Here is a 131,359-nt window from a genome sequence, read left to right as displayed (position 1 = left end):
AGGGAGGAGATATGGAGATATATGTATATTTATAGCTGATTCACTTTGTTATAATGCAGAAACTAACACACCATTATGAAGCAATTATACTCCAATAAAGGTGTTTAAAAAATAAATAAATAAAAATAAAATTATCCATCACACACAGTAAGCCCTCAGTGTTAACCTTATTTGTTCTCTTACTTTTGTGAGGATTAAATTAAATAATGTATATGAGGTTCTCAGCAGAGTAATGGCCCATACAGATTAATCAATAAGTAATAACTATTATTATTAGTTCTATTATTTTATGATTAATGTTGAGATCATGAACTAGTGCTATGACAGTGGAGAGTCAGAGGAAGGAATCTTGTCCGCAATGTCATGGTGAGTACAAACTTGATAAAAACACTTTCCAAAAATAAAAAAGAGAGAGAGAAGCTCTTTTTTTCATTGTATCAGAACTGTTGGAAGTAAGAAAGCTAGCCAATTTACTTTGAAATATTATGATATGATTAAGAAAAACAGGAATATGGTGAAAATGATTTGATAGGTTTCAGACTCCTATACTGAGGATGTTAAAAAAATTTTTTAAATACATAGACTGTATTGTCAGTGCAAATCTTTGCAAAAGTCAGTCTTTTCTTTTAGCCTAGATTCTTTCTGTTTCGTGAAGGTTTCAGAGCTTGCCCTTTTTGGGTCAATGAAATGTCAATTGGTTATTTTTTCCTTTACCTGCACACAGAGGTATGTTTACCCTAAAAAACAAAGCAGAAGATGTGCAGTATTTAAAATCTCTGGCTCTACTCAGGGTGCCCTCTGACAGCAGCTCTGCAGCCAAGCTTGGGAAGAGCCACTTTGCTACGGAAAGGCCCTCCAGAGTGATTCTAGGACTATGACCAGGCTTTGGGTCATTCATAACCAAAGGATCTGCAGAGGGATAAACCAGAGTAAAGCCTCATCTCCTGCACAGAATATGCAAACACACAAGAGTAAGAGTTTCTCTTCCATTGTATCAGAACAGCTGGAATTTTTATGAGATGACTTTCAAGGTTAGATGAAGTGTTGAATACCATCCCCCAGGACCAACTGGTGAGTGAACACCAAAAAAGATGGTTTCTTAAATCCCATGAACTTCCCCAGTGGAAAGTTATAAGTAATACTTGCACAATCTTGTGAAGTTATTTTCCTTTCCACTCCCCCTGGTTACACACGTTCTCTGTGTACCCAAGAACAAAATGGCAGCCGTTAGGCCATGAGTGTTAACTCAGCAAGTGCTGGTGTCCTTAGGAGCCTCTCTGGCCCAATACTTTGTGATCTTTTGAGGGCTGGCTCCAAACTGGCCCCAGGAAGGATCTTATTACTTTCCCAAAACACTGGGGATCATCAATCAGACACCAGAGTAGAAACTGCCTCAGTCATTCAGTTAAAAACAAACAGAGCTATCTGGTTAGGGAAGAGGTTTATTTCCCATTGCGCCCTTGGTATTGAGGTCTGTTTAAGAACTTTGTACCACCTAAGCCTATTGAGACCCATGTTAAATAAACAAGGCTGAATTTTAAAATATATCAATTTTTAGACCCTAAACTTGTCAACACAATATCAATCTCTCATAACTTGATAATAAAATCATCAAGGTATTATCAACTCTTGTTTTTTGTCTTTCTCTTCCTTTCTGTTCTGGAAATGATGTTTTAAATTAGAGTTGAGAAATGGGGGAAAGATGAGCTACAGGATGAGAACAGGACATTTGGAGCATTGAGCCAGCATGAGGGTTCTGAGTCCGTGTTCCCTCTTCCTGCCCCATTTGAAGTTCAATGAGCAGGCAGAAGCCTGCTGACTATACATATTTGCATTTAAAACCACATTTGAACAGTATTCCTTGCTAGGATTTTTTACATTTTATTTCCTTGGGGATCTATGGACTGTCCTTTTCAGGGGGTTTACAGACTGCAAGAGAAAAGCAAACCTGTAATTTAGTTAAGATATTGAGTATGTGGAATAAATCAGGACTAGTAGTAAAAGAGAGAGAAAAATTTAGACTGTTGTTGGTTAGTGCTAAGAGTTAGACTGTTGGACTTTATTGTGAAGATCCTGTTCAAACATAATCCAGTGCATTGGCAGTGACTTTCGTGTCCAATTCTATTATCCTTCCTCATGTCATTTTGGAAAAGTAACTTAATCAGAGACATCTTGGACTGGACAGAGAGCATGGTTTCTGGAACCAGACAGATCTGGGTTTAAATCCTGGCTCTATAGTGACCTTGGGCATGTTAATTAACTTCTCTGAACCAGTTTCCTTGTTTGTCACATGGTGAGGGTTACCCTCCCTCATACGGTTTTGTGAAGAATAAAGGAGACAATGTGTGTAAAATGCCTTCCACTTCCTCCTGTTTTCTTTTTCCAGCTTTAAAAGATGAATTATACCTGCTACCTACTTGTCTAATGATCTATTAGGAAGATTAGTTAAGATTAGTTAATGCCTAGAAACCAGTTTTAGTGAGTAAAATAAATTAGTTTACAATAAAACTACGATTCTTAAGAATTAAGAAGGGACTTCCCTGGTGGCACAGTGGTTAAGAATCTGCCTGCCAATGCAAGGGACACAGGTTCTATCCCTGGTCTGGGAAGATTCCACATGCTGCGGAGCAACTAAGCCCATGCACCACAACTACTGAGCCTGCGCTCTAGAGCCCGCGAGCCACAACTATGGAGCCCTCATGCCTAGAGCCCATGCTCCGCGACAAGAGAAGCCACCGCAATGAGAGGCCCGCGCACCTCAACGAAGAGTAGCCCCCGCTCGCCACAACTAGAGAAAGCCAGCGCGTAGCAATGAAGACCCAACACAGCCAAAAATAAATACATAAATAAATTTATTAAAAAAAGAAAAAAAGAATTAAGAAGAATAATGCCATTTGCTGCAACATGGCTGGACCTAGAGAGTATCTTACGAAGTGAAGTCAGTCAGACAAAGACAAATATGATACAATATCACTTACATGTGGAAACTGAAAAAATGATACAAAATACTTACTTACAAAGCAGAAATAGACTCACAGACACAGAAAGCAAACTTATGGTTACCAAAGGGGAAAGGGAGGGGGAGGGAGTTTGGGATTAACATATACACCCTACTATATATAAAATAGATAAACAACAAGGACCTATTGTATAGCACAGGGAACTATACTCAATATCGTATAATAACCTATAAGGGAAAAGAATCTGAAAAAGAATATATATATGTATTCTTTTCAGTTATATGTATAACTGAATCACTCTGCAGTACACCTGAAACTAACACAACATTGTAAATCAACTATACTTCAATAAAAAGGAATTAAATAGTGCCAATGCCCAGGGGCCTGAGAGTGGCTGGGATTCACATGCCACGGCTGACCTACAAGGCCCTAAGCAAGTTACTCCTCTGACCATGTGTCCCCCAAATGAAAAGTGGGGCTGGGGGAAGCAGTGGGTTTGACTATCACTGCATGAAGACTGAAGTCCTCCCCAGCTGGCATGATTTTGATTCAACCAATGACTAGTTCTGTAGTCTGTGGAAAGTATTTTTATAAGGAAACATTCTAGGACAAGTAAGATTTGTCTAAGAGTGGCTTTTGTAGCGTCTTCTCTTAGTTACTAGGTAAAATGTTCTGATTTCTAAGGCTTTATGATGGTGATGGTATGTGAGTGCAGATATTGAAATACAATGACTTCAGTGGCCTATTTCATGAAACATGTATGTTACCAAGTAAAAATTCCCCATTTGACATTGTCCAATAGAGAATCTTAACTATTTGGTTCAGCAATCTCTATGTGCCAATGAAATAATGTGTGCACGTGCATTTGGAGACAAGGGGAGTTCTGTTTGCAGTGAACTTCACAAACACTTTGAAGTCAGAAAAGCTTTTAAAAAATTCAAAGTTATCTTTTCACATGCACAATGGCAGGTGTCTCAATGTTTTTGTAAGTAGAGTCCAAGGAATTTTGTCTGGCTTTTCTTCCTCTTGTCCTAAAGGACAAGACTATAACAATTTTTCACATAATAAAGATGAATATTTCAAAGGATTTCTCTTCAAGGGCAAAGCCTACAGCAATATCAACTTCTTTATTCCTAATTAAAATGTGCATTCTTCATTATGCAGCAAGAAGCCTGGAGCTACCTTGCCATGCTGTCCCTAGGGACCATGCCCAGGACCCTCCCACACTAAGACTTCATAATGTGAAGTTCCAACATGGACTTTGTTTATGCAAAATTCTCTTTTTTTTTCTTCTGAAAACATAGCAAAGTGCCAGGGACTTTGAATATTTCTAAAGCTTACAGTTAACAAAATGCACACATACCTCACAAAGGCATACTGTTAAATAGCATTTAAAATTTTATCCTTACTAGTTCCTTAAATGCTTTCCAGATTTATCCAGTTAAAGAATCAACCAGTCGTTGCTTAATAATAACCTAAAAATGTAAGATTTTGCCAGTTTTAGTTAATTTTTTGACCACGACATCACTTTTGTTAACTGAAATGAAAATGCTGAAAGGCTTGAGAACTCATTTTAAGTCTTTCATGTTGTCAAAAAGAAACACACAATAAGCTTTCAGGCATTTTATTTTATTATTTATTTATTTATTTATAAATTTATTTATTTATTTGTGGCTGTGTTGGGTCTTCATTGCTGCGTGCGGGCTTTCTCTAGTTGCGGTGACCGGGGGCTACTCCTTGTTGCGGTGTGCAGGCTTCTCACTGCGGTGGCTTCTCTTGTTGCAGAACACAGGCTCTAGGCACGCGGACTTCAGTAGTTGTGGCACACGGGCTCAGTAGTTGTGGCTCGTGGGCTCTAGAGCGCAGGCTCAGTAGTTGTGGTGCACGGGCTTAGTTGCTCCGCGGCATGTGGGATCTTCCCGGCCCAGGGCTCAAACCCCTGTCCCCTGCATTGGCAGGCGGATTCTTTTAACCACTGCGCCACCAGGGAAGTCCCCAGGGCATTTTAAACTTTCTTTCTTTCTCAATTTTTTATTGTTTCAATAAGATAACACAGGTAAAAGTCCTAGTCCATATCTAGGAATTCAGTAAAAATTATTCCTCCGTTAATAAAATGCCCCTTATCTAGCTGGTAACCCTTTGGTTTAAACATCAAATGCCAATAAGACATTGCCCAAATGCAAAAGTCAGGTCAATAGGCTAGAAAAAAACACAGAAGTACAGGTCTAGAGCTGGCCCAGCTTAAGCTGTGCTTACGTTTATGTTCTTCAGCATGCTGTTTGAGCTCGAAGACCATGCATCAATTTCAGAGAATGGCATTCTTACTTTCAAGAACCTCAGTGCCAAGATTTATTGGGAAGTTGGGAATTTGTTTCTAAACTGAGGGGCCTCAACCATAACATAACCAACGTTGAGGAATAGGATTTATAATCCTCTAGAGAGCCTTAATTATTTGGCCACTACATCATTTTCATTAACTGGAATGAAAACTCTGGCTGGTTTTGAGAACTCAGTGCTAATCATACAGCGTATACTGACATCTGGTGGCACTGATTAAGCAAATACTTATGAATTAATAAGCATTGTAATTAAAATTATTGACTGAATTCTTTTTAAATATTCAGCATTCCTTTGGAGCTTTCCTAAACTCTATTTAAAAAGGCTTTGCTGTTCCCCGATAATATTTTTCAACTGGCTTAGTCCATTCATTTAAGACACTCAGTAAAACATTATGTTTTAACTCAAGGTGAATTAAACCCAGATTAATAATGATAGGTGTGAACTGTTGACTAATTTAGGACTCCAATTTCAACAGTAAGAGCTAAACAGTAATCAATTTTTATGGGTTTTTTTTTTGGTTTCAAGGAATGCTTTAACATGGAGTGTGATTATTCTAGTTTCCTGCTTAGAAGCCAAGAGTGGAGAGCTGCCCACAGTAAAAGTAGGGTGTGGTGTGTACAATTTTATGCTACTAAATCATTTGACCTTTGAAAAATACATCTAATCAAATCTAGGAGAGAATTACCACTGTCTCCTTATTAGCATGACTCTCTCCAGAGATGTCCATCAAGGGAAGTTAAACGATAGTTTCCACCCGAATTTTCAGAGTAAAAAATGAAGACAGATTTTGACTTGTCCAAAGTCAGTGTCAAATCCATGAATAGAATCCGGGAGTTACTAAATCTTGGTTCTTGCCACCTTTTGATGTGTGTTTCCATTTAAGATGAGTGACAAGTAGTCAGTTGTCATGTTTTTTAAAAGATCTCTGTAAGGTCTGGCTTTTGCATCAGAGTCTGGACTAAAATCATGTTTAAACTTTGTTTCCTCTCATCTTTTCCTGGTTTTGATTATTTTTTAAGAGTAGTTGATGGTCTCATGACATGAGCCTTCTATTTTGTGTTTTGTGTCTTGTGTTTTGAATTTTATGTGAAATTGTGGGTTTGATCTTTGACCTCTGTTTACTATAATACTGATTTGCCACTAATTTGATAGCAAGCCATAGGGATCTAGTGTAAACATGCTGCTCACTTTACACAGCTCTGTTTTACTCTTAAGTGAAGAAATATGTGTGTAGAATATAATTGAGAGGCTCTTGCAGAAGTAATAAAAACCACATAAATTTTCAACTTCCCAGGTAGCACTCAGATTAATCTAATCACCTTCTGTGGCAGGAAGATCTAGTAAATCAAGAGGAAGTCATCAATGTAAAGAGGTATAGCCTCAAATTTAGTTGTAACTTGGTCAATGTACTCCTCCAGAAATAGGGGGAATGGTATAGACCGCACAGCTCTCCTGACCTGGCCGAGGCTCTGAACTCAGAGAATGCTGATCACAGGTGTGGTCAGCGCAGGAGGTGAGATTAGCCCTGAATTGTTTCATGCACTAATCCCGGGGTTGGGGGGGTGGGATCAGTGCAACTGGGCAGGAAATGCACAACATGGGGGGAAAGCACTGCCCATGATTGAGAGTGGCAGGAAGTGGGCATCATGAAGGCTTGGCCAAGCCTGCTCTGGAGCAAGCACCAAACCTGTGAGGTGTCACACCATGAATTGTATTTCCCGCTTCTCAGATTTTCCAAAGGGACTATGTTTAGTTCTTAATCCCACAACCAAAGAGGGATGAGAAGACCTTGTCAAAGCTCCAAAGAAGGTTTGCCTTGTTACAGCTGCGCCTCTGGTTTCTGGCCAGGAAAGCGCAGAGCTGCACTAACCTCAGGAAGGTGGGGAAATGGCAAAGCCATCCTTTTGGGGGGGGAAAACTGTTCCTGTTTCTTCCTGTTATGCCAACTGTCTATGAGTTGCTGGCCTTAAGTGAAAGTTGTGAAAGAATTGTCTTATCAGTGTATATTCCAAGTCTTAGTTTCCTGTGGGCTGGTTTCTGTTATGCCCAGTTTAGGATCACTCAGCCCTTACGACTCCAGGCCTCAGCTAAACATGGAGCGTCAGTGGCTGTCCTTGGAATACTTTGATTCATTAGAAAAGAATTTGCTGTTAAAAAGACAACCTGGTCTCCGTGTTTCAGTTTCATCTCATTTCTCTTAATCATATTCAGAGACAGCATGAGAATGAAATCATTCGTTTGTCCAACAAATATTTATTGGGCCCCCGCCTTCTTAATGCACTACAGAAGGCATTGTGGAGGAGAAAAGAAATATATGCTAGCTAGATGTTCCCTCCAAGAGCATACAGTTCCGTTGGAGACATGAGGCATACACACGGGCAGAGTCGAGGAGAAATTCAAGAGTCTCAGTGCACAAGACAAACACCCAACAAGGTAGAGGTGTCACAAAGCAGGGTAGGATTCTGAGGAAAAGGAAACGGTGTCAACAAAAAAGTGTGTGAGCTCAGAGGAGGAGAAAGAGAGCACGGAATACCGGAGCTCAGGAAACCTTTGCTAGCAGGCAGAAAGCGAACTGGAACTCAAAAGGTGGCATTGCACACGGAGAAGGGGGAGGCATTCCGTGGTGCAGCAAAAATCAGGTAGGCAAGCATCAGGCATGTTTCGGGAACAAGTCTAACCTAGAAGAAAAGATTCATGAACATGTCTCGTGATGCAGGAGACATGAGTTCCAGCCCTGACTCAGCCCCTTACGGCTGTGTGGCCTTTAGCCGGTCTATTAAACCAGCTATACCTGAGCTTATTTATCTGTAAAATGGGAATGCAAACATCCCCTCTGACTTGCATGAGGGTACTGTAAAGATCAAATGAAGTAATAGGCATGAAAATGCTTTGCGATACCACATAAGGGACAGATTAGAGAACGCCTGAAATGCCAGCTGGGATTTGTCTTTAATCCTTTAAGTAATAAGAAGTCATTGAAGATCTCTGAGGAAGGGAGTGAATGACATGACGAACAAGGTGTAAGGAACCTAATTCCCTTCTCCAACTCCCTCCTACAGCCCAGCAATCTGTCTCTCTTCTCTGCTGACAATTTTCTGTGATGTCAATTCAACATCCCCTACAGGCGCTGGGAGGAAAATCCATCCCAGCTCTTGGGAAGGGCTGTGTGTGCCTTGAAACAATCATGCTATGTAAATCAAAAGCCTTGCTGCATCTCAGTCCTCCCATTCACTTGAGCATATCTATTGTTTTTGGAACTTCATCCAATTTATTCACATTTCAAGATGCTTCATACTGTGTACAGAGCATTCTTGTACTGTATCACCAGAAAGCATCTTTGTTTTATGATGGTTGTCTTTTGGCTAGGCAGCCCTAAAGATCATTAGTCCTTTTCCCCATTTCACTGCCTTGCTGAATCCAAACACATTTCTAAGCCCCTTTAATCTTTTAACATTATCCACCTTTTGAGATGAAAATGTTTATTTTTTTCTTATATTTGAATTTTATTTGAATCGCTGCTAAAATTCATGATATTACAGAGTTTTAACTTAGCAATGAATCATTTTGCAGTAAGTTGGAAAATCATTAAATATCCAAAATCTTAATCAAATACAGCTAATTTTTTAAAAAACATATTATTCAGTTTAGTTTTTCCTTTCTTTGTTTGAAACAACTGAAAGGTTTGAAGAAAATTAAAAGGTAATATCTAAATACATTTTTAACCCCCTGAGTGATTCTATGAATTTTAGTTCCTATTTGTCTTGGCAAAGGAATGAATGAATGGGTGAATTGAAACAACTAGATCTGGAAAAACGTATTTCTTTTTATATCATTCATCTCGTTCAGGAGTTGGCGAACTTTTTCTGTAAAGGGACAGATAGTAAATATTTTCAGGTTTGTGAGCCATATGGTTTATGTCACAACTACTCAACTCTGTCATTGTATCGGGAAAGCAGCCATAGACAATACAAAAATGATGGCTATGGCTGTATTCCAATAAAATGTTATGTACAAAAACAGTCAGTGGGTGGATTTGGCCTTTGGGCTGATCTTGTCCTCAAGCTCAGTTGTTCTCAAACTTTGGTGCACATCAGAATGACCTGAGCAACTTGTGACAACAAAAGCTGTCCAGACCCCAGATTCTGATTCCATGGGTTTAGGCTGGACGGGGGGCTCTCACCATTATTCTGAGGCACCAAAGTTAGAGAACCTCTGCTCTTTTTCCTTAAGAAATGCAGCTCCAATGTCCTATATTAACCACCACAATTTTAATGAGAGACTCATAAAAGGGAGGTTTAGAGAAGAGAATCAAACTTGGCCCAATGAAGATTAGCATATTTTAAATTGTAAAAATAAAACAATTTTTGCATTTCTGGAAATTTTAGGGACTGATCATTTTGATCCATAATTCTAACTAGCATCAATTTCTATATATCATCTAAATGGTGACATTCAAATAAATTATAGAACTATAGCTATAGCCAAATTATACTTAAGATTTACTTCTTAAGGCATAAACTGAATTTAAACAACCTCAACTGATTTTAAAATGTTCCTCAGCCTTCCAGCCTCTAAAATAGTTTATTACTATTATTATTAAAATTATCACAACCAAAAATTACTTAATAATAAGAGCTTTACAACCCATAAAATACCCCATTGTTTTAGCACAGCATCAGTTGATACTTTATAAATCTGGATCCAGACTTTTTCCAAAAACTTGTTGAAAGCTACTCAGCAAAGCAATGAAAAGATAGAAAATATTTTTTTCCATATAGAAATTGAGAGGCGCATGGGTCCCACCCTGTACAAAAGCATTTCTCACACAAAGAAAAGACGCTCAAATTATAAACAGATGGCCAATCACATGGCAATCAATTAAAATATATCAGGTGAGATCTGGTTCCAAATTTGAATTCCATTTTTGCTGGCTAACCCCAAGAGTTTCCTTCACAGTGAGATGTACTGCTACGTGGAACTGTAGGCTCCAGCCACTCTTTGCTCTCCCTCTCTGGATGGCAAGGACAAAGACTGCTGCATAAGCAGAGAACTTGGCATCTAAGGAGGACTGCATTGCTCTTGAGCCCATCTGCCAGCTGGTGGTGATGGATGGGGGAGTGAACTATAGCCCTTCTTGGCTAGTGGATGAGTTTCCATTTGGTGCTCCTTTGTTATTCAACTCAAAGCTAATAATTTTTTAAAATTTTTATTATTTTCCTTCTTTTCTCTTAACAGTATGCTGCCTGCCTGACATACTGTACAAATACAGACCAGGTTAAAAAACAATCAGAGTCTGATTCTTGAATTTGAACACTGGATTGATGAATATATATGCACAAATTGCTTCATTTCCCTGCACTTCAATTTTTGATAAATGAGAGAATAACACTTTTTAATGTATTTAATTATAAGATAATAAACAGGTTAATCCTGGCTGTAAGGCAGTTGGCCATTAGAACAGAGAAAATTCAATAATCTGATATTTTAAATTGTTTTTGTAAGTGATACAAAGCTGTTTTACATATGTGGTTAATGGTGCAAGACGTTAATGCCCATATAATTAAGAAATGATTTTTATATTTGCATTTGCCAAATATAAACTAACTTCTAAATGCTTAATAACAGAGTAATGATCTCTGTATGTGTCCAAATCCTCTTAAACCCAGAGCACTGCCTCCCAGTGAGGACACATTTAGTACTCTCTGGTTTTTATTTTGAAAAGCTGCCAATCCTCAGCTTGTCCTCAACTGAAGTGAGCACTGGTGATCTCACTGGTTTCGTTTAAAGCCAGGTGAGCCACACGGATACCGTTTCTGAAGCCTCTGGTAATGCCTAATGAACAATTCTCAGCCACAAACAGAGTGTCTGCCACACACCCTAACTGTTGATCCTGTTCCAGTGCATGGTCCATAAAGCCCATCGGATTCTGGAACAGATTCTAAGAGGTCAAATATGTAACTGTATTTTCCCCAAAGATAGTGGAATAAAAACGCCTTTATGTTTGCTTGATTTAATTTTCCCCGCAAAGAACAAGCATCATGGCCCAAGAATGTTGGTTTACTACCAAACTGATATTTTATCTTAAAGTCACAATACTCTTAAACAATTTATTCCTCTGGATTGTATTCCCTCTGTGTCTCTATTCAGTTTGAAATCAACTCCTGTTTTTCTCTATTATTGTGATCCAAGAAGACGCACTTTCATATCACATCTAATATGCATCTCCCAGACCTCTATTGTATGACTCTCACTTTTGATCTCGAGGTTAAACAATGAGTTGCTTATTTGTACCTGCAACTTGTAAAATGGAGAGATCTTTAAGGGGTTGCTGAATTTTCTACATAAAGTGCTACTAATCTCCTTAACAATAACATAAGAAGCATCTTGTTGAAAACTTTTCACGGTACATTTCTAAAATGAAAGTGAATAAAGTAAAATGAAGATTAACCCATTCATCCTAAAGCAAGACTTTTCATGTAAGTGTGTACTTTTTCTTTCCTTTTTCTTCTTCCATCAAGCATCAAACTACAGTATATCAACATCTCAAATAAACAAGACTCCTAAGTTCCAAAACAAGGGAAAGGAAAGCACAAAAATTCTCTTCTGGGAGAATCTGTGTCTTCCATTCTCTCTTCTCCAGACGATGAACCTTCATTTTTCTGAGTCATATATTCTCCCTTCACTATTGTATCTGCCAAAATCATATTCATCTTCTGACACTTCGTTCAAGTTCTGCACACTCAGTGATGTTCTCTGTCTTCCTCTGATCGGAAAGCTGTACTCCTTCTGATTTGATATACTTTTATTTTAACATCTTTACTGGAGTATAGTTGCTTTACAATGGTGTGTTAGTTTCTGCTGTATAACAAAGTGAATCAGCTATACATATACATATATCTCCATATCCCCTCCCTCTTCCGTCTCCCTCCCACCCTCCCTCCCCTCCCCTCTAGGTGGTCACAAAGCACCAAGCTGATCTCCCTGTGCTATGCAGCTGCTTCCCACTAGCTATCTATTTTACATTTGGTAGTGTATATATGTCAATGCTACTCTCTCACTTGGTCCCAGCTTACCCTTCCCCCTCCCCGTGTCCTCAAGTCCATTATCTACATGTGTGTCTTTATTTGATTTGATATACTTTTGACAATATATCACATGCAGATTATCCTGCAGCTGTTCTCCACTGCCTTCATATCTGTGTTTTGTGGCTTGCCCAAGGTCACATAACTAGTAAGCACTTAGGAGGAAATGAAAACCCACGGCTGCTGGCTCCAAATTCTAGGATCTTTCTCTCCACATCACGCATCTCCTTGAACATTGCTCAGTGTTACTATTGCTCAGAAAAAAGAAAGAAGCTGTCCTTTCCCCAAAGAACTGAACTTAGTATTTCATGTGCTGTCAAAGTACTTTGTCTCTATTAGTTCCATTCTTCTAACTGGTTCTCTGCTCCTTGAATGTCTCCTTTGGGGGCTCCTGGTCTCTCACTGTTCTTTCCAATTTCAAAATTCCCCGAAGTTTATCTTCAGTCACCTTCTTCTATTGTGTTCTCTACATCATTGACTTCATTTATACTTATGAGTTCAACAACCTCTCCTGTGTAGATAATTTAGCTCAAGTCTCTAGGCCTGCACTCTCTCTAGTTCCACTATTATATTTTCTGGTGCCTGTTTAAAGTCTGCAACATGTTTTTTAAAATGACCTAATCATTTTCCTGTATCAGGTCCTCTTCCTACCATACCAGGTTCTTCCATGTGAGAATCTCAAAGTAATCTTTCTTTCTCCTGCATCCCCATTGTAATCACCAGACAAATCTTCTAGGTCTGTTCATTCTTTTCCATTCCCAGAGGCACCTCCCTAATTCATTTCTCTTCTGAACAATTGCAATAGGTAGCTAACTCTTTTCTCACATCCTGTCTCCCTGCCCAATCATTCCTGTACATCGCTTGAAGCCAGGAAATAAATGATGCCAAAACACAGGAGGCAAGGCTAAGTAAGTATCTTGACCTTGAACAGAGAGAAAACTGGGACCTAATTAAACTTAAAAGCTTTTTCACAGCAAAGGAAACCATAAACAAAATGAAAAGACAGCCCTCAGAATGGGAGAAAATATTTGCCAACGAAGCAACTGACAAGGAATTAATCTCTAAAATATACAAACAGCTCATGCAGCTCAATATCAAAAAAACAAACAACCCGATCAAAAAATGGGCAGGGGCTTCCCTGGTGGCGCAGTGGTTGAGAATCTGCCTGCTAATGCAGGGGACACGGGTTCGAGTCCTGGTCTGGGAAGATCCCACATGCCGTGGAGTAACTGGGCCCGTGAGCCACAACTACTGAGCCTGGGCGTCTGGAGCCTGTGCTCTGCAACAAGAGAGGCCATGATAGTGAGAGGCCCGCGCACCGCGATGAAGAGTGGTCCCCGCTTGCCGCAACTAGAGGAAGCCCTCGCACAGAAACGAAGACCCAACACAGCCTAAATAAATAAATAAATAATAATTAAAAAAAAAAAAATGGGCAGAAGATCTAAATAGACATTTCTCCAAAGAAGACATACAGATGGCTAAAAAGCACATGAAAAGATGCTCAGCATCACTAATTATTAGAGAAATGCAAATTAAAACTACAATGAGGTATCACCTCACACCAGTCAGAATGGTCCTCATCAAAAAATCTGCAAACAATAAGTGCTGCAGAGGGTGTGGAGAAAAGGGAACCCTCCTACACTGTTGGTGGGAATGTAAACTGGTACAGCCACTATGGAGAACAGTATGGAGCTTCCTTAAAAAACTAAAAATAGAGCCATCATATGATCCAACAATCCCACTCCTGGGCATATATCCGGAAAAAATCATAATTCGAAAAGATACATGCACCCCAATGTTCATTGCAGCACTATTTACAATAGCCAGGACATGGAAGCAACCTAATGTCCATCAACAGATGAGTGGATAAAGATGTGGTACATATATACAATGGAATATTAGCCATAAAAAAGAACAAAATAATGCCATTTGCAGCAACACGGATAGACATAGAGATTGTCATACTGAGTGAAGTAAGTCAGAGAAAGACAAATATATGATATCGCTTATAGGTGGAATCTGAAGAAAACGGTACAAATGAACTTAGCTACAAAACAGAAATAGAGCTACAGATGTAGAAACTTACGGGGGTAAGGGGGGAGGGGGATAAACTGGAAGATTAGGATTGACATATACAAGTGACTATATATAAAATAGATAACTAATAAGGACCTACTGTATAGCACAGGGAACTCTACTCAATACTCTGTAATGGCCTATATGGGGAAAGAATCTAAAAAAGTATATGTATAACTGATTCACTTTGCTGCACTCCTGAAACGAACACAACATTATAAATCAACTATACTCCAATAAAAAATTTTTTTAAAAACTGACTTTTAAAGATTGAGGTAGAGGGGCTTCCCTGGTGGCGCAGTGGTTGAGAGTCTGCCTGCCAATGCAGGAGACACGGGTTCGAGCCCTGGTCTGGGAAGATCCCACATGCCACGGAGCAACTAGGCCCGTGGGCCACAATTACTGAGCCTGCGCATCTGGAGCTTGTGCTCCGCAACAAGAGAGGCCGCGATAGTGTGAGGCCGGCTCACTGCGATGAAGAGTGGCCCCCAGTTGCCGTAACTAGAGAAAGCCCTCGCACAGAAACGAAGACCCAACACAACCATAAATAAATAAATAAATAAATAAATGGAGCATCACGTTTTAAAAAAAAAAAAAAAGATTGAGGTAGAATAGATCAATAGATCAGTATTTTAAAACTATTGGAAAATATAGGGAGAATGAGAGAGAGAGATAGATTGATTCTGAAGGGATATCCTGAAAGCCAAGGAGAAGAAGCAAGGAGGGGCCAATACTGAAGAGGTCAAAGAAGCTACTTCTAATAGATAAATAGTGGGAAGCAGCCGCATAGCACAGGGAGATCAGCTCGGTGCTTTGTGACCACCTAGAGGGGTGGGATAGGGAGGGTGGGAGGGAGGGAGATGCAAGAGGGAAGAGATATGGCAACATATGTATATGTGTAACTGATTCACTTTGTTGTAAAGCAGAAGCTAGCACACCATTGTAAAGCAATTATACTTCAATAAAGATGTTTAAAAAAAAAAAAAAAAGACAATAGACAGTGGCAAATCTATATGAGAAAAATAAGTGCCAGTAAAGATAACGACATAGGTAAAAATAAAAGACTGAATAAATTAAAAAAAAAAAAAAAAAAAAAAGAAGCTACTTCTTTATCTCTGGTACATTCTACTTTCTTACCACCTATATTCTTATATCGCCAACAAGAAATAATTCTGTTAAAGCAAAAAACCCAAAATTGATAGTCACTTCTTTTTGGTATTTACAATTAGTTGCACCTGTCAAAGTAATGATTCTCAAAATATTGGCAGAGTAGGAAGTCAGAGCAGTATTAAATAGGATATAAACCTAGATCCTGGGAAAGTACTAAAGTGTTCTTTTTATGAGAGTAATAATTACTACTGTATCAGTCTCAACATTATATCTTTTATAAGACTGTAGTGAGTCTATTTAACCACCAACGCTGGAGGGAAAGTGTTAGGTTTTATCAACCCCAGGTAAACATTTAAACTTTATCAGAGAAAACAAAATCAAACAGATATTGGGCTTCCCTGGTGGCGCAGTGGTTAGGAATCCTCCTGCCAATGCAGGGGACACGGGTGCGAGCCCTGGGCCGGGAAGATCCCACATGTCGCAGAGCAACTAAGCCCGTGCACCAAACTACTGAGCCTGTGCTCTAGAGCCCGCGAGCCACAACTACTGAGCCCACGTACCACAACCACTGAAGCCCGCACACCTAGAGCCCGTGCTCTGCAACAAGAGAAGCCACCACAATGAGAAGCCTGCACACCACAACCAAGAGTAGCCCCCGCTCGCCGCAACTAGAGAAAGCCCATGTGCAGCAACGAAGACCCAACGCAGCCAAAAATAAATAAATAAATTTATTTTTTTTAAAATCAAACAGGTATTTAATGTAATAATATACATTCTGCATCCCTAAAACAAAGTGTTTCTCATTTGACTACACATTAAAATCTGAACTCATTTGCAACTGAATCAAGAAATGGCAGAATAAGCAACCATTAAAAACTCCTGGATACATTTAGTCTCCAACCAAAGGTAATCAACCCTTAGGAGGGTTTATACATTACAGAAGGAAAGCATCTTCATTTAAACCAGATTTTTGCCAACTGTGGTTTCCCATTAGTGAGTTGCAAGATTAATTTAGTGGGTCATGACCAACATTTTTTAAAAAAATGAAACAGAATAACATAAAATGTTAGAGTTCACCACAAATTGTCAGGATATCTTTATTCAGTAAATATAATATATCTGTATGTATTGTACACTGTGCTACAATGTAGATAATATGTCTTTTGTGTATTACAGTCAAAAAAGCTTGAAAAACTGATTTAGGGCAGTATATTATGCTTCCTGCTGCTTAAAAAAAAACAGTGACAGCAGCAAATTCCATCAAATTATATTGCCCTGCATCATCATACCTATTCTTGAAGTAGCTGCTTTAAAAAACTACCCTGTCTCTCTCCTCTGCTCCACTTTCAGTGCATTTCTTATACCAGTGATTCTCAAAGTGCTGTCCATGGACTCTGGAGATCTCTGAAAAGAGTCTACAAGTTCATTGTAAGACAAGGATGTTATTTGTATTTTCACTGTGCTGACATTTGCATTGGTGCAGCAAAGGCAAAATGGATAAAACAGCTGGGGCCCTAGCACCAGTTGAGGCAGTGGCACCAAATTGTAACAGCCAGTGTATATGGCACTGCCATGCCCTCCTGGATTTTTCTTAAAGTGTCAATTTCACTTAACAATGATCCTGATAAGGCAGTAAAAAGTATTCACTTTATTAAATGTCAACCCTTGAACACATATCATTTTAATATTCTGTGTGAGAAATGGGATGTTCTAACAAGACCTCGATGCATACCAATTATGATGGTTGTGAGCTAAGCTAGCTGCTTTTTAATGGAATACCATTTTTATGAAAACAAACTATGCTTATTCAGATGTGGGTATTTAGCAGACATTTTTTTCTAAAATGAACAAAGTGAGACTATCACTTCAAGGAAAACAACTGAAAGTATTTATTGCCAATAAGAAAATTCGAGCTTTATAGCAAAAATGAAAATTTTAGAAAACTTGACAGTATACCAATACTTAAAGAATTTTAGGATGAAATCGGTGGTGATATTGACCAAAGTGATTGTTTGATATTGTATAATGAAATGTGTCAACATTTGGAAGATCTGCATAACTCAGTGAATCAATGTTTTCCAAATGACCATTGCATGACACAAGTACAAGATAGACCAATGGTTTTTAAAGCAATGGAGTATAAAAAGTCATTAATATGGTTTAGACTCCACCAACATTTAAGAAACCAACCTTTAAAAACTATTACTTATATGTATAACTGAATCACTTTGCTGGACACCTGAAACTATCACAACATTGTTAATAAAATATACTCCAATATAAAATAAAAAGTTAAAACAAAACAAAACCTATCACTTTTTGCATTATGGTGTCAAGTCAAAAAGCCATATCCACAAATATCTAAGAAGGCTGTTAAAATACTCCTCCCTTTCCAGTTACATATTTGTGTAAGGCCAAATTTTCTTCATCTATTGCAACCAAATGATGTATCATATCAGATTGGATGCAGAAGCAGATATGGAACTACAGCTGTTTTCTATTAAGATAGACATTTAAAAGATTTATTAAAAATGTAAAACAATGTCACTCTTCTCACCTTTTCTCCTTAAAAGTCTCTTACTTATGTTATTATATAGTGAGCTTATTATTTTCAATGAATATATAAATTTTTAAAAAAAATTTTTTCTTACCTTTAATGCCTAATATAATAAACATTGATAGATAGAACACACCTGAACAAAAGCTCTTTTGGGTCCTCAATGATTTTTAAGAGTATAAAGAATGCTGAGACCAAAACGTTTGAAAAACACTGTCCTAGACCTTATTTGACTCTTCTCTCAAATCCAAAAATATGAATACACATTTGAGCTTCTGAATCAACAATCAATTATACTGTTTAAGAAGAGCTTACAAACAGGTATGGATGAGGGAATACTTAAAGCCATTTCTGGGTTTAAAAAATGAATTTCCTAACTGAAGAATATTTAAAGTACATATCATATAATAGGCAAAGATAACATAAGGCCCCAACTAAGACCTTTAGTGTTTTCTCTCCTGCTCATCTTGATATTAAAGTGTTTGCTTTTAGAGGGAGGAGCACTCCCAAACTCATTCTACAAGGCCACCATCACCTTGATACCAAAAGCAGACAAAGATGTCACAAAGAAAGAAAACTACAGGCCAATATCACTGATGAACATAGATGCAAAAATCCTCAACAAAATACTAGCAAACAGAATCCAACAGCACATTAAAAGTATCATACACCATGATCAAGTGGGGTTTATCCCAGGAATGCAAGGATTCTTCAATATCCACAAATCAATCAATGTGATACACCACATTAACAAATTAAAGGAGAAAACCATATGATCATTTCAATAGATGCAGAAAAAGCTTTCAACAAAATTCAACACCCATTTATGATAAAAAACCTCCAGAAAGTAGGCATAGAGGGAATGTACCTCAACATAATAAAGGCCAGATATGACAAACCCACAGCCAACATCGTTCTCAATGGTGAAAAACTAAAACCATTTCCACTAAGATCAGGAACAAGACAAGGTTGTCCACTCTTACCACTATTATTCAACACAGTTTTGGAAGTTTTATTCACAGCAGTCAGAGAAGAAAAAGAAATAAAAGGAATCCAAATTGGAAAAGAAGAAGTAAAGCTGTCACTGTTTGCAGATGACATGATACTATACAAAAAGAATCCTAAAGATGCTACCAGAAAACTACTGGAGCTAATCAATGAATTTGGTAAAGTAGCAGGATACAAAATTAATGTACAGAAATCTCTTGCATGCCTATACACTAATGATGAAAAATCTGAAAGAGAAATTAAGGAAACACTCCCATTCACCATTGCAACAAAAAGAATAAAATGCCTAGGAATAAACCTACCTAAGGAGACAAAAGACTTGTATGCAGAAAACTATAAGACACTGATGAAAGAAATTAAAGATGATACAAACAGATGGAGAGATATACCATGTTCTTCGTTTGGAAGAATCAACATTGTGAAAATGACTCTACTACCCAAAGCAATCTACAGATTCAATGCAATCCCTATCAAACTACCAATGGCATTTTTCACAGAACTAGAACAAAAAATTTCACAATTTGTATGGAAACACGAAAGACCCCGAATAGACAAAGTAATCTGAGAAAGAAAAATGGAGCTGGAGGAATCAGGCTCCCTGACTTCAGATTATACTACAAAGCTACAGTAATCAAGACAGTATGGTACTGGCGCAAAAACAGAAATATAGATCAAAGGAACAGGATAGAAAGCCCAGAGATAAACCCACTCACATATGGTCACCTTATTTTTGATAAAGGAGGCAAGAATATACAATGGAGCAAAGACAGCCTCTTCAATAAGTGGTGCTGGGAAAACTGGACAGCTACATGAAAAAGAATGAAATTAGAACACTCCCTAACACAATACACAAAAATAAACTCAAAATGGATTAAAGACCCAAATGTAAGGCCAGACACTATCAAACTCTTAGAGGAAAACATAGGCAGAACACTCTATGACATAAATCACAGCAAGATCCTTTTTAACCCAACTCCTAGAGAAATGGAAATAAAAACAAAAATAAACAAATGGGACCTAGTGAAACATAAAAGCTTTTGCACAGCAAAGGAAACCATAAACAAGACAAAAAGACAACCCTCAGAATGGGAGAAAATATTTGCAAATGCAGCAACTGACAAAGGATTAATCTCCAAAATGTACAAGCAGCTCAAGCAGCTCAATATCAATAAAACAAACAACCCAATCCAAAAATGGGCAGAAGACCTAAATAGACATTTCTCCAAAGAAGATATACAGATTGCCAACAAACACATGAAAGGATGCTCAACATCACTAATCATCAGAGAAATGCAAATCAAAACTACAATGAGGTATCACCTCACACCGGTCAGAATGGCCATCATCAAAAAATCTAGAAACAATAAATGCTGGAGAGGGTGTGGAGAAAAGGGAACTTTCTCACACTGTTGGTGGGAATGTAAATTGATACAGCCACTATGGAGAACACTATGGATGTTCCTTAAAAAACTAAAAATAGAACTACCATACGACCCAGCAATCCCACTACTGGGCATATACCCTGAGAAAACCATAATTCAAAAAGAGACATGCGGGCTTACCTGGTGGCGCAGCAGTTGAGAATCTGCCTGCCAATGCAGGGGACACGGGCTTGAGCCCTGGTCTGGGATGATCCCACATGCCGCGTAGCAACTAGGCCCGTGAGCCACAATTACTGAGCCTGCGCGTCTGGAGCCTGTGCTCCACATATCCCCCTTCCAAGAGGCCGCGATAGTGAGAGGCCCATGCACCGCGATGAGGAGTGGCCCCCACTTGCCGCAACCGGAGAAAGCCCTCGCACAGAAACGAAGACCCAACACAGCCATAAATAAATAAATAAATAATTTTTAAAAAAAAAAGAGAGAGACATGCACCCCAATGTTCATTGCAGCACTATTTACAAGAGCCAGGACATGGAAGCAACCTAAGTGTCCATTGACAGATGAATGGATAAAGAGGATATGGCACATATACACAGTGGAATATTACTCAGCCATAAAAAGAAATGAAATTGAGTTATTTGTAGTGAGGTGGATGGACCTAGAATCTGTCATACAGAGTGAAGTAAGTCAGAAAGAGAAAAGCAAATACCGTATGCTAACGCATATATATGGAATCTAAAAAAAAAAAAAGGTTCTGAAGAACCTAGGGGCAGGACAGGAATAAAGACGCAGACATAGAGAATGGACTTGAGGACACGGGGAGGGGGAAGGGTAAGCTGGGACGAAGTGAGAGAGTGTCATGGACATATATACACTACCAAACGTAAAACAGATAGCTAGGGGGAAGCAGCGGCATAGCACAGGGAGGTCAGCTCGGTGCTTTGTGACCACCTAGATGGGTGGGACAGGGAGGGTGGGAGGGAGACGCAAGAGGGAGGAGATATGGGGATATGTGTACATGTATAGCTGATTCACTTTGTTATAAAGCAGAAACTAACCCACCATTGTAAAGCAATTATACTCCAATAGAGATGTTAAATAAATAAATAAATAGTTTGTTTTTATTCACTGTACTGTCAAGCTGGGTATCATTACAAACGGATTTATTCATCAGTAGAAGCCACAATTCTCATCTGACACTTTAAATGCCTCATCTTGCCTGAGATGTGTACCACACACGATGCAAAATGCCTGCCACAGCGCTCCCAGTGTCAGAGCTCTTCTTGATGAAATGGCAATACGAGAACCAGTGCGCCCATGCCCTCAGAATACTCCAGAACAGACGTTACCCTGCAATGAAAGTTCATATGAAATCAGCATGACTTAATTACATTCATCACACTGAAAATCAAATTCTATGCCAATGATACATGGCACTTGGAGCTTATTTTACAAACATTAACTAATTAATCTCAAAACATCCCTGAGAGGCAAGACATAATGATATATGAGCTGACTGCCTAATTATGTCTAATTATTTATAAGATATCCCCCTTCCAAGAGGTTTCTATCGCCAGTTCAGAGAAGTGGGTTCGCTACGTGCTCAAATCAGGTGTGGAAATCAATTATCACTTATTCCGTCCAAAATTGTCTTGCTATAAAGCACCCACATTTCCTTTTAGAACAGATCAACCTGTACCATTTTCCACTGGAAAGGCTCATAGAAACTCCAAAGCCCCCAAACAATCTAGTGTTGAACTCATAGTTCTATACCTTAAATGACATTCTTTGCTCATTTTTTACCCACGAGCAATTTTGATTATTATCCCAATTGCTTTGACCAGCTTCGCTCTACTGTCCTCTTTTTTCCCCCAAAGTATCTTTTTCCACTGTAAAGATACTCACAGGCACTGGCTCTATCATCCAGACAGTTTCTTGCCTCCAAATTCTGTCATCAGAAAGCTGCCTTCTCTGTGCTTTTGTTCCTGTTGCCTCTCTGACTTGAACGTTCTCGGGTTTCCTCAAGTTCTCTGCATTCCCTTATTTCCATTCCACTTGAAATTAGGCAACTTTGTTCCATCAGATAATTACACATCAGCTTCTAAATTTTCTCTTGAGCAGCAAGTTGGGCCTTGAAAGTGAATGCCATATGTTTAAAAACATTGCTAGAAGACATATTGTGAAGGGGAATGTTACTGTTTGTGGAAAAAAAAAGATTATACAAGTATGCTTTAAAATACACCTCAGGAATGTTATTTATTTAAATAACAATTCTTATGAGGGCTGTATTAAAATTCTCCAGAGACAGAGAGATTTATTTTTAAGGAATTGGCTCGCATGACTGTGGGGAATGGTAAATCCAAACTCTGCAGGGTAGGCTGGCAGGCTGGAAATTCCCCCAGGAATCGATCTTGTAGTCTTGAGTCTGAAAGCCGAATTCCCTCTCCTTGGGGGAAACCTCAGTCTTTGCTCTTTAGGCCTTCAAATGATTGAATGAGGCCCGTCCACATTATGGAGGATTATCTGCTTTACTCAAGTCTACTTATTTAAATGTTAATCACATCTAAAAAAATACATAACAGCAACATCTAGAATGGTGTTTGATCAAACAAGTGGGCACCATAGCCTAGGTGACACATATAATTAACCTCACAAGGGCCTACCTTGTTTAAGAAAGCTTTTTTTTTTTTTTTTTAACTTTTGGCTGCATTGGGTCTTTGTTGCTGCGCATGGGTTTTCTCTAGTTGTGGCGAGCGGGGGCTACTCTTCGTTGCGGTGCACGGGCTTCTCATTGTGGTGGCTTCTCTTGTTGCGGAGCACGGGCTCTAGGTGCGTGGGCTTCAGTAGTTGTGGTACGTGGGCTCAGTAGTTGTGGCTCATGGGCTCTAGGGCGCAGGCTCAGTAGTTGTGGTTCACGGGTTTAGTCACTCCGCGTCATGTGGGATCTTCCCGGACCAGGGCTTGAACCCGTGTCCCCTGCATTGGCAGGCAGATTCTTAAACACTGCGCCACCAGGGGAGTCCTAAGAAAGCATTTAAAGCAACTGTATTTTTCATCTTTGTAATCTTACTGGCTAACAAAGTACCTCCTATACTAGGTGTTCACTAACTATTCAGTGGTGAAATAAATGAATGTGTGTTAGACTTGTGTTTCCAATAAAATTGTAAACTTGAGGGACAATATTTCCCTTGCATTTTCTGTAACTATGGCAATCACATAACTCAAATTTTCCAGGGTAGTATTGATTTCAAATGCTCTGTCCCATTGTCACACCATGTGTCCTAATTTTAAACTGTAGAAAACATGGTGACCGTAACTCTAACAAGTAGTTTCATGCTGAACACAGTACTTAAACCTCACTAAATACTTAACTGATTGAAATGGAATTTCCAGCCAGTGGACATTTTGTTTAAAATATGACAAAATACAACTGGGGGAAATTATCATTTCTCTTCTCATTTATTCCTGAGACACAAAATGCAATCTGGTTCTTGTATTTTAAATTTTCCAGTTCTCGGGGTGTGGTTATAATGAATTGCTGAGCCAGTATGAAGTAAGATACTTGGTAATCGGGGCAAGTTTAAACAGTGTTGAACATTTTTTTAGGGTGAGTGAGCATTCAGGTAATGTATCCAGGAAAGGCCTTGAATAGAAAGGGAGGGACACTATTAGACAAATAAAAATCCCTGTTTCTGGATTCTCTATGCAGGTAATAAAACCTTGAGATTCCAGGAGGAAAGTTGCTGAATTTTTTAAGATAGAAGAAGACAGAATCAAAAATAAATAAAACATTAAGAATTGTCTTTTTTTTCCCAACAAAAATTACTTAAGGCTTTTCTGGACTGCAGAAATTATTTTCCTACTTTATAATCTGATGTGATCTTTAAAACTGCTGGTTTGTTCCAAAATGATATCTCAAAGGAGTATAAGTTATACCACTTGGAGTTTAGATAGCCTTGGTGAAAATTTAAAGCTATTATAGAAAGATGAGTGATGAATTCAAGGAAGCCAGAAAGTGCTTGAACCAAAAGCTTTCAGCCATTCGGTCAAAAAATTAGCAAGATTTAGTGACAGCTTGGGTATGGGGGGGTGAAGACATGGAAGAGACAAAAGATGTCTTAGCTGTGGTAGGAGACTAGAATTATGCTAATCTCATTATGAGAGACAGAGAAATTAAGACAGAGAACCAGTTTGGAATATTTAGTAGAGGAATGAAGGGATGAGTAGTTCTGAGCATGTTGATTTTAAGTGAAACATGGAGCTACACTGTAAACAGCCAGAAATACAGTTTAAGAAAGTAGGTGAGAAATCAGAACCAAAGCTGAAGTTTCCAGGATCTTTACTATAGAATTTAAATAAAGTCCAAACTATTGACTATGCCTTCTCTATATCTACCCTAGACAAAGATGTACTTTTCCTGGACTCGAGCTGAATGGGGTGATTTACAGACCCCCTACTTGGTCTTTGCACCTGCTGGGACGTGTGATTGCTCTTTCCTCACCTATCTGGAATGCTCTTTTCCTTTCCACAGCCCCATACGCCCCAATAACTCACACTCCAACTTCAACTCAACCTTTAGGTCTTACTTTATCTTTTCTGGTTGTATGCCCAGTAGTGGGATTGCTGGGTCATATGGTAGTTCTATTTTTAGTTTTTTAAGGAACCTCCATACTGTTCTCCATCGTGGCCGTACCAATTTACATTCCCACCAACAGTGCAAGAGGGTTCCCTTTTCTCCACACTTCAGGTCTTACTTTAGATGTTTCTTCCCAGACTGCCCCCTTACACACACACATACACACACACACACACACACACACTCCTGTGTTAGGTTAGTTGCCCTTCTATGAGCTTTCAGGGTATTTAGTATTAATCTCCCTCACTACTCTGTGTTATAAGGTCCTGCTTACTCATCCGTCCATTCAACTCGAGTTTAAGGTTCCCATGGGCAGGCACTGCATCCTTCCTGCTCATGGTTACATTCCTAACTCCATTATACATAGTAGGTGCTCAATAAAATGAACGAACAAATGAATTTTCAGAGAAGGTTGAATGTGGGCAACATCACAGTAGATAAAGCTCTCCAAAAGCTTGTCTGAAAAAGAGGTTGATAGTTGATATTTGATGATAGTTGATACTTCAAGTAACAAGCTTGAAGTGCCTTGAAAAATTAATTCCTGTGGCATACTTGTATCTTGTGGAATGGATATTGAGGTTATGGTGCTGTATTCTTTTTTATTTATTTATTTATTTATTTTTGGGTGTGTCGGGTCTTCGTTTCTGTGCAAGGGCTTTCTCTAGTTGCGGCAAGCGGGGGCCACTCTTCATCGCGGCGCGCGGACCTCTCACTGTCGTGGCCTCTCTTGTTGTGGAGCACAGGCTCCAGATGCACAGGCTCAGTAGTTGTGGCTCACGGGCCCAGTTGCTCCGCAGCATGTGGGATCTTCCCAGACCAGGGCTCGAACCCGTGTCCCTTGCGTTGGCAGGCAGATTCTCAACCACTGCACCACCAGGGAAGCCCTGGTGTTGTATTCTGGTGTGATTTTTCTGGTAAGACATGTAAGGCTAAAGCACACCCATGTGGGTGGTGGACGTGTCTTCTAAGAAGGCTGAAGCCTTTCTCCAGGGCAGCCACCTGGGAAAGAACTGGGTCCTTGAACAGGAAGTAGAACTGAGGGGTGGGCTTGAGGGTGGTGGAAGGAGAGGCTTCATCTTGCTTAATCTGGACTATGCCTCCTAATAGAGCAGCCATTAGATGTATGTGGCTATTGAGCCCTTGAACTATGCTGTCTGAATTGAGATGTGCAAGTGTAAAATCCATACCAGATTTTAAACTTAGCATGAAAAAATTAAATATTTAATTAATATTTTTATATTGACTGTGTTGAAATGATCATATTTTGGATATAGTGGGTTAAATACCTTATTAAAATTAATTTCATTACTTTCTTTTTACCTTCTTCACATGGCTACTAAGATTTTTAAAATTCCATGTGTGGCTCGCCTTACCGTTCTTTGGGACAGTGCTGGTCTAGACTTAAGAGAAGATCTAGACATCTCTGGATGTCCTCCTGGGTGGAGCCATTAAGGCAGCGGATGGGATAGGTCTGAAAGCTTGGCAGCTAAGCCTTGTCTTGTAAAAGTAGGTCGATTTATGAGCATCTCTGTCTTGTTTCCACCATAAGTAAAAGCTTCTTGCCGGTGCCTGCTACTTGTTGGGCTCTGTGCTAGGCACTGGAGCTTCAGGATAAACCAGATGGACATGGCCCTACACTCACGAACCTTGCTATCTGGCCACATGATTCAGTCCTCTCCCCAGTCAGGAGATTTTCCTTCCACTCCTGCTGTCCCTGGAGGAAAGCCAGTGGAGGAGGGAAGCACGACATTTGTTATTTTTATTTTTGTTTGTTACTGTGATTAAATTTGTTGAATGCTTACTCTGTAAGCGGGCTAAGCACTTTTGATGCCTTGTCTCGCTGAATGTTCATTAATAATCCTACAAAGCAGGAACTATTATTATTCCCATAAAGAGGAAGAAACTGAGGCTTGGGGAAGTAAAATTAACTTGCCCAAGGACACACAAAAGGGACAAAGCGCAGAGTGAAATTCAGATCTGCCTGGCTCCAGTGTCCCACTGCTAACCACTGTACATCACACCTCATTTCCTCACAAATACACAGGTAACAGTCACCCTGACGGCTTCAGTTTGTGGAGATTTACTATGTGCAGGCACCGTCCTCAGCACCTGATGTTTACATATTTAACCCTCACAATAACCCTAAGGAGTGTGGTTCTTGTTGTTATTGCTATTCCTATTGTACAAAAAAGGAAACGGAATCTCAGAAAAGCGAAGTAACCTGTCCAAGATCATACAGCAACTAAATTATGGCATTATTTGAATCTTAGTTCTCCTACATTTAAAGTTCTCTAAATATTCCATCTCTCTAAATTACCCACAAAAGATATTTTTTAAAATGTGGCTGGTAGGTAAAAGCCAACCCTCTTTGATTAGAGACTGTCAGACATCTCAAGACATTTAAGGGAGAGGGATTAGTCCCTTCTAAAGCTGCTCTCTCTTCCCCTAAGTAGACAGGGGAGAAAAAAAAAAAAAAAACACTGTTTGATATAATCCAAAAAAGATAAAAATTCTCCTAGACTCATCCTTCAGAGTTGGAAACATTCTGCATGATCATGTGGTCCAAACGTCTCTTTTTTTTTTTTTTTATAAATTTATTTATTTATTATTTATTTATTATTTTTAGCGGTGTTGGGTCTTCGTTTCTGTGCGAGGGCTTTCTCTAGTTGCGGCGAGCGGGGGCCACTCTTCATCGCGGTGCGCGGGCCTCTCACTGTCGTGGCCTCTCTTGTTGCGGAGCACAGGCTCCAGACGCGCAGGCTCCAGACGCGCAGGCTCAGCAGTTGTGGCTCACGGGCCCAGCTGCTCCGCGGCATGTGGGATCTTCCCAGACCAGGGCTCGAACCCGTGTCCCCTGCATTGGCAGGCAGATTCTCAACCACTGCGCCACCAGGGAAGCCCCAAACCTCTCATTTCACAGATGAGAAAATGAGGATCAGAGAGGTCAAATGACTTGCCCAAGGTCATGCAGCTGGTTAGTGGCAGAGCAGAACTGGAGCGCATGTGGTTTCTCACAGAACATGACTCTCTCCACAACCCACACTGCCTCCTGAGGACAAAGGAAGGCCTGGGGGAAATTCAGGGGCGGTGCGGGGCTGCCCTATTGGCGGCAGGAAGCAAAGTTTACACTGTCTCCTAGCTCACGCAGTTTCTATCATGTCCCCAAAGCACTCACGAAGAACCTACAGTGCTGTGGACCCAGATACACAGGACTAACAGTATAAAACCAGCACAGGAAAGCAAGTTGAGGCTTTTGCTTTAATTGCTTTTCTTTCTTTTGATCATGTGCAAACCCAGGAGAAGGGCTTTTCAGAGGACGTGTGTGTAACTCAGGGGAGCAGCAGTGACGCTTGATCGTCTGGGCAGGTTTAGGAAGGCGTGTTTGGGAGGAGACACAGACTGGAGGCTCCATGCTGATCCTGGAAAACTTCACACACAGTCAAAAAATTTTAATGAGCAAGTTGGGCCTAAAGCTGTTCCTGGGGTGCTGCGCTTCAGGCGTCAAGCTGTTCAGTGGCACAGGTGCCACCAAGCCACCGTGCACTGTCTGTCCCTGCATATACTTGCACCCTCCACTTGCGTCCGGCATTCTGTATTCCTGTCATAGTCTTTCTCCTTCCCGACACTTATTTTGGTCACAATCTTTCCTCAAGCCCTACCCAAGGTTCCCAACCTCCTTGAAGCTATTCCAGACCATGGTCAGCCTGCTAATCGCTCCTTTTTCTGGAATCTAAGATGAATATCCTCCTTCATTTAGCACTTAGTTATTTAGTTCATACTTGATTTATACTTGATTTGTACTTCTTTGTGTACATGTTCTGTCTCCTAAACTGGAATTTAGCCACTCAAAACAAGGGATAGATCTAGTTTCCCCTGCGAATTCCAAATTCCTTCCTGGTACAGAGCCATATAAGCAGCAGGCACACAAGAAACCTTGGATGTTGATGACAATGACGACTGATGATGATAATGATGCTGGAGGAGAAGGAGAGGAGGACAAAGGATAGAAAAGAAATTCTATTCGGGTAGAAAGCTCATAGAAACCTACAAAACAAATTGGATTACTATAGAGATCAAACTCCAGGCCAAAGGAAAATGGTAGAAATCATCAAATTTATGTCTGTGAAACTTCTGCCTGCCGCATTTGCCACATCTGGGTTCACAGGCCATTTTGTTAGTATTAAGAACAACACAGGGCTGTCTTTCTTATTCCCTTCCTTGAGGAGCCCACTATGATGGGTAACTTCATGTGTCAACTTGACTGGGCCATGGATGCCCAGGCATTTGGTCAAACATTATTTTGAGTGTTTCTGGGTGAGATTAGCATTTGAATCGGTAAACTAAGTAGAGTAGATTGCCCTCCCTAATGTAGGTGGGCCTCATCCAATCAGTAGAACAAAAGGCTGAATAAGAGGGAATTCCTACCCACTCCACCACGCCACTGCTGAGCTGGGACATCAGTTTTTTCCTGTCTTCAAACTTGAACTGCAAAATCAACTCTTCTTGTGGTAAGATCTGAAGGGCAGTTTTGCATGTCCCACCTCCACTGGCCCCAATTCTTATTCCTTTGACAGAAATACTCCTTTGGGTTAAGACATCACATTACCAGGGGTCTATTTAGAAAGCAAATAACCGCAAAAGATCTATTACTTTAATATCTTGGCATGGATTCTTTCCCAGATGAAAGTAGAGAGCAAAAGACTGAGACATAAGATGGTACAATTTAAGATGAGGCAGAGGGAGAGATGCTGGGGGACTGTCTGGGGAGGACCGGCCCGAGTGGGACACAGCCTTGGGAAGTTGTACACAGTCAGACGTCAGTGAAAGCAGGAGGGACAGGGTGCAGATGGAGGGCAGAGGATGGGAGGGGCCAAGAAAGAGGTCTTGAAAGAAGTCAAGAAAAGGTCAGACTCCTCCAAAGGGGTGGGCACTGGATGAACATTCTGTCAATTGGACGCTAGTGTTACAGCAACTGGCTCTGTACCTGTTTCTCCAGGCCAGAGACCAGAGACTCTTATCAGCTCTCTCCTCCCTTGGCCTCTCCCACCTCCTCATGATCTCTCACTAAACTCTGCTGTTTTAAACTTCTTGTTGCTTGGATCCTGTCTTCACGTCGGATTCCCAAAGATGCAATTCTGCCACAGGCCCTGAGGGTGGTCACACCAGGACTGTGCTCCACCTTTCAGCCTGGTTCCACCCTCGAGGGACCTCTCCCACTTTGGGAATCGTGTCCCTCTAATGTGGATGATCCCAACACTCCCTCTCCTAAGCCTCCTGTGGCTTCAAAGTGATGCACAATTAGGTAAAACTCCTGGCTCTCCCTTAACAGACTCCTAACCTGCTCCTATCTAAGGCCCTTTTTAGTTACAACTAACATTCCTATAGTGGATGAGAGTTTACTGAAATATTATTGTTACCTATAATCTGGCCGTCATCCCAACACTCAACTGAAACTGCTCAGGCAAAGATCACCAATGACTTTTATTGGTCGTTATTGTCAAAACCAAGAAACACATTTCATTTATTGTCTTGGTGTCCTCTTTGCTGCTGATGGCATTATTCAACATACCCTCATTTTTGTTACTCTCTCCTGCCTAAGTTTCCATGGCACTATTACCTGCTGGTTCTCCACAACATGCTTTTGTCTGCTCAGCATCCCTTTTCCTTACCTTGGTAAGTGCCCCACCTCCCTGAATAGAGTGAGCACATGATCCAGGTTGGCCAATCATAATATCAATTCTCTCTGTCCTCAGTGATTCGTTCAGAGATGGGTCACATGTTCCAAATCAGGCCAGTTTTTCTCTAGGATTTTCTAAATGAAGCTGGTTGGGAGTACCAGTATGATTATTTTCACTTAATCAATCAGTTTTGCTGTGTAACAAATACTCTCAAAATCTCAGTGGCTTATAACAACCAGTATTTATTTTCTTGTGTGTGAGTCTACAGGACAGAAGTGGCAAGGACTGGCTCCAGATATGCTTCACAGGTTTCTTTATTCTCTTTGGACCAGTGGCTACTGGGGACATACTCTTCTCAGGAAGGAGCACAGGAGCACAGAGCAAGCAGAAACATGTGATACCTCTTAAAGTCTTGGCCCAGAACTGTCACATTGTCCCTCTGTCCACATTTCCAAAGCAAGTCATGTGGCCACACCCAACATCACTGGGAAGATGCCTCTGGTGGGAGCAACTGCAGTTACTCAACAACGGGAGGGACTATGTAATGCAAATATCCCTGCACGGAGGGGCGTGAAGAACTGGGAACAATGACCAATCTGCCACACTCCCTTTGCCTTTCTGAACCTAGGCTCTAAAGATGGACACTGGGAGCTGCTGCGGCCCTACCCCCACCATGTGAAGCTGATCTGAGGATGAAGCCCATACCCAAAAAATCAAGTCCCTAGATCCAGTGGTCTGGCTCCATCCCTGCCTTCCCAGATTTTAGTTATGAATTATTGAATTTCCCATTGAATCGGGATTCTATCATTCACGTGCCAAGAGGCCTAGAAAATATAGTTTCTTCCCACTCGAGTGGTCCTTTTTGACCTTGTGTTCTGCACTCAGCTCTTCTCTCTCTAGAACAGGGGTCGGCAAACTATGGCTCATGGGCAAAATCTGGCTGGCCATCTGTTTTTGTACGTAGTTTTATTGGAACACATCCACATGCATTTACTTATGTATTGTCTGTGGCTGCTTTCACACTACAATATCAGAGTTGAATAGTTATGATAGTGACCATACAGTCCACAAAACCTAAAATATTTACTCCCCGGCTCTTTACAGAAAAATTGTGCTGAGCCCTACCCCAAAAGATGGAGGCCATGTGCTCTCCCAGCCAGTCTCATCCACCTGCAAGCTGGTGACTCCTAAATCTATTTCCCTGGCCCTGACTTCACCCTGCATCTTGGGATAATTCTGCACACCCTTTTCTGCTCAGATGCCCCACAAGCACCTCAAATTCAATAAGTTTCGAACTTAAACTGAACTCATCCTTCCCCCCTAAACCCGTTCCTCTTTCCAATTCCCATCAGCAATGGTGCTGGCTTTGCACCCAGCAGCCCAAGCTAGATTATTCCTTCTGCCTTCCTCCCCTGCCCCATCAACAGGTTGTGCTGGTTTTACTTCTAAACTTTTCTTAAACTCTCTCTCCTTCTCTCCAGCCTTTCTCATATATCCTCACTTGAGCCATTGCAGTCTTCTCACTTGTCTCTTTATCTCTCTTGTTTTCCACCTGTCCCTCCAGCAGGGGATCTTTTACAGCCCCAATCTTGTCCTGAAGCTCCCTTATCTAAAGTACTCAATGACTCCCATTAAGAGTCAAGTCCGGGACTTCCCTGGTGGCGCAGTGGTTAAGAATCCGCCTGTCAATGCAGGGTACACGGGTTCGAGCCCTGGTCTGGGAAGATCCCACATGCCGCGGAGCAACTAAGCCCATGCGCCACAACTACTGAGCCTGCACTCTAAAGCCCACAAGCCACAACTACTGAAGCCTGCGCGCCTAGAGCCCGTGCTCCGCAACAAGAGAAGCCACCACAATGAGAAGCCCGCGCGCACCAACAAAGACCTAATGCAGCCAAAAATAAATTAATTAATTAAAAAAAAAAAAGTCAAGTCCAACTTTGACGACCCAACTGGCAAAATCCTCAATTTCCTGGCCCTGCCAGTCTCTCTATCCTTATTTTAGAGTATATCTCATCTCACCCAAGACTAATGTGAAAACATACAAACTGTGCTGTTTCTTGCCTCTGGCCTTTGCTTATGCTGTTCCAGCCCTGTTCACCCCCTACCTCTCTCTTTCATTTGGCTAACTCATCCTTCAGGATTTGCAATAGACATCACCTCCCTCTAGGCAGTCATCTCAGTCTTGCACCTGCCTTCCTGAGCTGAGCTGAGTGCATCTTCTTTGCTCTCTCCTAGCTCTCAGGCAGAAGTTAACTTGAGTTTACCAGTGTACCTGCCTATCCGCTCACTACGATGCAAGCTCCCAGGGACAGAGTCCATGTTTCATTTATCCTTGTGTCTTTGGCTCCTGCACAAAGTAAATGTTTGGTGAACTGAACTGAACTATAAGATATTTTTCACTCATATTACCTGTCACTGAAAGTTTGCAACAGACTTTGAGATAAATATGATTATTTTCACTTTATGAATTAGGAAACTGAATCTCAGAGAATTTGTCCAAAGCCATGTAGCTGATAAAGAGCAGAAGACTGAACTTAAATCTAGGTCTATGGACCTTGAACTTTTGGAAACTCTGACCAAAAAACCGTGCTTTTATTCCTGAATTAGTCTTTTGTATTAGTTATAAAATATATAATAGTACAAAAGTTATGTCATATTACACATAAATTCATATCTTTAAGAATAATAATAAAATGAATGCCCATGTAGTCCATTGCCCAGTTTAGGAAATAGAACATTGCCAATACCTTTGAACCACTACCCAAATTTTGTGTTTATCATTCCCTTGCTTTTCTTTAGATTTTCCCACGTTATGGATGTATTCAAACAATGTATTGTATTCCATCATATAAATGTATCAAAGTTCATTTGTCCACTACTCCTGTTGATGGATGCTTGAGCTGTTTCCAGGTTTGTTTGTTTGTTTACTTGTTTTTACAAAGAGTGCTGATATCCTTGTACAATTCTGCTATCCACATACAGAAGTTTCTCTGGGATATATTCATAAGAGTGAAATTCATATGCGCACCTTCATCTTTATCAATGTCAAACTATTTCCAACGTCTATAGCATCAGCAATGAATAGTAGTTTCAGATGCCCCACATCTTTATCAGCATTTGGTCTGAATGTTTGTGTCCTCCCAAAACTCATATTTAAAATCCAACCCCCCCCCCAACCGCCGCAAAGGTGCTGGTATTAGTAGGTGAGGCCTTTAGGAGGGGGAACCCTCATGAATGGGATTAATGCCTGATAAAAGAGGCTCCAGAGAGATCCCTAGCCCCTTCCACCATGTGAGGACACAGCAAAAAGTGCTGGCCATGAACCAGGAAGAGGGCATCCCTGAATATGACCATGCTGGCGACTTGATCATGGACTTTCAGCCTCCAAAACTGTGAGCAATAAATTTCTGTTGTTTATAAGCTAGCCAATCAGTGGTGTTCCCAAACATACCAAGACAATTTGTAAATTAAAAAAAATTTTTTCTGCCAAACAAGCAGGTGTAAAATGGTTCTCACTGGGGTTTTAACTTGCTTTTTTCTGATTATTAGTGAGATGGAAGCATTTTACGTGTTTATGAGCCATTTATATTTTCTCATGAAAAATGCCTTTTTATATTTTTTGCCATTTTTCCACTGGGTTGTCTGACTTTTTGTTATTTACCTGTTATTTATATTTTCTGGACATGAATCCTTTGTCAATCACATGTGGAACAAATAAACGTTCTTAGTTCGTGACTTACCTTTTTATATTTACGGTCTATTGATGTATAAAAGTTCTTTTTTGTGTGTGATGGCAAAGTCCATTTGCACCGTTTATTTAAAAAGAATAACTGTAAGGTAAAAATGCAGATGTTTTCTTTTTGTAGAGACGGCAGTTAAAAAAGAGAAGAAATAAATATGATGTTAGAAATTATTTTATAAAATACAACAAACCCCTGATATTTGTGAGCAATCCCAAGAACTCATAACATATAAAAATTTATGCTGAAAAACAGCTTCACCTCAGCACCTTAGAGCAGATGTTGGAAACTGGCTAGATGGTGAGGAGGGTCATGACTTTTGGGATTTTGAAAGGCTCTGGATTTGTCACTTGGGAATGTCAGGGGTCTACTGTAATATAATTTGCATGAAGTCAGAGTTAACAGGAATTCTTCTACGCATTAATACTACTTATAATGTGGTGTGCTGAATTGGGCGATTGGGATTGACATGTATACACTGATGTGTATAAAATTGATGACTGATTAAAAAAAAAAAAGACAAAAAAAAAAAAGAAAGAATTAGCCAGAGCATTTTTAAAGTAGTTATGCCATTTTAACACTCCCAGCAACAATGTGTGAGTTTGTGTTGTTCCACACCCTCATCAATATTTGTCATTGTCACTTTAAAAAATTTTAGCCCCTCCAGTAGGTCCACCCGTATTTAATTTAAATAAAAATTATACAAATTGAAAAAAAAATATTACTTATAATCATTCTTACAGTTAAGTAGCACAGTATTTAGGGGTAGGGAAAAAAGGCTGAAGTGGGAAGAAGAATGAAAAGGATAGATCTAGGGGGAATGCTAAGAGGACAGGAGAAAGGTGATGGGAAGGAACAGAATCTCCATCTTTTCACCATTTTGTGTCATCTCAGCAGCATGCCATGCCCCCTATTGGAGAGGGGACAGGCAGTGGTGGAGCCTGGCCTGCCTTAAACCTCACCATCATCAAAGGACAGAAGATGCAAAAGCACCTGGCAGGATCAGGCTAAGAATGAGAACAGGGAAGTTGGATGGGAAACAAAGGAGAGAGGGCCATGACAGGAAGAGGCACAGAAAAGGATTACCCAACATTACCATCATAGGCCTCCAGGGACTGTCTCCTCTGAGGACCACCAAAGAAAGAAGTATCTGTGCAAATTAACACAGCAGACCACTCTTTGATGTGGAGGGGGAAAGATAAAAGGAAGAAGTAAAGGTTGCCAAGTAGAGGCACATTCCGGCTACAGAGAAGGGCAGAGGAAGGCGCGCAGGAGAGGGACTTGAGGGGGGCCGTTGTACCTTCTGGGAGGGGCTCCCAAATGAAGGCGAGAGCCGCCCCCCGCCACCCCGATGAGGTTAAGGAGTTTGCACTGGGTGGTGGTTGTGGAGGCTTGTTGGGGCAAAGGGTCAGTGGGGACGAGGATGCCCGGCCAGCTCTCCCCGGGGCATCTGTGAGGCACAACTGTGGACAGAGGTCCAGCTCAGCCCAACTATGTACTGAAAGTGGCCTTGAGTTCCCGGAAGGCTGCCTGGTGGAGCTTCCTCTTGTCTTCCAGCCGCTTCCGCTCATCTTGCTCCGCTTTTAGCTCCGCTTCAGACTTACTGACAGAGGACAAGGCTTGGACCTTGGCTTCAAAGAAGTCCTTGGCACCTTTGACGCCCTCCAGGGCAACATCGATCTCCGAAAGCTTCGCCAGTGCCCTCAGCCCACTGTCCTCCCGTCGTTCCCCTGCTGCGGCGTTGTGGAATATGAGCAGGAACTCAGGGAAGCTGAGTTTGCCGTCAAAGTCCTCGTGCACCTCCTTGATCAGGTGGGTCTGGGAGCCCCCAGCTTCTCCATCACCGGCTTCAGCTCCATCAGGTCGATGAAGCCATCCCTTCCGGCATCGTAAAGCTTGAACATGCTCTCCAGGTCCTTGATGAGGCGGTGGCTGAACTCCGGGAACTCGGAGTAGGGGTGGAAGACCTTGCAGCGGCGGGGTCGCGCCGCGCCCTCGTTGACGTCCAACCGTGCGCTCAGCTCGGCGTGGGCTCTGGCCGTGGGCGCCCAGGCAGAGGGCTGCGGCTGGGGCTCGGGGACTGGGGCGGCTCGGGGCGCAGGCTGGAGCCCGCCGTCCACCTCCTCCCCCTTCAGTCACTGCTGCAGCTTGCTCGCTGGCTCCTCGCTGGCCATGGCCACGGTGGGTGCGGGGACGCGGGGACAGGGCAGACAGCGCGCTCTTCGCCAACTAGCGACTCTGTGACACCTCCAAAAGTTCTTGATTTTATTGTAATTGCATGTGTCAGTCTTTTCCTCTGTGGTTTGCATTTTTTCTGTTTGTTTAAGGAATCCTTCCCTATCCTAAGGTCATAAATAGTAAACACCATTTACTGAGTACTTTCTGTGTTTCAGTACTCTTAATTCCCTTTCATGGATGATGAATGTAACACACAGAGAAATTAAGCAATTTGATCAATGTCACACAGTAAATAAGCAGTGGACTCGGGATTTGAACCCAGACCATCTGCCTTTAGCATTTGCACTTTAAGGACTGTTTATACTTCCAGTTGTAGAGATCATCTGGTTAGTCTAAAAGATTTAGAGTTTTACCTTTCTCATTAAAGTATTTAATCTGAAGTTGGCTTTTGTATATGATGTAAGATACCTGAATTAATCTTTAATAACTACTTTATCCCCTTAGACATTCATCATTAGTGAAACTAGTGTTGACTGATTCATGCTAAAGATGAATTAAAAAACAAACAAACAAACAAAAAAAACTAGAGACTTCCCTGGTGGTCCAGTGGTTAAGACTTCGCCTTCCAATGCAGGGGGTGCGGGGAGCTAAGATCCCACATGACTCGGGGCCAAAAAAACCAAAACATAAAACAGAAGCAATATTGTAGCAAATTCAATAAAGACTTAAAAAAAAAAAAAACATAATTCTCAACTTAAAAAAAAAATAAAACCTATTTCGTGGAGACTGCAAGAGAGTGATCCCAAGCAAAATGTAACCCTGCTCTCAAAGTTCACAGTGAAGTTGAGCTTCAAATGATGTGTCCCAGAATACAATTCTTTGAATTAACTGAGGAAGGCAGACTTCCACCGTTCCAGAGTTGAGGACAGAAGATTGATCAAAGGCTTTTGGCATCTTGTAAAGTGAACAGAATATCCCCTGAAGAAACCCTGCAAAAGGCAGAGGCCATCACAATGCCCGGAACAGCCTCCAGCTCTGCCTACACTGCTGGGACCAAAATAGCTCACACGGCCTTCCTGCCGCCTCCTTGTGAACTGTGTGGGAAGGAACACTGGTCACGAATTCTTTGTTTCAACTACCCGCACACGCTAGGACAGTCACAGCAACTGCACTGACATCTTGGAATCTGGAGAATAGCACATCACAGGCTAGACATCATACCTATTCTGCACCAAGTGCCATCTTCCTCCAAAATTAAAGGTTTTTAAACAAATGCCAAGAAACTGAAAATGATTTTTAATTAAAAAATAAAATGGGAATGAGCTGAATGTGGCAGAGTATAAAATAAAATGGGAATGAGCTGAATGTGGGCCAGATCATAAAGGGTCTCATATTGACAGACTTAAGAAGTGTGAACTTCACTGTGTCAGTGAGCAGGTTTGGAAGTCTTTTAAACAGGAAAGTAACACGAACCGTTTATTATTTTGCTCGTTACAGACTGTATGACTGGTTACAATCTGGGTGATAGAATACCCTAAAGACTGGCTGTGACAAGCTCTGCCGGTGGTGCACTCCTACCCCAGCCCGGTTCTTCCCTGCCGGCAGAGCTCGCCTCCAACTCCGAAGGCTGGAAATGCCTGACAATCACTTTCCCAGCCTCCCTGGCAGGTAGAATACGGGCATGTGACCCAGTCCTGGCTAATGGGACCTGGTGGGAGAGGTTGCTAAGGGGATTCTGGAAAAGGTTTCCCTCTCTAATAAAAAGATGCGTAAGAAGAAAAGACCCGCTTCTTTTCTAAATATGATTGTGTTTGCACGTAATACCTGGAGCTGCCACCGTGAATAGGGACAAGGCCAATACCCCAGGGATGGCAGAGCAGAAAGATGGAGGTGACGACGTCATAGAACCACACAGAGCCACCTTCCCTTTGGAGATAACAGATGCTTATTGTTCAAGCCACTTTTACTTGGATATTCTGTTACTTGTACCCTACACCATCTCAAGGAAAGAAGCATTAATAAAGCCTCCAATACAATGTAATATAATGTTATAGAAAATATTAAAAATAGACACTTTTTCCTTCAGATATTTATTTGAAATAAATGAGCCACAAAATTGGAAATAGCTACCGTATTAACTGTTCACTGAACATTTTGGGTGCTCAAGCAAGAAACTATACAACCTCGGAGATGTCTTATTTTTTCTCTATCTGAAATGATTTTTTTCTCATTTTCTTCTCTCATTCGCCCATTTCCCTAAGAACATTTCTCCCTGTTCCCCGCTAGGCAGCAATTCCCTCTTCTTGAAGGTCTCTGTTTCATGAAGTCATGGCAGTCATAGCACATTATTTAAGAAGAAGCTCAGCATCGTGCAAACAAAAGAACTGCAAGTTCCAGGGCTTCGAGCAACAATACAGAATCACAGAGTTCTCAAGGTGAGAGGTACTTAACATCATCTGTAGTAACGCAGTAGAATTTGAATACAGATAAAACCAGAACATCTGGTTAGAGTTCCTTAAGACCGTTAACAATTATCTCCCAACCTAAATTCTTATATGCAGTGGCTGGCAACTTTTCAGCATGTCCTTCCGGTTCCATCTGAAGGAAACCCCATCCAGTTCCCAAAACAGGTCAGGGTCCCCCAGCTACCACTGGAGAGTCCTTCTTTCATTCTAGGAATATTTGCTAAGGCTCTTATCAAGTGTTGGCACTGAGATTTAATCTCTCCGATCTTTATTCTCATGTCGCTTACAATATTTTCCGGGAACTCGTGACTTTTCCATATGCAAACCATTTTAAAAAATACAAGTGAGAAACACTGCATCTGAGATAGAGAGCTGGATTGCCAGGTACAGGCGGAGTGAAGGTGGCTGCTTTGGGTTCGCCAATGTCTCCTTTCACTCTTATTCACTTCGATAAGTGTTGACTCCGCGCCGCTGGGGCTGGAAGGGCTTTGGCCCCGACAGGTGCGGACCCGGCGCGCAGAGGGGCGCGGCTCTTCTCCCCCTTCGGGCCCGTGAGGCCTCTGCGCGCCCGTGCCCGGCGGTGCGACGATGCGGAGCGAGCCGAGCCGCCCCGGGAGACCGCAGAACGCGGGGCTCCCCCGGCAACCTGGCGCCGCGCGGGGGCGGGAGCCAGGTGGCCACGGCGCGCCTACCTCGCCCGGGCACCGAGCAGGAAGTGGCTGCGGCGCGGCCCGGGCGCGGCCTCCGCAGGGCGCGCCTCCTTTGTGGCGCCGGGCTGGGCGGCCGGGCCGGGAGGAGGCGGGAGCCCGAGTCCCAGCGCGGGGAGCGAGAGCTAATGGCGGCGCCTGCGCCCGGGGGCCCCGGAGCCGCCGCCTCGGCCGCCCTGGACGAGCTGTCCCGGAACCTCACGTACGGGGCGCTGGGCGCCGGCAATGGCTCCCTGTCGGGCGCTTGGTACCGCCGGAACCAGGTAAGGGCCGGCCGCCCCGCCGCCTGGTGGGGACCGGGGTGGTGCCGCGGCGCCTCCGGCCACTCTCCCGCCGACTCTCAGAAGGACACCGGGCTGTCCAAGTGGGCAGAGCTGACATGATGTTATCACACATTGACTTCACTGCCCCTCGTTTGGGAGAGCGGGAAGCCCTGGTCTGCCTCTCCTGGGCATCGGTCCCTGGGAGCGGGTCGCACAGGTCTGCGGTCATGGGCCTCTGGGTCCCCAACCATCCCGCCTCTCCGGCCTGAATCCGCCTTCTTCTCCCGGAATGATTCTAGGAGTGCGGGGCGAATCCCCTCCACCCATATTCCGCCCCCCCCGCCAGGATCATTTTACAGTTCAAAAAAAATAAGTGACACTCTGTTCTCCGAATCAGAGAACTCGTTAAGGGCCGCCAAATGTCACCTCTGTGCGGATGCTCTGAGCGTGTGCGTGTGTGTGGGTCCCCAGTGGGTCAGCACAGCTCTTGCATTGCAGCGAGAGGATCGCTGATGCTCTCAGCTTGCGATTGCCAGACTCCTTTTTCACCGGCCCTTTGGGGAAACGTCGAGAGCCTCAACAACGTGCATGTACGCTGGAAATACACGTTTAACAGGATCAAAGAGGATTAGAGCTGCCCGTTTATCTGGGGCTTGGTTTAAGATCAGAAAAAAAGCCCTTCCTCTAGCCGTATTTCTGTTCTTTCTAGTGGGTGCAAGTGATCTTGATATGGTCGATTCCAAGCTTCCTTCTGTTTTCATATGGGTGTTGCTTTGTTCTTGTTCTTTAACAAATCAATGGTTCTTTTTATTTTACAACAATATAATTATAAAATATTTGTAGCTGTTGGTCTACATCAGGGGTTTTACCAATAATCAAAGGCCTAGAAGCCTTTTATGCTTGAAAAGTGTTTCGAATGTTAGTTTCTGAAATGTTAAAATTTTGTTTTCAAAAACAACACGGAAGATAATTTACTTATATAAAGACAAAATTAGCATGTTCACGTTATTAGTATTCAACAGAGGAGAGAGTATCACTTTGAGTCTGTTTAACCACAAAACATACTAAAATAGGAAAAATGGGGGGCACAGAGCCTATTGGATTCCATTTCTCCTTGCTTCCACCCACAGGAGTTACAAAGACAAGAATTGCTTTTTATGGGAAGTTCTTTGAGCATATCTGTTACACTATGCTTATGCTAGCATATGTTATAAAGCATATTATATATAATATGCTTATGCTAGAAGCACTCCCAATAAAAGTTTAAGAATGATATTTTGTCTTTTGGTAAAGGAATTAAAGAGTAAATGTGACCTACCATGGCATCATCCAAAACAGGAGGACATTGTTTGCAGAGTGGAAACCTCTGCAGTCATTAGTTTTCTTTAATGTTTCCTGGAATTCAAGATCGTCTTGGCTCTCTGACACCAAACACAGCTTATCGTGTGACATAAATGTGAGAATTTAACTTTATGTTTGCAAAGCTTAACTTGCCTTTGACAATATAGATTTGTACAGGTTAGAAAGGGTGTATCCAGGATATGCTAATTGAAACTACTCAGCTGACACCCAAGCATAGCTAGTTTGAGGTAAGACTATATCAGCTTTTCCCATTATTATGCAAATTTAGACTGTCTTATAAGATTGTGGTATTTTATCCTTTCAGCGATTGCATTTGTTTTTAAGCAAAAGTAAAAATTTATTTTTAAAAATTCATTCAGCAAACATTTTATTGAATGCCTCTAGTGCTGGGCAGGCCAGTAGAAATAAAATGGAATCTAATTTTTCTTTTCTTTCCTTTTTGGACACTAACTGAATACAGATGGCTGAAAATGGGAGTGGCTCCAGGAAAACAAAATAAGAGATGAAAGTTTAGGACTCGAAACTAACCTTGATTTCTGGATAGCCAGGGTTTAATAAGTTTTATCACTACTGAAATGTTTGAACAGTGTCTGTTCACTGATAGCCCAGCTTTCTGTGTCTTTCCAAGAGACAACCATCAGATCTGATAAATTAACCTTACTCACAGAAAAAGACCAACTTCCCTGAAACACATTCAGGTGACAGATGAATATTTAACAGTGCCCACTTAGAATCAGTGTCGTCTAAGGCAAAGATGTGAGTGCTTCTAGAGGAAGAAATCCCAAAACAAGTAGGAAGTAGAAGTTCAATGGGGAAAATGTTTTAGGGAATCAGGGAAGTGAGGCCTTTGCCCCATCTGCATCTCTTAGGAGTCTACCTATACAAGTATAAATGCAATAAAGTTCTACAGATGTATTTTCTTTATGTTTGATCCACAAGTTTTCAGTATGAAAAATAATGTGTCTGAGATGGTTATTGAGCTCCCTGCTTTGTACAAATCACTGTGGGATATTCAACATAGTCTTTAGACTCAACCCCTTCCTTCCTTCCTAATGTTATTAGGTGCTTGGGGAAACGAGCTATGCGGGTAACTGTAAAACAAGGCAGTATGTTTTAAGTGTCGTGTGAGGAATATAAAGTCCTTTGGGAATTCAGAGCAAGGTGGCTTTTAGCAGGGGCTATCAAGGTTGTTTTGTGGAGAGGTGGTATTTGAGCTGGACACCTAAAGACAGAGTTTCATTGATGGGAGTCACAGGTGGAAAGCATTCCAAGAAAGGGAAAAGTCTGGAGACCAAGGAGCAGCCCATGCTGTCTGAGCAGGTGCCCTTCTGAACATTTTTGTACCTAGAGTAGAAGTCAGTGGCCATTCTGGTTGCAATGGAAAACTGACACTGACTGGAAAGTGGAAATACAGTTTTGGGTCTTAGATGTTGTCATGGATTGCCGTGAAGGACAACAGGTTAAGAAGTTTGGACTATATCTGGTAGACAGTGGGGAGCCATTGAAGGTTTTTCAAACAGGGAGTAAAAGGATCAAAACAAATTAAAGACATTTAAATTAGGGTTAGGGACTTCCGTGGTGGCTCAGTGGTTAAGAATCCACCTGCCAGTGCAGGGGACATGGGTTTGAGCCCTGGTCCGGGAAGATCCCACATGCCATGGAGCAACTAAGCCCATGCGCCACAACTACTGAGCCTGTGCTCTAGAGCTTGCAAGCCACAACTACTGGAGCCCGCGCGCCTAGAGCCCGTGCTCTGCAACAAGAGAAGCCACCGCAATGAGAAGCCCACGCACTGCAACAAAGAGTAGCCCCCGCTCACCACAACTAGAGAAAGCCCACGTGCAGCAACGAAGACCCAACGCAGCCAAAAGAAAAAAAAAAGAACACACAAATTAGGGTTAGCAGGATGCAGAGGCCTCTAACTGGCTAGCTATGGACTGAATCCAGCCCGTAGACGTATCTTGTGTCAAACTGCAGAGAGGTTTAGAAAATGTTTAATACGTTGCCAATGTTTAAAAATGAGTAGATTATATATAAGGTTTCAAGTTTCCATGATCTGTTTAAATCTTAGAAGTGCTAGCAACTTGGCCCTCTTTCGCACGTGATAACTGTGAGGGGGAGTTCACTGTTTAGAACAACTGTGCTCCCCACTTAGGCCCCTCTCTTTGCTCTCATCTCCTTTGCCTACTCGCCCTCGTAGGCACTTAACTTGCAACCAGCGTTAGAGGCTGTTGTCTAGTTTCTGCTGTCAACTAGCGGAGTTCACGTGGGCGTCACACTGGGCTTCAGTTTTCCTTACTGGTAAAATTAGGCTTAGAATAGAAGATCCCCAGGCTCTTTCATGCTATCTGGTTGAATAAATAAGTGCCAATCCGGCAAGGCTGTAGAGGGAATGGACAGGAAAGGATGAACGTGGGAATATTGTGAAGGAGGGGTTTTGTGGCTGTTTCTTAAGTTTATGTATGTTGCTAAATATCTAAATTCATAAAGACACTGTCAGAAAGGTTTATTCTGCATAGGGTGAAATGAAAAATTTAGATTTTTTTAATGTCCTTTATTTGAACTTTTGATGTTCAATGGCTTGAATTTTTAAAGTCAACATATTTAGAGGAAAATTGATACAACTTGGCAGGGAAGAGGCGAATCGAAGAGACATTTGTTATGCATTTACTATGTGACACTTTATAGCTATTATCTCATTGGAGCCCCAAACAACCTCGTAAGGTACATATTATCCTCACTGTTCATGTAAGGAAACTTGTGTTAAATAACTTGCCCCCAGATCTTACAGCAAGTAGATTTAACTGCAAAGCTATTTTTATTCCATGCCTGAAGACCATTGCTTAGAAACTAAGGCTTGAAAAGAATGTGGTAGAGGAAAATGAATATGGCTTGTCTCACTGTACTAAAGAAAAATGGCGTTGAGTTTTATATTGCCCTTTTATTGATTTTGCTTTGCTACCGTTTATCTCCTTTCTGCTGGTCGCTGCATCTGATTGCCTCTTAGAGAAAGAAAAGTGCCAAAACTTACAAATAACCAAAGGGCCAGGTAGAGGTTGCTGGTCCTTTCCATTTCCTTCCCAAGAAAAATCCCTTTTTTGTTTTGTTTATACTTACTGACCTTTCTTTTTTTTTTTTTTTTTTTTTGCCTTCCTTATATATCCAACATGGCATTTTCCCTTTACCACATTTTCTTCGAGATGTATGTGTAAGGCAGCAAAAAGAAGGAAGGAAGAAAATGATTACCTCAAAGCTTTTGTAATCATTATCATCATCATCATCCCATGGTCCTTATTAGAGGAACAGACTCTTAATGCTGTTGTGAATTTGTCACACCACGTGTTTGCCTTTAAATCTACCTGATATCCTCTTTACGGCTTGATTTATATTAACCAGGTATAATATTTGCATTAATGCAATCAGCTAAGTTCAGGCTGTGGGTAACTTCAGTTTACAGGTTTATGTGGCTTGGTTTCTTCAAAAATCATTTTTACAAGGAAAAAAAAAAGGAGAGCAAGGATAGAGGGAGAACCTGTAGATTAAAATACACCTAAAAGACCTATTAGGAAAAAAGACGGCCTTCATTCACAGTGTTTAGGGATGCACACTTGGGTGATAAAACTATAGAGAAAAGCAAGGAAGTGATTGCCATGGAGTCAGGCCAGTGTTTCCTTGGGGAAGGGAGAGGCTGGAATGGGATGAGGCAAAGGGAGGTCTTTGGGTAGGCGCCCAATTTCTGTTTCTTGATCTGGATGCTGTTATGAGGGTATTTGCCTTATAATAATTCATTTTAGTAAATTGTTCATCTATATCATTTTCTTTACAGTTGCCTGTATCTATTATATTCTACAATTTTAAAATGTTAAGAAATATTAGGATTGCTATGACTGTTCAACTTGCATGTTTTACCCAGATGGTGTGGGAAATGGTATGCCATATTCATTTTGTTTGCTTAGGAGAATTATTTAAACAATTTCTTTTTAAAATGTTGGTGATTGTTCAAATTGGCATTTGAGAGTTTACCATGGAAAGGATGACATTCCCCTAAGCTATCCTTTTTGTTCGAGGATAGTGTGGTTTAAAAAGCTCAGCCTCTTTACTAGGTGCGTTGGCAAGTTTCTTAATTTCTCCAAATCTTGGCTTTCTCTACTGAAATGGTAATAATAATAACACTACATACCTTATAAGGTTGATGTAGGAATAAAATAAGATAATGTATATCAAATAGTTAGCAGTTCCAGACACATAGAAAGCACTCAATAAACACTAGCTATTATTAGAAGTATTACAGTCAACCTACAGTATAGGAAATGTCATAAAATACATATTTCTAATAATTAATAATTATTGTACTTAACTCATTACAAATGGAAATAAGAGAAATTATGTCAGTTATTTGATGTAATTCTGTTTTCTTTAATCTAAAACCACTGAATTCTCTACATCCAGTGCCTTCCTCACTCCCTTTGATGTTTGCCTCCCCTTCACTCTCCAAACATATTCACATTACAGAACACTTCCTGATTGCAGTAATCTCCTAATTGGAACACTTGTTATCTTGAAGTACTAAGGCGAAGATTCCTCCCATGTCTAATGCCACTTCCCAGAATTCAGGGTTGGGGTGGATGGGTGTGTAGCCCTGGGAACAGCTGACAGGTTTTGGTGGCAGTAGTGTGATGATGTCTTCAGACATTGACTATAGTTTAACCACCCAGCAGGACCAGCACCCCAGCTTGGGAAGGCTCATGCAGTGTTAGCGTTAAGACTTAAATGCTATTTATTTTAGCTTAAGTGTTTTTTGTTTTTTGTTTTCTGAAGGTCCAGCATTCCTCTATTCAGTTTACACATTTTCTAACCTACCTCACGTGTTCCGTCCAACAGAATTACATTTTACATAAAGTCAGAGCTCTTCGCCGGTCTGTCCTGGTCCACCAGAGTGTCCTAATTGCCTGGAGGCTGGCAGATAACACTCCACTTCCCCTCCACATAGTTCTCAGCATGTGCATACCTGTACATTTGCTTCACCTTGTCACTTGCTTGGCCCTTGGTCACTCCCAGCATGGTCTCCTGTCATCTTTGGCACCCGTCGGGAGACACGGAGTAAATACAGGCTCGTGTAAACACAGGCTAACGCATGTTTAGTCATGAGCTCCACACCTCACCAAATATTGAGTTTGTCCTGGCGTGACTCCTTCAGAAACCCACCCTGGCCATGGCAGGTCGTCTTGAGGCCTGCCAACAACCCCACCTCTGGTTTCCTAAGCCACCCTCTCACCTTCTCGGCACCTCTCAAATTTTCTCCTTTCAGTAACTTGGACCCCTGGCCTGACTTCTTTAGCTTGCAACGGGAGTCCATCTCTCTTCTGGCTTTTGAACTTGGCTTCCCTACCAAGAATGCTTTGTAAGTTAAGAGGCTTTGGTTTTCGAGTCACAGGAAACCTAACATTAACTGGCTTAAGTAATAGAGGAAATTAATCAGTCTGGATGACGTGGAAGGCTGGAAGAACTCTGGGTCCACACCAGCCTTGATCCACAGTCTCCAACAACATGGCAAATGCTCGGGTTCTCACTGTCCTCTTCAACTTCTGTTCCTCAGGGCTTTTGTTTCCACTTTTTGCAGGCTCACCCTCCAGCCTACATTCTCCCTTTCACTTCCAGGAAGGAAAGCTTGACTTTCTCCAGCACTGAAAATACATCGGCTTTAGTCTGCCTGGACGAGGTGGGTATCCACTGGCAAAGGCAGTGTCCCTTGCTTCGTCTCAATCTTGCCTCTACCTGCTTAGCGATTTCTTTACCATCGACAATCTTCTCTTCAGTCGGTAGGGATCTCCTAAAAGTTTAGTGGATTTAGGTGAAATAGTGTGGTATGTGAGTGCAATGTTGTATGGAGTCCTAGAAGCCATGTCAGCATTGCTGATATGTCATTCAGGCTTGAGGAGAATCCCGTGAATTCTGGGGGGTCTTTTTTCTTCTTCAGCCTTTGGACTTGCAGGGCTCTGGTTGTTCTGGGGCTGTTTGGGAGACAGCAGCACCCTGTTCCCTCTCGTCACAGCCCACATTAATCTTGATCAGCTAATCGACAATGAGGGCCCAAAATGCAACCAACATTCCACTCAATAAGAGAAAAACAAATACCGTATGCTAACACATATATATGGAATCTAAGAAAAAAAAAAGGTCATGAAGAACCTAGGGGTAAGACGGGAATAAAGACACAGACCTACTAGAGAATGGACTTGAGGATATGGGGAGGGGGAAGGCTAAGCTGTGACAAAGTGAGAGAATGGCATGGACATACATACACTACCAAATGTAAAATAGATAGCTAGTGAGAAGCAGCCGCATAGCACAGGGAGATCAGCTCGGAGCTTTGTGTCCACCTAGAGGGGTGGGATAGGGAGGGTGGGAGGGAGACGCAAGAGGGAGGAGATATGGGGATATATGTATATGTATAGCTGATTCACTTTGTTATAAAGCAGAAACTAACACACCATTGTAAAGCAATTATACTCCAATAAAGATGTTAAAAAAAAAAAAAGAAATCACAAGCAGAGGGTCCTTCTCAACAGAACAGTGTTGGGTAGTGATATCAAAGAAATTGGAAAACATGGACTGTGTCCTCAAACTGTAGCCATACATATGTGTGTGATATACATAAATTATATCACGTGTACATTATACAATGTACAATGTGTATGTGTGAAAGTGAGATAGAGAGACAGAGAGAGAGACCGCTTTTGAAATACTTGAAAAACAACATTTGAAGGGCTGGTGTGAAGCTACCCTTGCTTATATAATCTGATGGATTGCTTCCATTGTGCTTCCAGGACTAGCATAGTACAGTTATGTAATTGTAAATAAAGAGAGCCAAAGCAGAAGAGGAAATTGTGTGATGTACCTTTGGATATGGCTGCCTGAGTCACAGCAGTGGAGAAATGAGTGATTGTTTGTGAACAAGGTACGAGCAGACCTCATGTTACAAGCAGCTGCCACAGCCATAAAATAGAGAATAATTCTGAGTTACATGTACAGCATTTTATTAGTCTTTTGAACTATACTTGCAGACCCAAATCACAGTCACCATCAATGAGTCCTATGGGTATCATATGTGGGATGATCATAAAGTATGTTGGAACCTGCCTGCTGGACCAGTGGGATGCGAGAATTTTGCCAGGAATGGGGGAAATTATCTTGGCTATGAGGACTGACCCTTTAGAGGCAATGAAGCGTCCAAGTCAGAGTGTCCCAGAGGAGAAAATTTGAACTTGATTCCTGCCTTGATGTCAGAAAGATCTGGTCTGGTGGGTGGCCTGGCAGATATGTGTCAGTGAGTGGCAATGTCATGATCCCTCCTCCATATTGAGGCACAAACTCACCCAGTGGCTGGGGCCTGACATAGACAATAGAGTTTAGTCTCCAGGAGGATGGAGCTGGCAAAATACAGCCAGAGTTCAAGGCAGGCATTGCTCTCAAAACGGACATGTACTCTTGAAACCTAAGCAGGTGTTGGGGAAAGAGCTGTCATTCAGTGAGCTCCCAAGTTTCCAACTTTAGGGTAAGAAGCCTCTCGCAAACCCTGGGCTGGCCCTGCAAAAGGCAGCCTGCAATCCTGCTTCTTTGGAAACAAAAGATGACAGATTTTTTAAATTATTATTATGAATATGTTCTTGAAAAATTTGAAAGTAATGGGACCTCATCTTGATCTGGATGCAAGCAATAGCATTCTTTGTGTTCATCATGTCTGTCCTTGTTTCAAAGATTCGCCTTTCCAGTGTTAAATGGGGTTGATTTGTTTTGTAATAGAACCAAGTTTAAGATTTCCTTAAGTGATATCACACCTTCCTTGACTATTGTTGCTCTCCTTTTAACAAAGTGTTAAAAGCCCCCAAAGGATGTCTTATTAAATTTTTCCCATAAATTTGTTCTGCTGCAACTTAAATTTCTCAAAAGCAAAAAAACACGGTGGCTTCTTAGTAAGCTTAGTAAGGCTTATCCTTAATGGAGTTCAGTTTTTTAAAATAATGAATGTACAGTTATGTAAGTAAATGTGTCCCTGAGTAAAAGACAAAATGTAATAGTGCTTAATTGTATGGAAAGGCAATATGTTGGGCTTTTCTGCCTAGGTTTTAAGGTTGATTAAAAATTGGCGTGGGACAGCTTGTAGAATAGCAACGATATACTGTGGTATGTAACCCTGACCTTTTCTGTTGGCTCTAAATCACCAGATTTGGATCCAGTGTCATGAGAGTTTCTCAGGATAGAAAGGCAATAACCGTATAGCATACAAAAACCAAGACAACAAATTAAAAATCTGTTCCTGACTGAAAATTTTTCTTTCTTCTTTTTCACGTATGGGATTATAGTTTTAACTTAGTTTGGGTTAGTATTGAAGACAACGCAATTATCTACAAGGGCAAAGGAGATTAGTGGTAAGAATAGTCCAACCCATTCGGTAATCTAAAAAGCATTTCATATTTCAGGTTGCCTCCAGTGTTTGCTGCGATGAATATGAATATTGTTCCTCCATGGCCCTGTTGTAATTCACTCTCCACATGTCCCCTACTTCTTCTCTGAGATCCCGAAGTGTCTCCTAATTGGTTTCCCTGTTCCCTGTCTTGCTCCCTCCTGGTCCATCCTCCACACTGTAGCCAGGATGAGTCTTCTAAAAGTCACGGCTGGACCTAACATTCTCTGGTTTAGAGTCCTGCGTGTTGTAGCACCACCAGCAGATCCATGGCACGAAAAGGCTCCTGCCTGCCTCTCCGGTCCAGCTATACTGGAGTCGTGCAGATGTGATTAAGTTAAAGATCTTGAGGTGGGATGATTATCCTGGATTATCTGGATGGACCCTAAATGCCGTCACATGTCTCTTTTTATAAGCGGAAGACCCAGGGAGATTTCATGTGGAAGAGGAAGGCACTGTGGCCACAGAGACAGAGATTAGAATGATATAACCATAATCCAAGGATATGTCAGCAGCCACCAGAAACTGGGGGAGGCAAGGAATGGATTCTCCCTTAAAGCCTCTAGAGAGAGTGTGGCCCTGCCATTTTTTTTTTCTTTAATCCTTGAAATAAAAATTTTAATGACTGAAATTAATAACTAAACAGATTAGGTAAACAGTAAATTGGAAACAGCAAAAGAGCCTTATATCACAGCATAGGCAAACAAGTTCCAGTCTGTGCACCTGTATGCAAAATGTTATTTTAAAATAAGACTTCTAGAAAAAAATGTAGGAAGTTTTCTCATGACCTTTTAACCCAGATATAAAGGGTACCACACATAAAGTTAAGGATCAATAAGTTTACTTCCTCAATAGAGTATATTTAAGTCCGTTGATTACTTAAAAGTTTCTATGCAAAAAGAGGCAAGACACAGAGTGAGAAAAGTTGTACGGAATGCATATATTCCAAAAGAAATCATACTGGGGATAAAGTACTCTGACACATCAAGTACAAAAAGACTGCCACCATAAATTAAAAATTGGACAGTCTGGAAAAACATTTAATGAAACAAGAGAGCCAAGTGGTTTATAAGATTATCTGAAGGTTCAACATCATTGGTCATTATAAAAATGGACATTTAAACCATAATGAGATGTGAGGTTCTCCAGAATAGCTAAACTTAAAAAAAATTGCAATACCAAGATACCAAGTGTTGGATGGGGAGAGAGGCACCTGGAAATGTTATTTACTACTATATAACATTTTGAAAAATCTTTGTGAGTAATTATAAAACCCAGACATATGCATACCCTATGAACTAGCAACTGAACTTGTTGGTATGTGGGCCCTGCCATCTTGATTTCAACCCAGTGAAATTGATTTTGGGCTTCTGGGCTCCAGAACTGTGAGAGAATAAATTTCTGTTGTTTTAAGCCACCAGGTTTGCGCTAATTTGTTACAGCAGTCACAGGAAGTTAACATACTCTCCAACCTAGGCAGATTTGTACTTTGTCCCTTCTGTTCCCATGGGTTCTACAGAACGTACCTCTATTATAGATTTCACAGGTGGTAGTCTGTTATTGGTCGCTTTTTCTACCTCTTCTGAGCTTATCGAGGATACCTTTGCATCCTTAGTTCCTGAAATAGGACCTAATATTTAGCAGTTACTAAATAAATACCAAATGGGTGCATGACTGAGTGAATAGCTTCTGGTGTGGGCTTCGAGTTGTCTGTCTCCCATATCCACCATCTTCTCTCTGATCACTTCCATTTCATGTCCTTTTCCTCCACCTTGTGTGTTTTTCCCAAGCAGTGTCTACCTGTGGTTTTAAGCTGTGCAGTGGTTTTATTTTTCTGCTTGATCTCTTTCCTTGGTTCAGCCAGCTTCCTTTTTATTTCTTGCTTTTATTTCTTTCCTTGTTATCATCTCCTCTTTTAACTCTTTTTCAATGAATCCATATTCTCTTTAATTTCATTGAGTCTATAAAGCAGAATTTTTTAACTTCTTAGTTTGCAAATTTTCCAACCTATAGATAATTAAGAAGAATAATACAGTAAACACCATATGTCCTTCACGTGGAGATTCACCAGTTGTTAACATTGTGAAATATTTGTTTGTTCTCTCTCTCTCTCTCTCTCTGTTTTTTATTTTATATTGTCATGTATCATTTGAAAGTAAGTTGCACACATTATGAGTCTTCACTCCTAGAAACTTAAGGATGTATCGCCAAGATTTTGGATGTCCTCCTATCCCCTCCCAACTTTCTGGAAGTAGATTTGTGTCTACCTGTTTACTAGGTGCAAATAAAAAACAACCCCAGCTCATTCCTAAGAGTTTCCTGTGAGATGAAGTGACCTGAATGTTCATTTCTCAGGTATATCATTCCCTTTCAGGTTCAGGCTCTTAACATCATTCCTGCAGTGATTAGTTGACCTAAATCACTTAACCTGTGGTATTTCTGGTATTCGAAACTGGATCACTCAGGTCCATGTTCAGGGATATTTTACTGCCTGGAACAGGAGGTAGCATTATTCTAGTTGTGAGTTGAATATGACTATTACAGTGTTCAAGACTAGCTCTGAATCTATGGTTCTTTTGAACCATGTACTAGCTCCACTGGGTCTGATTCCAGATTTATGTTTTGAAGGCAGAGCCAGGAATATGGTTGAGTTCAAAGCCAGAACTGGGATAGACTATGACCAGTTCCACACATCCCTGTTATCATATCCCATTGCCATCTGGCCAAACTGCCCACCCATGGATTATAGGTCAATAACTTTATGTGAAATATCTAAAGAACATTCTGACACCAAAAAGTAGGAGATAAGATTGTTATTCCAAATAAAACAAAAACATCCTTACTACTCATTAGTGCTGATATTTTGAACCTCATTCTCCATAAATTGTTTGCTGTGGCTCCCACCATCTATTTGTCAAGCCAACCTGGAAAAGCCAGAAATTGAGCTACAGTACTGACGGGAGTGAGCACGGCAAAAATTAAGGCCATGTTTCTGTGTTTCTGGTCTGTACTTCTAGCTGCATTGTTAAGATGTGGAGCAACCTTTCCTTCTAACTATTATCTTTGCTTTATTTTATTTGCACTGAGAAAAAGAAACAGATCCTGCTAATTTTAAAACTGTGGTAAATTGGCATTGACTAGCCAGATGGTTACCTATTGCAGTCTGTGAAGAAATGGTGATTCAGACATGAGCTGGGTGCCTTGGGGCCAGAATTTGCCTAGTATCTATCTAGCTGTGTGACTTTGCACAAGTCACTTTCCTTCTCTGGCCCTCTGTTCTCTTTCCTGACCACCAGTCTCCAGATCAACAGGGAGGGGAGAAAAGAGGGCAGGGGAGAGAAGAGCTCTGAGTTTCCACTAATTCTAATATGCTAGAAATCAGATAACACTCTGAATAAAGTAATGAAGTAAACTAGATGTCTTTAATTTAAATGGCAAGTTTATAAGGGCTGCTCACTGTATGCAAATGACACTTCTGATTGCAGGTGAGGATTTTGTAGTCATTAAAGCACATTTACCAGAGCCTCTACTTGGAAACAGCGTTTAGTAATGCTTGCCTCAAGTCAGTCTATGTCCTTGAAGGTAATTAAACCACCTTTTTTAAGAAACATTGCAAATTTGAAGCTTCCCTCCCCAACAATTAGGGGCATTAATGAGGATTTACTGAATTACTACTCTTTACAGGTATGTGCCAAATGAATTTAATGAGCATGCAACTAACCTTGAATAATTAGGTAAATTTTCAGAAAAACGAAGAATAAGATATACCAGTTTATAATGTGTACTGGCATACTTCCGAGATATTGCATGTTCAGTTCCAGACCACCACAATAAAGCAAGTATCACAACAAAGTGAGTCGCATGAATTTTTTGGTTTCCCAGTGCATGTAAAAGTTATATTTACACTTACAGTAGTCTGTTAAATGTGCAATTATATTGCATATTGCATCATGTCTAAAAAAACAATGTATATTGATTTAAAAAACACTTTATTGCTAAGAAATGCTAACCATCATCTGAGCCTTCAATGTGTCATAATCTTTTTGCAATAGTAACATCAAAGATCACTGATCACAGATCACCATAACAAATACTATGATAATGAAAAAGTTTGAAATATTGCAAGAATTACCAAAATGTGACACAGAGACACAAAGTGAGCAAATGCTGTTGGAAAAATGATGCTGATAGACTTGCTTGATGCAGGGTTGCCACAAACCTTCAATTCGTATAAAATGCAGTATCTGCAAGGTGCAATAAAGTGAAGCACAATAAAATGAGGTATGTCCCTATTAGCAGGAAACTGTTTCTGACACCTGCTTTATACCTATATATTTCTGTTTTTTTAGTATATATGAATTCACTAGATTTTAAAAGTCAGGGGCTTCCCTGGTGGCACAGTAGTTAAGAATCTGCCTGCCAATGCAGGGGACACGGGTTCGAGCCCTGGTCCGGGAAGATCCCACATGCCGCAGAGCATCTAAGCCTGCACCACAACTACTGAGCCTGTGCTCTAGAGCCCGCGAGCCACAACTACTGAGCCCACGTGCTGCAACTACTGAAGCCCACGCGCCTAGAGCCCGTGCTCTGCAACAAGAGAAGCCACTGCAATGAAGAGTAGCCCCCGCTCGCCACAACTAGAGAAAGCCCACACGCAGCAACGAAGACCCAATGCAGCAAAAAAAAAAAAAAGTCAACAGGCAACTTTCTTTTATTTATTTATTTTTGGCTGCGTTGGGTCTTCTTTGCTGCGTGCGGGCTTTCTCTAGTTGCGGCGAGCGGGAGCTACTCTTCATTGCGGTGCATGGGCTTCTCATTGCGGTGGCTTCTCTTGTTGTGGAGCATGAGCTCTGGGCTCACAGGATTCAGTAGTTGTAGCAGGCGGGCTCAGTAGTTGTGGCTCACGGGCTCTAGAGCGCAGGCTGAGTAGTTGTGGCACACAGGCTTAGTTGCTCTGCGGCATGTGGGATCTTCCCGGACCAGGGCTCAAACCCATGTCCCCTGCATTGGCAGGCAGATTCTTAACCACTGCGCCACCAGGGAAGCCCCAGCAGGCAGCTTTCTATTGCACACTAGTGGACACTTAATTGTTGAAATCTGAATCCTGGGACAAGCTTGTTCTCTCACGAAACTGAGTGTTTGCTGTATTCAAACCCCAGTTGATTATAAAATACTGTTTGATATCTTCCTAGGGCCAAAGGTCAAAATTTACTATTTCTAGGCAGTGTATAATCAATCTGAGACTATTTCAGTTCAAATAGCATTTAATAAACAACTTCTCTGTGCCAAAGACCTCTACTAGTCATTAGGGTTACAAAGATGAGTTGATAAGTCATAGCTCTGCCCTCAAGGAGTTTATAGTCTAGAGGGGAAATGCACTTGTAAAAAATAATTATAGTACAGTTTAATATATGTACTGATAGGCGTGTATAAAGACTCAATTCAAAAGGAGGCCAGGAAAGCTAAACTTGAAGATAGATCTGAGGAAATTATCCATAACTCAGTACAAAGAGATAAACAGTTGGAAAATATGAGAGCTATTTTAGGAAACAAGAATTAAAAAGTCCAACATACTTGTAAGAGGAGTTCCACCTGGAGAGAATAGAGAGAACCATAGATATTGGATTGTAGTTGTGTAAGATGTTAACATCAAGGGGAGGACTGGGGGAAGAGTGCCTGGACCTACCTGGACATTTCTTTGCAACCTACTGTGAGTTCATAATTATTTCAAAATTAAAAACATTTAACGGTAATTACTGAAAGACTATAAATAAGATGTGTAACTTCCTAGCCAGAAGAGTAGGGGAAAGAAAAGAATAAAGAAAACTCAATCATTTCAACAGGATTCAGGAAAAGAGAAATTAGAAAGCAAAGAAAAAGCAAGATAACTACAAACACAAAAAAGATAGAAATAAAGGAAAATATATTTATAATCACAATAAACAAAATGGACTAACCTCCCCATCTGACAGAAAGTCTCAGGATTTTTTTTTTAATCTAGTTATTTTCTATATATAAGAGACTTGACTAAAATATGATGCAGAAATGTTAGTGATGTGGAAAGTAGCAAATATCAAAAGAAAGCAGCTACAGTAATAGCAGCTAAAATAGATTTTAAAGAACCTAATGATAAAAGGAACAATTACGGGGCGGGGGGAGCGTGGTGGTGGTGTGATGAATTGGGAGATTGGGATTGACATGTGTACACTATGTGTATATAATGGATGACTAATAAGAAAAAAATAAATAAAAATAAACATAAGTAAATAAATAAATAAAAATTAAAAAATTTAAAGAAAGGAACAATTAGCTGGGAAGAGAAAACAATCCTGATCCTGTATACACCTAGGACTATAGTCTTAAAATATATAAATACATGTTTGAGTAGATTTTTAACATACCTCCCTAGGCAATTGATAGACAAAGCAATCCACAATTTAGTAAGAATATCAAAGATTTGAACAATGACTTAATGGAGATAGATAGATGAATGGATAGATAGATAGATAGGAAGGAGAGATAGATGAATGGATAGATAGATAGATAGGAAGGATATATAAAATGTATTAACTCAACTTTTAAATACTTTATTTTCAAACATACATGGAACACTAATAAACTTGACCCTACACCAGCAGGTCACAAAACAAATTCCAATTTACACTGTATAATAGGTCAAAAGCAAATGTTAATATACACACAGTGTATTTTCTGCCCACAACTCAGCAAAATTAGAAATTAGTAATAAAGTGATAATCAACACCCCATTCATTTAGAAATATTAAAAAACACATCTCTGAATAATATAAGGCTCAGATAAAAATGATGAGATAATCAGAAAATATTTAGAACTAAATGCCAATGAAAACTGTACATGCCAAAACTATGCAGGCAGCTAAAACAGAGGGTGTACTTAGAGGGAAATGTAAAGCCCTATTTGCATGATAGAAAGAAACAGAAAAAGCTAATGAGTTAAGAGTCCAAATGAAGAAGATGAAAAAAAGAAAAGCTGAGTAAACAAAATAGATAATAAAAATAAATCGAGGAAAGAAAGAAATATATTTGTATCAACTTCAGAAAAAAAAGTCACTTATCTCTGGGAGGAAGAAGAGACTGAAATAGAGCTAGTTACATTTGTAACATTTTATTTCTTTGGGCAAAAAAAAAAGATGTAAATGCTTTGTGTTTTTAAAATTATTTTTTATAACAACTTATTGAAATATAATTCACATATCATATAATCCATTCATTTAAATTGTACAATTCACTGAGTTGTACAATCATTACCCCCAGCCTTTAGCTGTCATATGAACAATACTGGTACGTAAATTTGTGTACAAGTTTTTGTGTGGATATATGTTTTCGTTTCTCTTGGATATATACCTCCGCATGGAATTGCTGAGTCAAATGGAAATTCCATGCTTAACTTTTTGAAGAACTTCCAGACTGTTTTCCAAAGTGGTTGCACCATTATATATTTCCATGAGCAGTGTTTGAGGGTTCTGATTTATCTACATCCTTATTAACACTTGTTATTATCTGACTTTTTGATTATAGCTATATTATTTGGTATGAAGTGGTATATCACTGTGGTTTTGATTTGCAATCCCTGATGACTAGTGATGTTGAACATCTTTTCAATGTACTTGTTAGCCATTTGTCTTCTTTGGAGAAATGTCTATTCAGATCATTTGCCCATTTTTAATTGGGTCATTTGTCTTTTTATTATTGCATTGTAAGTGTTCTTTATATAGTCTAGGTATAAGTCCCTTGTCAGATATATGATTTTCTCCCATTTTGTGCATTATCTTTTCACTTTCCTTGATAGTGTCCTTTGAAACAGAAAGTTTTTTAATATTGATGAGGTCCAATTATTTTTTCTTTGTTGCTTACGCTTTTTTTTTTTTAAACATCTTTATTGAAGTATAATTGCTTTACAATGGTGTGTTAGCTTCTGCTTTATAACAAAGTGAATCAGTTATACATATACATATGTTCCCATATCTCTTCCCTCTTGCATCTCCCTCCCTCCCACCCTCCCTATCCCGCCCCTCTAGGTGGTCACAAAGCACCGAGCTGATCTCCCTGTGCTATGCGGCTGCTTCCCACTAGCTATCTATTTTACATTTGGTAGTGTATATATGTCCATGACACTCTCTCACCCTGTCACCTCTCACCCCTCCCCCTCCCCATATCCTCAAGTCCATTCTCTAGTAGGTCTGTGTCTTTATTCCCATCTTGCCACTAGGTTCTTCATGACCTTTTTTTTTTTTTTCTTAGATTCCATATATATGTGTTAGCATACTGTATTTCTTTTTCTCTTTCTGACTTACTTCACTCTGTATGACAGACTCTAACTCCATCCACCTCATTACAAACACCTCCATTTCATTTCTTTTTATGGCTGAGTAATATTCCATTGTATATATGTGCCACATCTTCTTTATCCATTCATCCGATGATGGACACCTAGGTTGCTTCCATGTCCTGGCTATTGTAAACAGAGCTGCAATGAATATTTTGGTACATGACTCTTTCTGAATGATGGTTTTCTCAGGGTATATGCCCAGTAGTGGGATTGCTGGGTCATATGGTAGTTCTATTTTTAGTTTTTTAAGGAACTTCCATACTGTTCTCCATAGTGGCTGTATCAATTTACATTCCCACCAACAGTGCAAGAGTGTTCCCTTTTCTCCACACCCTCTCCAGCATTTATTGTTTCTAGATTTTTTGATGATGGCCATTCTGACCGGTGTGAGATGATACCTCATTGTAGTTTTGATTTGCATTTCTCTAATGATTAATGATGTTGAGCATTCTTTCATGTGTCTGTTGGCAATCTGTATATCTTCTTTGGAGAAATGTCTATTTAGGTCTTCTGCCCATTTTTGGATTGGGTTGTTTGTTTTTTTGTTATTGAGCTGCATGAGCTGCTTGTAAATCTTGGAGATTAATCCTTTGTCAGTTGCTTCATTTGCAAATATTTTCTCCCATTCTGAGGGTTGTCTTTTGGTCTTGTTTATGGTTTCCTTTGCTGTGCAAAAGCTTTTAAGTTTCATTAGGTCCCATTTGTTTATTTGTGTTTTTATTTCCATTTCTCTAGGACCTGGGTCAAAAAGGATCTTGCTGTGATTTATGTCATAGAGTGTTCTGCCTATGTTTTCCTCTAAGAGTTTGATAGTGTCTGGCCTTACACTTAGGTCTGTAATCCATTTTGAGTTTATTTTTGTGTATGGTGTCAGGGAGTGTTCTAATTTCATACTTTTACATGTACCTGTCCAATTTTCCCAGCACCACTTATTGAAGAGGCTGTCTTTTCTCCACTGTATATGCTTGCCTCCTTTATCAAAGATAAGGTGACCATATGTGCGTGGGCTTATCTCTGGGCTTTCTATCCTGTTCCATTGATCTATATTTCTGTTTTTGTGCCAGTACCAAACTGTCTTGATTACTGTAGCTTTGTAATATAGTCTGAAGTCAAGGAGCCTGATTCCTCCAGCTCCGTTTTTCGTTCTCAAGATTGCTTTGGCTATTCGGAGTCTTTTGTGTTTCCATACAAATTGTGAAATTTTTTGTTCTAGTTCTGTGAAAAATGCCAGTGGTAGTTTGATAGGGATTGCATTGAATCTGTAGATTGCTTTGGGTAGCAGAGTCATTTTCACAATGTTGATTCTTCCAATCCAAGAACATGGTATATCTCTCCATCTATTTGTATCATCTTTAATTTCTTTCATCAGTGTCCTATAATTTTCTGCATACAGGTCTTTTGTCTCCTTAGGTAGGTTTATTCCTAGATATTTTATTCTTTTTGTTGCAATGGTAAACGGGAGTGTTTTCTTAATTTCACTTTCAGATTTTTCATCATTAGTATACAGGAATGCAAGAGATTTCTGTGCATTAATTTTGTATCCTGCTACTTTACCAAATTCATTGATTAGCTCTAGTAGTTTTCTGGTAGCATCTTTTGGATTCTCTATGTATAGTATCATGTCATCTGCAAACAGTGACAGCTTTACTTCTTCTTTTCCGATTTGGATTCCTTTTATTTCTTTTTCTTCTCTGATTGCTGTGGCTAACACTTCCAAAACTATGTTGAATAATAGTGGTGAGAGTGGGCAACCTTGTCTTGCTCCTGATCTTAGTGGAAATGGTTTCAGTTTTTCACCATTGAGGACAATGTTGGCTGTGGGTTTGTCATATACGGCCTTTATTATGTTGAGGAAAGTTCCCTCTATGCCTACTTTCTGCAGGACTTTTATCATAAATGGGTGTTGAATTTTGTCGAAAGCTTTCTCTGCATCTATTGAGATGATCATATGGTTTTTCTCCTTCAATTTGTTAATATGATGTATCACGTTGATTGATTTGCGTATATTGAAGAATCCTTGCATTCCTGGAATAAACCCCACTTGATCATGGTGTATAATCCTTTTAATGTGCTGTTGGATTCTGTTTGCTAGTATTTTGTTGAGGATTTTTGCATCTATGTTCATCAGTGATATTGGCCTGTAGTTTTCTTTCTTTGTGACATCTTTGTCTGGTTTTGGTATCAGGGTGATGGTGGCCTCGTAGAATGAGTTGGGGAGTGTTCCTCCCTCTGCAATATTTTGGAAGAGTTTGAGAAGGATAGGTGTTAGCTCTTCTCTAAATGTTTGATAGAATTCGCCTGTGAAGCCATCTGGTCCTGGGCTTTTGAGTGTTGGAAGATTTTTAATCACAGTTTCAATTTCAGTGCTTGTGATTGGTCTGTTCATATTTTCTGTTTCTTCCTGGTTCAGTCTTGGCAGGTTGTGCATTTCTAAGAATCTGTCCATTTCTTCCAGGTTGTCCATCTTATTGGCATAGAGTTGCTTGTAGTAATCTCTCATGATCGTTTGTATTTCTGCAGTGTCAGTGGTTACTTCTCCTTTTTCATTTCTAATTCTATTAATTTGAGTCTTCTCCCTTTTTCTCTTGATGAGTCTGGCTAATGGTTTATCAATTTTGTTTATCTTCTCAAAGAACCAGCTTTTTGTTTCATTGATTTTTGCTATTGTTTCCTTCATTTCTTTTTCATTTATTTCTGATCTGATCTTTATGATTTCTTTCCTTCTGCTAGCTTTGGGGTTTTTTTGTTCTTCTTTCTCTAATTGCTTTAGGTGCAAGGTTAGGTTGTTTATTCGAGATGTTTCCTGTTTCTTGATGTAGGCTTGTATTGCTATAAACTTCCCTCTTAGAACTGCTTTTGCTGCATCCCATAGGTTTTGGATCGTCGTGTCTCCATTGTCATTTGTTTCTAGGTATTTTTTGATTTCCCCTTTGATTTCTTCAGTGATCACTTCGTTATTAAGTAGTGTATTGTGTAGCCTCCATGTGTTTGTATTTTTTACAGATCTTTTCCTGTAATTGATATCTAGTCTCATAGCGTTGTGGTCGGAAAAGATACTTGATATGATTTCAATTTTTTTAAACTTACCAAGGCTTGATTTGTGACCCAAGATATGATCTATCCTGGAGAATGTTCCATGAGCACTTGAGAAAAATGTGTATTCTGTTGTTTTTGGGTGGAATGTCCTATAAATATCAATTAAGTCCATCTTGTTTAATGTATCATTTAAAGCTTGTGTTTCCTTATTTATTTTCATTTTGGATGATCTGTCCATTGTTGAAAGTGGGGTGTTAAAGTCCCCTACTATGATTGTGTTACTGTCGATTTCCCCTTTTATGGCTGTTAGTATTTGCCTTATGTATTGAGGTGCTCCTATGTTGGGTGCATAAATATTTACAATTGTTATACCTTCCTCTTGGATCGATCCCTTGATCATTATATAGTGTCCTTCTTTGTCTCTTGTAATAGTCTTTATTTTAAAGTCTATTTTGTCTGATATGAGAATTGCTACTCCAGCTTTCTTTTGATTTCCATTTGCATGGAATATCTTTTTCCATCCCCTCACTTTCAGTCTGTATGTGTCTCTAGGTCTGAAGTGGGTCTCCTGTAGACAGCATATATATGGGTCTTGTTTTTGTATCCATTCAGCCAGTCTGTGTCTTTTGGTGGGAGCATTTAATCCATTTACATTTAAGGTAATTATCAATATGTATGTTCCTATTCCCATTTTCTTAAATGTTTTGGGTTTGTTATTGTAGGTGTTTTCCTTCTCTTGTGTTTCTTGCCTAGAGAAGTTCCTTTAGCATTTGTTGTAAAGCTGGTTTGGTGGTGCTGAACTCTCTCAGCTTTTGCTTGTCTGTAAAGGTTTTAATTTCTCCATCAAATCTGAATGAGATCCTTGCTGGGTAGAGTAATCTTGGTTGTAGGTTTTTCTCCTTCATCACTTTAAGTATATCCTGCCACTCCCTTCTGGCTTGCAGAGTTTCTGCTGAAAGATCAGCTGTTAACCTTATGGGGATGCCCTTGTGTGTTATTTGTTGTTTTTCCCTTGCTGCTTTTAATATGTTTTCTTTATATTTAATTTTTGATAGTTTGATTAATATGTGTCTTGGTGTGTTTCTCCTTGGATTTATCCTGTATGGGACTCTCTGTGCTTCCAGGACTTGATTAACTATTTCTTTTCCCATATTAGGGAAGTTTTCAACTATAATCTCTTCAAATATTTTCTCAGTCCCTTTCTTTTTCTCTTCTTCTTCTGGGACCCCTATAATTCGAATGTTGGTGCGTTTAATGTTGTCCCAGAGGTCTCTGAGACTGTCCTCAGTTCTTTTCATTCTTTTTTCTTTATTCTGCTCTGCAGTAGTTATTTCCACCATTTTATCTTCCAGGTCACTTATCCGTTCTTCTGCCTCAGTTATTCTGCTATTGATCCCATCTAGAGTATTTTTAATTTCATTTATTGTGCTTTTCATCGTTGCTTGGTTCCTCTTTAGTTCTTCTACGTCCTTGTTAAATGTTTCTTGCATTTTGTCTATTCTATTTCCAAGATTTTGGATCATCCTTACTATCATTATTCTGAATTCTTTTTCAGGTAGACTACCTATTTCCTCTTCATTTGTTAGGTGTGGTGTGTTTTGACCCTGCTTCTTCATCTGCTGTGTGTTTTTCTGTCTTCTCATTTTGCTTATCTTACTGTGTTTGGGGTCTCCTTTTCACAGGCTGCAGGTTCGTAGTTCCCGTTGTTTTTGGTATCTGTCCCCAGTGGCTAAGGTTGGTTCAGTGGGTTGTGTAGGTTTCCTGGTGGAGGGAACTAGTGCCTGTGTTCTGGTGGATGCGGCTGGATGTTGTCTTTCTGGTGGGCTCGTCCACGTCTGGTGGTGTGTTTTGGGGTGTCTGTGGCCTTATTATGATTTTAGGCAGCCTCTCTGTTAATGGATGGGGCTGTGTTCCTGTCTTGCTAGTTGTTTGGCATAGGGTGTCCAGCACTGTAGCTTGCTGGTCGTTGAGTGAAGCTGGGTCTTGATGTTGAGATGGAGACCTCTGAGAGATTTTCGCCGTTTGGTATTACGTGGAGCTGGGAGGTCTCTTGTGGACCAGTGTCCTGAAGTTGGCTCTCCCACCTCAGAGGCACAGCCCTGATGCCTGGCTGGAGCACCAAGAGCCTTTCATCCACACGGCTCAGAATAAAAGGGAAAAAAAATGGAAAGAAAGAAAGAAAGAGGATAAAATAAAATAAAATAAAGCAATTATAATAAAAAATAAGAAAAAAAATTATTAAGAATAAATTTATTAAGAAAAAATTTTTTTTAATTTTTAAAAATAGATTTATTAATTTTTTATACTAAAAATAAGAAAAAAATTAAGAAAAAAAATTTTTAAAATAAAAAATATGAAAAAACTTATTTAAAAAATTTTTTTAAAGATAGAAAATAAGGAAAAAATTATTAAGAAAACATTTATTAGGGAAAAATAATTTTTTAAGCAAAAAAAAAAAAAAAAACAAAAAACGGACGGACCTAACCCTAGGACTAACGGTGAGAGCAAAGCTCTACAGACAAAATCTCACCCAGAAGCATACACATATACACTCACAATAAAAGGAAAAGGGGAAAAGTTAATATATCCTGCTCCCAAAGTCCACCTCCTAAATTTGGGATGATTCATTGTCTATTCGGGTATTCAACAGATGCAGGCACATCAAGTTGTTTGTGGAGCTTTAATCCGCTGCTTCTGAGGCTGCTGGGAGAGATGTCCCTTTCTCTTCTTTGTTCGTACAGCTCCCGGTGTTCAGCTTTGGATTTGGACCCGCCTCTGCATGTAGGTCGCCTGAGGGCGTCTGTTCCCCGCCCAGACAGAACGAGGTTAAAGGAGCAGCTGATTCGGGAGCTCTGGCTCAGTCAGGCCGGGGGGAGGGAGCGGTACGGAGGAGGCGGGGCGAGCCTGCGGCGGCAGAAGCCGGCGTGACGTTGCAGCACCCTGAGGCGCGCCGTGCGCTCTCCCGGGGAAGTTGTCCCCAGATTACGGGAGCCTGGCCGTGGCGGGCTGCACAGGCTCCCAGGAGGGGCGGTGTGGAGAATGACCTGTGCTCGCCCACAGGCTTTTTGGTGGCGGCAGCAGCAGCCTTAGCGTCTCATGCCCATCTCTGGGGTCCGTGCTGATAGCCGCGGCTCGCGCCCGTCTCTGGAGTTCGTTTAAGTGGCGCTCTGAATCCCCTCTCCTTGCACGCCGCGAAACAAAGAGGCAAGAAAAAGTCTCTTGCCTCTTCGGCAGCCGCAGACTTTTTTTTGGGCACCCTCCCGGCTAGTTGTGGTGCGCTAGCCCCTTCAGGCTGTGTTCACGCAGCCAACCCCAGTCCTCTCCCTGGGATCCGACCGAAGCCCGCGCCTCAGCTCCCAGCCCCCGCCCGCCCCGGCTGGTGAGCAGACAAGCCTCTCGGGCTGGTGAGTGCTGCTCGGCGCCGAGCCTCTGTGCGGGAATCTCTCCGTTTTTCCCTCTGCGTCCCTGTTGCTGTGGGATCCGCGCTGATAGCCGCGGCTCGCGCTCGTCTCTGGAGCTCGTTTAGGCGGCGCTCTGAATCCCCTCTCCTTGCGCGCCGCGAAACAAAGAGGCAAGAAAAAGTCTCTTGCCTCTTCAGCAGCTGCAGTCTTTTTCCCAGACTCCCTCCCGGCTAGCACCGAAGCCCGAGCCCCAGCTCCCAGGCCCCGCCCGCCCCGGTGGCTGAGCAGACAAGCCTCTCGGGCTGGTGAGTGCTGGTCGGCACCGCTCCTCTGTGCGGGAATCTCCGCTTTGCCCTCCGCACCAATGTGGCTGCGCTCTCCTCCGTGGCTCCGAAGCTTCCCCCCTCTGCTACCCGCAGTCTCTGCCCACGAAGGGGCTTCCTAGTGTGTGGAAACCTTTCCTCCTTCACAGCTCCCTCCCACTGGTGCAGGTCCCGTCCCTATTCTTTTGTCTCTGTTATTTCTTTTTTCTTTTGCCCTACCCAAGTACGTGGGGATTTTCTTGCCTTTTGGGAGGTCTGACGTCTTCTGCCAGCGTTCAGTGGGTGTTCTGTAGGAGCAGTTCCACGTGTAGATGTATTTCTCATGTATCTGTGGGGAGGAAGGTGATCTCTGCGTCTTACTCTTCCGCCATCTTGCCCCTCCCTCGCTTACGCTTTTGATGTCTTATCTATGGGAATCCATGGCCAAATCCAAGGTCACAAAGATTTACCCTTATGTTTTCTTCTGAGAATTTTATAGTTTTGGCTCCTACATTTAAGTCTTTTGGTTAATTTTGAGTTAATTTTTGCATATGTTATGAGATCAGCAGCTGTACCATTTTACATCCCCACCAACAATGAACTAGGATTTCAATTTCCCCACATCCTTACCAACACTTGTTATTTTCTGTTTTTTTTTTTAATTGTAGCTCTCCTAATGGGTGTGAAGTGGTAGCTTATTGTGGTTTTGATTTGCATTTCCCTAATGATTAGTGCTATTGAGCATCTTTTCATGTGCCTATTGGCCATTTATATATCTTCTTTGAAGAAAAGTCTATTTGAGTTCTTTGACCATTTTTCAGTTGCATTGTTTATTTTTTTGTTGTTGAGTTGTAGGGGTTCTTTATATATTCTAGATATCAATCTTTATCAGATACATGATTTGCAAATATTTTCTCCCATTGTGTGGGTTGCCTTTCACTCTGCTAATAGTGTCCTTTGGTGCACAAAAGATTTTAATCTTGATAAAGTCCAGCTTATCTATTTTTTCTTCTGTTGCCTGTGCTTTTCATGTCATATCCAAGAAATCATTGCAAAATCCTGCTAACCAATTTCTAAACACTTGGCCTGGTGGTGTTTAAACTACTCAGTGAATCATTTAAAGAATTTTGAAGTAAGTTATTTCTATTCAACAATTTACTTTTATAATTATAGAAGATTTTCGTAATTATCCATTCAATCCCAAACTTCTTCTGAATTTTTATTTTCCTGATTACTGCCAAATGCAGTCAATTGTAAATCGAAAGCATGGAAATAGCACATTATATTATGATACAGTTGTTCCCCATGAGGAATAGTGATCAAAATTATTGCCAACTGCTTTTATTAGGAAAAGAAAATTCTTAACTGATTAAAGACTATGGATATTATATGTCAACTATTAAATGGGTTTTCAACTTTCCTGCTTCGTTTTTTAGAAATACTGAATTTCACTTCAGCACATATAATGAAGTTCTAAAACTTCAAAGACATTTTGCATTCTGAAAAGGGTTCCTTGTGGTTGTAATGTTCATTTGAAATTCAAATAACTCCTTGGAATTTGAAGCTAGCTAGAAGTTATGTACTGTAGAAGAAGAAGGGGGAAGAGCCCTTCTATCATTGCTAATTTTTACTGCTAGACGATATTACATCTTTGTACCTAGATAGGAGCAGAATATGCATCTTTTGAAGTCATCAAATAATACATATGCTATCTATAGTAAAGATCTTGGGCAATGTGTCAGAACTTGTTTTTTAACCTCTGTAGTTCTTGTTTTAAACCACTCTATACTTTCTCGAGCAAGTATTTTTTTAAGCCCCTCATTTTGTATAGTAGATGATGTAGAAGACCCAATGGAAGTCTTAGACATGATTCCCTTCCCTCAGAGAATTTGCCATCTATTTATAGAGCCTAATGATACACCTGACAATATAAAAGAAGAAATAAGGGATGTTCACCATTTAGAGTCTGAGAAAGTAAAGATGGGCTGTGGTGTCTGAGAAGGTCGTAAGGAGGTGGAGCTCCGATGGCCAGGAGGGTGAGGTCTGATTGAAATGGGCTGAGGGAAGAAGATGCTCTGTCTGGGTGAGAGGAATGACATGAGAAAAAGTATGGCATCTGACTGGAGAAGTCAGGAGCCAGGTACCCAAGGTAGAGGGAGCACATTAAAGTGTGCTGTGGACAATTGGATGGTCAGGATGAAGACCGATTATGGGGAGCTGGTACAGTAGTTTTGTATTTAATATAATTGTCTGTAGAGAGACATTGTGGGTTCTTGACCAGCAGAGTGGTGGGAAAATTTAATCTGTCTCCAGTGAGGTTCATAGCAGTTTAGAGATAAAGGGATTTTTGGAAGCATCTTATCCAACATCCCCTATTTACTGAGGCCGGGGAGCTGAAATAACTTACTCAATGTCGCCCATTAGAAAATAGCAGATCTGAATCTCAGGTTCATCCTTTAACCCCAAAGCCAATGATCTTTCTTTCATACCACAGTCTTCCAGAATATCTTAAGAGAAAGAAAAGGGGGAGAACAGAAAAAGTTATATAGTCCATACTTGAGACAATGAACACCCCGATCAGAGAGGTTGCCGAGGAAATTGGCAGACAGGATAAATAGAAGCATCTTAGTGGGAAAAAGTCAGAACCTGATGACTGTTTATTTTAGTGAATGAAGCACATATCTAGAGAATTCAGTAAAGGACTGAACTAGTTATAAAAAATAATATTTGACTAAAGTGAAAAATTAATCCTAATAAAACCATTATTCATATTCCAAATGACCCTGGCAAATGGGTGCTAAGTAAATATTTGCTGAATGAATGAACAAATGAATGAATGTAGCAACTTAAATTTTCATAGTTTTTTTGGTAAATATCTTACAAGTGCTATTTAAAGTACCATTTAAAGAAAACATTTTCTTTTATAGATTCACCTTTTTGGAGTTTTGCTGGCCATTTTAGGAAACTTGGTAATCAGCATTTCCCTAAATATTCAGGTAAGAAGAAGCTTATTTTTCTAACTCTGTAGTTTGATCCAGGGCCACATTATGACTTCAATGAGCCTCAGGCACTTTTGCCTTCTTGGACTTCTTCCTCCATTAAAGAAAGTATATCTTATGACCTCATTGATATGAAGACAAATATAATCCAGGCTAGACTGTGTCCATCTTTTTTCTTCTTCTGATTTTAAAAAAATTAAATGTTTTGTGAGCCTCTTAATAGTATGTGTACCCCAGACCAGGCGCCTGTGAATTTGTATCACACTTAAAAAGATGTTCATATCTTGGCATAAGCCAAGATTTATTTTAATGCTCTACATTTTCTTATAGTACTTTTATTATTTTCTAGATAACTTCTGAAATTTTTTAAAAATTTTAAAGAAAAGATTTTAAAGTAATCTAGAATTGTACATACTTCTTAAGGAAGTAAGTTCAGTTATCATAAAATCAATAGGGAAATAGAACTTTATTTAATGGCCAGTTTTTCAGGAATTCATACATTTCCAATACAAAGAAATACTCAAACCAGATATAAATGAGTTCCCCCATCCCAACCCTCTGCTACCAGAGCTTTCTGCCCTGTTACGTTTATTGTGGTAGCAACTTTGACTCATAGATTTGAATCCCTTTTCCAAAGGTGTTTCTTTAGTAATTTATTATCTTTATTTCAGCATTTGAATTTTTTTGACAATCTAAAAGAAGTATTTTGGTGTGGTAGACTAAAAAGTCACTTAACTCCTTAACACACACTCCGTCTTTAGATAGTAATAATGATATTTACTTCACAGAGTTGTTATGAGAATTAAGCAATATGTGAGAAGGCCCTTTAAACTATAAAATGCTATATCAGTATGATTCACTTCTGTTAATATGTTTGGAACAAACAGAAAACCGTAATAATTGCTCTATAATAATCTGCAAATAAATTTAAAAGCCATGACGCAATTTTATAGGACCAAAAATTTCAAGGCAAGTTTTGGTTGGGTGGAAATATTTTCTTATTTACAACGTGATGTACTTCCAGAAATATTCGCATCTTCAGTTGGCGCACCAAGAACACCCAAGGCCGTACTTCAAGAGCGTGCTGTGGTGGGGCGGCATCATACTGATGGCTGTGGGAGAGACAGGAAACTTTGCAGCCTATGGATTTGCCCCCATTACTCTCATTGCTCCATTAGGCTGTATGTCTGTTACAGGTGAGCCATTTTCTGTGTTCTGACAAATAGAAATTTTAAGAGATCAAAATAGTTGGCAAAAAAACATACAACTTAAACAACACATACACAAAAGAAAAAAGTCATTTCCTGTTTCCTTAGCACGTTAACTTGGAACAATTATACTACCAATTTCAGTTATTCACTGTCATGGTGCCACGTTAACCACAAAGAAACTTGCATTTTGTAGCTATAACATCTATGTTTAAAAGCCTGATTCCCGGTGTCTGAGTCTTAATAAATGAAATTAACAGTAACAGAAAATGTTATACCATGCTTTTTAGTCATTAATGAATTATCTTAAAGCATTTGTAATAAAATGTTATGTTTTATTCATATGCTAAACTGACATCACACGTAGTTAGAGTCCTTGATGCCTGATCCATAGTTTAGCATCTCTTTTACATTAAGAATTAGAAATAAAAACAAACAAATGGGACCTAATGAAACTTAAAAGCTTTTGCACAGCAAAGGAAACCATAAACAAGACCAAAAGACAAACCTCATAATGGGAGAAAATATTTGCAAATGAAGCAACTGACAAAGGAAAAATCTCCAAAATATACAAGCAGCTCATGCAGCTCAATATCAAAAAAACGAACAACCCAATCCAAAAATGGGCAGAAGACCTAAATAGACATTTCTCCAAAGAAGATATACAGATTGCCAACAAACACATGAAAGGATGCTCAACATCACTAATCATCAGAGAAATGCAAATCAAAACTACAATGAGGTATCACCTCACACCGGTCAGAATGGCCATCATCAAAAAATCTAGAAACAATAAATGCTGGAGAGGGTGTGGAAAAAAGGGAACCTTCTTGCACTGTTGGTGGGAATGTAAATTGATGCAGCCACTATGGAGAACACTATGGAGCTTCCTTAAAAAACTAAAAATAGGGGCTTCCCTGGTGGCGCGGTGGTTGAGAATCTGCCTGCCAATGCAGGGGACACGGGTTCAAGCCCTGGTCTGGGAAGATCCCACATGCCGCGGAGCAACTGGGTCCGTGAGCCACAACTACTGAGCCTACGCGTCTGGAGCCTGTGCTCCGCAACAAGAGAGGCCATGATAGTGAGAGGCCCGCGCACCGCGATGAAGAGTGGTCCCCGCTCGCTGCAACTAGAGAAAGCCCTCGCACAGAAACGAAGACCCAACACAGCCAAAAATAAATAAATAAATAAATAAATTTATTAAAAAAAAAAAACTAAAAATAGAACTACCATATGACCCAGCCATCCCACTACTGGGCATATACCCTGAGAAAACCATAACTCAGAAAGAGTCACATACCACGATGTTCATTGTAGCCCTATTTACAATAGCCAGGACATGGAAGCAACCTAAGTGTCCATCGACCGATGAATGGATAAAGAAGATGTGGCACATATATACAATGGAATATTACTCAGCCATAAAAAGAAATGAAATTGAGTTATTTGTAGTGAGGTGGATGGACCTAGAATCTGTCATACAGAGTGAAGTTAAGTCAGAAAGAGAAAAGCAAATACCGTACGCTAACACATATATATGGAATCTAAAAAAAAAAAAGGTTCTGAAAAACCTAGGGGCAGGACGGGAATAAAGACACAGACATAGAGAATGGACTTGAGGACACGGGGAGGGGGAAGTGTAAGCTGGGACGAAGTGAGAGAGTGGCATGGACATATATACACTACCAAATGTAAAACAGATAGCTAGTGGGAAGCAGCCACATAGCACAGGGAGATCAGCTCGGTGCTTTGTGACCACCTAGAGGGGTGGGATAGGGAGGGTGGGAGGGAGGGAGATGCAAGAGGGAAGAGATATGGGGATATATGTATATGTATAACTGATTCACTTTGTTATAAAGCAGAAACTAACACAACAATGTAAAGCAATTATACTCCAATAAAGATGTTAAAAAAAAAAAAAGAATTCGATATTGGTTATTCTACGTTACTATAAGAATGTGTAATTTTAGAGCTTCCCTGGTGGCGCAGTGGTTAAGGATCCACCTGCCAGTGCAGGGGACACGGGTTTGAGCCCTGGTCCGGGAAGATCCCACATGCCATGGAGCAACTAAGCCCGTGTGCCACAGCTACTGAGCCTGTGCTCTAGAGCCCGCTAGCCACAACTACTTGAGCCCGTGTGCCACAACTACTGAAGCCCGTGCTCCTGGAGCCTGTGCTCCGCAAGAAGAGAAGCCACCGCAATGAGAAGCCCGTGCACCGCAAAGAAGAGTAGCCCCCGCTTGCCGCAACTGGAGAAAGCTTCGGCACAGCAACAAAGACCCAACAAAGCCAAAAATTTAGAAAAAGAAAAAAAACAAATAAATAAATTTAAAAAAAGAATGTGTAATTTTACAGTAATGTCACAATTATCCTACTTTCAAAATTTATATGACTTACTAAATACATTTAGAAAAGAAAATATGAGATGTTGGTAAAGACTCAAAAAAAAAAAAAGCAAAAATTACTGCTAAAAAAGAGAACAAATTCTCTAAGCCATGTTAAAATCAATAAAATCTTTTGTTTCACCCTTTTATCTGCTGCTATGGAAACAGCATGTTTCTAAGTTTCTGTGAATTTGGAATCTTCATTGAAATAGAAACAAGTTGATGGCTATTGTCTGGTAGCAACTAGATCAAGCATAATGTGCACCCACATATCCCAATTGTAATATTTCTCCGAAAAATTATATCATAGTCTTTAAAAAAAAAGAAGCATAGTTTAAACTGAAATAATGTACACTCAAAGAGAATTTTATTTCATTTTGAAAGTAGTTTCCCCTTAATAATTTAAAATATCTTATTTAAAATACTTTCATGATGTACAATAGTAGAATAGTTAGCAAAGAACACTTTTTTGGCTTTCTAGAAATTGTTCAGTTAAAATCACCCTACTCTGAATAGGCACACAATTTATGTAATCATTTGACATTTTTTTTCTTTTTTATTTTTCATTTGACATTTTTAACATTCAGATAAAATCAGCAATTTGAGGATCTCTTATCTTCTATTTACTACTGCACATACTGTGTACATGGATGTTCTGGATATTTTTTTCTTCTCAAAATTTGAGAAATAATAGATAAAAGGTATAGTTACATTGTCACCTTGGGGCCTCTACAGGCCCCAATTGTTCTGAAAATGTTGTATTATTTTTCACAGTGAGTATCTATTTAGTGCTGATCTTTAGTTTTGTTTCTTATTCTGCTTCATGCTCAGTTTCCATGCAATATCCAAAGACAAAAGTGTCCGTGCAGATCAAACAGATGCCTGGGGGGGAGGGTTGAGTGTGTGAGCCACACTGTACTGAAATTCTCCATTTATCTTTAGTCTCCCAGTCCTGGGAAACCTTTTTTCTGAGAATGAGAAGAAAAGAGCCATTCCAACTAGCACAAAGAAAGGGGGATGTGTTAGATTTATTATAAAGATCAGCAATCTCACAGAAATGAAATATTAGCCAGGCCTCTTGGGACCTGAAGTGAGAATTCGGAAATTGCCAGAGATGAAGGGCCAGCCTTGATACTCCTCACAGACCTTCAATGAAGACGCCTGTGAAGCTGCTCATTTTGGCATGACTTGCTCGAAACTCTCATTAATAACGGGAAGTTTTAAGTTTAACCACCTTCCCCTCGGACAGTGATCTGTCCTCCCCAAGCTCCCTGGGGGGAGGGGGCAGTCCACCCACCTTCAAACTTGGAGATGGGCTTTTCTCAATGCTACAGATCATTTTTCTTTGTCTGCTCCTAGCCTGGATTAATGTTTCAACTTTAGAACATTTTTAGCAACCTCCCTCTCTGCCCATTTAAAATGATTCCAAGAAGTAAACTTATAGCCTCAAACACAAATCGTTTCCTGCTTTACAATCTTTGCAAACAGTAATATATGCTCATACATAATATTCTCACAGCACTCTTGCACTGAATTTAGGTCACTGTGCAATGCTGTGGGTGGGTAAGGGATGCTGGTGATTGAGAATTTTCCCCAGAACAGCCCCCTACCACTTTTATAATTTTATATAAAGATTCTAGAAACTCTAGAAAACTTGAAGCAAAAGGGACAGTATTTTTTAATAAATACGTTATCTTATGGCTATGTCTACAGATGAGGCAGAAGAGTGTCTACACTTTACTGAGCTAGAAATTTTATTTTCCCTATTATTTCTTGGGAGCTTCAAGAAAGAAATCAAACCTTTCTTTGAATTTTCTTTTTTTTTTTAAAGATAATGTCTGTTGCAATGTTGCATGAGAGATTGCATATTCTTTTCTGGCTTTCAAAATTTGAAAAGGAAAAAAAATACGAAAGGAAGAAAACTGAAGTCCAGAACAGTTTTTAAAAAGTTTTAGCTCTGAAGTCTGAGTGAAGGAACTTTCTTCCATTTTCCTCATTCTCCTTGGGCAGCCTGGTTCATACCAACACACTGTGTTCCTTTTCTCCTCTCCAGAAGTAAGGATAAATTGTGTGAGTCACCATCTCACTACATCCAGGCTGCTAATATTGTCAGTCCCACTGTTTTGTCTTACATAATCAAAATTCCTCCTCCCTTTGTACACTTCAGTGGAACAGATTTTTTTTTTTTTTTTTTTTAGGATTGGCATTACAGTAAGCACCATGGATATTTCAGTTCTCACTCTACCCACGTCCCTGCCTTGAACCATCTTCCTTTCTATTCTTTCTTTCCCTCTATCTGTGTGGCCTGCTGCTCTACACTGACATGCTTACCTGGAGACAGCATTTCTCAAGCACTACTTTTACTGATGGTTTCATAGGTGTTCTAAGAAACAAAGAATTCTGTAAGCAAACAGGTTTCCACAATATTGGATTTAAAATGTGACACAGGTTTTGTTAGTGGAGGACTTCTTGAGGCCCTGGGATGGGCCCAGGCATGCTGTCAGTCTTTCAGAGGCGGATGCCGTAAGCCAGCTTTCCCAAACCTATTGTCCACAAGGTGCCTTTATAAGAAGTATCTCAAGGGACAACAGTTTTGCAGAAAACCCTTTAGAGTTCTTCAAGCAATGCTCACAAGCAGTTACAGCATCCTAGAGACTCAAACAAGGTAGATAACTGGCCGGTGCCTGCAGTGGGGGGTGGATAATGGGGAGTGATCCTGGTGTATAGGCGGATCTGAATTCCCAAGCCTGGGTCCAACTTTTGGAGAAAGAGGATCAGAGCCCTTGTATCCTTGTATCACCTTGTACTTTTACCCTCTTTTTCTCATTGAAGGGCTTCCTCAGTGAATAATAGGGCAAAAGCTTATTCTGACTAAAATGCTGGTTATATGCTGGCAGTATGATTAATTCTAGATGTTGACTTGTGTTTGTTTTTCCATTAATTAAGAAAGCTTAAGGGATGGTTTTTCAATTTCGTCTAAAGCCTCGGCTGGATACTCTTCTACAGGGCAGAAGAATGGTGAAGAGTGCAAGCTCTAGGACCACACTGCCAGCCTTCAGATCTCAGTTCTGCCCCTGGAAAGCTCTGTGACCTTGGGCAAGTTATTTAAATGGGTATAGGCCTCAGCTCCCTAATCTGTAAAGTGGGGATAAAAATAGTTCTTACCTCAGAAATTGTCATGGGGAAGAATTAAGTAAACACAAACACTTAAGAACGGTGTAGGATACATAGTGCAGTGTTGGATACATAGTGCCGTGACAACTAGCCATTGTCACTGTGATTTATAATGATTATTAAAAAGAAACAAAGTACTTTATTCTTTTTTTGAATTTATTTATTTAATTTATTCATTTTTGGCTGCGTTGGGTCTTCGTTGCTGCGCGAAGGCTTTCTCTAGTTGCGGCGAGCGGGGGCTACTCTTTGTTGCGGTGCGCGGGCTTCTCATTGCGGTGGCTTCTCTTCTTGCGGAGCTTGGGCTCTAGGCGCGCAGCCTTCAGTAGTTGCGGCGCATGGGCTCTAGAGCGCAGGCTCAGTAGTTGTGGCGCACGGGCTTAGTTGCACTGCAGCATGTAGGATCTTCCTGGACCAGGGCTCGAACCTGCGTGCCCTGCATTGGCAGGCGGATTCTTAACCACTGCGCCACCAGGGAAGTCCAGTACTTTATCCTTTATAACAGAGTTTACTTCCATGCCCCTGAAGGTGGCTGGTGGTTAAATTATCTAAAATGGATGAACCACTTCAAGAAATGCTTTTTATTGTTCTTATCCATGCAGTAATTAATTCTCAGGGAGCAGAAATGTAGGCTCTTCACAGCTCATTTGTTCAGCCATTAAACAGCACTTACCCTTTGACTTCTCCACATATTCCCCACCAAAACGTGTTGGAAAATGCCAAAATTTCCAAATAACCTACCAATACCAAATACATTTAAAAAACAGACACAGAAATTTGTCCAAGGAAAAACATAGCAGTCTGAGACATGCGTGCAACTTTCTGTCTTCTTGCTCTGGCTTCAAAGCACTTTTGTTCACTTGCTAATTAACTTCAGAGAGTCTTTCAGGTCTAACTGCAATTTGAGAAAGTGTTTTCTGAGAAACTAGTTATTATACCAGAAATCCAATAAAAAGAAGTAAGTTGAGTATTCTGAGGAGTTTGTAATAAAATTTTAAACTACTGCTAATCTTTCCTGTCCCACTTCCCCAGGAGGCCTTTCTGGGCTTCTACACTAAATTAAACAGGCTTATTCTCTGCTCCCTAAGCACCCTACATGGGCCCTCTGCTCAGCTATTTGGTGCCTTTTTGTGAAGTAGAAAAAGGCATCCTTTCTCATGATACTCTATTTCTGTCTGTCTGTCTGCAAATTATTGTAATACAATAATTTCATTAGAGCAGGACACTCTGGTGCCATCTGTCAGAAAATTGTCCTGAGAAATATACGAGTCACCAAGATCTGACATGTGGGTGGTACCCCCTCAGGTGTAGTGTATTTGTGCAGTGCACAACCTGCTCAACTGCATGTAGCAGCCTTGACCCTATACTTCCCCTTTGGCAACTCTCATCATGTTCACAATGACCTTTTTAATGCATTCTGGCCATTCAACTGAGACCCAGGAGACTGGTGACTGTGTGTGCCTGCTGTCTGCTCTTTCCAGGAGAGCATGGTGCAGGAAATCACACAATACAGCCTCACAGAATTGGTTTGAATTTGAATTTTGATAAAACGAGGATTGGGCATTCTAAGATGCTCTGTTCTAGGATGTTGGATGAGAAGTGTTCTGTTCTAGGGTGTTGTTTAAAAGATTTCAATTCCCGATGAAGCATAATGGCTAAACATTTCATTGCAAAGAACTTGTGAATACTCACTCCTGTAAATATTTAAAGGTTTATAAGCTTGTCCTTTGGGGGGTTGAGTTATATTATTTGTGTATCTACAAAGCATGACTTTACATTTAATGTTTTCGTTTTTCTGTTCATCCCCATGACTGTGATCTGTGCTATGCGTAAGCATTGAGATGATTAAAAATAATAAAGTTATCAACAATCCAAAGAGTTGAAGCCACAAAAAATTAAAGGAGGTTCGTGGTAGACCTTTCTCAGCATAAAACTGACTTGTCTAGGGGTGGCAAAGGAATGGGATATGAAGGGAGATTGTTGCAGGGGCAGGGAGGGTGGGAGAAATAAAACATAATAGAGGACTTCCCTGGTGGCACAGTGGTTAAGAATCTGCCTGCCAATGCAGGGCATATGGGTTCAAGCCCTGGTCCGGGAAGATCCCACATGCCGCAAAGCAGCTAAGCCCATGAGCCACAACTACTGAGCCTGCACTCTAGAGCCCACGAGCCACAACTACTGAGCCCATGTGCCACAACTACTGAAGCCCGCGTGCCTAGAGCCCATGCTCCACAGCAAGAGAAGCCACAGCAATGAGAAGCCCACGCACCGCAACGAAGAGTAGCCCCTGCTCACCGCAACTAGAGAAAGCCCGTGCAGCAATGAAGATCCAACACAGTCAAAAATAAATAAATAAATTTATAAAAAAACAAAACAAAACAAAAAAAAACATGATGGACATTTTTCAGTTCTATACCTCTGAGTATATTGATTTAAAGTAATTAGAAAAGAGTTCAGAGAATATATCACCTTTTTCCAAGTTAAATTCAGGCAACAGTTTAGAAATAGTTAAAGATAGGAAACTAATATTGAATGAGCATCCACCTTGCCAGTTACTGTATGAAACATACAACCTTGTTATTTTACTTAATTACTGGCCAGATGAATAGAAGTGAGTAATAAGTAGGTTAAATTTGAGATGAGTTATATGAGATCAAACAGTTGGAATTTTATATGGAATGATAAAATTAATAGCAGTGAGGTCTCCTTGGCCCTGGAATAATTTCCTAAGAGAAGTAGTCACCCTGTGACTGGGCTAATTTGAATTAAGGCTGGAAAGCTGACTGCACTGAGAGAATGAGGCAGATGACTGGTAAGTCTTTTCCATCTCTCATTTTCCCTAACATGCTGGCTTTTGCTCAAATTGAAATTCATGATGTGGAATATACATTGTTTCGTGTATTTCTGTGTGCCATTATAAAGCTGTAAGCTGAAATGTGTCTGTATTCCATTAAATGATGGTCATAGCACAGCCAGAAAGCCCTGGTGAGGCCTTTTGGAATTCCAGAGAAGTCATCTCAAGCAGAAACTTTGGTCTCCAAGATTTTTATTAGAAACAAATGAAAGAAAACATAAACAGGCCAATGAGCGAGTGACCTGTAGTGTTCCACAAACCTCGATGCTGTGGATTCTCTCAGTCCTTTAGTGCCCTGTGCTTGGTGCCAGCCTGGATGAAGTCACTGGAGCTCTAAACCTCACAGGCTGCCTGTGATAGTGGCACTTTACACGGACGTTTATTTTAATGTTGGAAATATGCAGAAAATATCCCTTTTCTCGGTGGCTTGCTGGGTTGTCTGCCTTAGCACATTTTTCCCAAAACCAGCCTAAATAAGATGTGTGAAATAAATCTCTGAAGTTCTCATTTTGTGTCTGCTCATGCACTCTCAGCTGAAAGCATTCCTAAAACCTAAAAAACTTTATTTGAAACATCTTTTCCACCCATCCTTATTTTTTGAGAACGCCACAGAGTATTTCTAAAGAAATTGCTAATGATGATGTAATGCACTATTACATTTATAATACAGAGTTAATCCTGTCAGTGACAGTATTTTTACTTTTTTGGACTCCTTTCAATTTAATCTCTAATGTACGTCAAGAAAAATGTAGAAAAGAAAAGATTGGGCTTCCCTGGTGGCGCAGTGGTTAAGAATCCGCCTGCCGGTGCAGGGGACATGGGTTCAAGCCCTGGTCCGGGAAGATCCCACATGCCGCAGAGCGACTAAGCCCGTGCGCCACAACTACTGAGCCTGCACTCTAGAGCCCGTGAGCCACAACTACTGAAGCCCGAGCGCCTAGAGCCCGTGCTCCACAACAAAGAGAAGCCACCGCAATGAGAAGCCCGTGCACCACAACGAAGAGTAAGCCCTGCTTGCTGCAACTAGAGAAAGCAAGGAAGACCCAACTCAGCCAAAAGTAAATAAATAAATAAATTTATTTTTTAAAAAAAGAAAAGATTATTGTTCTTAGTCCAGGTAAATTTCCTCATTTGAAATCATGCACTTTACCTACAATTTCATTATCTTCAATAAATGACAATAGCAATTTTTTCCCTTCTTAAAAATTGAGGTATAGTTAATTTACAATGTTGTGTTAATTTCAAGTGTACAGCAAAGAGATTTAGTTATATATATATAATATATACGTATTTTTTTCAGACTCTTTTCCGTTATAGGTTATTACAAGATATTGAGTATAGTTCCCTGTGCTATACAGTAGGGCCTTGTTGTTTACCTGTTTTATATATAGTAGTGTGTACATGTTAATCCCAAACTCCTAATTTATCTCTCCGACCCCCTGCCCCCTGCTATTCCTTTTGGTAACCACAAGTTTGTTTTCTATGTCTGTGAATCTATTTCTGTTTTATAAATAAGTTCATTTGTATCATTTTTTTTAGATTCCACAAATAAGTGAAAACATACAATATTTGTCTTTCTGTGTCTGATTTACTTCACTTAATATGATAATCTCTAGCTCCATCCATGTTGCTGCAAATGGCATTATTTCATTCTTTCTATGGCTGAGTAATATTCCATTGTATATATATACCACATCTTCTTTATCCATTCATCTGTTGATGGACATTTAGGTTGCTTCCACATATTGTCTATTGTGAATAGTGCTGCTATGAACACGGGTGTGCATGTATCTCTTTGAATTATAGTTTCGTCTGGAAGTATGCCCAGGAGTGGGATTGCTGGATCACATGGCAACTCTATTTTTAGTTTTTAAGGAACCTCCATACTGTTCTCCATAGTGGCTGCACCAATTTACATTCCCACCAACAGTGTAGGAGGGTAGGAGGCTTCCTTTTTCTCCACACCCTCTAGCTATTTTTTAATTAACATGAATTACTGGACACTTTCCTTCCTGCCAATATGGATGGTGGGACAACTTTTCTCTCTATAAAGAAACATTTTTCGAAGTGTCACATCCTCAGATTTTCAAATCCTAATTCCGTGGAATTCACTGTAATTGACATACTTTTCCCCTCCAATTCTACAACTAACGGGAAACGGTCATTTTGGAGAAGTCAATACCTCAAAACGGCTAGAGTTGATTGAGCCCGTGAGCACACTCAACGTGTCCACGTGTTTGAAGCTTGATTGTGACTGACATGAAAGTGCTTTTGTGGTTTGCTTTTTAGCAGTACAATAAAGTTGCCATTATAAGTGGTCAGAAACCACAAGCCAGATATTTACATGTGAGGATCTGTTTGTAGCATTATTATATAAATATGTTCTTTTCATGTCATGGGTTCTTTGTTTTATAAAAGAGTGCTTTCTTTACTACTTTGTCTTCTACTTTCCTATATTATAAACATATACCCTGCTTTCTCTTCAGATCATAGAGGTTAAACAATAAATTGAGTATCCAGGCAGGAAAATTGATGAAATTTTCATTTGCGGACTAGATCAGAGTTTACAAACTGGTGGCCTGTAGACCAGATCTGGCCACTGTTGTGTTTTGTTTGGCTCAAAGAATGTATTTTAAAAATACAAATTAATTTCCCATGTTTAAAAATTGGGTAGTGATACACAAAAACTGGATTTTTGTCTTAAAGTATCAGATTTGGTAACACTGGACCTGCAGTTGGCTAGGGCTGAATTCTGGCTGCCGCCTTTCACTGATCTTGTGTACTCCAGGTCACCACGGTTCCACAGCCCCTCATCGCTACAGCCCACCACCCTCATTATTCTTTCTTCTTTAGAGGATTACCTAACTGGCCTCTGGAGGCATTTGAGTTTGTGACCTGTGGACCAAAGGTTTTTTTTCTTTCCAGCTTTATCAGATAAGAATATCATATCCATAATCACATTTAAGTAAAGTGTACTTGATTTTTAAAACTTTGGGTTAAATTTGTCTTTTTAGAAGCAGTCATAAAAGGGTAAAAAATGGAGGGAAGTAAATAAATGTGAACAAAATCATTTAAAAATAGCCATACCATAACACATTTAAATAGTTACTGAAGTCTCTTCTGTGCTCTTAAGCCTTTAATAAAAAAATTACTATTTGGGGAGAAAGGGAATTTAAGTAAAATGTGCACATATATCTTAATGTTGAAAATTGAAAAAAGGAATGCCAATTTACCTGTTATTCTACAGACACAAAAATCTAAACTCACATGTAAAAGTCTACCCTTGAGTTTAATTGCTAACATATAGAAAGTTGATGCTTAACTTCTGGTTTACTAATCCCCATTAGTAGCTATTACAGAAGATAATCTAAATCAAGTTTGTACATCCTATCTGAATTCTCATATGCCAACTCTTGACCACATTCAGGTAAGTAACTCTTCCATAATTACAGCCAGCTCTTGTGATGTCAGAGTGGAGGTGAATGAAGAACAAACTAAGGTTTATTCCTACGTAGATCAGGAAGCATTAGGGAGCTCAACATCAGGGCACATGTCTACCCTTGGGACTGGCACCTCCCCCATGCCTAGACCTGGTTCAGCTGCAGCCACGGGGATCTTGCTAGGCCTCTATCTGTTTGCATCTAGAAATCCGAATCAGAATGCCCAAGTGTAAGTTTCCTTGTATCAACCTTGACAGGAAATCGTCTCCATTCTGGTTGCTAAACCAAGTGACATTTAATGGCTGAAAAGAGTATAGATGACTCACCAGTAGAAAAAACTTTTTTGTCCTTTCCTCTTACAGTAGTATTCCTACTATATATTTTTTAAATTGATCATTTATTTCTTTTTTTTATATTTATTTATTTTATTTATTTACTTTCTTTTGGGGGGGGCAGGCTGCGTCAGGTCTAGTTGTGGCATGCGGGGTCTTCGTTGAGGCACGTGGGATCTTTCATCGTGGCTCGGGCTCTTTGTTGTGGTGCGCAGGCTTCTCTCTAGTTGTGGCGCGCAGGCTTCTCTCTAGTTGTGGCGCACGGGCTCCAGGGCACGTGGGCTTTGTAGTTTGCGGCACACCGGCTCTCTAGTTGAGGCGCGTGAGCTCAGTAGTTGTGGCGCGCGGGCTTAGTTGCCCCATGGCGTGTGGGATCTTAGTTACCCAACCAGGGATCGAACCTGCGTCCCCTGCATTGGAAGGCGGGTTCTTTACCACTGGACCACCAGGGAAGTCCCCCTACCATATTTTTTTTCCCATAACCACTGTTTGAATTTTGGTATGTTATCTTTCATATGCTACCTTTTACCTTTTTTTTTTTTAATGCATTATGATCATTGTGGTCACAATGCCTCTGGAGTCACTGTGTTCACTGTGTAATGAATTTAACTCCAGTGTCCAGGATCACGCTGTATAGACCAGTGTCTGGGAGCACTCTCTGTGTAGACCCATGTCCTGTGAAGGCCAGGATGGAAAAGGATTCATGAACCTCTGCCCAAATATGCCTGTAGTCAAAAATGTACACAAAACTCTGAGTGCTGGAAGTTAGTGCTCAGTGGTTAACTATAGTTTAATAAGTTACAAGTGTGTTCTGTTTTAATGCTTTTGAACTATTGATCTTGAAATACTCTATTTTTAAATATTAAGTTTTACTATAGGAATAAAAGTGTAATAGTTTTTCCCCCATTGTACATGTTTATTAGGCAATGGTTGTTGATGTAGCAACAACTAGACAGGGTTGAGTTTGACAGATCTCTGATTGCAAATATATATGGGAGCACTTCAGTTTATTTATTTTTTCTCATTTAAAAAATTTACTTCTGTTCTTAGAAGTCATGTTATTAGCTGTTGCTCAGAAACTGTCTTTTTCTCAGCACAGCACTCATTTTAACCATGTTTTGCAAGATAAATGAGTTATAAGTAGATGTATCTTAATAGAATGTTCTTTTTTATTACTTTCTTTGATAAACTTATTCTCTTATCTAAAAATTTTGTAGAAAATCACGTGTTCTCTTAAAACTTAAAAAAAATGCATCAGACATATAAATTCTTTCAGAAAGTAAAGGTAGCATATTTATGTTTCATAAAACTCTATTTTATGGCAATTGATATAATTTGATGCTTATAGTATATTTCAAGTTTATTGTTACCAGTCATGTCCTTTTTGCTTTTAGCAGTGAAATTATCTCCTACATAACATTCTTCCCTCTTCCTTCTGAAAGTGAAATTATTTATGAGGTGGTGGCTTAGCAACAAGAAGAGAAGGAAAATGATGCCTTTCTTACTCCAAGGGAGAAATGGAGTGTCGCGTACTAGAAAGAGCTCTGGACTGGAATGAGGAAATATGCATGCTGGTTCCAGCTGTGCTGTAATATAAATGTTTGTTAGATGAATGGATCCGTTTCTTTGGACCTCAGTTTCCCAATTATAAAGTTTAGAACCTAGAGTAGATTATCTCTGTGTCTACTATTAGCTCTAAAATTTCCTTATTCCATGTAAGCAATGTCTACCTTCTTACTGGAATCCTTTGCTGTGAAATGGTCAGTTCAAGTATTGTTATAATGGAATGCGTTTGGTATGTGTTCGTGTAATGATACTTCACCTATTTTTTGTTGTTAATCTATCTCCCTCCGCTTGGAAACATTCCTTACCTAATTACACAGGCAGTCAGTAATGGGAGTTGGGAGTGAGGTCTTGATTTTTATACTTTTTCTAATGCTCTAACATGTGAAATTAGTTTCCATGAATTATTTGGTCCAAATATGAAATAGAAATTTGTCATACATTTTTATGCTTGTCCCAAACTCAATTCTTAATGTAACGGGCCACATATCTATACATTAATTTATCTTCAGAAAATATTGCTTTAATGTTTTAAAGCCATGCCACACAATAAACTCATGCTTGGTGGACATTTCCCATGCTCTGTTTATTTTGTGTGAAGCCCCATTCCTATAAATAACCTGCTCAGGAAAAATTTGCAAGGACATAGCTCAACTTGAATGAGAGAGAGCTAGGTTGAAAAAAAGATGGAAAAAACATATGTGGATTCCAGCTTATCTTGAATGAGTGTTCTGGCGTGGATTTTTTAATTTTGTTTTAAATCAATTGCCAGAACACCAGATATAGTTACATTCAAGCTTAACTGATTTAATGGATTATAATTCAGATTCATTAAAATTATATCTATGAAGAATTTTTAATGACATGGCAAATTGTAATACAGTAACTGAGGAAACTGAGAAAAGAAATTTTGCATTACAGTTTGATCTCAACCAGAGGGAAATAAACACACAAACATATTAACTGTGGTTCTTTCCTAGATGATGAGATTATTTTATAATGATTTTTCTTTCTGTATTTTTGCTTTAAAAAAAATAAGAAATTCAACTAATAGTTTTTGTCAAATATTTAAAATACAAGTAATGTTGTGGGTTTTTGTTTTTTGTTTTTGTATTATTGCAAATTTGTATCTTCCCTTGCCTCTACTCATGACTCCATAAGAGGAACAGCTCAGAGTCAACTTACCCCACACACACCTGAGGCCATAGCAGTAGCTCATGGCACAGTTGTGAGGCTGAGGTTTCAGTAGCATCAATAATGGGAAAGAGGGTCTTCAACATCACAAGGGTCAGCAAATGCAGGAGATCCCACCAACACTTTTATTTATGTGCTGAGTACTAGCTACACATGGGAGATCTTCAAAGAATAAGGCATATCTCAGAGTAAAAGGAACTGATAATCTTTTGCAGGAGACAGGCAAAAAAAATCTTAAGTGTAACAAAAAAGTTATATATTATAAGGGGTAATCACACATATGGGTGGAGTGGTCAACTCAGTCTGGGGGAATCCAGAGGTGATGCTTGAGTCTAGAGTTGGGTGAAAGGATGGAGGCAGGGTTGCCCAGGGAATAGCTTGTATAAAAGTCCTTTAGCATGAAACTCAGTGGGGGTTCTGGGAATTATGATTATTTTAGTAAGAGTGGACATAGAATATAAAAGAGATCGAGGGCAAACGAGGCAAGGAAGTTGTCAGGAGTAAAGTCACGGCTGTCTTTGAATGTCATGCTTAGTAGTTTGGCCTTTGTCTCTGGATGGCTAGAAGCCATTAAGAGGTTTTAAAGCTGTGGATTTACATTAGATTTCCATTTTAGAAAGATGACTCCTAGTGCTGTGGGGAAGGGGTAGTGAAATGGGAGGCTCCAGAGGGAAGCTACTTTAACGGTCTAAGCCTGAGGTGAAGCTGACCTGAACCATGACAAGGGAATGAAGAGGGGATGGACTTGAGAGACAGTGAAATCCAGACTTAACAGACCCAGTAGCCTGTTGGATGTGTGATGTGAAGGAGAGGGGGTACCAGGAGGAGCCTTAGGATACTGGTGCTCAATAGAGGTATCACTGGAATAGGGATTATGGGAGGAGATGATGGGAAATAATGTTTCAGTTTGGAATTCCTCCTTTCCATCCCTTCCTTCCTTCCTTCCTTCCCTCCTTCCTTCCTTCCTTCCTTCCTTTCTTTTCTCTTCATTCATTCATTTAGTAAACTCTTATTAAGCCCTCACTGTATACCATGCACTATCCCAGTTGCTGTCGTAGGTTCATTGTAAACCAGGCCAATTTCCATGAATCCTCAACCATGAGGGGCAAGAGGCCATCTCCACAGCCCCAGCCGCCGGGTGTCTCTGACCAGGACACAGCTAGTCAGGCCTAAGACTACTTAACTCCTTTCAAATGGCGTTGCATAATGTATGTTTTTATATTTGGAAACACCACTAATGGCCATTTTCTTTCTAGGTAGTGCCATTATTTCTGTTATGTTTCTGAAAGAAAATTTGAGAGCCTCAGATTTACTAGGTAAGTAATTATTTAATTCATGTAATTAAAACACTGCTTGATGAGGAAATAAATAATCCTATCCAATAAAAATATGTGTTTTAAAAACGGGAAGCAAATTACTGAAATGGATATAGTCTCATCTAGAGGCGAACATTATTCTGTCTTGGAACTGCCATCTGCTCTTTGACGAGAAATATGTGCACCGTCATTATACCCTCTGCCCATGCCATTGACCACAGCAAATCATTATTTTACAGTATTATTATTATGAATGTTACGAAATTTTTATGAACATAATAAAATCCAAGAAAACATCTGTGTTACCTAATAGAGTATTCCACTTCATAGGACATATTTGATAGATTGTTGTATGAAAGTACTACATAAAAATGAAAACCACATACAAAAATTAGATGCACCAAATAACTGCCTAATTTCTATTTAGCCCTTTCCAAAAGTAACATAGAATGTTGATCTTCAAAATTTTATTTAGAAATACAGCTATTAATGGAGAATCACAGTAGCCTTCCTGGCTGTAAAAGATTTCCGCTATATGGCAAAGCCATCACATTTTGATTGTATCTTCTACCTCTAGTTGGAAATATCATTAGTGAGAAGAATTATAGAGCTTCATATTTTCTTCCTTGACAAAATCCTGTGTGAATTACTGCTGACATATGATAATGAGTATGATACTTTAGAAACTTTAAATAAATCTATGTCTACTCAGTTCCAAAGAGATCATTTTAAAAAAATTTTGAGCTTAAATGTGACACCAGTGTTGGTATGTTGAACATTTGTTTCCCTGATCATGTTTCCCTTGAGCCTAGTGTCTTGAAAGAGTTTTCACTTTTTCTTTTTCTTCCTTGGTTTGATCCTGCTAGTAGAGTTTTTAGTCAACATTGTCAAATTTTCATGGTTAAAATGTTTTTCCAAATGCATTCATATGTGAATTCAAATATATTATTTTTCCGTACTCTTTTTTTGTATCATGTTTATGGACTCATTTGGGGAGGTTGTATGGAATCAGAAATAAGAATGAGCAATGCCTGAGTTTTATAGATTAAAACAATTAGGTCCTACATTATGTTTCTCATTTATCAAATGTCTTAGGGAAACTTTAAATCATTTAATCTAACATATGTCATCTTTTGTAGTTAATGGTTGGTTAATGTTTAAATAAATGTAAGGTATTTAATGAGGTAATACAGATGGATGTAAAGGAAAACTTGCCAATTATGATGAACCCTTGTGATAAAAAGATGATTAAGACAGAATCCCTGCCTTCAAATAATACAGTCAATGATAAAATATATACAAAAACACCTTTTTTAAAAGCAGAAAATAATATGTATCATAATGCCTTGAGCCTTTAGTTTAGAGCAGGGTTTCTCAACCTCAGCACTACTAACATTTTAGGCTGGATAATTCATCCTAGGGGGCTGTCCTATGCGTTGTAGGGTGTTCAGCAGCATCCCTTTTGGCCTTTACCCAGTAGATGCCAGTAGCACACTTTGCCCCAGTTATGACTACCAAAAATGACTTCAAACACTGTCAAATCTCCCCTGGGGGGCAAAATTGCCTCCGGTTGAGAACCACTGGTTTAGAATAAAGAGAGATTACTCTAGCTGGGAAGCTCAGAGAGAATTTTCTACAGCAGAGGTACCATTTGAATCAGTTCTGACAGCTGAATAGGACAGGCATGGGCCACATCCCAGCATTTGGAGAATGACATACAGAGGGAATAACACGAGAAGAGTTGACAAAGGTTCAAAAAAGGAAGGCAAGTTTCTATGTAATACTGTACTACAACCACTGCCAATGAGGATTAGGAAAAAAATTAATGAAAGTCATAACTATAGAAAGGGAAGAAATAGAAATAGCAATAGGTGCCAATGATTTGATTTTATACTTAGAAAACCCTATCAAGTAAACGTTGCTAAAAGCAGTATACTAGCTCGACATCAAAGGATATAAATTAAACTCACTCTCAAGGGTTCAAATCTGTATTCAACTTCTGCTATCAATTGTGTGGCCAACATATTACTTAACTTCTCTAAGCCTCAGTTTGCTGACAGATATAGACGACTGTTTTGGGGGAAGGGGGTTGTTTGTTTTTTGTTTTTTAATTTTTGGCTGCACCACGTGGCTCGCAGGATGCGGGATCTTAGTTCCCCAACCAGGGATGGAAGCGCGCCCCCTGCAGTGGAAGCGTGGAATCTTAACCACTGGACTGCCAGGGAAGTCCCTAGAAGACTGTTTTAAGGGTCAAACTGGATAATTGATACAAGCACTTTGAGAAATGTAAAGCCCTGTTAATAAAATTGGTATTATTTCTGTGATCAACTTCATTACCAAGAGGTAATACTAAAACATAAGAAATAGGAAGCACACACACATATGCACATAACAAAAAAAACACAAACAAAAACCTCTATTAATTCTTTGATTCTTTGCTAATTTCTCTTACTTTAATAACAGTCAACATTTATTAAATATTTACCCCTTTCAGGTACTGTGTTTTACATGAACCACCTCATTTAAATGTAGGAACAATCCATTTATAGAACTGATACTTAGGTTAAATAACTTAACCAAGGTCAAATAATTAGTCAGTGGTGGACCAGTGTTCTAATAATGGCAGCCTGATTTAACTATAGCATAATGGGTGAGGGTAAGTCTCTAGTGTCAGAGAGCTATGTGACCTTTGCTAAGTTACCTAGTCTCTTTAAGCCTCATTTCCTCAACCTTAAAATGAAGTATTACCTACCTCATAGGATTAAATGAGTTCATTTATGTAAATCTCTGAGAACGGGGTCTGTCATGTAATAAGTCCTCAATAATGTCAGCTATTATTATCCTTATTACTAACACCACCACCCACCACTACTGGTTCATGAGAGGAAACCTTGATTAGGATATTCTAACGAACTTTAGCAATCCAGGTAACATTTCGCACAACTCTGGTTGAGTTTTTTTAGCCTTTTAACTTAATGCTTTTTGAGCAGGGATATATCTGATGTCACATTTGTTTCCTCCTGTAATTAAAAGTGATCAATTCTTGACTTGAATCTAGAGTCACAGGAATAAGAAAGGATTTAGTCACCGATTCCATACCCATGCTTCCAACAGCAATATCATACGATTATCATGATCTGAGTTGTAATAACCCATTTCGTGCTTGGGAAAGGACTTTTCCCCAACCGTACTCAGTAATGTGTTAAGTCACCTGTATTTTCATTGGGCCTGTATTGCTGTTGCCTTGAGAAATTTTGGCTCTTTCCATTAAAAGCTAAAAATGTTTTTTTTTCTTTACAGGGACTAAAATCAAACAGGGAAAAGAGTAGTTAATGGCATTTTTTGAAAGATTAACGTATAAGCATGCTAAAAACAAAATGTGCAAAAGAAAATCATTTACTTTTCCCTGCTTCAAGCAAACGAAAGTTTGTTTTTCATGATGGAACAAATGAAGATTTTTTTGGACCATGTGGAAACAAGCTGAATTAATTTATTGCCAAATGTTGCTCTGTGGCTATGAAGCATTTCAGCACTAGCCTCAAAAAATGACCTCACAAAAGCTATGTCTGAAAGGAATCGCCAACTATTATTAACTCAATGACAGGCTTTGGACTGTGCTCTGATTCTTAGTGGATTAATAATTTTAAATTATTTTAATGATTATTTTTCCTCTAAAAAGCACCAAATTTCTCTCCCTTTCAAGCAGCCAGAACTATGGTATTTTCCCCCTCTTCTCCCTTAGTCATCAAAAATACTGAATCTAATAGTCTGTGAGATCCTAGTTGATTTAATCCAGATAGCGTCATCATAAAAAGAAAAATTATAGTCAATTCATCAGCACTCTCCAGAGACCAGTAACTAGATTATTTCAAGTCATCTATAAATGGTTTCCCCAGATAGAATGTCAAGAGATTAATAGTGAGACAAAGACCACCTCCTTCCTTCCTACTCCCACACCAGAGGTCGGTTGAAGCCAGTATCTAGAATACAGATCTAGCCAAACAAACCATCGTTTCTGGTTGAGAGGACAGATTGGCTCTTTGGTCTTAAAGTTGCCTCAAGAAAGGTAGACTTTCAGATGCTAGATTCAGAACTATTTGGATTCACTATATTATTGAGACTTCCCAATCCAGGGCTCCTTCCAGATTTAGCTGCCTTCAGCCTGGGGAATCTGGAAAGATTGTACTGAAGGGAAGGCATCCTTTGGTGTTAAGAGGTCCAGTTTATGCTGTGACTCCTGGTAACCCACAAAAGCAATAGCTGGACCCCCATTGATCAGGAGGCATATTGCAGGCTCCAAGAGAACCAGCCAGCAGTGTTGGTTGACATCAGGTTAGCTGAATTTTTAAAACTCTTAAGGCTACCAGAAGTCAGGTCAAGCCAGATTCCAGAAGCTAGCTAAAAGGCAGTTAACACTAGCTGGCACTGAGCCGGAGAGTGGGGACAAAATTAAAGGAGATTTCAGGTTTTACTTAAGGAGAAAGGTGGGCTGGGAAACCAGATGTCAGTTGAGGAAGAACTGTGCAAGTAGACCCTAGAATCCAAGGCTTGCACAGGTGAGGAACTCAGCAGATTGGAGATGCCAGTGAACAGAAGCATAAGAAGGGGCCTGATTCTAGGCTGTTTTCCCTTCCACCACTTTTATATTTCAACTTCAGTCCGCAAGTATCTATAGGAGACTTTTGCAACAGAACTTCAGTAGCCTCTTGAAACAGAGGCTGCGTTCTCACAGCTGGATCCAGTTAAATGTCAGGCATTTCTCAGAGTATAAAACATTCCTCAAAACACTCCTTCAGGATGATATAAATGGTCAAATATGTTTAGAAAATATTACAGCCATATCCTCCCTAAGGAGATTCACAATGAACACTAACACATTGAAGACCTCAGGGGTCTTCCAGTAAAAGAACTATTTAAGTTGGTTTAACTCACCTCTTTCCAAATAGATTTGACTTGAGACCTTTTTTGGTGGAGGGTCCATCTTATGAAACTGGGTTCTAGGGAACACCAGTCTGGAGACGCTCTTCTAAAGGAACCTCAGGGCCAGTCAGGGACCCCAGGGACCACTGCCAGGAGGAGTCAGTTCCTTCCATCCCCAGTGGGGATGCTTCATCCAGCCTCAGGTTATGCTCAGTACAACTCCTGGGTGCCACTCGCTGAGACTACAATGTGAAGGACAGCCGTGAGTTGTCCGTTCATCAGCTCCGGTCCATTGTGCATACAAGAGGTAGAAGAGTCTAATCACTGAGAATAAGTTACCTAGGTTCCAATTCCAAGCTCTCCACTTAGCTAGAAAATCCCAGACAAGAGAGTTATTCCTTCTGTGACTCAATTTTCTCCTATGTCAAATGTGGCTAGTAATAGTTTAACAGTATCCAATGTTATGTATTATATAATATATAATATACATATAGTATATGTCAGTATAGTAACATGGTGGTATAGTTATTTTTTGCAGGCGTTTTTGTAAGAATTATTATATGTGTATAAAGCATTTAGAATTGTGCTAAGTATTAGCTATTACTATTATAGTTCTTATTATCATCACATTTCTGTATGACGGTGATCATAATATAACTCTCATGTCAGCCACAATTGTCTATGAAATGTATAGTTTTAAGAACATCACTTAAAAAGAATGATACCTTCCCTTGCCCTCCCAGGATACCTAGTCTATCTACTATAAAGAGCAGGGATGCGTTTGTTTCCCTGCTTTGTACATATGACAAGTTTATAGGAAGAGATTTTTATTAATACTTGTGTACTGTATCAAGCTAAATCTGAAACTCCCATCAGATCATTATAGACTTTTATGTGACTTGAGTTGTATTTGATGAGAAAATGTATTTGCTGCAGGTCTGGGCATGAGGGTGGTAGATGAGGCCACATCCCTGTATCGTGGGTCGTATCCAGCATCCCATGGTTGACCCCCACCTGCAGCTTACCCACTGCTGCCCGACTGCTCCACCTTTGGTCCCCTCCAATAGCCAGCTCTTGGTGCTTTGTGCACCAGTTCCCTGAGGTTAGCAGTGGGTAGCAAACATAGCGCTGGTAGTGTTTCTTCTTCTCTGTGTTCTCTCAGTTATGTCCTTTGCTTTCTTTTGCCTTCTTTTAAGACCAGTGGAGAGAAGTCTTCACTAGGCAGTCAGGAGATGCCAGCCAAGTCCTTCCTATCCTGCCCTTCTATTCTCAAATTGAGTTGTTAACCCTGTAGAGACAGCCCCAGGGACAGTCCCTGGTCATCCCTAGACTACAATATTAGAGATACGAGTTTGGATTAATTTTGAAGCTTGACTCAGATGGTCTTTGACCCTTGGCAGTCAGCATCCTAAGTTGGATCTGTCCCAGGGTCCTTTGTCACATCAGGTCTCCAGATGAGCTTTCAAACATATTCAGTTCCCCAGACTGGCCTCTTGCAGAGCCAAATTCCTGAAGTCTAGCAGGTATGATAAGTTAATTTGTACCTAGAAATGAGGACACTGCGTCACAGAGGGATAATCAACTTGCCTGGGCCCTTCCAGCTAACAGTGGCAGTGAAATTTGAATTCTGTGGAGCTAGTATCAGCTTGGATTAGACTTCTCCTATCCAAGTCTTGACCTGACATTTAACCATTTCCCTGGGCCAAGGGCATGTCAAGTGCTGCTTTCTTTCCTTTAGGATCTTATACTTCCAGAGTACTCCTTTGGTCAAATGGGCCAACAAAAGTTAAACTAGCAAGTTTTCTAAGTCAGAAATCTGTGCCTTTCAAAAGAAGGAGTATTTGTGGCTTTACTGAAATAAAAATAGCAGGAACTGATGTTTCATGCCGCTTTTAGAAAAAGGTGGGATGCAAATATATTTTACAGAAATTTATTGAAGGACTTGCTAATGGCTACCTTCAACACTTTTAAACACTTACGTTAATGTGCACATGACTCATGAAGCAGAGAGTAAATCACACAGAAAAATAAAAACGACACCAAAGAAACAAGCAAATGACAGGTAGCAGCTATCCAGAACTGCCTTTGTAAATGTCGGAAGTTGCTGAAATTAAAATTACTAAGAAGAAAGAATATATGACCTCCTGAGCTGCCACAGAGTTACTCACTAGTCTTGCAGTGACATGAGGTACAGATGAGATAATACATGTGAAAAAGTACTTTGAAAGGATAATTGTAAAACCGTCAGTCATTTTATTTGTTTTTAAGGAGTTTTGGAATGCAGTGAAGATCTACATTGGTGGAAATGGGCACAGTATGCAAATGTGGAAGCAGATGTGAAACAGGGAGGGATGTGCCAGGATGTGAAACAGGGACCGTATTGGAAATAACACTGCCTCCACAAAATGGAATACTATGCAGACTCTGAAAGAATGAGGCCGCCCTACATATAATGATGTGAAACATTCTGCAAAGATGTTCTGTGAAGTAGAAAAAAAGCAAGATACAGAAAAGTGTGTATAATATGCTACTATCATTTGCATAAAAAACCAAAACACATGCACTCTCACACACACCTGCCTAAAACATCTCTGAAAAGAAAACCTCAAGAACCAGCAGCAGTAGCTAACTTTGAAGAGGGGACCTAGTGAGCCCCAAGGGTGTGAGAGAGATTGAACTTTTCACTGATCCCTCTTGTGTGGCTTTTGAATTTTTTACCATATGCGTGTGTTACCCATTCAAAACTAAATGCTCTAAAAAGGAAATTTAATTGACACTAGATACAGTTAGATGAGATAAAGAAATGACTGGCAGAGGAACTCAATATAAATAAGAAATCTGGATTTCACAAAAGTAACTTGGAAGTCTCTGAGACTTTGAAATTGTATTCAATGCGTTTATTCTACTTTACTATACCAAGTTTAGAAAAGTGTTTTTTTTTAAATCCCTTCTTCCTAGGGATGTAATATTGAACAATTATCTTATAAGATCTTTTTTTTTTTCCCAAAGGACAGAGCTGACCAATAATTTTGTCCAGGTTCTTATGTATGGTTTTTATTATTTTCCTTTCATTGAAATGCTTAATAATGTATATTGTTTTCTTTTTAAAAATTCTCATTAGAAAATATCTTTTAAAATTGTGTATATGATTTCTGTCTTCACAAAGTATTACAGAATAAATTGTTGCATTAGAGTAAGCTTATTTTATAGCTCCTACAATACCATGAATAGCTATTGTCCAGCTTGTGTAAAAAATCAAATGAATTCTCAGAAACTAGAGTTCAAAACTCTAAGTCATTTGGTTAAGAGCAACAGGAAATTGATGTCTTCAAATTGTGAGATTTTATAGACACACCAAATTGTTCCAGGTTGGAGTGAATGCTGGTTGTAAATTATATACACAGCAATGCTGACCTCAATGGTGAAACAGGTTGAATTATGTTTTCATGTGTGCTATCCGAAAAATGCTACATAAACCAGTTTTTCTCAGGCTGCTAATTATTAATAAATAAGCAGTTTTCCATGTTATTTGGAAAGGCAAGTCCCCTCCTTCTGTGGCCACTCCTCCCCCCCCCCACATTCCCTTCCTCCATTATTACAGTATAAGTAACGTTAAGGTGATGACAGTAACACATTCCTACATAGGTTTATTATGTGGTATTTTACCAAGCTATCCCTGGAATTCTAGATTTTAAATTGGATCAAATAAATCTTACAGCAGAGTCATCTTTCACCTTCGTTATTTCTGCTAAAAGGACTCCAATAAATGGCAATGATTAAGGTATTCATTTACCAGAGTTTCAAAGTGTAAAATACCCAAGTTTGTGTGTGTGAAGGACCCAAAGATGACTAGGTGCAGAGTAGATCATCATCAGGTGATGGATTTCCCCACTCTCTGGGCTCTGCCATCTAGATCTAGATGGATCTAGATTCATCGTGCCCTTATGGTCCACGTGGAAACAAACAGCCAGGTTGGATGTGTTTTCATGTCTCCATATGCACGCGTTCTGATCTTCCCCATCTTTGAGGAAAGCTTCTCTGAAGAGGCCAGGATTCATCTGGAACAACAGAGAAAAATCAGAATTTATGTCCTACCGCATCCATTCCCTAGCCCTTATCCCCCTTTAAAAGTAATGCCATCGGGTGAATGCATGATGCTATCTGGGGATGGTTTGATGAATTGTATTTTAATAGACATGGACTTTTACGAGTAATGCTTAGTCTATAGGTAATGTTTACATAAACAAAAAGGCTTAAATGTCCCTTTTCAACTTGTTTGTCTTTTCAATTTTATTTAAAGGTATGACACTGGCATTTGCAGGAACATATTTATTGGTGAACTTTGCTCCAAATATAACTCAGGATATCTCCGCAAGAACAGTACAGTATTACTTTGTTGGCTGGCAGTTCATGACCTATGGGGTAAGAATTCTAAAAATTTTACTGTTGCAGAGGCAATATTATCTAGACCACTGGTACATGCAGATGCTGGAGAACTAATATAATCTTTTCTTCTCAGCATTAATATCTCATTAAAATGTAAATATATTTGACCAGTACTAAAGTATTTCAATCACTAAATCAGCAATAAAAGCACCCCCGTTTCCCAGGTAGTCTGTCCTTGGGGGTGACCTATCACTGGAACAATTTCCACAATTTAATGGAATTTAATCCGGCAAATTCCAGAGCAACATATTTTAGGACAATTCAGAGTAAAAACAAACAAACAAAAAAACTCTCTTCCCAGGTCAAAGGAAAGCACCTGAAGACACATTTTACTTCACTGAATTTTATCCAAGATAGGTATTCCCTTCAAAAAAGCATTCTTTGAGACCAATGCAGTAGCCTGTCTTAGGAGAAGCAGACAGCAGGTAGGACAATACTGAGAGATGTGTAAAAGAAAGAACGGAATGAGCTGATGTAGAAATTGGAAGCCACTAATTGGGATATTTTATTTGATGCAATGGCTGTATCCAGTAGGTATAGAGCAGTGGTCCCCAAACTTTTTGGCACCAGGGACCGGTTTCGTGGAAGACAGTTTTTCCACGGAGTGGGGGTGGGGGGGTGGTTCAGGCAGTAATGCGAGTGATGGGGAGCAATGGGGAGCGGCAGATGAACCTTCGCTCGCTCGCCCGCCGCTCACCTCCTGCTGTGCAGACCGGTAGAGGTCTGAGGCCCGCGGGTTGGGGACCCCTGATACAGAGAATGTGACTGAAATGGTTGGTATGTAACTTGTTATGGAAGTCAGTTTAGATTGGAGAATAAGAATATTCTAGGAAGGGCAGGCAGTAAGAAGAAAACTGGGATTGTCTAAATGAGCATTTAACCAAGAACCGAATTGGTAAAATATCAAGAGTTGTGAATTCAATAAAAATAATCAAAGCACACAGAGTCAAACATTTTTAGGGTTAGAAGTGACCTCAAAAAACTATCTGGTCCAGTGATCTGCCATTAAAACAGGTAAAATAGTATGATCCTGCTGTATACCTATTATTTAAACGTGTGACATTGGCATTTGCAGAGACATGGCGAACTTTGCTCTCAGTGTGATGTAACTCAGGATATGACAGCAGGAACTGCATGGTATTACACTATTGTGTGGCCCTTCCTAGTCGTATGACAAGAATCCTATATATTTTACCATCTCTGATATACAATTCTGACCACTGGGACACAAGTGTTTATAGGGCTTTTCTTTTTATAGTCTCTCACTCAACTTATTTCTCTTACTCAACAGAGACACTCTGTTTAAAAACATTCCTCATACTCTACACCCCCTTTAATAAACTATCCTATTTCCCTTCTAAACACCACCAAAGATTTATTCCCCTCCACTTTCTCAGCTCCTAGTCACTCCTCACTCGTCCTAAGCTAGTAGACCCCTCCCCACGAATTACCAAGTGGAATTGCTTTTTTTGGTCCTGATTCTTCTTGAGCCTTGTGCAGCACTTCCTGATGGTCCACTCTCTTCTCCTTGCATCTCTCTCTTCCCGGGCTTCCTCGGTTTGTTTTCCCTGTTTCTCTTCCTCCTCTCTGATTAGTCCATCCCAGGCTCTTGGTAGGTACCTCCTTCTCTTCTGCCATCCACTCTTTATCTATTTGTGCTAAAAACTCATCCAGGGTTTTCTAGGGTGATCTCATTGCCCACTCCACCACCATCATTCTTTAGAAAGACTTCCAAATCCAGACCTGCATCTCCTTCCCAGATCTCTTCTAAGCTGCAAAGCTGTGTTCTCATCTGTCTACTTATTACTCGTCCCTGCTTGGATGTTCCATAGATTCCACAAAAGTAACATCTCAGAAACTGAACTCAATATCTTTTCCCCTAAACTCCCTCCTCTCTTAAATTGGAAGGCTCCCCTTACCCCTGCCCTCCATCAGACTTTAGGATTGGGCTTCCCAATTCAGAGTAGGTTTCCTCAGGTCCGTCATACTTTGTGTCTCCCCCTCCCCTATTTTATCTTCCTATGTCCACCATACCCAGTCCTTTAACTATTAAGCCTTTCATCAATCAAATCTAAGCACTGGAAGGGCTCATTGAGCATTTCGTGATAGTCTAGACTTGAAGTCCTACCAACACATTATTATTCTTTGCCTACAAGCAAAACAAATTCTTCATCCGGTAAGAAAAGGGTCACAGAGTCTGTGACCAGAAAATTAAAAGCCTGAGCTGAATCCTTTGGAGATTAAAGATGCATCAAGACTTGTTTCCTGGAATAAACAGCATTGTTTGATGATGATGTATTTTATATCGTTTTAACACCATAGAAAACATTTTAAAAGAACAAAACTACCTTTTTAAACCTTATAGTTCCACGAAAAAAGTACTCTGAAATTAATTGCATTTTTCCACTTTCCAAAGTTAGCTCTTAATTCATTCATTTATTCACTAATTCATTCAACTTATTAGCCTCCTAGAATACAGAGGAGAATTCCTGAAGCAGGAATTTTATAGTCCTGGGAGAGACCCATATTCCTGTAAAATAATGAAAGTATATTTGAAAGTAAATGTTGCCAAAAATGTAAATAATTCCAGATATTTATAAGATAGCATAAAATAAACCTTTAATAAAGTCACATTTGGATAGCACTTTTGGCATTAGACTCTTAGGGGAATAGATCTATATTATCTTAGTTTATCTCAGTTTGGAATTTAATCCATTATATGTTGCATCTCTAAAGACTCTAGAAGTTATCAATTACATACTAAGATCTTGAGCTGAAGTTTGGTTTAAATCTGTTAAACATCTACATAATTCATATTTAATCCTTCAATGTGGCAGAGTCTGCGCTTTTTCTGCAAACCATAATTGCAAAGATCATAATTACAGTAATTAAGACGATTCTTTGAAGTACATTCATCTAACAGTTTTTGTATTACACCAAGTATAAATGCAACACCTGAACTGCCTTTCGGGACTGATCAAATAACTAATAAAATGAATAAAAATATTTTAAGTCTGAATAAATTTTACGTATCTCAAAAGGGGATTGTAAAGTCATATTACAGACTAGTTAATAGCATCTCCTTGTATCATGTGTTGACCTGTCCCAGGTCAATATCCATTTTCCTTTTAAGGCTTACATGAAGTCAAAGCCTCAGAAACAAGGCCCGGGAGCCTACCCTCTGAGCTGGGACTCTTTTGGGTAGGAAGAGGATTTGAGGAGCCTGGTGTCTACTGGCCAGAGAGGAATGAAGTGTCCTTTGCTCACCCACTAAAACAGACTTTCCCACCTGCTGTTTGCCAAAAAGCAAAGAGCAATCACATTTGCAAGGTCAAACTAGCTTGGAGAGATGCTATAAAACATACATGGCCCCCTGAGAAATTCAACATCTCCATCAGCAAGTTAAAAACTAGAAGTCCTTTAGGAAAGAGACAGGCTTAACCTTGTTAATCCTGCCCTGCCCAGGCTTATATGACCACGAGGCCCTTTTCTTGAAGGGCCTTTTGTTGAGTAGCAACTATTAATGCCTCTGCAGAACCCACATGAGGGAACATGGCTCTGAGCCTCAGTTAATTCGTGTTCTATGGCAGGCTTGACTGTGGCTGTTTTGCCCACCCAGATTTCCCCATAGACTATTCAGGTGGAAACCTCTCTTGTGAACATAGAATCCTTCACAAAATAATCTGCATGGTGCTCATTTCCTCTCCACTAGACCAAAAATTAAATCAGCCAAAGCAGGGACCCAGCCTGTCGATTGGTGTAATTCTCTACCCCGAAGCCGATTATTAAGTTGGCCTTTCTGGCAAAAGCTGCTTCAACAACCCACCGGCAGGTGTTAAAACCTGAAGGGAGAAAACTATGTGTGTACAAAGCCTCCGTGTCTGTTGCATGAGGTTCATCTGCTTCGTTGTCTGAATGTAAGTAGCACTCGCAGGTCTGCGCTAGGATACACTTCGCGGCCGCAGTAGCCAACCTCACCGAGCAGTCTGAACCCTATGCCCACTCCGACCACGTTCTGTCCTTCATCTGCGTAACAGCCCTAGACATTGGCAGATGGAGAAACTGAGTTAGGGAGGTTCAGTAGCTTGTCCAAGGTCACTTAAATACTAAGTGGCAGAGCCAGAATTCCAAACTGGGTCATCCACTTCTGGGGTGCACACTCCAGTTCGTTTCCCCACGCAGCTCTCCAAGCAGAATTAATACAAGCTGACCTCCGAGTATCAGACCTTTGTCCAGGCTTGGCCTTAGAGAGAACCTTTGCAGAGCTCATTTCTTCTGGACAAGGCAGCTATATCAAAGGCTATACTTTAAAAAAGAATTCGGTGGGAGAAAAGGAGGTGAACACAGGCTCAGATTCTGGTAGTAAGACTAGGGTTTCCAGTGATGAAATTTTGTGTATGTCTTTTGTCACATCATCACATGGACTGCCAGTGCCCTTTTTACCACTGAAAACAGGGTGATGCGGGCCTTTAAATCAAATTGGAGAATGAATCCAGAAAACCCAGAATAGTTCAGAAAACTCATTCTGAAAATTTTGTTCCTCTGGAAAGACTTCAGGTACCCAAACCTGAATTAGTTTCCTATTGTTTCCATAACAAATTGTCACAAACTTAGTGGCTTAAAACAACACAAATTAATTTTGTTACAGTTTTGAAGGTCAGAAGTCCAACACAGGTCTCATGGACTAAAATCAAGGTATTGGCAGAGCTGTATTCCTTGCGAACGCCCCTTGGGGAGAATCTGTTTCCTTGCCTTTTCCAGCTTCTAGAGGCAGCCAGCATTCCTTGACTTGGGTCTTTCTCATGTTACATCTCTCTCTGACCACAGCTGGGAAGGTTCTCTGCTTTTAAGGACCCTTGTGACTACACTGGGCCCACTCGGATAATCCAGGATAATCTCCGCATCTCAAGGTCCATAGCCTTAATCACATCTGCAAGGCCCCTTTGCTGTGTAAAGTAACATACACACAAGTTCCAGAAATTAGGACGTGGACATCTTGGGGTGGGAGAGGGGGCATAATTCTGCCTTCCAGAGCTGTACCACTTAACCCTTCTGAGCCTTGGTTTCCCCATCTGTAAAATGAGGACAGTAATAGTGCCCACCTCCTGAGGTTGTTGTGAGGATTCAATGAATTAGTACAAGTAAAGCATGTGGCAAGCATGCACTAGGTGCTGTTACTATTTCTGGCCTCTGAGATAGCAATCAGCAAAGCAGCCTCTTCCTGGGTCGCAACAACCTGCAGAAGTCACAGCTTCTTTGATATTGATTTTTTCAGAGAGGAGAGAAAATGTTACTAGAAAAGAAAAAATTAACGTTAACTCATGCTGCTTGAATATTTTATTCCCGGGAGCTCCGTGATCTCTTGCCACAGGACAGAACCCAGGGCGACTGCAGTCATTCTGTGAATAATAGGAACTCATGTTTTATAGATCTGAAGCCACAGAGATAGAGTTTGTAAAAAAAGTCATACATGATTTTCAAAACTGATAACTACCATCATCCCCCCCAAAAATGTTAATAATTGGCATGCTAACAGATTTAGCTAACATGCTCTGTGCCTTAGTGCAGGAAGAGCGTTCTTCCCTCCAGCCACAAATACAGTGGTCCCAAAGGCTGCTGGGAGCTGTCTGTAATTGTATCACATGAGAAATGGACAACTGTGGTGGAGGGGAGACCAAGTCGAGAGGGATGTTTCGGTTTCGATGGCAGCTTTCAGGAAGGCAAAGAGATAGGAGTTGAATAGCTTTTGAAGCACGACTTGATTAAATTAAAGGTCTGGCAAATAAGTGCTATAAGGAAGAGTTAAAACGATTGGTTTAATTTGCCAGGAAAAGAAAAGACTAAGGGATGAGTTAATCTTCCATGTTAGATGAAAAGGTTTTTAAATGAGGAAGATATGGTCCTGCTGCTTTCCATGCCCACAGAGGATTAAAGGGAGAAACAAACCAACAAGCAAAACCTTGAGTTAGAACAGAAGAGACATGTTTATTTAGGGCTCCATAAGTAAAATGCAGCCCTGAAAGTAGTGAAGTCCCTAACTCTAGTCATTTTTAAGAAAAAAATTAATGCTGGTATTTTCACTTGTCCAATGTAAACATTCATATTTATGATTTCAGTCCAGAGATACTGTCTCTTTGGGGGGAGAAAAAAAAAAAGCTATGCTTCAGGTTATCTTAAGGACTACAAAAAAAAAAAACAGCTAAAACAAAAATAAAATTGAGAACTCAAAATTATACTAGTTTTCTTAAAGGTAGGAAAATTTTAGACATTCAGTCAATTAATACTTATTGAACACTCAGTTTATTAGACATTAGGCTTGTTTTTTTGGCAAGTTGTTCATAATAAATTTGAGGTGTAATTTACTCATTAATTCGAAAAATACTTATTGAGTGACCAACTGTATTCCAGGCATTGGAGGCAGAAAAGGTCCCTGTTCTCATAGAGCAGATGTGCTAGTGGGAAACAGACAAGAAACACATAACCACGCGAACAGGTCATGATAAAATACTCTACAGTAGCCACCTGAAGTCGGGGTTGTGATGGGATGACTGGGTGGCTCTGTGAGATCAGAACGATCTGGGAAGATCTCTCCGAGGAGCTGAGTGACTAGAAGAAGTCATTGTGCAAACAATAGCTCAGGGAAAGAGCATTCCAGGCAGGGCAAACTCTTAGTGCAAAGGCCCCAAAGCTGAGCAATCTGAGGACCTCAAAGGACTCAGCGGGGTGGCAGGGGTTGGCGGGGAGGGGTAGGCCATTTGTGGCTGGTGCAGATTGGACCGTCCAGGAGCCAGCCGTACAAGATGATGAGGTCCCAGAAGTTAACTGGGTCTTTGTCATCCAGGAGGGAGTGTGGATCTTATTCTTAACGTGATGGGACGCTTAAGCAAAGGAATGACTAGATCTAATTTCTATTTTTACTACATGTATCATCCTGGATGAATCTCATAAACATAATGCACAGTGAAAAAAAAGCAAGCGAGTGAAAGCAAGTATAATTCCACTTGTATAAAGAACAAGTGTGCAAAAATAAACGGCGTCATTTGGGGATACGTAGAAATGTGATAAAGTATAAAGAAAATGAATGGTAAACACAAAACTCAATGTAGTGGTCCCTGGGGAGGTTGCAGGAGGAGGGGGGTGCAATTGGGAACGAGAGACTTCACAGGGATTGATGGGTTCTGTTTCTCAGGTTGAGTAGAGGGCACAATGGTACTTGTCACATTACTGTAAATACCTGATATGTATATTCATATATACTCTCTATGAATGAAATATTTCATTATCCAAATTGTATTTTTAAATGACTCCTCTTGCTGCTGAATGTCTGGATTGTAAAGAGGCAAGAGTCAAATCAGAGACAAAGTAGAAGCTGTTGCACTAGTCAGAGAGGGTGGTGAGGAATGAGGGAAAGGGAAGAGTTTTCAGCTTGTGCAACAGGGCATGTGGTGATGCCATCTCCTGATGGGGTGGAGGCCCAGGAGGAACAGGTAGGGGAGGTAGGCCACCAAGAGTTAAGAGTTGGGGACTTCCCTGGTGGTGCAGTGGTTAAGAATCCACCTGCCAATGCAGGGGACATGGGTTCAAGTCCTGGTCCAGGAAGATCCCACATGCCATGGAGCAACTAAGCCCATGGCCACAACTACTGAAGCCTGCGCACCTAGATCCTGTGCTCCACAACAAGAGAAGCCACCACAATGAGAAGCCCATGCACCACAAGGAAGAGTGGCCCCCGCTCGCCAAAACTAGAGAAAGCCCGCGTGCAGCAATGAAGACCCAACGCAGCCAAAAAAAAAAAAAAATAGAGAGTTAAGTGTTGGGACTTCCCTGGCAGTCCAGTGTTTAAGACTCTGCGCTTCCACTGCAGGGGGCACAGGTTCGATCCCTGGTCGGGGAACTAATATCCTGCATGCCACACGACGCGGCCAAAAAAAAAAAAGAGTTAAGTGTTGCGCATATTCGTGTGTTATGGCTGTTAAACATGCATGTGTCAGACTTCTCTGGCGGCCCAGTGGTTAAGAATCTGCCTGCCAATGCAAGGGACACAGGTTTGAGCCCTGGTCCAGGAAGATCCCACATGGTGTGGAGCAACTAAGCCTGTGTGCCACAACTACTAAGCCTGTGCTCTAGAGCCCGTGAGCCACAACTACTGAGCCCACATGCCACAACTACTGAAACCTGCGTGCCTAGAGCCCATGCTCCGCAACAAGAAAAGCCACCACAATGAGAAGTCCGCGCACCATAACTAGAGAAAGCCCATGTGCAGCAACGAAGACCCAACGCAGCCAAAAAAAAAAAAAATGCATGTGAAAATGTCTGGTAGACAACTGGATAAATGAGACTGGAGTTGGGAGGTCAGGACTGGAGATCTAGATTTGGGTATCATTGCCATGTAAGTGATGTTAGAACTCTGGGTCTGGATCACTAAGGCTCCTTATGCTGTTTTCATATATTTATAATTGTCCTTAGGAGCTCCAGTCATCCTCAACCCTCATATGATATTTGTTGCAAAATCAAAAAGAGAAGTGTGACATTCTGAAGACTTCGTAAAGAATAATTTACACTTTACTCTTTTTCATCTTTTTCATGTCTAGATTTTAGAAATACTAATTTTCTGCATTCTCCTATATTTCCATAAAAGAAAAGGAATAAAACACATTGTGATTCTGCTAACCCTGGTGGCACTTCTAGGTAAGGATATTTTTTGTTTTCTAATTCTCTAATCTAGCCATGCTAAGTCATAAAAGAGTTTAAAGGAAAATATTTGAGCATTCTATTTTTTCTCTTGTTTCTACTTTTCAATGCTGATCTATAGAAACTGAGTCTCAGTTACGCAAATTATACTTTGCATGTCCATTGCTGCAATTGATATATGTTTAATTTTTAATATATTTAAGGATTTTTACTTCTTGATAATTTTATTTGCTCTCTGACAATTTGGAGATCTTTTTCTTAGTAAATAATTGAAGGATATTAAAAGAGAAACAAATGAATAAACCCAAATGAAACTTTTGTATCAGAAGTTATCTAGGCCTATCCTGTTTACATTTAGGAAAAAAAAACAAACAAACTTTAAAACATGGCTAATATGAAACAAATGTGAGCAGTATGATTTTTCTTGAATACAACATTTCTTTCATTCATTATTTAACTACCCATTTCCTTTTTTTCCAGAGGCACCTTATAAGATTTGAAAACTGATGCTTACATAAGCCCTCTATATATTTTTAAATCTATTCTCCCTCCCCACTCCTCTGTATCTCTCTCTCTCACACATATACATACTCTCTCTCTCACGCATACACATATATATCTCAACACTAGGAGATCTCACTAATCATTTGGGAAATTCCCTTTTCAAAAATTTATTTATAATTCCTTCTTTGCCTAAGATGACCCATCCATCACATGTTGTTTACTCTAACTTTGTACATTGTATTTATACCTTTGAGGCAGCTGCAGCTCCCATGTTCACGAGGTGCTGGAGGTTTCATTTCTTCATTTCATCAACTCTCCTTTGAATTGGAAGAGTTGCATTTGTGATAGTTACTTATAGAAACAAATTTACTCTAGAACATGTTCAGGTATGTGGTTGATCAAAAGAACAGAAAAGAAACTTTATATTTTTTTTCTTCCAAATTACCAGGTAGGGAGAACAAAAGCAAACTAAGAGAAAAGATGCACATGATGTAGGAAAATATTGAAAATAAAGGAAATTTTAAATAGGAAAGTAAGATAACAGAATTAAGACCATACATATCAGCTTTGATCATAAATATAAATGGGGTAAGTTTACCAAGTAAAAATGAAAGATTTCCAAATTGGACTTCAGAAAAATTCCCGTATTGATTTTGAAAAAGATTCTGAAATTGGATTCCGCCAGTTTCCTCTCGTTCAGCTCTATAAGCGTTATTGAAACAGCACCCTTTCTGATTGGCCTCTGCTGGTTGTGAAATATTTTGACTTCATACATAAATTTCCTCTAAACAAGGTAACTCAGATTGAAAGTAAAAGAAAGCAGAAGGTCATTATATTACCATCTAAGTTGAAATCAAGGCAGAAGCACTAAATGCAACAGAGGATCCTGGAGGCTCCCCTGTTAGTATTTAGTTGCTAATCAGGGTAGGACTGGGGCTTGGAAGGAGGAGGCATCAGGGGACAGGGGCCCTCAGTAGACTGGGCAGCAGCTATTTCAGAAACTACATTAGCATAAATATAAGAGGAGCAGGAGACTTCTCTTAGCTCATGGAAATAAGTAGACAGGAAAATATGTAAAATTAGAGAAAGTGAATGCTTAATTTTGATCTGGCAGCTCTAATGTTGAACTCTAAATCCAGAAAGCAGAGAATACATCTTCTTTCAAGTTCCTGTGTAACATTTACAAAAGCTGATCTTATAATTGGCCACAAAGAAATTTTTGATAAATTCCAGGAAGTTGAAATAGTACAGACCACATTTTCAGATCACAGTAAAATAAAAACAGAAAATAATAACAAAAATAGAACCACTAAAACCGTACCACCTGGGAATGTTAAACTGCAGCTGGGCCAAAGCAGAAACCACGATTTCATTACAGCATATATTTCTTAAATTATTATGAAAACACTTAATATTAAACCTATAGTTTATGCCTAATGCTGTATTCAGAAGGAAATTCATTGCTTTAAATGTAAGTCAATTAAGTACTCAACTCAAGAAGTTAGGGGAAAGAAGCACAGAAATAAAGCTGAGGCAAGCAGAAAGGAGCAATTAGTAAAGATAAAGGCAAAAATTAATGAAATAGAAAGCAGAAAAGCAATGGATCGATACATAAACCCAAGAATCAGTTCTGAGGAAGAACTAGGAATAAACTGAGAAGGCTGACTTTTAAACATGGGTCAGCATAATTAATGTTGGGTAAAAATCGTACTGTTATAATGATGAAAGTAATACATGTCTACTGCTGAGAATTAAGAAAACAGAGAAAGACAACAAGAAACTATAAAATATAAAATATTTTAATATAAAATATAAAAATTCATATAATTGAGCACTGCAGCATGATATGATGCGAGTGTGTCTGGTCCTCTGTAGAAGATAGTTTACCAACAGATTTCAGAAGAACAGTGGCTGTCAACACAGTAATTGCCCTTTAGGTGATTTTCCTGCAGAAATTGGCAGAATGATATACAAAGATTTGTATTCAAGGATATTCATCACAGTTTCATTTTTAATACCAAAAAAATGGATACAATCAAAATATCCAAGAGTAAGGAATTCCCAAAAGGCATTCCCATTCATACAAAGGCTTACTCTCCAGCCAATAAAAATCATACTTTAGAAGAATAATTAGTGGCATAGAAAATACTTAATGGTGATAGGAAATTGGTTCCTAAGTAGTATATACTGTATGATTCACATGTTATATTTGTGCTTAGCGATAGAAAAATAACTACAAAGAGTCTCAAATGTTAAAAATGATTTGGAGATGAGTGTTGAGATTACAGGTGATTTTTATTTTTCTTTCCAGACTTTTCTGCATTTTCCAAATTTTTGTAAATGGGCATGCATACTTTTTATAGTTTAAAAAAATGAGTTTAAAGTTTATTCATAATCCCATTGCCTAGAGATAGCCACTGATAGTATCTTGATGTAGTTGCTTCTAGCCATTTTTTCTGTGCATATGTAAGTACTTTCTACTTTTATATCTACAGCATTAGAATGATACTGCACTACAATTTAGTATTCCCACCCATCCTCATTAACCACCCTCACCCTCAAAAAAATTTAGAAGTACTCAACACCAGCTTAGAAATACAAGAAACAGTGATTAATCAGGTGGTGATTGTGCATGCTTTGAAAATAGAGTGATTAACTCTAGCAACTGATAGTTGGTTTAGCTGTTTAATAAAGAATTCTAGTTCTGTTTTTGTTTTGTATTTAAGTATAATTTAACATCGGATGGTGGGTGAATTAGGTGGCCTTTGCAACCCTGAGGTTCTGAGGCGAAGGGAATAGTGTGTTCAACTCTTTCTCCGTTAATGATCTCTTTTGGAAAGCTGGTTGTTCAGACCACAAGCCCATCACCACATCGCGCTCTAATTTCAAGCCAAGTGTTTAGGAGGAAATCAAGGTCCCTCAAGAGCTAACCTTATAAACTTAAACCATCAAGTGACATACATGTCTATAGATATTTTACATTTCTAGATTAGCTAAAATATGACTATTTTCATAATCTATAGAAAATATGTAAAATGACCAAGTCAAAAAACATTTAAAGTGAAGAAGGGCCCAGCTGTAAGGGCCTCTTTGTTCAGATTGGAAGTTTGTTTTTAGAATTTATCACCTGGTCTCCTCTGTTAATTATGACTTTTAACAGAAAGAAAATGCCTAATTTGGAAGTGTGCCCTGGTATCCTTCAAGTCAAAGTATATTTTTAGTTTTTGGAAAACTAGGCTTTTCCTAGTTGGCCATCACCTGCTATTTTAAACATTATATATATATATATATATATATATATATATATATATATATATATATATATCCTTTTCAAAAGCTAAAAGGAATAAAGCTCAGATACATTACGACCAAGTAGATCAAAGATAGTATTTCTTCTTCACACTGCCTTTGACTTACAGATATTTGATTTCATGTAAAAATTATTTTTTAACTTTCTGTGGGTTTCAACTAAATTATGGAATTATATGCACTGGTAGTTTCAAGAGACCTAAGACAAAAAGAAAACACTCTCTTCTTCCTACAGAAACACTGTGTTTCCAGAAAATTCTTCCTTGCTTTCATACTAACATAACCTTATCAAATCACTTTTTCCTCATTGCTGTTTGAAGCATATGAGAAACTTGTTCCCATAGGGATAAGTTCCTCTTAGCATAGAAAATAAACAGACATTGCTTATGTAAATCTTAGATTTATGGTTGACTCTGAGAAATGAATACTCAGCTCTGTCCTGCTTACTATTAACGTCCTTGTCAAAAAATATTTTTAATGAAACTTCTAGGCGTTTACTAACAAAAGGACTCATATGTAGACTTAGTACAACTCTTAGTAAACTCACGGAGTGAGTTGCTTTTCACTTTCCAGTCTTCTCATCTATTTGGCTTTAAATTTTTTCCGTATAGTTTAATAGTTATTTTCCCATTAATGTCACATGGGCAATCTGCCTTTTCTTATCTCCTCCCTTCATTGTTTTCTTCCTTTCCCGTCTACTAGTAATTATAACCTCCACAGCATCCTTTCAACAGTGAGGGCTGGAAAATAAGCATCTTGCTCCAAAGATAAGCACTCAGTCACACAACAGATCTTTAGCTGATTTAAGCAAATGGAAAGCCCACAGCTTGAACAACAGGACTACTGCTTGGCTGGCATCACAACCTACCCTACACCTCTCAGGGCAGTCTTCATTCTTAAAGCATAATAGGGGTATTTACTACTCTACCATGTAAAGTTAAGATATTTATTTGTAATTCTATCTCAAATATGTATTTTATTTGTGTTTTGTGTTTTCTTTTTCAGCCTCATTGACTGTCATTTCAGTAAAAGCCGTCTCAGGCATGATCACTTTTTCTGTGACGGATAAAATGCAACTAACTTATCCCATCTTCTATATCATGTTTATCATCATGATAGCATCTTGTGTTTTCCAAGTCAAGTAAGTTAGCTCTTACGTACTCACTGCCCTTTCAACATTCCTGTGCTTCTCTGAGCATTCATCTTTATTGGCCTCAAATGATAATTAAAATTAGATGCAACTGATTTCTGAGGGTGAGGGGTCTATGCTTATCCTCAGCCAATATCCCTGGCTTTATCCTTCACATCCAATAATAAGTTTTTACAAAGCATTGCCTTCATGTTTTGTGAGTTCTAAAGTGTGGCCATAATCCAGCTAAGTGCACTTTGATACTTTCCTGATGCTCTTCTGCTTGTAATTAATATCCATCGCACACAGGTTGTCATTAGCAATAAATCAAAGGGGCAGGTCCACATCCAGGATTTCATTCTAAATATAGGAAATACATGAACCCTTCACCTTCATTTCTTAGCTCATACTCATTAATTGCCCAGAGATGGACAAAACCAGACGTTTGGCCGGGAGGGAAATCCTTTCCCCAAAACTTTGCATCTTTAGCCAGAATTTTCTTTGCACCCACGGGATTGCAGAATGATTGTTTTACATTTCTTTTGGGGCCTCACAGTGGTGATATGGAACATTTTTAATTTCTGCTCTTCTCTCCCCCCACCTCCATCTGGTCCAATCTCTTCCCCTCCATTTCACATCATGGTTTTGCCTTTGCTGCTAGGTTCTCCTGAGTCCACCAGAAAGCTTTCTGTTTACCCCAAAATGCTATGCAGGAGCACCAGCCCAGTGCCAGCCAGGAAATCAAAGCCCAAATTTTGGAGGAGAGTGGTTCCTTCCTTAGGTGCTAGAAGTCAAGTCTAATTGTTACGGGTTGAATATGGACCCTGTTACAAGGAGTGTGTTACAGGAGAAATCCAATGTCCTGTCACTGTTTCATTTGTCATAAACAAACTTTCTTTTGTTTGTTTCAAACAGATGAAACTGTTTTGTTTCATCTCTGTTCTGAATTAATCAGTACAGTTACAATAGCTTTCAGAATTTAGTGATTAGCATCATTATCTTTAAACTCTGCTTCATGAATTTAAAAGCCAGATACAACTGAAGGTAAACTACATTCCTATCACCCTTGTTTCAGTCCCTGCACCTCTCACACTAGAACTACGTGACCACACTAGAACTGTAGAACCATGGTTCTCAGCCCTGGCTTCCCATTACAATTCATTACCTGAGGAGGTTTGTTTGTACATATATGTATACATGCACATATATACTTACATGCCTGTGTACATGAATGTGTGTATGTACATGCATGTACACACACACATAGAGGAACACTTGGGCTCTACTCACAAATTTTTTTTTTCAACTGCTCTAGAATAGGACCTAAACACTAGTGCTTTTTAAAGTGCCCAGGTGATGTCAATGCAATGCACTGCTTCAGAAAAGGTCTAGTCCCTGACAGGGCTGCACAGTGCAGTTGTGGGAACCTGAACCATGTTGGCGGCCAAAGTGGGAAGCTAAGCTCCCACATGTGCTCTGCAGCTGGAGGGCTGAGCATTGTTTTTGAAACATTAAACATTCCTTTACTTCTCCATCTTCTTTCTTGGCACGTGGCATGTCAAGGGATAGCTATACCATTCCCCAGATATGATATTTAACAGGTTCTAAAGTCTATCCTAATGAATCAGCCCCAGTGTGATACTGGTCCAGCAGCTTGAATCGCTTCCAACTCAAACTTCTGTGGCCTCCAAATATGATTAATTGCTTTTCATTGTTACTGTTGTTGGTTTAAACAGACCGTAAAACCTGACATCTGATCTCATACATCAGATGCATATAAGCTATGACTGCTGATTGGAAATGCCCTTTTACTGCACTTCCTTTCCCTTTGTAGTTGTAGCTAAAGAACATGCATTTCTCGATGTTATTGTTAACTTATTGTTGAGCGTCTCTCAAAGACAGAGCTTCAGTAAGTGCCTTCTGCTCTAGGCTCCTGAATCAAGCCACAAAACTCTACAATACAGCGACGGTGGTGCCCATTAACCATACTTTCTTTACAATCAGTGCCATTATTGCAGGTGAGTTTTGGCTTTCTATGCTTAGGTGATTCTATCCCCATAACAAGCATAAATGAAGTCTCCCTCAGAGTGATGAGAAAATCAAGGAATATTTTGGTTATAAGGAATGTATAGCCCACATCCTCCTAGCTACCACCCAGTGTCTGAACTTCCTCCATAACATCCTCTAGGAGAGGTTATTCTACTTTGTGTGAATGTTCCCCAATGCTCTCTGTCCCCTGAGACAGTTCAGTCCTGGTTTGAATCACTCTAGTAATTTGGAGAGCTCTAATTATTAGAAAGTATTCCCCTGTATTGGAACTGAAATAAGCCTCCCTGTGAATTCAAGATGCTCATCTTAGTTCTGCTTTCTGGAGCCCTCTCCTTGCCAGCCCTTCTGATAATCAAAGCACAGGTCCTCTTGTGTCCTGTCTCTGGACCAAACATCCCCAGTTCGATGAACTCTTCCCTCCCTGGTCCTCACCACCTGCATCAGAGAGAGGGGTCCAAAAGTGAATCCAGTGTTCCAGGGAAGGCCAGACAGATGAGAATAGAAACTACTACCTTTGCTGTTCTGGCCTCTATTTTTCTACCATTGTAGTTCTTTTCTTCCTGTGGAAAAATTTTTAAATATGTCAGACACAATAGTGTTAAAAAAGTATAAATTTGAAACTTGGTCCAAACAAAAATACAGTAGATTCAGGTATATCATTTGTAAGTTTGGTACTGTTCATTGGCTTATTAGATGTATTTACTACCTTGTCATATTGGGACTTCATTTCCCAATGCAAAGTTTCTGTATTATGGAGGTAATTAGGTGTTATCTGTTGCCTAATGGACACATCTTTTTTATTTCATGGCAAACGGTGACTGCCAGTGGGCAATTTTTAAATGTAATTAATGCATTTTCTGTTTCCCAAAATTGAAACTTACTTTTAAAGAGAAAGATTATATCTGAAAACATCTAATTTTTTTTAGCATTTTATGCTTGTTGACAAAAGAAAGTAACAAAAGATTGTACACTTGTGTGCCCTAGAAATATTGAAAAAGGAAAAGAGCAAGGCCAAAAACATTTATAGGCATGACGTACAGCATAATAATTAAGATGACTGTGCTAAAGACGTGTAAAACATGTAGTTCCCCTGAAAAGAAGGATTTATAGGAGGACCAACAGGGCTGGATCTGAATACTTAGCACACCAAGTAATTGATGAATCAGGGAAGCTGGAACTTTCTGGGAGTGATAATAGTTCACCTGATGTTACTCAAGTGTGGAATGGAGGTGAAACTTCTTGACTTACTTCTCCTCTTTGCCCCCATCAAAAAGTATAGCTTAATACGAAAATGAGATACCATATTTTGCCTGCTAAATTAGTAAAGCTTTTGTTTTGCTCTTTTTATCTCAATAATCAATGCTGACAAGGCTGAAGTGTTGCGGGCACTCTCGTGAAGTTGGGTACCATGGTACCGCCCTCCTAGAACTGAGTTTCATAGTTTTTATCAAGAGCCTTAAAAATGTTTCTACTCTTTGATCCTACAACTCAAAAACAAAAAACAAATAACCCAATTAAAAAATGGGCAAAGGACTTGATTAAGACATTTCTTCAAAGAAGATGTACAAATGGCCAACAAGCACATGAAAAGATGTTCAACATCACTAATCATTAGGAAAATGCAAACCAAAACCACTTCACACCCATTAGGATGACTACTAGCAAATAAATAAATAAATAAATAAATAAATAAAATAACAAGTGTTTGCAAGTATATGAAGAAATTGGAACACTTGTGCACTGTTAGTGGGAATGTAAAATGGTGTAGCCACTATGGCAGTTCCTCAAAAAATTAAGCATAGAATTACCATATGATCCAGCAATTCTACTTCTGGGTATATGTCCGAAAGAATTGAAAGCAGGGACTCAAACAGGTATTTGTACACCTAGGTTCATAGCAGCATTATTCACAGTAGCCAAATGTCAGAAGCAACATAAATTGACAGATGAATGGATAAAGAATATGTGGTGTATACATACAATGGAATATTATTCAGCCATAAAAAAGGAAAGAATTTTTGATACATGCTACAACATGGATGAACCTTAAGGACATTATGCTAAGTAAAACAAGCCAGTCACAAAAGGACAAATACTGTATGATTCCACTTATATGAGGTATCCAGAGTAGTCAAACTTACAGAAATGGAAAGTAGAGTGGTGATTGCCAGGGGCTGGGGGGAGGCAGAAATGGGGAGTTATTTAATGGGTATAGAGTTTCAGTTTTACAAGATAAAAAGTTCTGAAGATTGGTTGCACAACAATATGAATATAGTTGGCCCTCTATATCAACAGTTCTGCATCTGTGGATATAACCAACAGTGGATAGAAAATATCCCCTCCCCCAAAAAAATTCCAGAAAGTTCCAAAAAGCAAAAATTTAATATGCCGCATGGTAGCAACTATTCACATAGCATTTATGCTGTATTAGGTATTATAAATAATCTAGAGATGATTTAAAGTATTTGTGGAGTATGTGTGTAGGTTATATGCAAATATTATGCCATTTTATATAAGGGACTTGAGCATCCTCGGATTTTGGTATCCACGGAGGGGTCCTACAACCAAATCCTGTGGATACCGAGTGATGACTGTATACTTAACACAACTGCACTGTAAACTTTAAAATGTTTAGGATGGTAAATTTTATGTTATGTGTATTTTACTACACTTTTTTTAGTTTTTGCTCTGTTTTAACAGAAATTCCTCTTAAAGCGACAACAACAAAAAAATCCTAAAATACTGGGGAAAAAATATGTAGAGAAGTTTATTGACACTTTACAAAAGCAAAACATTTGAAACAATTTAAAATGTCCTTCAAGAAATGAATATTATGGGGCACCAGCTCAGAACAACAAGAAAACATTAAAATGATCACAAGGAAATGTGTAATAACATGGAAGAATGCTTCAGAAGTGTTGATTCATTCAACAAATATTCATCAGAATGGGACATGGCTTATTCCTGTAGGAAGTTTATCCTCTAGGTGAGGAGATAGACTTGAGACTGAGAAAGCCCCTGTCTTATTCCCTGTGGTATCTGCAGCACCTAAGCAGTGGCTGGCACTTAGGACTCTCAATAAATACTTGTCAACAGGGTAGCAAGGCTAATACCACACACACACAAATTTGATTCCAAGTAATATATAATTTAAAGATAACTTATTCAGTAAAAACTCTAAGAAGGCTTTGGGACAATAGGCCAAGAGGAAATCATTGAGACTAACAAGGAGAGAAGAAAAGCTCATCGGAGTAAAGGACACATCCACATTTCCCTTCACCCAGAAGGAAAGACCAGATGAAGGAGATGGGAGAGGGGGTTGGCGGGGAGAAATGGAGCTGGGGTAGCAGATCAGCATCCTCCAGTGCCTGAATGAGCATGTGCCAGACCCACAAACCGCAGGGTGTTGCCAAGACTGACAGCATGGGGAGCAGCTGGCCTGAAGTGCGAGCGCCGTGTCAAAGGCCCAGAGTCCACCCAGATGCGCAGGTCAGGCTTGCTGACCCCTGGCTTAAAACTGTAGGTGGGAAATATCACTCGAGTTTTGTTTTCTTGCACGTGCCAGTGGGACAAATCTTGGACTGGATAAGAAATTTCTGTTGGCAAAAGTTATGTTAATGGTGCTGATTTTTTAATAATGATACTTACATTATATAAAGTCTACAAATCTGTGTTCTTTTGGGATCACTGAAAATGTTAGTATGGCATGCAAATATTTTTAAACTACAGGATGTGCATTTTAAGGGTAACTATACTTAGAAAAAATAATATATTAATTTGAAAAACAATATGTAGCTATTGTAAATATTCTTACCCTAAAATTAATGTTATCTTCTATTTCTATGGTAGGTATCATATTTTATCAGGAATTCCTTGGTGCAGCTTTTCTCACTATATTTATATATCTTTTTGGGTGAGTAAATGTCTCAGAAGTAAGGTATGCGAAATCCTATTACTTTTATGTGAGATTTTTGGCATTGTACCTGAGGCATAGAAAATTGGAAAATTATATAAGAAACATCAGTTCCCCGAGCTCCTAAAAGAAACATATTTTTCAACTTAACACCCTACCCAGGGCTCAGTGTCTTTGTGATTTAAGTATCTCTCTGAGGGTTCTGAAACATTGGGGATTTTCTGTTCCAGCCAAAGTCAAGGTAAATCCACTGGCCCTTATAGCTACTCCACATTTTTATACTCTATCAGACCTACCCCACCCTTGGGAACCCCTAGGTTAGATCTCAATCAGGGAACCACAGATGCCTCTAGGATCACCTAGAACAAAAGGCCAAGACTGGGGCAGATCCCTACCTTTGGACCTAATAACATCAGATTGGTGCCATCCCTCTCTTGTGTCTGGGTGCCCAGCTTTAACCCTGCCTAGAGATTTGGAGGACAGTCACTGCTGGCATTCTGGCAAACAGAGAGCAGAACTTTGACAGAATATTGCCAATGTATCAATTCTTCCATTGGTTCCAGCTGGCACTCTATGAATGCTTAGTTGCTTCTTGATGTGGTATCCTGCATGACCACTGTTACGCAAACTTGAGCCCAGACTATTTTCAGTGTAGAAAATCATCTATCTTGAGAATTCAATTTCATAAGATTTTTGGGCGAGGCTAAACTTCTGGGATCTGGAAACTATGACTATTCTTATGGCCAAGGACAACAAAATTTCTTAGAAAATTAAAGAATAAATTATTTTTTTGCTCGTGTTGCATGCCAGTAATGAGTCTGGGCATGCATGGATAGAAAATGAGACCTAGTGTCTACCCAAAGGGTTTAGAGCCTAAATTAGCCTCCAGATGGTAAAAACCTGAAGCAGAGACTTATTGGAAGCTGCCCAGGTCTTGGTTCTGGGGACAAATATTATTGGCTGCAGCAATTAAGACAAGTTCTAGGCAGCTTACCATGAGAAACAGAAAGAATAAAACCGGTGGAATGTATGTTATCGTGTAGAATATGGAATTCAGTTATTTAACACTGTGAGTTCTTTCAGTGATCTTGTGTTCTTTATCACCATTATTCTCACAGGTGTTTTCTGTCATTCCTTGGTGTGGTTTTGGTCACAAGAAATCGAGAAAAGGAACATCTGCCACAGTCTTACATTGATTTTGGACATGTCCCTGGTAAAACTGTGTATTCCTTAATTTAGAATAGAAAATTTTATCCTTATAAATTAATCATTGCTGGTATGATTTGGGGTGTTAAATTAATATAAAACATAATTCTTACCCTCAAAAACATGTACATTCATGATGAAACCAGAGGTGATAGTTTAACTGTAAATGTTAATAATCATTTATTTGAATATCGGCTTTGCACAGAACGCTGGGGTTAGAAAAGAACTGATCCTGTCTTCTTGATTTGGGTGATGTTGCAGATTTCCTTTTGAGGTTTCTTTAAATTGGAAAAGGGTAGGGAAAGGAGTGGGAGAGGCAAGAACAGACCCTTGTTGCTTGGAGAGCCTTTGAGGGAACATCTAAGGCCAGAAAGTCAGGTGCTCAGACGGAGGTGGCCTGTACACTGTAGGGCCAAGAGAGACATCCTTCTCGATCACCTGAACGTGAGCTTCTTCCCCTCTCCCTTACCTCACTCATCCAGAGCGGATGCATCGCTGTCCCAGTTCTCCACTCTCACTGAGAATGACTAGCTTCTGTCACGTGCACAACACAAGCCACATCCAGAACAAAGGAAGTGGGCTGCAGTGTCCTCACCCCCTCCCCTGCTCACCACCCCCAACAATCTCCAGTTTTGCTAGGGATCTGGGGTGACCTATAGGTTTCTAGACAAGAAGCAGTGATGTTCTCACAGCTTCCTCCACCATTCTGCTAGGACCAAGCCTTTGAAGCAAAAAGCATTAAAGCCTCATCCCTACGACTGAGAAAATATGGCCCTATGAGTTCTGTGTTCTCTTTCCCATTCGAGCCATCTTAGCAGCTAAGAGCACTCAGTGCAAGAATTGGCATTCGTGGCAAGGGTGTGTGTTAGAGATGCCTTGTATGGTTAGGGGTTCTTTGGTAGGAAATAAAGTTTACTTCTTCTTAAGTCTATTTTTCGTTTCACACAGCCCCATACATAGGATCAGTAACAGCTTTAGAAGCCACTATGAAAGACTGTTTTTCTCTGTTGTTATATGCGTTAGACTAAACATGGACAAGGAGACAGAACACTGGGGAGAGAGGTTTGGAGATGAGTGCATGCTTCATGTTAATCTCCTGACTGATCCAACCTGATTTCCGTGCTCAGCATGGTAGACCCTGGGTGGGAGACAGCTCGGTCATGTGGACAGCAGTGATCGCACATCAAGGGGCGTGGAGTTCCGTGGGCCTTTCTTCCTTGACGTTTATCTCTTCTATTTAGAGGGTGACCACCTAGTATCTTTTAAAGAGAATAAAATGTGGCCTAGATAGAGGAGAAATTATTAAGACTTATTCTTCTGTAAGAGCTCAAAAGATTCTTTGTGATTATTATCTCCACAGGGAAACAAATGTTGGACAAAATACAACCAGATTCAAATGGCTTATCCTATGGAACTTTGCCTGATGGAAGTGACTCCACAAAGAGCCCAAGTGGAGAGAAGAAAGAGGTCTGAAATGCCGAGAGGGATGGCTGCTGGCCTGTTATTCGATACCACCTTTTAAAAAATTGCACATGTTCAATTTGTGTCAGCAGCTATTTTATGCTGACATGTGCTCCCATTTGTTTAGTCCTTTACCCCACCTCCATGTCTATGGACTATCAGGGCCTTCCTAAGCTTTGACACTCTAATGTTTTCATGGAATGTGATTTGAAGTGTTCCCCACACCCTGGACCTCTCCCTAGTGATCATCGAACTGGCTAGATCTTAATTAGAGCCTGGCTGCCCAAGCAGGAATGTCACACAAAAATGTGCGTCCACGATTTGGCTGCAGAACACATCGGTTGCTTTTCCCATACAGCTTGCAAGATCAGTTGCTTTGCTTTAAAGGGACACTTTAGCCCCACCACCTCGCTCCTAAACCAAAGGTTTGAGAGCATTCATTCTTCCTAAGACATCTTTTATGAACCTCCCCCAAAACATTTCACCTTCCTATTCCCAAATTGAGTGGTGAATCATCTTTTCTGAAAACTAGCCCTATCACAAATATCCTTTGAAAATTAAGGGTGTCTTTAAAATTAGAATTTATACCCCATTCTATGATGGGGTATACCAAAACCAAAAGACCTTGACTGGTGGACTTTTTTAAGCTTAAGAAAGGAAAAATTTAAGAATTAGTACCAACTTTTTAAATAAAAATGTAATAGAATGGTGACGTTTTCTTCAGCTGTATGATCCTATTATACTTGAATTGAAACTGAAGACAAACTTCATATACTATGCCTTTATTTGTTTAGATCTTATAATTTATCAAGTGGGTTTTTATGTTTTAACTTTTAACACGTCTCAAAAATCATATTTAAATTCTTAGTGATATTTTCACTAACACTCTGTTTCTTCCTCAAGGCATTACTTCAAGCTTTAGAATACAATTCTTCTAGGTAAAAGAACAGTTATGATTAGAGAACTGGATTTCAGCCTTTTTAAATCTGTAGACATAGAACACGGCCAGGCGGTCCAACCTAAGTCTAGGGAGGAGACCCAGGTGCTACCATACCCTGAATGGCTCTTCCGCTACCATAGTGACATAGCTACTAAGATACGTTTGCAGGTAGAGTCCATAATCATATCTGTTATTATTTATGATCTCCTAATATTTAAATGAGAAGAAAAGAGCTAGCTTTCATTATCACCAACACCAAATAATAAGCCCCATCCTTAATGACATATCAGAAACCTCAGATCACTTCTGACAGGCCAGTCCAATATTATTCCAGCCAGTTGTCTTGCATTTGTTTGGTTGTTTAACTCAGAACTATTGAAACTATAGTCTTAACTGCTTTGGGTCTTTTATCTTTGTTCTTTGTCATGACCTGCATTCCTGACCAGACCAACCAAACCGGGCCACAAAGGTGAGATTCAAATCCATCACCAATGTATGAATAATAACCTAGAGCCCATGTCTGGCTTTTGAACTCCTGGTAACAATTCCTGCCATTGTGGAAAGTGTCCCATTAATTCAAATAACGTAGTCATATAATTTATGGCATGTTTTACTGAACTTGGTCCAACATGTTGGCATTGGAAGGCTCAGCTAAGAAATGTGTCTTAACTACAGATTTCTGGTGACTCTTAAAACTGGTTTCAAAGATTTGGAAAATAATTAGACAGAAGAGTTTTACTTGAAGTGGGACTATATTTATAGCTATAGCACGTGGTTTTGCACGTTGTAGAATTTTGCACAGAGACAAGCATAATGCCAGTACTTTAGTGGTCGCCAACATTTGCATCTTTTAAAAGTTGTAAGAAATGACATTGACATGCACATTTGCACAGTTCAGCAATGCTTCAGGAGTTTAGGTAACATAAAATATATTCAGACCTAATTTTACTTTCCATATTGTGTCTCCAAAGTAAGGTGAGTAGGAGATTTAGTTGTACTGACTTGTAAAGATTTTTTAAATTACACACTGCACGACAACAACCAAAGCCAACCCTGTCCTTCTCTTGGCATTGTGAGTTGGGGACCTTTAGCCAACACTTGACTCATCTGACTGTCTAGACCAGGGGGGTCTGCAAACTCTTCCTGTAACGACACAGAGAGTAAATATTTTGGGGTTTGCTGGCCATACGGTGTCTGTGGCAACCACTCAACTCTGCCATTGTAGCATGAAAGCAGCCATAGACAGTATATAAACAAATGAGCGTGGCTGGTGTCAGTAAAATTTTATTTACAGAAGGAGGTGGCCAGTTGGTGGGCTATAGCGTTCCAACCCATGGTCTAGACTCCTCTGCCCTTGCCGTGCTGCTTCTTCCTTATTTCTTGGGCGTTCAAGAGTTTAAAAAACAAACTGGATACAATGGGAGCGTTAGCCATGTCTTGATATTTACATTAGGATCTTGTGGCTTATGTAAGATACAAATGAAAGCAATGAGTTCATCATTGGTGCCCAAATTCTTCTCTCTTGAAGGTAGCGGTTCTTTTATGAGCACCACTGACTGTATCGGAAGGGCCTCTCCAATCCCACACTCTTAAGTGGATAATTGCCTCAGAAATGAGTAGCAGTTACTGCTCATGTAGCAGATTAAAGCAGAGGTCCTTACCATCTGATTGTTATCAGTTTAAGTGTTTGCTTGCCCTGTTAACTATACTACTTTCGTCACCAGAATCACTTGAAAAAAATATAATAAAAACATGTCTCAAGCAGTGATTCCAGAATGTAGTTTTCAACCCCCCAACCCATTCCCACAAGCTCCTGGAGATTCAAGTTTGTGGCAGAGAAAGAAAGGGAAGAGACAGATTTCATAGATTAGTGCAATTTCAGTGCTATTGAAGAATAATGGTGATAATGTGTAAGTCTGGCTCCAGCAGAAGCAGGTGCAATGGTGCACGTGGCTCAAATGGATAGAAGCATTGAGCCAAGTTCCTGAAGCCAAGAACCCCTTTATACGCCTTGTTTCAAAGCACACAGCTCGTCCAGGGGTGGTGACTATATACACTCGGCCACACCGAAGGCTGCCTCCTGCTCGCCAACTTAATAGTGATATTATGGACGCAACTATAACCAGTTATTAAAACGAACCTTTCCAACACCCTTCCAGACTGCTTTATTTAAATTCCAAGGCTGGTTATAGAGCAGTCCTTGAACTGGGCAACTGCAAACCTAATGCAAATGTCTGGCACCAGCCAATATGAGTGCTTTAGTGAGGTTGCTAGATAAACACCACACAGTTTGAACTTTTAGAACAAGATCTCAGAATTGAACCCAACATGACTGTGTGGGGAATTTAGAAGCTGCTTCTAATTGTTAGACTCATCAACCGTCTGGCTCTTATTATGACCATCTTGAAGTAAAAAAATAAAATTCCACATATATGTGGTTTCCATGCAAATATAGACCAGTCTTGGGCTATTAAATGTAGTGTTTTAGTAATTGTGGTGAATGCAGGGAAGAACCTTCCCACCCAGGAATTCTTGAGTCTCTCCCCTTTCTCACCAGCCTCAGGGTACCACACAACATGCTGTCCTGTGCCAGGAGAGCAAATCAGTTACAGGAGCTGTGGCCCATCCAAGGAAACATTTTTTTTTTTTTTTTTTTTTTTTTTGCTACAAAGGGAGGAAACTCCGCCTTCAGTGTCGGTCCTTATTGAGAGTTAATGAGTCCCAACCGCAATGTAAAAGAGGAATATCAATCCCAATATCAAATAAATGTGGTGTTTTGGGGTGCACGCAGCTGGAGTTTCACAGAGTTCCAGGCAAGATGCAAGATAGTCTCCGTGTTCCAGGAAAGAATCTGCTTCCCAGGGAGCTGGCAAAGGCATAACGGAGAAGGAGCCCATCCATTCCTGAAGGACCAGCATGCATGGACACAAGCCACTTTGCACATTTGAGCTGCTGCTATCCAGACGCAAGCTAATCCTTCCAGCATGCACGCATCCTGCTTTTGGAGCCTCATCCTTCATGGTTCTAATTTGAAAACCAGCCTCGAAAATTTTCTGAGGCTTGGGCTCTACTCCTTCTGTCCAAAGCACCTCACCTAAATCTTCTAAACGCTAGACTAAAGGAAATGAATCAGTTCAGGAACTTTTGATCTAGGGACTTGAAGCTTGAATTGCCTGCCTGGTTATAGACACTAACCCAATTACCACATGCCTCAAACAGCAAATACGCATTAATGTACTCAAACATAATTGATCACATACTATTTTCAATGTAATATGTTTAAAGTTATTAGAAATAAAAAAATAAATTAGACATGAAGACTAGCTCTTCAGGAACTTACTGTCTGGTCAGAGAACCGATAGCTTTCATCTGTTGAGCCCTTACTGTGTAAGTCTTTTACTTCTGCCATTCATTTAGTCCTTATAATCTCTCTCTCTCAGGGAGGTCACTATCTCTACTTTACAGATTTAAAAACCAGGGCAAGAGGCAGGGCAGGGACTAGGGTAAGACAAGAGAGGCACCTAGGGCACAAAATGTAAGGAAGCTCATGGGAATCTCACCCTCAGGGTAGAGAGAGGGCCAACCCTGCACTTGCAGGCCCTGTGAATAAGGGCCCCCTTAAATTGTGTACCCCAGGCGCCTCACTGCGTCCTGACCCTGGCAAGAGGAGTTAGATAACTTGACAAGTGCCATTCAGCTGGCAGGTGGCAGAGCTGGGATTTGAACCCAGGACGCCTCTGCAACCCACACTCTTACCACTAGTACCAAAATATCTAAACTGCACAGTAGAATGTCAAAGGGCCTTAAGAGTCTTGAATAAAGGGCATGGGAGCCCAAAAGGGAGAAGGGTCACTTTTGGCTAGGTGACAGTCTTCAAGGGAACTGGGGATTGTCGTGGATCAAATGGGGCCCCCAACCCCGAAAAGATATGTCCACCTCCTAACTCCTAGAACCTATGAATGTGAGATTATTTGGGAAAAGGATCTTTGCAGATGTAATGAAATTAAGAATTTTGAGATGATACCATCCCAGATTACCTGGGTGGTCCCTAAATCTAAAGACGAGGATCCTTGTAAGAAACAGAAAAGACACAAACACCCAAAGGAGAAGGCCACATGAAGACAGAGACAGAGAGCGTACAGCCTGAAGCCACAAGCCAAGGAACGCTTAGAGCCTCCAGAAACCGGAAGAGGTGAGGAAGGATTCTCCCCTGGAGCCTTTGAAGGGAGCGCAGCCCTGCTGACACTTTGACTTCAGCTCTGGCCTCTAGAACTGTGAGAGAATACACTTATGTTGTTTTAAGCCACCCACTGGTAATTTGTTGGGACAACCACAGGAAAGGAACACAGGTATTGAGCTGGCCTTTGAAGCACATGTAGAATTTGGACATTAGAGGAAACCTGTGAGCAAAATAGAAGCTGAATAGCTCAAAGCAAGCTTGGGAAACATCTGGAACGCGGGTCACATGAAGAGGAAGACAGATCGATAGGACTAGAAAGGCAGCTAAGAAGGCCTTGAGTGGCCAGCTCTGATAGAGACTCGAGAATTTGGACTTGATTTGGGAGGTAAATTGATGGCATTAGCTTCACTTCTGGGGGTGTGGGGTGGACCTAAGGACATCATCGGTGTCTTTTCAAAAGCTCACCTATCAGAATTTTAAGACATTTCCCCTGTATCTTTCTTAGTCATTCACGAGTGATATCAGATGGCATAATAAACATTCAAGAAATAATGATCGAATTCAAGTTTTGCATTTGTGGCACATCAGGTCCTATGAGAAATGACCAAGTGCAGCAGGGTCGTAGGCTAGACAGTGACCACTGAGATGGCCTGGGGGCACAAAAGCTGTGCCCAGAGGAGGATGAGCTGGGTCAACCAGAGCCGCGCCCTCCAGAACCTGAATTGGGAGACGTGGAGAGAGCCAAGGAGTTAGGAGTGGGAGCTGAAGCTGGAAGACTCCCTAGAAAGGTGTGAAGGTAGAATGACAGCTAAGGGCCATGAGCAAGCCCCGGTTATTAGTAAATTAAAGTTATAGGGGAGAGGGAATCATGGAGTAAAAGAGCTAAGAGCCAAATCTGCTAGCAGAGGAAGGCAAGTAAGCAGATCCTGCAAGAGAAGCAGAGACTCAAGAGGGGCTGACCAAGAGAGAGCCAAGTCCCAGGCCTGTGTCGGGAAGGCCCAGGTGTGTTGAGGCTCACCTCCGCACGTGAGCACACTTACACACCAGCCAAGCCCTTCCCAGCTGGCTGCAGAGCATGTCTGTGCCCGGCCACCACCAGAACCTGACTTTCCCAGGGCTCATTGGGTTTCCAAAAGACATGCGTTAGATGGGGCTGCTGGCACAGAAAGGGAAAGGATGAGCCCACTGGAGAAACGCTTCATGAAAACCCACAGGACATTCTTTCGAGTATTCAAATTATAATGCAGACCCGTTCAATGGGAGTCTTCAGACAGGAGGCGGAAGAAGGTGGGCCCAAGAAAATGACCTGAAGTCCCTGGTAGATCCCAGGCTTGATGACATCATAACCTTGTTTTTTGTTTTTGTTTTTATTTATTTATTTTTGGCTGCATTGGGTCTTCGTTGCTGCGCGCGGGCTTTTCTCTAGTTGCCAGGAGCGGGGGCTGCTCTTCGTTGCGGTGCACGGGCTTCTCACTGCGGTGGCTTCTCGTTGCAGAGCATGGGCTCTAGGCACACGGGCTTCAGTAGTTGTAGCACATGGGCTCAGTAGTTGTGGCTCGCAGGCTCTAGAGCGCAGGCTCAGTAGTTGTGGCGCATGGGCTTAGTTGCTCCGCGGCATGTGGGATCTTCCCAGACCAGGGCTCGAACCCATGTCCCCTGCATTGGCAGGCGGATTCTTAACCACTGCACCCCCAGGGAAGCTCCCCTTGTTGTTTTTTTAAAGGTGTAGTAATCCTGAAATGTGGTGATTTAAGGATGTCCGAGGCATCTGCTGAGTGAGAGAGGGGCTGAAGAAAGGGATGCCGTGGGGAGCTGGAGACACACGTGAAGCCGTCTCAATGTGGAGAGAGAGATCAGTCACCCCCAGTCACACAGACAGGGAAAAAACCAGGGAGCTCAACCACGAAAGAGCCCTTTAAATACCTCATTCCTCGACTCTGTCACCAGGGCCTGCAGATCTGAGCAGGTGGGCCTTAGGGCAAAACCCCGCAATGCACCACCCGCCCCCTGCCCAGCACCGCCCAGCCCCCCCCAGCCCACCGCAGCCCCATATCTGGCCGCACCCCTAGGCCAAGTTCGCTCGGCCTCCAGGAACAGTTTGGGTGTCCTCACAGAACTTGCGGCCACAGCCATCCTCTCCCTGTGGCGTGGCCGCCTCCGCTGTCAGCCCCGGAGACTGGTGTCTGGCCAGGAGCGGGGCTGAACCTTGTCAGCGACTGATGGGAAGCAGGCTGCTGCAGAGAGGACAGAAATCTGTCACGGGTGCAGGAGCTCTCCGCTGCCTCCCGCGGGTCTTCTCTAAAGCAAACCACCTGCTTCCTGCCGGGCCGAGCCTTCCAAGGTCTCCGCAAAGGAGAACCGGCTCCAAACCAGCGCAGAGGAACCTTAGCCTTGGCACTGTCTCCGCTTCTATTTGTTGGGCACTCAGAAGTCTGTGGAATGCAGACTCATTTTCCACTGAAACGAGGGAAAGTAAAGACAGCACCAAATTAAAATAGATTCCTGGCGTTTCCTGTTTACTCAGCACTGCTGCTCTCAGCCCTGGCCAGGGGCCCCGCTGGACATCTGGGCATGGAGGCCCCTCCAAAGAACACTGAAATTGAGGAGTTTTTTCCTCCCCTGTTTCCATTTCCCTTCCTTTAGTTGCAGGTATGTTTATTTGGGGGGGGTGCCCGGTCCATTCCCAAATCTCCCTTTTCTCTCCCTGTTTAGAGGGATGCCAATTGCTGGGTGCTTGTCTGCCTCTGATGCCCCATTTTCCTGTTTATAAAGCAGAGCTCTTTATCCCTGGCCTGCTGGGCCCAGAGGGAAGATGTGGAAGAAAGAGCATATGACACATGTAAAGGGACGGCAGAAAGAGGGGACTTGAGATCTGGCACCACCAAGGCCCTACATCCTCCTTCAGAAGAATGCTCCCGAGACAGTGGAGTCAACAGCAAAGGCGCAGGTGACCAGACCGGAAAAGCTCATCCAGATGGATGGAGCAGAAGCCCCCAGACGTCAGGCCGAACACATGTGCGACTTGAGTCTTTTCTGGAAACCATGGGGGGAGAAAATACGCGTGGGGAGAAGGTCTGACTGGTGAAGCAGCCACCCCCGGGTGGGCCTGGGGTGACGGGTCTCTGCTGTAAATTGGTATTTGGCCCCTTGATGCAGCCCACTTGCTGAACATGTTTTCTCCGTCCAAAAGCAGTGAGAACAGCCCCACTGTCCTGACTGATTTTTGCACCACAACCATAAAGTTAATAATGGAAAAAACATTTATCCCACGGCCAGGGACACTCTGCAAGCAGTGCATTGAATCTCCAACCTATCAACAGAAATTGCTGAGAGCAAACCGAAGCTTGTTAACTGATTCTTATGAATGATTGAAACAGCAAAGCAGATTTATTTAATTTCCATAATTTAAAAATTGACAATTACACAAATATCTTCCTAAAACCATCAGGATGAAAACCATCCTGTTCTTGAGAAGTGAATTGAAGTTACAAAAAGCCAAACCAACATGCTACTGCAGGGGACTGTCATGGGCTGAATTGTGCCCCCCCCCCCAAAAGATACATCCAAGTCCTAAGCCCCGCTACCTCAGAATGGGACTTTATTTGGAAATAGGGTCTTGACGGAGGTAGTCGAGTTAAAAATGAGGTTATTAGCGTGGGCCCTGATCCAGTATGACTGATGTCCTTATAAAAACAGGAAATTTAGACACAAAGAGACGCACAGAGGGAAGACAGTGTGAAGACACAGGGAGAAGACAGCCATCTGCAAGTCTAGGAATGAACGCCTGAGGCTACCAGGAGCTGGGCGAGAGGCATGCAACAAAGGCTCCCTCACGGCCCTCAGAGGCAGCCAACTCTGCCCACATCTTGACCTTGGACTTCTAGACTCCAGAACTATGAGACAATACATTTCTGACTTAATGCCCCTAGTGGTCCTTTGTTACGGCAGCCCTAGCAAACTGACACAGGGACTCTTGTCGCCCCAGCCCCCTGCATGTGCCCCGCGTGCTGTGATTGGGGAATCGATATTCTTTTGCCACCAGCAGGGGCAGCAACCAACATCTAGTTGTAAAGGCGCCAGCGACGCCATCCAGCATTTGCCAGAAGCCTGACCTTGGCCGTAGGTCCAGCCATGTGGTTTCACTTGGACCCTGCCTCTTTTCCCAGCCTGATCCTGCAGTCTCTCCACTGATCCTGAGAGCCCCCAACAAACAGATCAGTGCAAATCAACGGAGAGCCAAGTGTGGTCACAACTCCTTGACTCGCATTTCAGCCCCTGCCTGACCACTGCCCCCCAGACATCTTGCTGTCAGTGTGTTCAAAGGCAAAGCCTTTGCCTCTCTCGTCTCCTCTTTTCTCACCAACTACTCCTTTGAGTGGCACCCCTGTGCCCCCTACTCCCGGTTGGGCCTCAGGGCCATCTTCGACTCCAACCTTGGCCGATAGCCAGTCCCTCGACAGTCAGCATCCCACCTTCCCCGTCTCCCCAGACCCCCAGCCGCAGCCCTTGCTTTAGATCCTCCCTACTTCCCACCCGAAATACCAACCCAGCTTCCCCACTAGTCAGCCCGGTTGTCTCCACTCACTCTGCTGCCCTGCGTGCTCTGTGCTTGCTCTGGGGTGGGCCGGGGAAGGCAGGAGAGGAAGGATAGATGGAAAAAGGCCTGATTCTGTCCCTACCTTTCCCACCTTCATGCTTTGCCCAGATGCAACGCCTGCCCTCATTGCCCTCCCGGTCCTGCTCCCAGATGGAATCTATCCATCCTTCAAAGCCCATCCTTAATATTTGAAGCCTTTTATGATTTTATCAGCCAGATGTGCTCCTTCCCTCCTTAGAATCCCTTCTATATTTGATTTGATTTGATTTTGATTTGTGTGTGTGGCAACTCTCGGGTTATTCCACTTTGAGTCACAGTCATCTGTGTGCCGTCCCATTTCTCGTATTCAACTGCAACTCTTTATTCACTGGACTCATCTCTACCTCCACTGCCTCCACCATCATCTCCCACTGGATCATCACCATAGACTTCTAACTGACCATTCAGTAGAAAAGCCCAAGTCAGATGACCTGATGTGGTCTGATGTCCACAACCTCTCTGCTCCAAGGGCCCCCTCCTGCGTCCTCCCTACTCCTTGATCCCCCCCTGCACACTCCTGCCTCAGGGCCTTTGCACATGTTGCTGTCTCTCTGCCAGGCTAATTCCTGAAACCTAAGTCTTTGCTCAGATGTTACCTCCTTAAGGAGGCCTACTCTGACCACCTTATTTCATATTGCAACCCACCCCACCTCCACCCAGCACTCTTAGTTCCCCATACCTCTTTCTCTTCATATCATGGCTCACCTCCTAAAACACTCTACAACGTATGTATTTCTCATGCTTATTGCTCACTGTCTGCCTCTCCACCCCTACCTGCTACATTGTGAGCTCCTTAAGAACAGGGATCTCTGTTATGCTCACTGATATATCCCATGTGCCTGGTATGTGGTAGATTCTGAATAAACATCTGTTTCATAATTGAATCTCTGTATTTTGCATACACAGAGCAATGACAGTCCCTAGGTTCCCAAATCATGCTTTTTTTTTTTTTTTTTCAAGCATAACTGCCTGGTTGCTTGGCTGCTCGTCCCTGTGCTGCCATGGAAACCAACAGCCCAGCGACAGGTTGCTTCTCATCAAGTCAGGCAACGTGTATCACCCCCCCACAGAACCCACAGATGTGGGCCCATGACCTCCACAACCTGGGGCAAGGATGAACTGGCCAGTCAGCTGGAAGTACCCAGGATGCCCATGGGACCAGCACCCCTTCCAGCTCAGCAGGCAGCCTCAGGATTTCCCTGGGAGCCCCATGCTGTGAGCAGTGGAGACTCCCAGGAGGATTCACCCCTGACTGAAGTGTGTCCATGCAGACCGCAAATTCCAAATGTCTCCACTGCCTCACCCAGGCATCGTTTTTCTCTATCCCCAATACTAGTAGGCATTTGTGGAGCAGCTACTATGGGACGAGGCACTTCACGTATATTACTTCCAGCCTCACAGCATTGCAAAGTACCAGTTATCACTAGCCCAGTCACAGATGAGGGGACTGAGTCTCAGGGATTCTAATCAGCCTCGCCTCAGGTCACAGAGCAAGTCAATTGTAGGTGGCATTGAATCCAGGCACCAAAGCCTGCAGCCTTTTCACACGCCCAGCTGCTCCCCCCCTTCTCTGTTCTCTGCTCTCGGCTGCTGCCTTGTCGCAGACCCTGTGCCTGCAAAAGGGGGCGGAGGGCGAGTGGTGGGGACAGGCATGGTTGCAGAAACCCCGGAGTTTGCACATCGCTTGCACACTCAGCTCAGCGTGGCCTAGGGAACACTGTGTCACTGGAGTGCTTTTCTGCAGGAGGCTCAGCTCTCTCTGGAGGGCTTTAAAAAATAACAAGTAAAAGATAATTCCTTCTCTCTGGAATGACATAGGTGTGGTCATGCCTTTTAAAAGCAGAGATCGGTTGACGCCTAATCGTCCTGTTTAGCTTTATGACTATGATGAACCAGTACTGGACAGGGGGACTCACTGTTTTGAACATTACTAAATCTGTTTTTAATAACGTCGCCAACTCAGGACCAAACCCCGACCCATCGCTGCAGTAAAGGTCCGTCATCGCTGGAGAGAGAGCGCTGGGTCGTGGAGGGCGGAGACGGGAGAGCTGGGACAGCCTGTTTGTTCTCAAGGATGGGACTTGGTGAGTCATAGACCAGCTCAGGGATGGGTGGAGGGCTTGAAGATTTACCTCAGATGAGATCTGAGGACTAAAGAAGAAAACAACAGCAAGGAGACCAGAGCCACAAGGATAACAGCCCAGCTTGAAAATTGCTTAGGAAAGGGACATGGAGACCATGTTGTCATCGGCATCCACACGACATGTATAATGTGCAAACCACAAGCACACAAAGAGAACACCCAGTGTGTCGAAGATGATCCGACAAATTTGTCTCCGGCTATATCCAGAAGTGACCAAGCACCTATTACGTGACTCCAAGATTAAACATTAAATTGAAGGTCCACCAGGGCCCAAAACACTGGTAGGCGCTGAAGAAACAAGGACCTACAGAGGAGAACAGGACCCAGTAGCCACCTTCCAAGAGGTGCAAACCAGTCATGGGGACATGCAGTGTGACAAGAGGAAAGAGAATGGACAGGATCTCAGAGGGCAGTAACGCCAATGGCCAAGGGAGAGATCCCGGGGCATCTGGCCAGCTGGCCCTCGGATGCTGCGGGTGTTGACAGCACTCCATCACCTCCACCCCACCAGAATCCAGGACTTTTTGTATTGAGAAGGAGGACGGAGTTCACGCTGGGCAAAAGAAGGATAAGAGTGAGCAGGTCCTGGCTTCTGGCTATGACGCTCAGATAGGTGAGCGCCGAGCCCCGGGAACGCTGCTGGGTCGGGAGACTAGGTTACCTGGGTCCCACGGCAGCGTGGCTTGTGCACAGAGTTGCCAAAGTTGTCACTGACAAAGGCGGGTGGCCTCTCTCCCTTGCCTGCATGGATCCTGTGTTTCTCCAGCTCCCAGGGTTACGCGGACTCAGCGGCCGCCACATGGTGCTCCCACGTGGGGCTGCAGCAACAGACCAGTGGTGAGGCTCCTCCAAGTGGCCCTCGGGGAGTGCGTGTCCGGGACAGGACCCGTGCACCTGCGACCCTGGCTAAGGGCCTGGTGTATATATTCACCTGATGTCCCCTTGGGAGGGAGGAGTTGAAGGCCCTGCCTGAGCAGATGGGGACTGGAGCTTTAGATCCACCAGGGACATGAGGGGAAGCAAACTCAGGCAGGGGGCCTCTGCAGTAAAAGGCTCCGGTGCTCGAGACCCCAGCCCGTCCCCTTCCCCGGGCTGCTCAGGGTAAGGGCCGCAGTGCGTGCCCTCCCCCTGCCTCCGTGGCCTGTCCCCACGACTCCCCTGCTTGTTCACGCTGCTCCAGCCATACAGGCCACTTGCTGTCTCTTGAAAACCCCTGACGCTTGCACTTCAGGGCCCCTGCACTGACTGCTCCTCTGCCTAGGACATTCCTCCCCTTGGAATCACCGGACTCAGCCCTCACCTCCCACAGGCCTTTACCCGATGTCACCTGCTCGGTGATACCCTCCTGACTCGCCGACGGAAACTGCAGCCACCTCCTGACTTGCTCTCCCCTCCTCTCCTTGCATTTCGCTCACAGAACCTCTTGTTAGCAAATATTCAACAGAGTCTATTTTACTTATTTTGGCTATTGTCCACTTCCCCAGCCAGAATGTAAGCTCCCTGAGGGCAGGGGTTACTGTCTGTCTTGTTCCTGCCAGCTCACCAGTGCTTAGGACTTACAAGTCATTGTTGAAGGAATGAATGAACAAATGAACAAAAGAGAGAAAGGGAGAAATGTCACATGGTCCCTGCCCCAAGGCCCTGGCTGTCTGGTTGGGTAGGTTCTTTTGCTTAGAACACCTTAGGAGCAGCACAAACTCATTTCTCTTGTAAGATGTTTAAAAATATGTCAGCGTTTGCAGCCCTGCCCTCCAGATTCCAGGCAGAAAATCCCGTTGATCTCAGTCCTTTATTCCAAAAGAGTCGTGGCCCATGATGGAGACTCTGAGGGACTCAGGAGGAAAGTCATCTGCTGCCTTGTGTTCCTCACCCAAACCAGCTGGCCTGGGGCAGGTGGGGGGCAGAATGCTGACAGCAAGCAGAGCCGACGTGCTAGCAGTGCTGAGCACTGGAGCAGCCACCAAGGAATGCTGGCAACACCCAGGCGTGGGGAGCGCAGAGCAACACCGAGGCCGTGAAGGGGAGGGCTAGCAGTGGGGCAACAATATGAAGCACATGTGGCAGCAAGGTGATTTTAAAATGCTCCCAGACCACATGGCGTCAGCCATGGCTGCTCCAAGAGTGGGCAGCTCAGTTTTAGGAAGGGTCTTAATGTCTGAAATTCTACCCTTTGAGTCCTGTCTGTATTAGTTAGCTAATGCTACATAACAAATCACTCTAAAACTTAGACGCTTAAACACCAAGAGCCATCCA

General features: G+C 40.8%; 1 protein-coding gene and 1 pseudogene across 2 annotated transcripts; one reads left to right on the top strand and one right to left on the bottom strand.

Annotated features, from left to right (window-relative positions):
• Positions 1–36,063: 36,063 nt before the first annotated feature.
• On the bottom strand, positions 36,064–36,746 carry LOC133077300 (EF-hand domain-containing protein D1-like; annotated as a pseudogene).
• A 3,209-nt stretch (positions 36,747–39,955) lies between these two features.
• Positions 39,956–117,936, top strand: NIPAL2 (NIPA like domain containing 2). 2 transcript variants are annotated; one of them, XM_061171660.1, is made up of 11 exons: positions 39,956–40,185; positions 68,046–68,114; positions 69,142–69,313; positions 85,520–85,579; positions 94,800–94,921; positions 103,537–103,633; positions 108,455–108,590; positions 110,508–110,596; positions 114,477–114,540; positions 115,659–115,753; positions 117,107–117,936. In XM_061171660.1, the coding sequence occupies exons 1-11, from the start codon at positions 40,051–40,053 to the stop codon at positions 117,217–117,219; spliced, it is 1,152 nt and encodes a 383-aa protein (XP_061027643.1). In that variant the 5' UTR covers positions 39,956–40,050; the 3' UTR covers positions 117,220–117,936. The 2 variants fall into 2 exon arrangements, with proteins under 2 accessions (XP_061027643.1, XP_061027644.1); XM_061171661.1 differs by lacking the exon at positions 85,520–85,579.
• The last annotated feature ends 13,423 nt before the right edge of the window (positions 117,937–131,359 follow it).

This window comes from Eubalaena glacialis, chromosome 17, assembly GCF_028564815.1.
Source record: "Eubalaena glacialis isolate mEubGla1 chromosome 17, mEubGla1.1.hap2.+ XY, whole genome shotgun sequence".
Taxonomy (NCBI): domain Eukaryota; kingdom Metazoa; phylum Chordata; class Mammalia; order Artiodactyla; family Balaenidae; genus Eubalaena; species Eubalaena glacialis.
This window is presented reverse-complemented; position numbering and strand designations above follow the sequence as displayed.

Bases quoted from the DNA above. Each gene is read 5' to 3' on its own strand.
- NIPAL2 (XM_061171660.1), top strand. From the start codon at position 40,051: ATGGCGGCGCCTGCGCCCGGGGGCCCCGGAGCCGCCGCCTCGGCCGCC. The intron at 40,186-68,045 runs GTAAGGGCCGGC...TTTCTTTTATAG, and splicing joins CTTGGTACCGCCGGAACCAG to ATTCACCTTTTTGGAGTTTT. The intron at 114,541-115,658 runs GTGAGTAAATGT...TTATTCTCACAG, and splicing joins ATATTTATATATCTTTTTGG to GTGTTTTCTGTCATTCCTTG.